This window comes from Poecilia reticulata, chromosome 4 (assembly GCF_904066995.2).
Source record: "Poecilia reticulata chromosome 4, P_reticulata-male-v2, whole genome shotgun sequence".
NCBI lineage: Eukaryota > Metazoa > Chordata > Actinopteri > Cyprinodontiformes > Poeciliidae > Poecilia > Poecilia reticulata.
The window spans coordinates 15927051-16037065 of record NC_088833.1 but is presented as its reverse complement, the minus strand read 5'-3'; the positions used below and the strand labels follow the sequence as shown (position 1 = coordinate 16037065).

General features: G+C 37.7%; 8 protein-coding genes and 1 long non-coding RNA gene across 16 annotated transcripts; 8 read left to right on the top strand and 1 right to left on the bottom strand.

Moving 5' to 3' along the window:
- Window positions 1-5825: 5825 nt before the first annotated feature.
- Window positions 5826-23935, top strand: LOC103464140 (guanine nucleotide-binding protein subunit beta-4). 2 transcript variants are annotated; one of them, XM_008408019.3, is made up of 10 exons: window positions 5826-6077; window positions 11023-11230; window positions 11348-11386; window positions 14587-14693; window positions 16488-16551; window positions 16871-17033; window positions 17198-17264; window positions 17486-17687; window positions 17838-18054; window positions 18690-23935. In XM_008408019.3, exons 2-10 carry the CDS (start codon window positions 11174-11176, stop codon window positions 18794-18796), a joined length of 1023 nt encoding a protein of 340 aa, XP_008406241.1. In that variant the 5' UTR covers window positions 5826-6077; window positions 11023-11173; the 3' UTR covers window positions 18797-23935. The 2 variants fall into 2 exon arrangements, with proteins under 2 accessions (XP_008406241.1, XP_081462489.1); XM_081606363.1 differs by lacking the exons at window positions 5826-6077; window positions 11023-11230; window positions 11348-11386; window positions 14587-14693 and adding an exon at window positions 15149-15192.
- A 1041-nt stretch (window positions 23936-24976) lies between these two features.
- mfn1b (mitofusin 1b) lies at window positions 24977-39018 on the bottom strand. Its single transcript, XM_008408022.2, has 18 exons — window positions 38848-39018; window positions 38288-38445; window positions 38069-38204; window positions 36728-36890; window positions 35937-36061; window positions 35698-35806; window positions 34711-34818; window positions 34217-34370; window positions 33832-33899; window positions 31814-31935; window positions 31408-31534; window positions 31203-31307; window positions 30183-30285; window positions 29573-29799; window positions 29316-29486; window positions 26839-27035; window positions 26526-26660; window positions 24977-25829 (listed from the first exon to the last, which is right to left on the bottom strand). Exons 2-18 carry the CDS (start codon window positions 38433-38435, stop codon window positions 25748-25750), a joined length of 2280 nt encoding a protein of 759 aa, XP_008406244.1. The 5' UTR covers window positions 38436-38445; window positions 38848-39018; the 3' UTR covers window positions 24977-25747.
- Window positions 37916-45596, top strand: plaat1 (phospholipase A and acyltransferase 1). Its single transcript, XM_008408021.3, has 6 exons — window positions 37916-38048; window positions 41259-41320; window positions 42026-42075; window positions 43535-43673; window positions 44221-44489; window positions 45420-45596. Exons 3-6 carry the CDS (start codon window positions 42049-42051, stop codon window positions 45519-45521), a joined length of 537 nt encoding a protein of 178 aa, XP_008406243.1. The 5' UTR covers window positions 37916-38048; window positions 41259-41320; window positions 42026-42048; the 3' UTR covers window positions 45522-45596.
- Window positions 45597-46199: 603 nt separating this feature from the next.
- On the top strand, window positions 46200-53888 carry ftsj3 (FtsJ RNA 2'-O-methyltransferase 3). The gene is made up of 21 exons (XM_008408023.3): window positions 46200-46386; window positions 46516-46621; window positions 46994-47040; window positions 47126-47205; window positions 47320-47419; window positions 47501-47695; window positions 47971-48086; window positions 48253-48357; window positions 49135-49235; window positions 49561-49647; window positions 49733-49918; window positions 50015-50150; window positions 50282-50469; window positions 51153-51267; window positions 51416-51497; window positions 52004-52160; window positions 52304-52398; window positions 52569-52671; window positions 52862-53045; window positions 53161-53255; window positions 53361-53888. The coding sequence occupies exons 1-21, from the start codon at window positions 46320-46322 to the stop codon at window positions 53593-53595; spliced, it is 2580 nt and encodes an 859-aa protein (XP_008406245.2). The 5' UTR covers window positions 46200-46319; the 3' UTR covers window positions 53596-53888.
- Window positions 53889-54919: 1031 nt separating this feature from the next.
- Window positions 54920-59408, top strand: LOC145551455 (chloride channel CLIC-like protein 1). 2 transcript variants are annotated; one of them, XM_081606356.1, is made up of 9 exons: window positions 54920-55099; window positions 55341-55428; window positions 55504-55557; window positions 56374-56523; window positions 56610-56709; window positions 57089-57186; window positions 57340-57486; window positions 57576-57947; window positions 58308-59408. In XM_081606356.1, exons 2-9 carry the CDS (start codon window positions 55351-55353, stop codon window positions 58413-58415), a joined length of 1107 nt encoding a protein of 368 aa, XP_081462482.1. In that variant the 5' UTR covers window positions 54920-55099; window positions 55341-55350; the 3' UTR covers window positions 58416-59408. The 2 variants fall into 2 exon arrangements, with proteins under 2 accessions (XP_081462482.1, XP_081462481.1); XM_081606355.1 differs by having other exon boundaries at window positions 54920-55428.
- Window positions 59409-60115: 707 nt separating this feature from the next.
- LOC103461336 (chloride channel CLIC-like protein 1) lies at window positions 60116-68475 on the top strand. 3 transcript variants are annotated; one of them, XM_081606354.1, is made up of 12 exons: window positions 60116-60421; window positions 60590-60670; window positions 60767-60874; window positions 61274-61384; window positions 61550-61771; window positions 62093-62233; window positions 62321-62420; window positions 62552-62649; window positions 63728-63874; window positions 63964-64578; window positions 64678-64728; window positions 67578-68475. In XM_081606354.1, the coding sequence occupies exons 2-12, from the start codon at window positions 60623-60625 to the stop codon at window positions 67680-67682; spliced, it is 1746 nt and encodes a 581-aa protein (XP_081462480.1). In that variant the 5' UTR covers window positions 60116-60421; window positions 60590-60622; the 3' UTR covers window positions 67683-68475. The 3 variants fall into 3 exon arrangements, with proteins under 3 accessions (XP_081462480.1, XP_081462478.1, XP_081462479.1); XM_081606352.1 differs by having other exon boundaries at window positions 60117-60670; XM_081606353.1 differs by lacking the exon at window positions 64678-64728 and having other exon boundaries at window positions 60119-60670.
- A 4573-nt stretch (window positions 68476-73048) lies between these two features.
- Window positions 73049-76079, top strand: LOC145551310 (uncharacterized). The gene is made up of 2 exons (XR_014087120.1): window positions 73049-74193; window positions 74301-76079. It is a non-coding gene; the product is annotated as an uncharacterized LOC145551310 (long non-coding RNA).
- A 1371-nt stretch (window positions 76080-77450) lies between these two features.
- Window positions 77451-97525, top strand: mcoln2 (mucolipin TRP cation channel 2). 4 transcript variants are annotated; one of them, XR_014087299.1, is made up of 15 exons: window positions 77451-77687; window positions 78270-78423; window positions 80155-80328; window positions 81730-81883; window positions 82036-82114; window positions 82187-82238; window positions 82390-82489; window positions 82730-82842; window positions 83097-83246; window positions 84976-85077; window positions 85301-85423; window positions 88060-88266; window positions 89196-89335; window positions 92288-92454; window positions 97069-97525. XR_014087299.1 is itself a non-coding variant. In XM_081606351.1 (14 exons), exons 1-14 carry the CDS (start codon window positions 77644-77646, stop codon window positions 97103-97105), a joined length of 1674 nt encoding a protein of 557 aa, XP_081462477.1. In that variant the 5' UTR covers window positions 77465-77643; the 3' UTR covers window positions 97106-97525. The 4 variants fall into 4 exon arrangements, 1 of the variants encoding a protein (XP_081462477.1); XR_014087298.1 differs by having other exon boundaries at window positions 77454-77687; window positions 82187-82283; window positions 92288-92414; XR_014087297.1 differs by having other exon boundaries at window positions 77454-77687; window positions 82187-82283.
- A 1178-nt stretch (window positions 97526-98703) lies between these two features.
- lpar3 (lysophosphatidic acid receptor 3) lies at window positions 98704-107059 on the top strand. Its single transcript, XM_008408024.3, has 3 exons — window positions 98704-98975; window positions 99547-100295; window positions 104845-107059. Exons 2-3 carry the CDS (start codon window positions 99560-99562, stop codon window positions 105171-105173), a joined length of 1065 nt encoding a protein of 354 aa, XP_008406246.1. The 5' UTR covers window positions 98704-98975; window positions 99547-99559; the 3' UTR covers window positions 105174-107059.
- The last annotated feature ends 2956 nt before the right edge of the window (window positions 107060-110015 follow it).

Here is a 110015-nt window from a genome sequence, read left to right as displayed (position 1 = left end):
GATCATCAACGTTTTGTAATCTTGAAGAAAAAGAAAATAATGTTAATTTCACAAGTTGGCTGTATTAAGTTTTTGGAAGAAATATACTTAAGTCTGTATTTGGGAGGTAATATTAAATGGAGCTGATGAAATCAGCTCTGTCTCTTTAATAAAAATACTACTCCAGCTCCACTCCCCCACACCCCTCTTCCCACCCCCTGTTTGCTCACCCTCCCACTCAGCTTCTCTCCACTGATACTCCAGCTCTGCTTTTACTCTCCATTTATTTATGACCTCTCCCAGCAGCATCCACTCACAGCTGAAAAGAAGAAGCGAAACCACAGTGCGACTCACAGTCCATGTTATTCAGGACATATGCAGTCCACTTCTTCTGCATCTCATCTTCTCTGCAAAAAGGTAGACAAACCTCAACTATTTTTGAAATATCTTGGTTTTCTTTTCTGCACAGTAGCAGTGTGAATGAGATTTTAGTCATCTCGTCTGTACTGTCACAGCTTCGAAAAACACATTTTTCTAAAATATGCCGCCATTGAATTAAAACTGAGACGTGGTGAGCTTAAACAATTGCCAATATGAGCTCTAGTTGTAATAGGAAAGATTGTCCAATTACTTGATTTATCTGGTGTGTGTTTGGCTTTCAGGTAGTTAAGAGGTAATACGCTGATCTTATCCCATGTCCACAACCTGTGGTGCACCAAAATGTCAAGCAAAAATAATTATGAGCTCATGGTAATAAATTAATGATCATCTCATAGTGGTGCAGCAGTTGATGGGAGGCATTTGAAAATGGTGGCATTAGCACACCAGGGTTGTTCCTCACTTCCTCTAATTTTTCCCCCTCTGTGCGCAAGTTGTAAAATTCACTTTTTTGGAAACAGACCCTGTTATGCTTTGTGTTGGCTGTTGACCTGTGATTTTTACAGAAGCATCTGGGATTCCCCTTGCATGAAATAATCTCACTTCTTCACTTTGTTCATTTCCTCTGCAGCTTCTTGTACAAAAAAAAAAAAAAAAAAAATATTCCATCTTCGCTTCACTGACTCCTTCCAAGTTGTAACATGAGGCATTTTAGAAACAGAAACACTGGGAAGTTATAACGTATTTTATTTGTGAAAAAAATATTTTTCCTTAATCACAATCTTAAATCTTAATCAAAATCTTAATCACAAGGGCTAATTTTCTTTCACACATACACTCAAGCTTCATCAACTTGAGGCCTAAAAGTACTTGAGAAAAGCTTACTTTATTTGCTTCTATGACCCTCCCATACACAATCAAATTATAGAAGAACTAAACCTATGGTCCTCGTAGAATAGTTCGTAGTTTATTTTGTTTTTAATTTATTTAACCAATCTCCCTTCAAGAGTCTCAATATGGACAGAGAAAGCACACTGTTACGAGCTTAACATATACTTTTGGCTATATATATATATATATATATATATATATATATATATATATATATATATCTCTGTGTGTGTGTGTGTTTGACACAAATTGTACATTTTCAATGAGATATAGTTAAAGGTTTGATAGTCAGCAAATACAGTCGTGGAGCTGTCATCTTCCATTTTCCTCATGACGGATAAAATGAAGAGAAGACGGGTGTAAAAACCTCAGCAAGGCACGCATATTTTAAGTCACTTTGCACACTTCAAGAGGACCCTTTCTTCAATAATCCATAATGCATAGCAGCTCCGGCTCTCCCTGGTGTTTCTCCCACCTTCTTGACGTCACTTGCCATTTATGATGGTTACTCTGGCAACGGCCATCCTCCCCGAGAGATGTCTGGTGGATAAGACGGCCCAGATAAAGCCTTTTAAGGTTCTACTCTTGCTCCACCTTTTAATTGTCTTTGATACACTGGAAGAATAACGTGAAGGCGGTCAGATAGTGTCACCACGAGAGGAGAAAAAAATGACGTGCAGATAAAAATGTGCGTTGAAGATGTTCTCCTATTTCTACTTGATTTGGTCAAGTATGAACTGCGGTCATCTTTGAAAATTAACAATTCCTAAGATATTTGGTAATGGTTTGCTCTGAAGATTAGTGACAGCAGAAACATGCTTTACTGTGTGGTGAAATGTTAATGTGTTTAATATGTTGGATCAATACCTGGCTCTTAGAAGTTCCTCAAGTTAATGCGTAATTAGTAAATCAAATGAAAATTATAGGCCTATTTCCCTAAATTCCCTTTTGACTTGCAAACCTGTTCATGAACAAAACAACTATTAATGCATTCTAATTTGCAAAAGTTTCTTTTTTTTTTTTTTGCATTTATGCAAAGCAGCATCTAACAAACAGTGGGATACTGCAGAAACCTCTTGACCACTTTGGGAGGAACTTCTCATGAGAAAAACAACAGGAGATGTTTCCAGTGAACCGTATAAAAACAACCATCATATTCAAATAATGTAATTTTATCCACAGCACTGTTACTCTGTGTGTCGCTGAGTTCTGCTACTTGCTAAATTTGCATTCATGCAAATAAATTGTTTCACATGCAAGCCACATTACAAATGGGTTACTGTATACAATGCCCGTCATGGGTTCCACTGTGCTATTAATAGCCTTCCCGACGTATTTGCTTTTCTTTTTTTTTCCAGACACAAGGCTATTGATGTGCTATTTTTATATTGTCAATTTGCCCTACCTCCTTTCCTTTCGGTTGCCAAGCAATAGAAGAGGGAACCTGATTGGCCAGTGAGATGCTTTTGCTGACTGTGACTCTCGACTGGCTGATGAAATTCACCCTTACTCTGCTTACTGGACTCTGAGTGCACAAGACTTGGTGTCTTATTTTGTAGTGAATTTTTTTGAAGTATTTAAGGTAGTGCAAAAACTAAATAGTTATTCTCCATTTACTAGTTTTCGCCAGTGATGCTTGCAAGGAAAAGAACCACATAATCCATGCTGCATTAATAATAACCCCACTCTAACATAATCTTCTGCTATCATGTTAATTCTAATCCTCTTAATCTGTTTAGGGGTAAATTGGTGGGACACACCTAAACCACCGCTGTGTAAGTGAATTCAAATAGACTTAATCTGACCCCATGCATCTCCCAAAGGAAACCGAGTCCTGGTGAAACTTTCATCCTCCCTCAATTGATTATGGCTCGTGCAGAGATTTGGAAAAGCCTATCCCACTGCTCCCTTTCATAGGCCCTATAAAAAATTCATCCCGTCCTAATGGAGAGAGAGAGATAGAGAGAGATCCTTTTGAATGAGCCTGCTGCAGGCTGAGCATGCAGCGGCACAGCTGTCTCCTGGCACCATGCAAAATTAGACATTTGCATGTTTTCGATGTTATCCTAAAGCTAACTTATTAATGACTTTAGGTATTGGTTTTTATTCTTTTGTAACCACCAGAATATATACATGTGGATGAAGAAGACTAATAAGGTTTTTCTTGTTCATTGCCGATTAGGTAAAATCTTTAGGTTGTATTTTATGCAAGTCTAAGGCTTATTTTATACAAGACAACCGAGTCAGTAGGTTGGTGACAGTTTTATGTTTAAAGCTTTGTCTAAGCTACATATGAGGTCTGGCTTATATGAGTTGAAGCTACATCTTATTTAACTCTTTATTCTTGCATTTCAGATGTCTTGCTAAACTATTGTTTAAATTTTACACAAAATATGAATCTAAAAGCTTCTTCTGCTGAAGACTGTATTTAAAGAGGGTGACACATATACCAAACCCGAAAAAATATAATCCATAAAAAATACCATCCAAGGCGGTGGCTGGTATTGAGTGTTTGGATAATACGGAGGCAGAACATGAGAAAATGCAAAGATTTAAATGTTTTGTGACCTGAGCAGACACAATGAGGAAGTGTCATATTCATGGAATAACTAGAAGTCTATCAATAGACAGAAGGTGCAGATGGGGTGGGAACAGTAAACAGCAGAGGGAAAAAGACCTGGACCGATCTTCCATCTGCAGGATTATAACTGTAACCATTGTTTTAAATAACAGATATTAACTGCAGTAATAAACATGGAAGTTACTTAGTGAGGCACCACTGTTTCTTGCTTGGGAGTGTTTGTCTTGACAAATGTACAATGACATTCTAAAAACTCCAGGGAGGCAAAAAGAATTTGGTTGCAAAAACATGCAATTGGGCAGAATTTTAATATTGATTTGATTATTATTATTATTATTGTCGTCGTCTTTAAGGGTGACCATGAGAGATTCAATATAAGATGTCCTCACTCTCTTGCTGCTATGATTACCCGAAAGGGAAATTATCTCAATTTTAAGACACTTGCTGCGAAATCAGTCACCTTTTCTATTTGTTTTCCTCTTCTTTTTCCCAGATTAAGGCTAAATGTTCACATGCTTTTGATAACGTCACACAAAGTGTAAGGCCATTGATCAGAATTGTTTTGAGAACCTTTATTTTTGTTTTGCCAGAAGCATTTGGTATTATGTTTTTTAATTAAATTCTTCCTTCAAAAGTCTTCCCTTCTACTTACCAATCATTTTAAGCCAAGTTGGCATAAAAACGAAATGATCAATATGTTGTATTAACATAGTTTTGAAGTCAGAGCGTATCAATCACATCGTTCCAGTTAACACATGTGGGAAAAAGTGAGGGGGAAAAAAAATCCATCACTCCACAATTAAAAAGAGAAGTTATTGTCTGAGGTCAAACGAGCAGAACCACTCTACTGGTAAAATGTATATTTTGACATGGTACAAGAAGAAAACACCATTTATACATTTCTGTAGTTTCAAATATACACAGAAACCATATGGTTATTTATTACCCTCCTCATTGGATGGTTCAATCTGCTATTTCACTTACAGATTAATGTCTTGCAGCTCAAATATTTTGTACCTGTCTAGACCAGAAATGATTTAAAGTAATTTTCCGTTTCTTATGCGGTATTGAAAATGTGTTTATCCAATTATTATTATAATATATTATTATTTAGCAGCAGGAGGTCACTTAGATTCAAATTCTAGAATCAACTTAAATAGGGATTAGACGCAACCCTATGCAAAAAGGGCATAATACGAACTTATGACAAAATTACTCAAGTTATTTGTGAGATTTCAGTCTTTTGTGACTGTCTCGATATTTAATGAAAATACTTAACTACCAAGAAAAATAAACGTATGAACAGCGGTTTAACTCTGGCTACAAATGATTTGTTTACAGCCATGAAAGTGGAGTAGAAAGGGTGAAGGTAAAATAGTAGTATCATTTGTTAAACGGCAGAATTAACCTGGAGCCACTCTATTCTTCTGCCTTGTGTGATGCCACTGACTCAAGTCAGCATAAAAAGCAGAATTAGCAGTGATTTCTTTTATACCCCGTTTAAAATCTTCTCATTTTGCGAAATTCGGCAGTGAAAATCTGTTTCATTACCCATTACTTACTGTGTGTGATGTGATCACTTGTTACAGAAAAAATACACAAATGTAATATTTAAAAAAAATAATGTGCTGCATTTATAAGGATTTGTTTTCATATTTATGAATAAATAAACCATAAGTGTTGCAATATTACAACTGCTACTTGAATTAACACTTTTTATTTAAAAAAAAAAAGCTTTAGAGTTCTAATATTTGTTTCCTGTATCCCACTCGGTTCCTTTTTGTAGAGGGGCTGGCAGACTGTACCATTTTAGTGGGAGGGGACTCAAACACTTTCAGACATTTTCCAAGTATGCTTAATAAGAAAAAACATTCGAATCAAAAGCCTGTTTTCATTACTGACTTAAATATACATAGATTTAAAGGTAGAAATTTTTTTAATTCTGATTTTGTGATTAAATAAATTCAAATATGACGCATGTAAGCTAGCGTGCACCCCTCAGTGTAGACTGTTGCCATGTTCCCACTTTCATGGGTGTGGTGATTAGCCTGCTTGGTGAAAATTTCAGTCAAATCCGATCCGAGTGGGTGCTCCCTTCTGACCCCTAAAGCGGATTAAATTGTGTGGAAATTAACGCGGCTCCTTTCCACGGTCTCCCCCCCAGCTGAGGCCATGGTTGTCGTGTGAAAACATATCGGTGCGACTCGGACCGAAGGAACGGGACTGAGCCAGAACGCCTCTTTTTCAGGTGAGGACGTGCAGTCTCGTCTTTGGTATTTTGGTTGTCTGTGTGTGTGTGTGTGTGTGTGTGTGTGTGCGTGTGTGTGTTTTTAAGGCTATTTCCTGTTTTTGCTCGGAGCGGGTTTATTTTTGTTTTTGCAGTCTCGGTGGAGTCCAGAATTGTCCAGAACCATGAAATGTCCCTGGCGGCAGCGGTTGTGGCAGTTGAAATAACTGCTCCCAGTCTTTTTAATGGCTCAATTCTGTGTTTTCCCCTCCTTGAAGCTTTCCATTGCCTACAAAATCCTCAGCTATCCAAACGCGGCCTTTTCGCCTGTAGGGCGGAAACTACGAGCAAGAAAACTGTCACTAGTTTTTATTTTATTTTATTTTTTTTACTTGTATTTTCGGTTTTGTTTCCAGTTTTTCCCACACTAAGTTTTCTTGCTGCACAGTCCTCTACGTAGCTTTTCCCCCGTTTCTTAGTAATTAATATACAGTCCGCCTTCCTATCAGTATCAACTGGTGGTGTGACAGGGGCCCTGCCTCCTGCTCCACAGACGCATCTCCACTACATCAGCCTGTAAAAACAACACACTTTATTTGTCGCACAATCTCTTAACATGATTTAACTACGTTTTTGTCTGTGGTTGGGAGTCGGTGTTTGTCTGAAACTGTGAAGTAACACAGTGAATCATGTCATCAATCTCCTGGTTTCATCATGTCATCAACAAGCGGTAACTAGTTTTTGTGGGTCTAGTATCGAAAAAAAGCCGAATATATATATATATATATATATATATATATATATATATATATATATATGTGTGTGTGTGTGTATGTAAAATTTCAAATCTCCCGTTTGACAACAGGTTCTGTTTGTTGGAGTAACTGCAAACGATTTATGTAAGTAACATTAAAAAAAAGATAAGTGGTGGGGAAAAAGTAGTTAAAAAAATTAAATGAGTAGAAATGAAACAAAAAAATGACCAAAGTTTTCAATAATTTTAGATTAGTTATGTTTGCTTTCTGGACTGTTTATCGAATGCTCTGGTTAGCTTTCACACACAAAAAGTGGTTAAATGTTCTGCATGTTTATTGATTTCAGGTGGGAATGAAATGAATGAATTACAAGATTAAACCTGTTGATGCTACTCAAGTATATGTCTTAACCTTTTATGTGATTTTTATTGACGTCAGAAACGTCCATCCATGTATTTGCTATTGTTGATGCTTGCATACCTCTGTAACGGGCAAATGTTGTGATTTTTATTTTTCCACTAACCAGGGGAAGATTGTAGGAGTTTTTAATTAATTTATTTATTTTTTAGTCAATTGACAGGCAGTGTGCAGCGTCTTGCTTTGGCTTCCCTTGCTTCTAATAAAATTAGACTCTTCAGTTGTGTCTAATTTTATTAGATTCAAGTCTGATATAGATTAAACTTTAGATTTTTGTCTAAATTTCTACAAGGCATTTTAGGTTCCATTAAATTATACAGACTATGTTTAAACCAAGGTCTGAAAAAAATTTGCTTTTGTGAAATTAAAACCTTTGATATAACTTCAGTGATATTGGTCTCTTTTTAAAAAAAATTACAATTAAGAATAAATTAGGGTTTTAAACTAGATTTGTGGTTCTTTAAATAAATATGACCTTGGGTGGTTTAGAGGCCAAACATTGATATTTGGCATCTAAATATTAACTCTTGCAATGGGAAACTATATTTGTAAAAGTAATTGACTGGACACTATCAGTTATTAATAATATGTGTTGATGTATGGTATCACCCATAGGTGGTTCAATAATTCATCACTGTTATGATAGAAATATAGTGGACCAAACAGGAGAAACACAATATCATATACTGTATTTTTGGTCATTGAGTGATATATTAAAACATTTAGAGTGAAGTTCTGTTCTTGTCTAATGTAACTGGATTGAAATGTTTATATAAATTAAGCAAATTGGCCATAAAATCCAGTCTCTGATGTTATAATTACATTTTTGAACAGTTTGGACAAACTCTAAAAGCTTTACATTTAAATTACATTAACTGGTTGACCAGAACGAAGATGGTTAATTTTCACCTTACTGGGATCTTGACATCACTTCCTCCATCCTCCAGATGTTTAGTCAGTAGGAACAAGTTCACACCTGGCGGAGACACCCCTTTGATTCTTAAACTCATGCTATGACATACCAAAATGTACCTTGTTTATTTTTCAGTAAGTGGGAGATGTTTAAAATGTAATGTAGATACTGGTGGAAGATAAAGTCGGGGGAAAAACAAGCCTGTTCTTATTATCTTAAGAAAATTATAAGAAAAGGTTGAGTCACAGAGAATCTGAATTATTTCAGCTTGTTTTTATGGTAAAATACCTTAGAATGACATTTGTTGTGACTTGACAAAATATGAATAAGCTGAATTTGAAATGGTTTCTTTAACTAGAACTATTGGCCAATTGCGTATGGGAAATTTTTCCATCAAGAACAAATGGAAATTAACTACCAAACTAAGTTTCCTTCTATACAGACAAAATAAGCATTATTTTTACTTCCTCTGTTTTTGTTGAGGGTTTTTATTATGCTTTGGGAAACTATTTAACATTTCCTTTATCCCTTTTTTATCTCTGTCCTTGTTTATCTTTGTTTGTCCTGTATCATCATCGTCCCTTGACTACTCTTTGCATATCTGTAAGCATTAGAGCGACAGATGCAGGAAGTAACTCAAATCTGAAAAATGGGTACTCCCTAATTAAGTTGTAATGCATACAGGAATAAAACGGAGAAAATAGACGAAATGTAAAAAAGAGAGATGGAAGTAAATGTAATGAGAGACAAAAGGGTGAAAAAAGAAAATGATACTTTAACTAAAAACATGTAGGACATGTTAAAAAAAGGGAAATTCCACGTGAAAATGGGTTTGCTAGATGTACGGAAAATTCAAGAGAGGGAAGTAAAGGAATACAATTATAATTTTCATTTATAAATGTAAATGTATATAATAACCCCAATATTCCATATTGGGGTTATTTATATATTTATGTATAAATGTCTACGATCAAGGCAGCTTAGGTTCCTTTAAAGATGTTCTTTCTTTTCTAAAACGATTCAGAATACCCACCTCAGGGTTTCCCTCAGTGTATTATAAGCATGGTGGGCCACCAGGCTTTATTTGTGCCCCCACCAGGCTAAGCATTGCTTATTTATTTATTTTTATTTATTTATTTTTTTTGTGATTTCCTCTTTTTAAGATTTTATACTTGGTATTTAGGTATTAGTCTTCCAATAATGCATAAGTGATATTTTCAAATTTCCTATCAACTTTAAACATTTTTTACTGAAAAACATGGCGGCTGGCTGGATGAATGTCTTCCCTGGTGCCTCAAGCACAGGGCTTAGCAAGTTTTCTGGGGTAAACCTATGTCCTTAACTTTACTTATCTAAACTTTGTTTAATTTTGGGGGAAATTCTCCGTGATGTCCAGGTTTGTTACACCACTTCTGAGTGAACTCCTGGAAATAAAGTGGAATAAAAACAGGATTGACAACATCCTGAATCAAGAAATATAGCCACCAAAATTTTTTGACAGTACAATAGTACAAGATTTGTTTGTGCCTTTGCCTTTCTCATGTTCTTCCCTCATTTTATTATGTAGAGCTATTATTGTTAAGGAAACTAAAACTTAAAACTTTCTAGGATAATTCATCTGACGGCTCTTCTCAAAATAACGGCCTCCTTCCCATTTTGGTTTCTGATTGAGCAGTAGTTTCTTCATAATGTGAACAAGTCCTTTCATGTAGTTATTGAAATCAGAGCATGTGTTGCCTAAAGTCCCCCTCCACCACCAGTATCAGCACCGTCTCATTTTAACGTTTACTGTTATGTTACTCATTGCAGTATTGTTTAACAAAAGCGCTTTCTAAGCCCATTAGGAGCACAAGCAGCCCTGTGTGATGCCTCGGCCTATGGAGGCATATAGCATAACAGATGGATGGCTGTTTTAGAGCAGAGATGCCTCTGATTCAGGCTGATGCTGAGCTCCTCCTCGGATGCGTCAGAGTGACGTTGTCATGGGCAGCTGAATGCATTGCAATGCCTCAGCACAGGCTTAAATAAATGAGCTCACAATGAGCAGTCCATTGAATCCATCTTGTCAGCTGAGAGGAGCAACGGTACATCAGGGGGTTTTAGACATTTTAAAATTGGCTTATCTCGACTAATTTTTAAAGAATTATGAAAGTATTCACAATTATGCAGTTCTATAATGAGCGAGTGTTTCAGTGTGGACATGTAGGCCTATGTTGGCCCTAATAGTTAAATGATTGAATATGGATCTAAAAATTTAATCTCGGTACGTTGGATTTGTGGACTGCAGTAAAACGGGGTGGAAAATCAGCAGCCCACGGGGTCAGGGAAGTGCAAACATCTCGGAGGAATCTCTGAGTGCTCTGTGACCCACATTCAGGCTCCCCAAGGTAAAGGAAGTGGCAACTTGCACGTGCATAAATACACAAGCAAGCGTTTGCAAATGAATGCTTAATCTGTGACACACTTAGATGTGCTCACATAATGTACTCTCGCTCTCAAATGGTTTCTGTTGTACATATTGTCTAATAAGCCGTCCAGATCGGCCCACACGATGCGTAGACACTCGTTCGGAGCTCGCATGCACAGCGGTGGGCCGTGCCAGCAGCGCGATGCGACGACACAAAAGGCCGATTGAGTGAGGAAAGGTCAGGGCCCAGTTCAGATGGCTTTTTGAACCGGAGTGAGGGTGTTTGAAGAGACAGACCACCCTCCAAGCTGCCACCCAGCCCCTGAAATCCCCCTGGTGGGCCTGGATGGCAGCATTGTGCCCTTGCAGCTCTCCCCAACCAACACAGGAAACCTTTGTTTGTCTTATGGAAGTGCTGCTATTCTTTCTCCGTATACCTGTCGAACTTCCATTATTTCTGTCTCTGTGTTGCAGGTGTCAGCTGGTCAAGTGTTTTGTGTGTGCGAGTGTGTGTGTGTGTGTGTGTGTGTGTGTGTGGTTGCGCGCGCACGAGCAGGCTCGTGTATTTTCTCAACCCAGCCAGTATTCACAGAGGAGTGTGTCCTGAACGCATCTCACAGGGACAATGAGTGAGCTCGAACAGTTGCGGCAGGAAGCCGAGCAACTACGCAACCAGATCCGGGTAAAACAACAACAACAAAAAAACTTTTGGAAATGACTTGCACAGCTTCAGCTGAAACCATTACTCATGAAACTCTTGAATTTGCCTCATTCTTGATTTCTTCTTGTTTCCTTGTAGGATGCCAGGAAAGCCTGCAGTGATTCCACTCTGTCACAGGTGAGGGACCTACTTACACAAAAAGCACTTTTTTATTTTTTTTTATTTTTTTATTTTATGGCTCTTTTTTGAGACAATGTGTAATTTGGACAACCAATGTTTCTTACTGAAGCAAGCTGCGTACAGGGTCGGCAACAATGCATAGAAAAATACAAATGAAAGATGAGTTAATTGTAAGAGCTTTGTTTTCGTGACAGGTGTGGCAAGGCTGTAAATGTTACAATTTTCTAACATTTTACTGCAGTAAAAGTCTGATTCTATTTATGTTAAATCACTAAAAGTGAGCATTAAGCATTACTCTTAGTGGAACTCTGTAAAAACTGGAGACTACTACTCAATCTGGAAAAATGTGGTATCAGTGCATCCGTACTGACAAAATATTTGCCACTTAATCAACTGTGAATTGCTAAAATATTAAATGTATTACAATTAATGTCAAAATGTATATTAGAGCTGACCAATGTTGGAGTCAAATGAGTGACGATGCACAGGGTGGCACTGAAAAACTGCAAGGAAAAAAGCCTAAAAACACACAGTCAAAAAGTCAGTGGAACAACACAGAAATGATAATGAAGATGTTTTGGTATAGATTTTAAAAAAAAAATAATAATTAAAAAGTAAGAATTTTTAAGCACAATTTAAAAGTGATTTAAAAAAATGACTAGATGCATCTTCGCTGCACATGTGTGCAAATTGTAGCCAGGATCCTGAACATAGGAAATTATGACTTATTTTATTCAGTCAGACCTAAAACATGCATAATCTGTATTATTTGTGTACTAAACTGCAGTTTGTGAACAAACTCTGTGAAATAATTGCCTATTGAGCCTTTGTTTTCAAATAATGCTATGAGTAGACTCTGTGTCCAATGTATTGTTACAGTTTGCAGGCGTAACGGCTTAAAGTAATGTAATACTCATGAAACATTGCTTTGCTGAAATGGATGATTTATCATTGGTGATCAGAGAAATATCACAAGTGAAATTCTCTGTTTTTCATACTTAAGGAACCACTTTGGTCTGGAGCTCTTTATTTTACATGGATATGGTTTTACCCTGGGCATAATTGTGTATTTGTACAAAACACAGAAGACTTCTCTAGCCGCGTTTCTTTGACATCCACTTTCACTTCTAGAGTGCGACACTGATCGTCTCCAAGATCAAAATCTCTGAGTAGCAAAAGATCGTATCAGTTTTTTTTTACATGGTAACTCTCTTCATTGTAGGCTGCTGATCTTTATTTTAATTTTTGAAACAAAACATCATGCACATGCCCCTCTGGTATGTCCTCCACCTTTGCGTATGTTATAAATAATCATGGTCGGAACAATTGGAGCCACATTGAGGTCATTTTTATTTGACATGTATCTAGCAACTTTTTTTTTTTACTTGCTGGTTTGTCTTGCTGTTAAGCACATTTTTGCGCTCTTTAAAGATCATTTTAATAAACATTCAGTAGAGATGTGCCGATCAGGTTTTTTCCTGCCGATACCAATTCCGATCACCCATGAGGGCCGATCACCGATACCGATCACATAATTATTATTTTTTTAATCAAAAGTACTACCAGTTACATTATGTGGATAAAGGAACCATGAATTCACCTTAATTTAGACAAAAATTTGTTTTTAATAACTTTTTCCAAGAAAAAAACAGGCATTGTGCAAATTGTACTGCTATTGGTAATACTATCTTTAACAGACTGATAACATATGAAGGCTCTGAAGAGGCTAAATAATGCAAAGAGCCAAAATAAAACCTCTCAACATTGCCAAAAAATTCAAGTATGAAACTTAACATTCAAAGGCAAATACAGGTTCCATCACAATAAACAATCCTGAGTTACTGAATGAAAACTTCCTGGTAGCATGGCGGCTAGCTGATTACTGCTAGTTCTGAGTGGCTGTTTCTGACTGAGCGGAGTAATTATGCAGAGCAGGGAGGAGATCGATTATTTTTTCAGAAATTATCTGTCTCATGTTAGGACAGCGAAAGTTTTAATACCTATGTAAAATTTATTTTTTTAGGTTAGATGCTGCAGCTTTAAGCAGAGGTTCGGTGTGAGAGTCACTGCCAGGTGGAGCAGAAGCGGCGCTCCGTCTGTGAAATATTACTACCTGTAGCGCGTAGCAGCGGTTCAACAGCGAGAACAGAACCAGCGTCTTACATCGCAGCTCGAAGACTTAAATCATTTTGCGGGTTATTTGTTTAGCTTTCTGACCTTCATGCTAATCCGGGTGAGTGTTTGTAACTGTGCGCTGCTTTACCTACTGTCCGATCCTCCATATGTCTTTTTTATTGCAGTGAGCCTCGATATAGCCAAACTCTGTCAAGTATGGCATTGTTCTTATGCCATATTAGATTCGTCGTGTTGATGCATTTTGATGTGCTTCAATTTTCCGCTGCAACACGCAAACTTCCCCATTCACTCAGTGCATTATAGTTCCACATCGCTTAGGATTTGTTGCTGCGCGTTTGCGCAGTGTGAAGGAAAGAGGAGACCAGCTGCACAGGCAGACTGCGAAATGAGATGCAGGTGATCGGTTTGTGTGATCGGCAACAAGAGGCCGTGATCGGCGATCACCGATCATACACTTTTTCACGGCAATTGGCTGATTATGATTGGTGGCCGATCAATCGGCACACCTCTAACATTCAGCAATATGTTATGATTTAATTCTGATCAAACACATAAAAAGACTAAGACTCTGGATATTTTTATTTTAAAACCCTGGATCCGGGAGTAGACCGTGTTTAAGGGTCAAACCAGTACTACCAGTTGCCTGCAAAAGAAGCTGCTTTATTTTACTGGCTTTTATGGCAATTCATTGAAGAAAACCTCCTTAAGACAGTGAACCGCTTCAGGCTTAATGTTGGACTGGCCTAGTCAAAGTCCATATCTAAATCCAATTTAGACTTTGAATTAAGTCTGTTAAGTATCTGGTGTTCAGATACTAACTTCACAACAATGCATTAATTTGCACATTTTATTCATTCTAATTGAATATTTGAAGTCTGTGGTTTTACCATTTAGACTTCATTGTACATAAATAAAAGTCCAGGAAATCCTGATATAAATGTTTTTTTTGTTGTTGTTTTTTTAAGTATCATCCTGTTTTTGCTGCCTCAGCTTGTGTCCAGTTCTGGCATCAGTCTTTCCCTCCAGTGTAACCAGTGACCCGTCTTCCTGTGTTTATGCAGATCACAGCTGGTCTGGACTCGGTGGGCCGGATACAGATGCGGACGCGACGTACTCTCAGGGGACACCTGGCCAAGATCTATGCAATGCACTGGGGGAGTGAATCCAGGTGAGGATTCTCTTTTTCATTTGTAGAAATTTGTTAATTGGGTTCTCTGTTTTGTTTTTGCAAGAGTTGTGTATTTAAAACATTTCATTTAAAAGCTGTGATTTGGCTGTGTTTAGATTTTTGCCTTTGCAGTATTTACTTCCCCCATTTGCTGCCTTAATTTGTTCAATCGGCTCCAGTGTAATCTGTCTACAGTCAGTTCCAAAGTCCAGTCAAAGTAAGAAAAAGAATAAAAAATATTTGTTCATTTTCCATCTATATTTATGATCCTGCAGCATTGAATACTTTAGCTGCTGTAGAAGTGCCAATGAAAAGTTCTGGTTCAAGTACTTTGTGGTGCAGCATAACTTTAAAGCACAAATCCAAAATATATATATATATATATATTTTTTTTTTAATTAGTGGTAATAAAATATTTTCCTTTTGTTCTATTGTGTGTTTGTGTCACTCTTTCTTTCTCTATCAATGCAATGCAATGTGGCAGTGACGACAGTCCCAGGTCTGGGGCTGTACAACAATCAGTTCCATCTGTTCTCCCACTCCCCTCTCTACTAATATGACTAATATTCCCATAATCACCTTTTACTATCACTTTAACAAGGCACCAGCACTGTTTTACCTCTTTGCTGTGAGCACAGTAGCGACATTTGGCAGAAAACGCTTGCCTTATTACAGATGCAGTTTCTAAGATCTCAGTTTTTACTGCTGTTTTCTTGCAAATCTAACATTGCGAGATTCTGTAGTCTACAAATGTTCATTAAACTAGATCTTATAAACTGCTTTTTTTTTTTTTTTTTTTTTTACAATTTGCTGCAAATATGCACACTGAGAGGCAACAATAATTAACAGTTAGGATTATAGTTCACAATAAGTATGCATGCAGTGCACTAATCTTGAGGCATAGAAAGTATTTTTTGTTTCCACAAGCTGCATATACTAATTTAATCTGGATCAAAATTACACAAGTATATATTTTTTCAACTAAAAAGGGAAGGTAAAAAAAAGGCTTTTGCCTCATAAAAAAATACAATAATGTCAATCAGCAAGACATGCACAACCAGTGATTTTGATCCATTTGTTTGACATGTGGCAAATCTTTACAGCTGTGAGACTAGCTCTGACGTTTCTTAATGAATCCACCAAGTGTCATTGATGTAATTCAACATGATATTTTTATGCTTTTGAAAGACGTAATGGCACACGTGGACTTGTGTAAAGGCCTGATTTCTGTGGCAGCTCCTTAAGACGTGCGTTCGGTTGAAAGTGTGAGCGTGCATAGGCATGCCGAGCACTTTCTACGTGCCCCCCCCTCCCCCAGGGACCAGTATTTGTTTTGTATACAGCCACTGACATTTGAGGACTACGGCTCTCCTCTTGATTGTACTGCAGCTCCATCAAACCACTTCCTTTACCCGGAGAGGCGGAAACACCCCATCAGGATGAGAGGGAGGGGTTCCAGCTGTTCCTGCATCTGTGCCATCTAGAGCCCCCAAAACCCCCCACCTCCCTACTCAAATTTTCCTCTCAGCTTAGCTTAAGTAAACCACAGTTTTGGCTTTTGCATAAGTGAAGGTTTGAATATTACTTGGGTTGGGACATGCAGAGGAACAAGAGGAGTAAGAGATTGGTGACGCTAAATGCTTTTTTAATCTCCAGGCTGACGATCCAGCACAGCAGTGCTTAAGGTGGCTGCCACTCATTGCTTATAATAAACGAGGTGCATGTAGCTTAGATTGTGCTTGATAATGTGGATATGAGCGGAGTGTCATGCTCATGTGCTTCACCTGCCTCCAGGTTACTGGTCAGTGCCTCGCAAGATGGAAAGCTGATCATCTGGGACAGCTACACAACAAACAAGGTTTGTAGGATTAATAATGGCTGACAGCTGACATTATTTACACTCAAATCTGAAGTGTCTTGTGATGATTTGTTGCAATAAGTGTGTCATAGGGAGTTAATTAGAAGTAAAACGGTGAAACTATGCAAGTGCAACAAAACCTGATTTTCATTTACCGTCGATGAAGCTGCTACATCATTTAGAAAGCAGATTTAGTGATCTAGGTTGTGGTGTTGTGGTTGCAATGAGTGGTTTGTATTAAAGACACAAACCTTTATTTGGACCCTAAGTTTTGTATGAAATGTGCAGTTTTCTGTCACTCACTCTTGTTTGAATTTAGATGCATGCTATCCCACTGCGTTCTTCATGGGTGATGACGTGCGCCTACGCCCCCTCTGGGAACTATGTGGCCTGCGGAGGCCTGGACAACATCTGCTCTATATACAGTTTGAAGACCCGTGAGGGCAACGTGCGGGTCACCCGAGAGCTACCTGGGCACACAGGTAGGGGGAATTTTATTTATTTATTTATTTTTTCCACTTAGCCACATTTTGTATTGTCTCCCCTGGTTACAATGGCAGTAAAACTTATTTTACATTGGGTTTTCAGGGCAGAATATTAGGAAAAATGAGTTGTGTTCTAATATAGGTTCTCTGTTTATGTTCAGGTTATTTGTCTTGTTGTCGCTTCTTGGACGACACCCAGATTCTAACGAGCTCCGGAGACACCACCTGGTGAGCAGACCCCACACTCAAAACACTGCAGCCCATTGAGTGCAGACAGAGGATGCTTCACGATTTACATGATTAAACCGCTGTACTCTGTGCATGTGTTTAGTGCTGGTATATTTTGGTTTCATTGGGTTTGTCTCTTTCAGAGTAAAAAAGAAACAAAAACTGTTTGGGTCATTAGTAGAACATTTTTTTACTTTAAATTTTTTTTTTCTGTTTTAAAGTGCATTATGGGACATAGAGACGGGCCAGCAGGCCACCTCCTTCACCGGCCACACAGGCGACGTGATGAGCCTGTCTCTTAGCCCTGACTTCCGGACTTTTGTGTCCGGTGCCTGTGACGCCACCTCCAAGCTGTGGGACATCCGTGACGGGATGTGCAGGCAGTCTTTCACCGGCCACGTGTCTGACATCAACGCCGTCTGTGTGAGTTCTGTAACTTTAACCACAGACAAACAAACTCAAGTTTGGAGAATTGCACTTTCTTTTAGACAAAAATCACCCAAAACAAAGCAGGCCCAACACTATCTGAACAGTTAAAGCTTTAGCAGTTGTTTCTACTGTTTCTTTCTGCAGTTTTTCCCCAACGGTAATGCGTTCGGCACAGGCTCGGACGACGCCACCTGCAGGCTGTTTGACCTACGTGCCGACCAGGAGCTGATGACCTACAGCCACGACAACATCATCTGCGGCATCACCTCTGTGGCCTTTTCCAAGAGCGGCCGTCTGCTGTTAGCCGGCTACGACGACTTCAACTGCAATGTGTGGGACACTCTGAAAGGGGACCGAGCAGGTATGAGACAAGTGACCAGGCTTCAGCTCCCACAACGTAATGTTGGATGAACAAAATCTGTCTTTAATTGTAAATGCGCTTCTTTTTAAGTAGCCAGGTAAAAGTTTTTGTTTCTGCTCTTATTTCACCCTATATATCTGGTGAAATAAGAAGCAAGAATTCAGCTGGGAAAAAAAAGCTCTATAAGTTGGCAGTAACTTAAAATCAAATCTGTGAGAAAGAGAAAATAATTTAAAGTCAGCTTATGTGATTCCAAACTGGATTCCAAAGACTTTATTGGTCAGCAGTCTGCGCTTTGAATTGATATGCTCTGTAGTCTGTTTATAGATCACTGACTCAGAAAAAGTATTTTTAAAGTGGAACAAAGGTAAAAGCAGTACAATGCAAAAAAAGTTCAAATTTAACTGCAAGGAAACACATCTAAAAACGTACGTTTAAGACGGACGTATCTTGGAGAAACTTCCATAAACTGAAGTCCATAATATCTAAAAGCAGCCTCTTATGTTTTTTTCTTCATTTGACTCATTGTATATTACCATTTTTCTGTTATTTCTGTAAACTTCTTGCTGCGAGCCTCTGTACGTACAGATTGAGTGACCGGACTGCGGCTCTGCTTCGTCTTCCTTCTCCTGCAGGCGTCCTCGCCGGCCACGACAATCGTGTGAGCTGCTTAGGAGTGACCTCTGACGGCATGGCCGTGGCCACCGGATCCTGGGACAGTTTCCTCCGGATCTGGAACTAAACTCAGTGTCTCGCCTGATGTACTCGATCACTGCCCGTCACCCTGGGTCTGCAGCCCCCCGACTCACCCGCTGGGCTGGACCTGAGGGAGTGCATTTCTGAAGCCCTTCTCACTCCTCCAAGCTGAAGACTTTCTCAACTTTTTTTATTTTTTATTTTATTTTTTTTCTGCAGAGCTGTCACGAAGCCACAAAAACCTCTTTATAAAAAGTCGTCGAATTGAAACCATGAAATTATTTCTAAAGGAAATAACTGAAAGTTAATTTTGATTTCCTCTTTTTCTTTTTAAGGGCATTAAAGTGCATTTGTGGCCATGAGTACAAAACAAAATTAGTATCAATGTGTAATATGTAAATGTATATATAAAGGCAGTATATATGTATAGCATTATGTGTGTATATATGCATCATATATGCATATATAATGTGTGTATGTATATATTTTTGTAGTTCATTTGCCTATCGAGGTATTTTTGTTGCTTTTCCTTTTTTGTTTTACGATAAATAGACATAACCGCAGGATGCCAGAAATATTATTAGCGAACTTTAATTAAAGGAAAATGACAGTAAGCCTTTTCACTGTTACGAGTCAAAATTTAGCCTGGCTACATTTTTTTTTTAATTATTATTATTATTGGCATATTTAGGTTTTTTATTTTGGCATTAGTTGAGTCAAAATATTCATTTTGCTTTGAAAGGGAATCAAGAGATTGAGATTTCAGGAGGAGCTTCAATCCAATATATTTTTTTCTTTTTTTGTTGTTTCTTTTTGTCTGGATCAAGCTTTAACTCCAAAGTAGAAACTGTTGAAATTTAGGCTACGGTAGGCGGGGAAGGAAACGACCCGATGCTTCGGTTTTGCCTCCGCTCTTTTGGGATTGGTGGTTTCAGATCATCGAATGCTGAATATCGGGACAACCGCATCCATTCCACGCAAATCGGCTGCAGCTCTACTGGTAAACGGAGGTCGTAATAGCCCTACCTCACGTGATCTGCAGAAGATTCGTCTTTCCTTCTGCATTGGGACAAGCTTCGGTTATTTATATACAGTATGATGCCAACAAAAATACAAGCAGAAGCTGGTTTCTCCCTGCAATCCCGACACAACTCTGCCCAAGGACAAAAAAAGAAAAGAAAAAAAAAGTTGAGTTTGTGTGACCAGAGTCTACAGGAGCTTCTTGTTGGGACTGTGAAGGACTGTAGCAGCCTGAGAAAACCGGGAAAAAGATGTCAGAGCTTGCTGTGTCAGTTTAGTGTTTGTTTCCCTCCCGAATGAAGGATTGAACTTCTTTTTATCATCAAGGTGTGAGAAAAGCAGCAGAAAATAGGTTAGCCACTTCAAAATCACACCAGTGCCATAGCAAGCCTGCTACAAAAAAGACAAAGGACACAAACATTTAAACTTTAGCATTTTGTTTCTCACCAAAAACGCATCTTAAACTTTTAATCTAACTAGTGAAGAACGTACACCTAATAATAGAGAGCTAGAAGCGCACTCACAAGCAGTAGTACAGATTTTTGTGATATTGAGGTTTCTCGTTATCCATTTTGCATTCAAGAACCTTGAAACAAAACCCAGATCTTGTGTGAGTTGGACCTATCAGCTGTCTCAGGTGCCTGTCTGTGATTCTAAACTTTTGAAGCTCGTGGGCTGGACAGAGGAGGGTTTGCGACGAGGCACTGCTTTTTTCTCAGTCTTGCCTTAGTATGCCGTTCAAAATGGAGGGTGAAATTAGCCAAGAAGAATAGAAATGTTTTGTTTTTTTTCTCTTTTATTTTACACAAACTCCCCACATTGATCCTACAGTCTGGAATTTGATTTGTTTTCCAGGTATGGATAAATTCAGAAAAGAAAAAAAAAACGTATTTCTCTAGCTATGTTTCCCTGATTTATTGGTAACATGGAAAATGTGTATGTATGTGTATGTAAGTAAATAGAATGTTGTATTCACCTATCGGTCAGTTTGGACATCTGTGCATTAATCAGTCATCCTGTCAATCCATGCATCTATCTGTCCGTCCGCCAGTGCATCTGTCCACTCGTCCATTCTTCTAAACAACTGATTTATCCTTCAATCCATTCATCCATTTTATAAATGCATCCACCAATTCATCCACTGGCCGATCTCCAGCAGCTGCCCGTCTGTCCATCAAACAATTCATCCTTTAACCCATTTATTTATAAACCAATCTGTCAATCTGGCCATCCATTCATCCAGTTTATCAGCCCTACAAATAATCCATCAATTTCTCTGTCCATGAGCCAATCTGTTCATCAGATATCTCTTCATCCAACCATCCATGCGTTCCACAGATCGTCTACTCAGTCGTCTAACAAGAAATCTTTCCTTCTTTACCGCCTTGTTTTCTAGATGCCATATCTAAAGCCTGTCTCCTGAGGGGAAATGTCTAAAATTCATAGTAAATGTTTGTCTTTATGCTCGAACTATGATGGCTCGGTAACGACTTGTGAAAGTGTGGCGTTTAGGAGCCGTGTGAGTGAGAGAGTGCTTTCCTCCCAACAGAAGCACACACTGATTCCAGTGAACACTAAGACGAACGCTTGGAGGAAAACCCCATGCAGCTCCTCACCGCTTCTTAATGCCTCACTTGTTTTATTCTTTGTATTTTTTTATTTTTTATTTTTAAACGTATAAATCTGCTTTCAACTACCACAGAAACATTAGCATTTCTGGTTGGTTCAGCCGTCAGTTATTCCCTCTTTTAAAGAGCCGTGGTTGAGGCCATCGTGTCATTTTGAAGGGTTCATGTGATTTTACTCTTTTGAAGTTAAATAACTCATCCTGAGGGAATGTTTGTGAGCAGCAGATGGTTCGTAGGATATCCTGGAGAGACGCATAGGATGTGAAATGTCTTGCATATCAGTTTTGACGAAGGCTTGTGTGTGTTAGGTAGAGGGACCGGGTGTAATCTGATGTTCAAGTGTTACTTCCTCATTCATCTGTGCCAATGTGCTCCACAGACCCTGAGCTGTGAACCGAAAACTAGTCTGTAAAATAAAATTAAAAAAAACAAAAAAAAAAACAAACATTGCTAGCGTTAATCAAGTGCCAACTTTCTCTGTCATTTTCCACCCAATCTGTTGTCTGATCTGACAGGTTGACTGCTTCTGTCTCTCAGTGAGTTTTTGTAACCATAAGTGTCATTTCCGCTACCAAGCTCAGACATTCAGATGTTCATGTGTTAATTACAGGACTAAAAGGTTTGGATTTAAAGAGACAGAACATCATTTTGGAAGTACGCTCTCGTTCTGACGGTTCAACAAGAAGATGCTTGAAGAAACATTTAACGTTTTGGGTCTAATTTTCTCTCAACTCCGTCAGCAGTAGATTCTTGACATTGTGGGTTTTCTTAACCTATTAAAATGTAACTTGAGCTGCATTCTTTAGTTCTGGTTTTTTTTATTTGTTTTTGTCTCTGAACACTAATGCAGCAGGAATTTGTCTGCATGTTAACTCTCAAACAGCTGGTTTTAAGCAAACCAGTCAACCAGATGTATATGTTCTGTAGTGCAGGATGAATATTTTTACCACTTTAGGAAGTGACTGAATCTAAACTGAAAGGTGGATAATTTTAAAGTTAAAAAAAGAAAACATCTGATTAGGAGTTCCCCTGGCAGTCTGTGATGCTGCTTTGGTCAGGATGGCAGATCCAGACTGGTCAGGGTTAGGGTTAGGGTCAGTATCTGGACTATTTGCTGGGAACTTTGAGTGTTTCAGCTTCACAGTAAAAACACGTTTGGACTCCTGGACAGCTAACAATGGGCTGATTGAGGATATCAAGCTATACCAAAGCTAAAACAAAATTTCAAAACTGCAAAAACTGTTCATATCATTCACATCATAATTCTTTTATTCTTAAAAAAACAAAAAATAAGTCCTGCTGAATTGACTGGCGTTTTCTCCAGCTGTGTTGACCATAAAGCAACAGCAACCTTTTGCTGTGGGCTGCTGGTCAGCTTGCTGAAAAAGCATCACATTACTGTTCCTTGTTTGCAAGAAACAGTATTGGGGTGGAAACTGAGGAAATGTTTTAAAATGATTGTAATTTTAAAACAACATAATTCATAACTGCATAGGATTATTTCCTATTATCACTGGTTATATCTTTGTATCATGTTGGATGTTTCTTCTCATCTTCCCTAAATGTTGAACATGTCAGTTTCTCACTGTGTTGCTGTATGAATCTTAATAAAAAAAACACCATGACCCTCAACAGCCGAGAGACAGCCAGTATGAAATGATGATGATGATGATGATGATGATATTTGGTAAACAAACCTTTTATCCCTGTGTATTTCTGCATTGTTAGCCACTGGAGCCTGGAGTAGAAACACTCATGTGCCTGTGCAGTTCACTCATGCAGGTCGAACAGTAAACCTGTAAAACCAACAACGGTGCTTGACTTCATTTAACTTTTTCGTCAGTGTTGCTTTCCCGAATGTTTGGTTGTTGTTTTTTTCCCCTCCAGTTTTCTGACTGATCAGGTCGGCTGACGTTACAAACTGATCACGTGTATGTGTGTGTGCGTGTGTGTGTGTGTGTGTGTGTGTGTGAGCGTGTGTGTGAGCGAGCGAGCGAGCCCAGAACCAGAGGTTCATTGGCTCTGAACCTCTGGCTCAGAGCCACTCTGTCATGTCAGACATGTGTCTGACACACCGTCATGTGTCAGACACATGACAGTTTGTGTCATGTGTCTGACATGACAGTTTGGTCCTGTCGCTGCTGCATGAGTTCAGTTTGTAATCGAGCTCCAGTTTTATTTACAGTATAACAAAAATGTCAACATTTCAACACCCTTGCTTCTTTTCCTTTTTTTTGTTGCACTAACATCACAGAACTGCACTGCTCTTTGACTACAGCCTACTGTCCTGACATTCTGGTTTTTATTTAGATTTTTCTTTTATTTATTTGTTTGTTCGAAGCCATTAAAGACCAGGGACTTGGTGCCATCATAACTCTCTTTACAGTGCTATTGTGTGAAATTATAATCACTTGTTATGAGATAATTTTTATAGTCTTTTTCACACCAGACCTTTTTTTGTATTTGTACAGTGGCTTGGTGATACTGATATGTTGCCATGAGTTATTGTAACCAATAAAAAAGCTTTTAATCAACAATGTCAATTCTCACTGATTTATTTTTAAGTTTTTGTTCATAAAAGCCTTACAGCAGATTGTAGCCCATTTAACTATTTGTAAAATGATTTTAAAAATGTTATTACTGCACAGTGTAATTGTATTAAAAACTAAATATCCAACCATCTTAAGCTGTAGGCCAGGAATCTTGCATTAAGAAACTTTTGAGCAAAATCACCAAATGCGATGGAAAAACTGACTACAAAATATATGTACATTTAGTTAATTTGAACTTTTAAGACTTTTTATTGTAAATTAGTAATTTATTTCTTGTTTCCTTGGTTTATAAATATACCATAAGAAAAGGCGGGGGGAAACGAGAACATGCCATTCAACTAAATAGATGTGAGCTGATCTTTAGGAATTGGTAAGCAGCTAACAAAAACGAAATTTGTTTTTAAAATTTCCCATATCTACAGAATACACGGCTGCAAATGGACCCAAGGTTAGGCAAATATTCAAAACCAGCTGTTAAGAGGAGTGCAGGTGTCAAAAAAAAAAATCACAAATGTTCTCATTCATGCCAACGCAAATAACAGGGCAGTTTTATGTTGGGGTTATCGAACATTAATGTAAAATGCATTAGATAACATAAAAATGGATCAAATAAAATAAAGCAAGAGCATCATCCTTACACTGGTTCTGCTTATTTACTTGAGGTAGAAAACAGCATGTGGTGGTTCTGTTTTTGATATCAAAATGGATCCTGGACGTAGAGAAGCGACGTCCCAGTGGCCGCCTTAGCTTCCCTCATGTCAAGGTCATGATGTCTGCCATGTAGGAAACAACAGACATCACAGGATGAGATGCAGTTCAGTAAAAATTATGTCCCAATACAAATGTTACATGTTTCAATCTCCACTCATTGCCTGTCTTGTGGTCCTGAATCAGTTTTAATTTTGGTTGGGAATCGCACAAAATAAGTCAAAGCCTCACAAATCGCACTTTTGACCCCCCCACCCCCCAACTTAAATGCTTTTAAAAATGGTGCAGTGCTGTCAAAACGTGAATGCAAACACAAAGTCAAGTTTTAGATGATTTCAGGTTTAATGCAATCTAGTAAATTTTGATACACATTTGAGAGGAAACAAAATTTTACAAAACGCAGTGATGTGTAACTGCAAGCCCATTGAACCATGTATAAATAAAATATAATATAAAATATCTGATGATCATTAAAGTCTTTGAACTATACAGTTTGGATTGTTAGAAAATAGAAATAAAACTACAGTACATGCTTTCCTTCCAACTCACGATTACAGTGCGTATATTTAGTATTTCCTTACACTTTTAATATAACGTGTTTATTTTTTTCACTTACAACTGATCCCGTTTGAACAAGCGTCTGCAAAAGTCTTCATTTTCTCCATAAACAGAATAATAAAAAAGGCATTTTTGCAATTAAAGTCACAGCAGGTTAGTGTCAAAAACTGAATCCAACACGTGGCAATCTGACCAATGCATGCTGCCCCCTGGTGGAGAGAAATTTCACAACCACTGTTCGTTTAGGCAGATTTTTCCTTTTTAATTCAACTGCTTTTTTTGTGAGCACCTGATGTTTCTGGCTGGATTAAGAACAGGGAAAATACTTAATTTTTCCTGTGAAACCTACAAAAATAGCAAATGTTTTTTTTCTTTTTTTCGGAGCAACAAAGAGAATCTTTCACAAAACAAAAAAGTCTTAATATCTGAGAAACATTGTGGGTTCATTTGTTCAGAGGAACATCAGCTTTGCCCCTGGTGTCGTGCAGAAAGAGTTCCATGTTTTGGCTGACTCATTTTCCAGCATCGCCATCAGCAGAATGCAGAGTCCTGAGGCTGCAGGTACTGCTTGGTAAACTCCTCCAGCTGTTTCTCCAGCTCTGTTGCTTTATGCCTGCACAGAAAATAGAAAAATGTATAAAACATGAACCAAATTTACCAAAGAAGTTTGTCATCCACTTTTTGGCAACAACTAAATGATTTGTTGGTGTCTAAAAAAAGGAGCAATTTCAACAACCTCCCGATTATTACGTCTCAATAAGCGGGCACTGCCTTGTTGCCTAGCAACCCCAGCTCCAGTATGTTTGGTCAGCTGTTTTTTGAAGCATTTTGTGCAAAAGCAACATGTGAGGAACACAAACCTGTCGCAACTTGTTCAAGAAAGCACAATATGTCCCCTTTTAGTTAGCAGATGCTAATTTTACTAAAGTCTAAGCTGCTTTGCAAAAACAAAAAAAAAAGAAATAGGCATCAGTTCTATCTGTAGATGTACAAAGATGGAGACGGCAGCTGTACCTGCAGAAAAAATGAGTTCTACAAAGTTTCTACAAGGTGAGGCTAAAGACAAAAACAAGGCACATTTCAATGTATTTACATTATTTGAAAATCAAGTTCATTTTCCACAATTATGGAAATGTTTTCTGGTGGTATATTTATTTCATAATATACTCAAAAAATCCATTAAAGTCTGCAAAATAGTCCAAGGAGTATAAATACTTTTGCTAGACACAGTAAAACTTGCTGAATTATCTGAAAAGCTAGAAACTATTCCCCTTATTGATGTACACATGATAGAGCGTTCCGGACTCACCGCAGAGTCTTTGAGCAGTTCTGGACGGTCTCCAGCTCATCTATATTAGTGGTCAGCTGACGGATGTTTGCCTCCAGGTCCCTCTCCGTCTGATCCACCTGCTGACAGAGCCGAGCGAACGTCGTGGCCATTTCCCTGCAAATAGAGTCACACCGCTCAGAGGAGGAGGAAGTCATGATGAGGGGACAATACATTTCAACAGGTTTTTTACAGTACTGCAAATCAAAGTTATGAATACAGTCGTTGAATTTATCCAACCACACGAAACAAAATGATCTTTCAGTTACCAGGTTATTGGACAGGCAGGACTTACTGTTGGACCTGGTGGCTGCAGTTCGCACTTGTAAAGCTCACGATGAGCTGCAGTTTCTCAGTAGCGAACTCCACAAACTGCCGCTTCAGAGTTCGCTCTCTCGCTTTTGTGGTCCAGGTGAGCCTCTCGTACAAGTACAGCAGGCCATAGAGGGAAGCCGACAGGGCAATACACCTCCAGCCGACTGCTTTCCACACCTTGAGTGCAAAATACAAAACAAACAAACAAAAAACAGTCAGAAGCTTTAAGACAAACTGTTAAGAGGATATTTGCAGGTTTCAGCAAGTCAAATTTAAAACCTTTTAATGGCACCTTGAAGGAAATTTAAGACAGAAAAATCTATAAACAAGATGGTTGAGGGAACTTACTGCTTTACAGTAAGTACAGTAAAAACTGTGAAACTGGCTATGTGGCCATGATAAAGGCAAAACAAATCAACTAGCTTGCTAGCAAGGGTATGTTAGCAACTAGTATAGCGGTCCTCAACATGGGTCCTCAACGGACGGTAGGGGGCGCTGGTGAAAAATTTTATAAAAGGGGGACGCTGGGATGCCTTTGGGGGCGTTTGGTTATGGTCTTACAGACCATAACAGTAAATAACATCACTTATTTATGTTTTTATTTAGATTTGATATATTTATTTCTTCAATACCAGTTTAGACTTTGAGCAACTTGGTAAAATTGTATTGTGTAACATTAAAACATGCTTGGCTGCAACTGTATCGATGGCAACTCTTCTTCTATTCAGTGTTTGTAGCTTCTTGGCTCCGCTCCGCTCCTGCTACTAGCTTCACCGCATCAGTTCAGCGTTACGCCGGCTGAAGTCGTTGCTGTGATTCAATTTGTCTGGTATTTTTGTACACGTTTTGCCAGTTCTGTGATCATGTCACAGCAGCAACTGAAATTAAAAAGCGTTTTATTTCCGTTTGAAGGCTGCACGCATCCATGGAAGGACAACTGAAAATCGCTCTTATAAACATGTAATTACTAAAATCACGATACCCTCACTTTGTATCCCTCTGAAAAATGAACCCATATAAATAAAGAAATCCCTTCATGGGTTATACCACGATAGAGGGCGTTCATTTTATAGCGGTAACACCAGTGCTGTAAGTGGTCCGGTACAAAACGGGTGTGATGGAACAACGGTACCACAGCACATTTAAATTTCAATAATCAGAATACCGAAATTGTTTCCGTTGTTTTGAAAGGTTTATGTCAGTCTGCCTTTTCCCCATCGATACGCTTCCCGACCGCTGCGCACCATAGGGGGTTTAAAAAAAAAAAACGACACACACATCGCGCAAAACTCTGAAACAGGAGAAGCAGGACATAAAACGGAGCGACAAACTAGATGTGAAATATGGCAAGAAAACAGAGAATCCGACGCTGAACAGAGAAAAATCATACATGATGTGAAACACGTGACGATTAGGGAGAGCAGCAGGTGATGAGTGAAGATTACTGATGGTTAGCGATGGTAAACGATAAAATAAATCTAGCAACAGGAAAGAAACTAAAGTGGACATAGCAATAAACCAGGAGATGATAATACTAATCAAAGGAAACTAAATGGAAATGAATGAAGAACAAAATGCAAGAATAAACTAAGAAACTAAAGTAAATACAGAGGAATAAACTGGTATGGCAAGACCTTTCGCGCAATAATTAATACAGAGGACTGCGTGGCAAGAATAAACAAACACTATTTCCAGATAAAAGGTAAAATAATATTGTTGAAATGTCATGGGTTTGTTGAGACCACATCTAGTACTGAGAATAAATATATCTTACAGACCATAACAGTAAATAACTGATCACTTATTTATGTTTTTAATTAGATTTGATATATTTATTTCTTCAATATTATTTTTCATATCAGTGTTAATGTCATGAGGCTGACGACTCCATGACACTTTCAATTTGACTCATTAGGATTTGATTAAGAACCAGATTTGGTCTTTGTAATTTCTGTCCAGTAAAACTATTAATCTGATAATTCATTAGACAGGTATATATAAAGATTTAATCCACGTTTCTGTCTCATATTTGTATGGCATTAAAAGGTCCTGGAACTTTTGTTTTTCCATTGAAAAACAAAAGTGGGGGGCGGTGAGGGACCAGGATAAAGGCTAGGGGGCGCTGGCCCGAAAAAGGTTGAGAAACACTGAACTAGTAGCAGGTAGCCTCAAGTCAAAGAACGAAATGAAGACGTTTGCATGTGATTCAAATTTCAGCTCGACAAGAAAATAAAAATCTTCATTAATTAGTCCTGCCATGACAAAATTAAAGACCTGAGGTCAACGCATTTAAGATGTACGTAAATGTTTTAAATTCATTTGAGTCATTTTATAGTCTTAATTTTTTCCAGACTTTTTAAGGATGCATTTAGACCATAATTAAATAGGTGGATGTTCTGATCTGTAGACGCTTCTGTGATGGTCAAAGGTTGATGAACACAGTTCATATGGACATACCACTCCTCCAACAACGATGATGCCCATTGAGGTGCGGGAAGTGATGGATGCCAAGTTGGTTGCCATGGCTATCATCAGGTCTTCCTGGGTCATCAGAGCCTTCTCGTTGGGCGGTGCTGCAATGGATGGGGGCTCAGACGAAGGCGTTACAGGAACTACAGCTCTACAGTTCTACAGAGTAAAACAACTTCAACTTTAGGCTGGTTTACCCCCAAATACACAACATGATGTTTCATTACATCCATCTCAGTAGATACCTGGTAGTTTGGATCCACCAGTTTGAGAGCTCTCTGGGCATTAGCAGAACCCAGGTAGCGGTGCACTAAAGCCCTCAAGCCCAACGAGAACTGGAACTCGATGTTTTCCTGGAAGTCGCTGCAAATGGCAGCACAGTTCAGATCATAGCTCAGGTCGAAAGTCTTTTTGGGCACCAGCATGTGGACTTGACTCTGAGCCGTCGAGGGAAGCAGAGGCACCATGCTATCTGAAATGTTACACACATGAAAAACATTAGTATTTGAAAAAAATTAATAAATAAAATTTACACAGTTACCCGTCTTCACTTTTTCCAAAAAAAAAAACAAAAAAAAACTGACTTCCAATATTTAGTTTTGTAACAGCACCCTGAATATTTTATCAACGACCGCATTACCAGTTTACCTGCATCAGTGTCAGAGACGACAGCCTGCATGCAGGTCTGAAACGGTGACACATTTGTACCATAATGAGGCATGTGGTGATGGCATTCAGCAAAGAACAAATATAGTACAGTCAGGTGACCAAATCCTTCTGATTAGGTGAAGTCAAAATGATCCAGTAAAATGTATTTTCTATAAATCTGTTGGGATTTCTTGTCATGTCAGTTACCCATCATGTATTGCTGGGAAGACTGGACAGAGGCGTTGATGGCATTGGAGCAGCGGAACGCCAGGTTCTTTCCCATCCCCTTTTCTACATGCTCCAGCAGTTCCTGCCAGTGATAAAGAAGGAAGTTCAGGTCAAGCAGAGAAGAAACACTTTACTAAACCGATCTGATGCAAAAATAAGTTTGAAAAAGTTGCATAAATTAGATGGATTGGAAACCCTCTCCACATTTTATCACTCTACTCTATGGTATTTAATTTAATACTGCACTTTTAAATGTCTACAAGATACTCAGCACAAATACAAAATCAGGAGAAAGATATTTGAGATTCTGCAAGAAACTCTGCAAGAATGAATTCAGTTTATTCTAATGTTAAAGAACTTATTACAAGAACCAATGCAGTCATCCGAGTTCTCCACTGGGCTCATAGCAAAAAACATAGCGAGCATAAATACTTGTGATTATGATTGTATACATTACAATACAACTCCAAGTTGCTGTTCCAGAACCAGAACTCAAAGTTTGTCTCAACCGTTCTCCTATAGGTGAGCACCAACATACATTAAAGACCTACTGCTGCTGCTGCTGTTGTTGTATCAACCCTCCCGATTCTTTTCAGGACTTTTTCAGGTTCTGGTTCTGATCTTCTCTGAGCCAGAACCAAACATAGAGAAGCAGCATTCAGTTTTTATGCTTCACTACTCAAACTTCAAGATTAGTGGAAGTTTGCTCAACTGCAAAACAACTGAAACTCTGAATTCCTTTAAATCAAAGTTAAAAACCCGCAGATTTAAAGTTCCCTTTGATTAATAATAGCTGGGACATTGATAAATAAATTTGATATACATTTGCTTTTGATGATGGGATTTCACAAAATGTCATGTTTATTTTATGTTTCATAATGGGTTACTGTATGATGTTTCATGGTGTGAAGTACTTTGAACTGCCTTGTTGCTGAAGCATGCCAAATTAACTACAGCGATCAGTTTTTTTTTGTTTTTTTTTTACAGAGTTTTACTTACAGCCTTGTAGAGTTTGAGGACTTGATATGAAGGGTGGAAATCACCGCGGAACTCGTCAACAATGACATTAAGACGGTTGATCTCCTCTCCCATAGCGATGGACACCTGAGTGCAACGCAAGTATATAAGTCTGACAGCATATTTACTGGTGTTTTAGTTGCTGTTATCTGCATAGGCAGGGCGAAGTCATCCCACTTCTTGTTACCTTGAACTCCACATCGTCGCTGATGGCTTTGATCTTCTTTTTTATTTCTTCAGTCAGTAAGTTGAGTTGATTCCTGACAAACTCCAGCCGGTCTCTCTGATACTCTCTGTCCTCCAGTGCTGCCACTCTGAAAGTCCAAAACAAAAAGTCATGGCCGATACAAGCACCCAAGCAACTGAACAGTCAACTGTGTTTACTGCATTTACATTTCAACTGAAGTTTGTTTTTAATTGTCTAACCACATTACGCTTAACTTTTAACTACTCAGAAGATTTCTATATTGTGTAGTTTACCTGTTATAGCCTTTAAGACATTGATAAAAAAAAAAGTGTTTATTATGAACTGTATAATTCTTAATAGCTGTAACAGAAAAACAAGAGTGGAAGACGTGCGGAGGGATGCTCACCGTTTCTCTGCTGCTTCAATGTTGATGGCATCCATGATGTTCTTGACTTTTTCTATGATCTGCTTGGCCCTGATAGTGTGCTGCTCAAACTTTGTTTTCACTGCTGACTGCGAGATACACTCCTGCGAGGCCACAACACACAAGTTTACTGTGACAGGTACGCTGGGTGCTGCCGGACCGCCTGCATGAGTTAAGCATGCGGTGTAGGAACAAACAGGACAAGATAGACACCTGCTGCTTTTAACCAAAGGTAAAGGCAAAGAAATGGAGACACAGGCGTGAAAATGACAGCAGCAGAGTGTGTACCTTGTGTCGCACAGCCCACATACAAAAGGGTCACGGCTTGTGTGTTGGCTTAGCCACAGAAAAGTTTGGAAATAATAGAAACTTATGACAAACCAGACAAATTGTAGAAGGAAAAAAAATAAAATAAAACATGTCAAAACAAGAAAACATGGGAATGTTGTGTACTTGGGTTCTAGAGTGAACATACATTTATGGACGTAAAGATTTGTCTTGACATTAAAAACAATAGGAAGAAACGCATCTGTTCCTAACAGGATGTTAGTTTAAACTAACGTCAGGAAAAGTTATTGTCTATTCTTATTTGATCAGTTCAATGTTAATCAAACTTAAGCCTGATTTTTGTTATGAGTAAATACAATCTGGAAGTAAGCCCAGTTTTCATGATCTGATGCACTTACACATTAAATATTATACTTAACTCTGCAGCCACTTGCTGTTTATAACTGATTACTGGAAGGCAATGGGCAACTGACTTCCTCGATTTAAATATGTTTTGGCTAAACAGAAAAGCTCTAGCTTAGGTTAGTTCATAACACAGCTTCAGTCAATAATTACCAACGTTTCAAGGTTCAAACTTCAAAGTAGTTTTGCTGATTTTCTCAAAGATACAACTTCATGTTTTGCTACAATGGTATATGTTAAGGTGAAATAAAACAGAAAATATTAAACTGAAAAATGCAAACAGATGTCAAATGAAACCAAACAACTGTTAACCTCACCTAAGTGAATCTAGACTTCAGCAATGAAGACGCAGGTTGAAGAACAGGCACGTATCTAAAGGGCCCTACAGGTGCCTGCTCTGAGTGGGGAAACATAAAAAAACTGACCAGGAGTTTTTCCCCATCAGACTAGCTCAGTGTTTGTTTTAAGACTTTTTGGTTGGTGTTCATCTTCCAATCTTTCAATAACACATAATTATCAAGTGATATTTTCAAATTTTCTGTCAACTTTAAACATTTTTTAACTACAAAACACGACGAGCTGCTGGATAAATGACCGCCCAACCTCCGGGCTTAGCAAGTTTTCTGGATCTGTGCTATTAAACTGTTTCTCTGCACTGCAATCCTCCAAAAACCTCTGAGTGAAACAAAATCAGTTCAAACATTCACTGGAAGTCTAAGTTTACAGCAAACTAATGATGTGGATCTGAGCTGGCTCTCTGGTTACTGAAAACCACCACAACTCTAAGCTGTGTATTTATATTTTTTGCAGCAGCACAATTACACCAGAGAGATTTGATGCAACTATTAGTCCAATAATGGAAGGAAAGCCAGTTGCAGGTGTTTATCCTGCTCTCATGTGTTTCTCTTTTTGATAGGAGGGAAAGGTTGGTGAGGAAAAGGTGACAGGTGAAGACACTCATGACTGAAAAAAAGCAATAAAAAGACATTTATTACAGCAGCAGAACTATTGCACTTTGTTTTCTGAAAAGGTCACGGCCTAATATTTGCATCATGTCTTTGGTCATTGACTTGCATCAATTGAACAAAGTAAACTAACCTTTCTAACTGCGTTAAAAAAACTCCAAGTTGCTATCTGTTAATCAACTTGTATCCCTTCTCTGCTTTTCTGCAGAAAGGGGATTCAGTGAAGAGACAGGAAACTGTAATGACTGTTACTAAAATAGAAGTCAGTTTGTAACATAATCATCATGCCTTACTGGTAATTATATTACCAGATATTAAGCCTCAATATAACACTAGTCTGTGTACCTCAAACCTCCTCTCAAAACTCTGGAACTCCTTTAGTCTCTCCTTGAAGCCCTCAGCCAGAGCGCCACCTGTGGGATAAAAGTATAACATAACGTTACTTAAACTCTATTGAGAAACTTCACTTAAAATATAAATTATTTAAACCTTAAAAAAAAACTAAAACTGTGCTTATTGTTAGCTTATATTCCCATTGTTTAATTTAGCATAAAAATGTTTGTTTGTGCTCTAAATCTTTTCACTAAATAAAGATAGAATGCTTAAACAACAAATAAGAATGGACACAAAAATGCAAACTAAATAAACAAAGGCCATCCATGAAACTACTACACAATCTTTCTCTACCCTGGTTGAACAGAGTAAAGGATAAACTATATTTTACGCTCACCTGTTTCCGGCATGCCCTGAGCTCGCTGCATCCGGGAGTTGAGCACCTCTTTTGCAGAGACAAAGAAAATACGGTTGGGTGCCTGATCCCGGTCGACAACTCTTAGCTCCTCCACAAGAAAGTTCACACAGCGGTCTGTGTGCTGCTTCCTCACCTGCAAAAATAAACGCTTGTATCAATATTAACAGGTTCGTTTTCAATAAGATTTCATGATGGAGTCGCAAAAGAAACACAAATATTACATAAATAAGTTTGCAAAATACAAAAGCAGTTTCTAGGAATGGATTAGAGGGGCAGAAAATTAGGAGATCTTTTAATCAATTGGCATGACTGTCTCATCTTTCTTTTCCATTTCTGTTTTTTATTGTCTGCTCAAAATAAATAAATACAAATAAATGTATGTAAAATTTATTTTACTGGCAATAATAATTTACCTAATGTGCAGAAATGTATTTGTTTGTGGCATGAAAGCTACAGCAGGAGTTTTAACTCACATCCTCCATGTACTCTGGTTCATTTGCCGAGGCATCCCAGCGATTGTTAAGGATGAAGATGTTTGGCTTTGAGAGACGCTCGTTCACTTTGTGGAAAAAATGTTTTTCCTAAATGGAATAAAGACACAAGGTCAAATAATATGCTTCAGCAAACAAACTCAGACAAGTCCATGGCAGTGAAAAACATCAGGGTGTATTCGGTACATCGTTTTCAGCGAACAGAAATGTTCTAAACGAACACTGTTATACAACAACAAAATACATTTATTAATCTTCTGTCATGTCAGAATTTGGTTCAGATCCAGTGGACAGCCAGCACAGGAAGGTGAGTCTGCTTTCTCTTTAAGAGCAGCAGTGACTGTGTTTAGCTTCACATTGCATGAATGCCTGAGCGGACAGAGACAAGTGGAGCCTTTCTGAGGCTGCGTACTTACAGCCGATTGCAATCTAACCAGCTCAGGATAGAAAGTATGTACACAGGCCTCTCTAGTACACATACTGTAAGTGACTGAAAAAACCAGACACAGTTTGCTTGGAAATTAAATCATTGCTGCTCAATTAAACCCTAAGTGACTACTAAAACCATTTCATATACTTAGAAAAACAAGGTTTTAATGATAATGTTTCCTAACTACATGTAATTTTTAAAATAAAAAAAAAACATACTCGAGATAAGTCTGTACTTTAATTATGTACTTGTTCCATATCATAGATCATATCTTCGTCAAACATTATAAACCACCCTGCTACCCTCTACAACACATAAAGCAGTTACACCGTTAGCACAACTCTGCTTCCTCGCTAAGGACACCAGTCCCGCAAACCTCATGATGACACGACAGATTTAACAGACAGCACTAGCTAATTACAGGGATGACAGGTTATGCCAAGTTTCATAATGAATAAAAAATTTTAAAACTTATCTAACCTGCTTAATGCCTCATGCTAAATAAATAAATCCCACAGGATGGCGGTGTAAAATAATACCGTGTTCATAAGCGTCGATTCAGAGTTTGCCACCAGAACGAAGACATCAGCGTCCAGGCAAAACTTGTCAATCCAGCTGTCCAGCTGGGTTGTGACATCTGTCCCTGGACTATAGAGGGAGAAAAATGTCCAAATAAATGTTAAAATGTGGCAAAACAATGCATTTTTACATTAAAATAAATTATATAAACCGCTATGCAACAGTCGTGCAGGTTTTCCAGATGTGATTGTATGGCTACCTGTCCACGAGGACCAGGTCGTCTCGAAGCAGAGCACATTTGGTTTTTGGCCAGAACACCCGGACCAGACAGCCGGCGTCCAGGCTTTCATCCATGTGCAGAGCGTGAGCCAGCTGGTTCACAGTCTGCAGACGGGTCGGAAAAGATGGGATGAATGTTGAAAGAATAATAAACACATATAGACATATGCGTTTCATTAACCTGGAGGGAAGCAATCTCTGATAATATATTGACTCCTAAACAGAAATACGCAACAGCAAGTAATCAAAATCATTCTTGAAATACCCATGACCACCAGTGGATCCAACTATGACGAGGAGAAACATTTTCTTTTTCGCTTAACAAATTAAATCCTAAGCCTGTCTTTAGGAATCGGTACAAAAGTCTCAACTCTTATCAAGGAACAAATTCAATCAGACTGTGTTCTTAACAGTCTGACCTACTTTACTAACGCTTTCACAACAGCAAGAACATTTCAGTTCATCCACATTTTTCCTTTCATTTTGTTTGACTAGATACTGAGAAGTGATATGAACACAATAAAAAGAGAGAATATGAGCCCTTATATTTCCTAATACACACCAGTTTTGTTCCAGTCTGAAAACCAAATAAAGGCAGCAGAGTTAGTCTAGTTAGAAGGAAATCCATTACATTAAAATAAGCTACGTTGTGAAATTGTGTTAAAACTTTATTTTATATAATATAGTTCTGATGTAAAATGCGACAAGGATTAGACATATTTGCAATAACAAAAAACTGACAGAAACTAAAACAAAAACTAAGAAGTTTACTTTAATGCTCTTCTCCTCTTCTGAGCCCTCAGTTTTAAGGTAGGCCTTCTCTTCATCAGTGCCTTCAACGCTCAGAAAGCAGTTAGTGGTGTGACCGATCCCACTGGGCAGGACGCGGTCCCTCAGCATGGCATTAATCACCGTGCTTTTACCATTACTGGTCCTAAAGGAAAACATCAGAGGTCAAACAGGCCGCTTCCTGTTACTCAAATCAAACCAAGATGTTGTCTGTGATTTTAGTTCTAAACTAAGTTCCTACCGCCTTAATTTAGAAGATGAAGCAAAAAAATAAATAAATAAACAAAGGTGTGCATATCTTACGTTTGTGACCTTTGGATGACCTTTGCAGTACATTATCTTTAAAGTTAAGGTGGTGGCACAAATGCACTTACTACAAATATCTTTAAAATGATAGTCAATAATCATTTTAAGGTCATTTCACAAAGCTGAAGAACACAGAGAGATGAGTCTTTGGCTCATCGCTCAGAGTCCCTTCCTCAGCAATCTTATTTAACAAAACCAGCATGGGATTCAGGTCTGTCACTGAGACAACCCTGAAACAACTGTGACCCATAAATCTAGTGCTGAGGCTACCAGATTTATATTTACCATGTCCTCATATAATGACTTATCCTAATAACATTCCTAGCAGCTTTGTAAGAGAAACAGGGCCACAGGATGACAGATCCGACACCATACTCAACAGTGTAAACGAGGCGTTTCCACATATTTAACCCTTATGTTTGTTGATAAAACGTTCAGTCCTATGCTGACCAAGGCACACAGTTGCAGTTGATTTCTCAGAAGAGTTCAACTAATAACATATCTATTCGTGGTGGTAGGACAGGAAATGCTTATTCCAGGCATATCACCAAAACAACTAGTTGGCAAGTAAACATTACGGAGTGTAACATTTTTTTTTTTTCACTCTCAGCAGTTCTCCCTCATTGAGCTTTGGAGGGTCCCCCTCAACCCCCATAGATGGAAAGACGCTAATAATTGTGGCTGGTACATTTTATTTACTTAAAGATAAAGTTAAAAAATTATAACAAAAAAAGAGCAAATAAGCCACATATCACAGCCAAAGACCTTCAGGCCTTGAGATGTTTTTGTTTGATTTTTTTTGTTGTTTATTTTTAATTCTGATTTATTTTTTTTTTAAATTAGCCATGTACTTGTAAACATGAACTTAGGACACTCCTACATAGTATTGAAGAACACTGCAAAGTGAAAGTGAAACACACCTACCCAGGCTATTGTAATTTCCATCCCAAATTAGAACAGAAAGGAAAAATCTCTACCGCAGGATATCAAGCCTCAGGTGAGGAGTGACGCATTTACCTGCCAAAAAACGCCACCTTCATGTGCCTGCGAGCCAGCACCTCCTTAATGACTGCAAGCTTGTCGGCATAGGTTTGAATCTCCACCTTCTGATCTTTAGTCGCGATGGTCCCCAGAGCCTCATTCCCACTGATGACTGTCAGCACAGAACAGTTTAAAAAAAAAAGTTAAAGACAGATGGCAGCTCTTTAACGTTTAGTCATACGTTGACAAACTCACCTTCGACAAACTCTGATGTCTCTTTCACGTAGCTGAGAAGCTGTTCAAACACATCGCTGATCTTCTTCTTGGCTACAACAAAGTGCTTTAGAGGAGAAAAGTCCCCCCGAGCTGAATCTGTCCGGCTGAACGTTTTAGTAGCAGCCATGGTGCTCAATCTAGAGACACGGGGTGTGTTATACAAACTGCATTTAATTTATTTACACTTTATAGACAACGTGCATAAAACTCACCATCGTACTATTTAGATTAAAGCCTAACAGGGCTTAAAGAAGCTCCACAATATTGTGGCTACTCTGAAGAAAAGCTATTTTAATACTCATTAAATCCATAACATAACTGACGCTTAAATAGCTGATATTTTAAAAATATAAAATAATTAATAACTGACAGAGATGCTCCTGTTTTCTAGGCTGCCTGCAGGCAAGCTACAAAACTCGAAGTGTAATATCTAACGAGCCGCTATGAAGCTAGCACGAGTTAAGCTAGGCTAGTGAAAGTAGCTACAGCGGCAATGTGGTCTGTGCTAACATTAGTCAGAAGTGTAAATATATCCTCACCACAGTCCTAATAAATCGGCGTCCACTTCACATAATACAAACACAGATGTTCTACGCTGACACTAAATATTCTCGCACTTCTCACAAGATTCGTCGCTGCCAACCTGCCTAACCTTCTGTTTGTATCCAGCACCGCTGCAAAGGCAAGCTAACCACCGGAAATACAACTTTGACACAAGTTTTAAAAAATAAAAGCCGTTACATTGTGGAAAATGAAATTCACACGTAAAATGTGTTTTAGATCTAGTTAATTCTCTGCTAGTTTATTCTAGTGTACAGATAATGTACTGCTGAAAAAACAGTTTATTTATCCTATAACGGATGCCGTATTTGAAAGAAATATGTAGTTGTTTGGCAGATGAGTATTTGTATCTCAATGTCTGAAAGGATCTCTGTCCATAAAATCCAGAACAGGCTAATACCGGCGAATCTCTGGTTTACCAAAACTTCTCTTGTTTGCTAGTATTTTGTGAATGAAGCATAACTTGAGCTCATAATAACAGAAAGGATTAAACTGCTATAATTAAATTGCAATTATGTTATCATACTATATCTATGAAGTCCTAAAGGTTTATTAGAATGTAAGAATAGAAATGAAAAAAACTCTATATTTATAACTTTTACATTTCATCTTCTTTTTGAATCTCAGAAGAATTTGAAATGTTTTAAGTTAATTACAGTACACCTTCCTGATTGTAAATCTTTGTGGTTTTTCGTCAAATTATTTTTAAAGAGTTCTTACTCTTTTAAGTTTGACTTCATATATTTTCAATACAAGTTAATGTATTTTACAAGCTTCAGAATGATTTTTTTTAAAGCCAAACTTGTTTTATTTTGAAATTTTCTGTTTTTTCACCAAGCTGAGCCAGCTTGATGAAAAGCGAATAAGGGGCGGGGACTGGTGATGACTCGATGCCTCCATCGACCAATCAGCGAGCAGAATTTATGCAACCTTCAGCGCCCGATTTACAGTAACCAAAAGTTTACAAAGGTCACAGCTGCAGAAAAGCACTAGTTGAAATATACATTTAAAAATAAGAAGTCTCTACGAATGTTCTACTCTTTTCTTTTAAAAAAACATTGTTTTATTTGAATTTGTACAGTAACCATTCATACATGTGTTATATTCTTAATAACCAGAGATAGAATTCACACACATAGTCCAAGTTTGCATGGGTTCCAATAACACATTTGTAGCATATCTGTATGTAAATAAACATATGATTTAAACATTTATGTCAGGAACAAACAAATGACCAAACAGATAAACAAATCAACCATAAGAAAAGACAAAAGAAGAAGGTAGAAAACACACACACACATAAAGGCTGTCAAACAGGTACAATAGAAACCAATTACATTTCCCCACATCAACAATTTTCTTTAATCTTATTTACCAGGTCATACACATCTTATATTAATTTTCTTCATCTACAAGCTTTGCATCTTTAACAAATGAAGAAAATGAAGACCAAACCTCCTCAGATTTTTCTTGCTGCCCTTTTTGTATGTTATTCTTTCCAAGAGAAAAGTTGTTAACATTTGTCTAATCCAAAATGTGATACTCAGACTATCAGTTCTTTTCTAAAATAGTGCAATAGATTTTTTTGGCATGCAAGAGACACATATCTATCAAATTGCATTTGCTCTGGCTATATCTATGACCACTGGGTCCCAAGATAAATAGGGCATTAAAAAAATCTTTTGAAATAATCCTTGCTGTTATTTTCCTAGCCTCCTCTTAAAAAGCTGGTTTTGTTATATTGGCATAAGCAATACAATAGTGTCCCTTTCTCCACCATGCATTTTGTAAACAAATCTAGAATATTAGGGTTAAATTTATTCAGTTTTACAGGCGTGATGTATACTGTCACAGTCCATTTAAACTGTCATAATCTAAAGTTTGTACTAATTGATTGAATGTGAGCTTTGGTGCAAGCTAAATTCCACTTCTCAGTGGTAATTTCCACTCCTAATTCCTCTCTACATTTTGTCTGAATTGTATCACAATTTTCTAATTAAGTTGACATTAATAGATTATAAAGTTCTGATAAAAGTAATAAAAAAAATGTACGTTGTTTTTTTTAAATAAAAGCCTGTATTTATTTGGTTGAAATGTACTTTTATTTCTTCTTCTTTTACTTTTACCTTAACATGGTCTTTATTCATTTAGACTAAAATAGCAGTGCACTCAGTGCCTCGCATGCATGTGTTGTGACTGTCAATGACTCTATGTGTGTGTCTGTGTGCGTGTTTGTGTCAGAGAGACAGAACTTAGCAACAGCGGCAGAAACTACAATCAGTCAGAACCGTGAACACCGAACAAGCTCCAGGAGAAACCTCCGACATCTAGTTTGGCATTCAAACAACTCAGCAATCACTCTTTTTGTTTTTGTTGTATTTTTCTGTAGTTTTGCGTGGATTTAAGATGGAGAAGTAAAATGGTGAGGAAGAAAAAGCTACCGGTGTTTGAGTAAGTATGACATTTCTAAGCCTTTACAATACACTGCTAACATAGAAACAAGCTTATTATCATGTAAGTACACATAGTTGATATGTTTTTTAGGTTTTTTTTTACATCAGTAGATTACTTTCTAAACCTGGTAGAGTTATGCTTTGATAATTAATCCATGGCCTTTTTGCAGCTTCACCATCATAAATAAATAATGCGGTGGACATACTCTCTGCTCCCCCAGGGTGATATACATTTCCCCTCATTCACTGGCAACTTCGATCCAATTTAAATTTTTTGATCACCAAAACTTTGATACTCATTCTTTCACACTTTAACTTGGTAAAACTGAAGAAAAAAAAATACACAACTGAAAAAAATGTAACTTCACGAGGCACTTGTTCCTTCAGTGGAAAAACAACCTGAATTCAACTATTTTTCCCTCAGTTTCCACATTGTGTTGGAGCTATTGTAGCAGAACAGGCGACACAGGAGCTCATATGTGTATTGTGTGTGTTTGTGTGTGAGTGACTGCGCTGCTGTGTTCTCTATGTGACCTCTGTGGTGTACCTTTTATGTAGCATTCTCTTTAACAAGGACATTTTTGTCATTTCCTCATTCATGTCAAATTTAACCAAAACCTAAAGAATTTTTCAAATTTAGAAATTGACTTGAAGAATTCCAAACATCTGATTGGTTGGAAATCTTGTCTCCTATTGTCTGCAGAATTTGTGGAAGGATGATGTGGGATGGATAAACAACGACCAAACTCTGCTGTAAGTAAACTGAACATCTGTTCGCATTAATGTGCTTTTTTTTTTTTCCGCCTGTGAATGTAGGTACATGGACGTGTGACTCAGGATGGGAAACGAGAACTGGTTCTTGATTCTTTGTAATTGTAATTGGTTCCAATAATGTATTTGCATGGTGACGTACAACACGCTTCGTATTTTGATAATCAAGATGGCGTCACGAGAAAAAGACAATTTTAGGGCCAGTTGCAACATGTGGCTCTAATTACAATAAAAGGTCCTGGTTATTGGATTATTGTAAGACCTCAAAAGACCCCAATTTCTGCATTGAGAATGTTTTTTAATTGGTTTGATGTCATATTCTAATCTTAAATATCATATTTCATTATATCATTTCGCATAAGCAAGAAATTATGATTTCTTTACATATGTAAAAAAATCATCTTTACTTATGTGAAGATTTTTTTCACATGAGTAAAAAAACATTGAAAACATTAATCTGTCTGGAATTAATCTACATAATGTGTTTACTGAAATACATGAACTTCTCATTAATATTCAAATTGTGTTGTAGTTTACCAGGGCAGATAGAGTGATGGTTTTCAGAAGTTGCTAAAAACCTTTAGCTACTCCTTTCATAGAGGCAGGGAACTGTCAAAAAAGAAACTTTCAAAATAAAATAAGGTCTTCCTGTCACACCTCTGGACATCGACACATCCCAGTTGAACTTTTCCTCATTCTCAGGAGTGAATCAGCCCGACTCGAAATCGAACTGGCCGACATAGCGAATAAAAAGTTATGGGTGTCCAAGTTCAAAAACCCGAGAGCTGATCTGGAAGAAGTCACCTGTTAGAGGGCCACTCTCTCTAAAGAGCACAAATGGAGTGAAATTGACAACCTTCACAAATCCAACAAACTTGCTTTTGAAACATGGAGTGTCATTCCCGAGATGTATGTAAACATGAAAAAGTATGTGTTTGGAGTCCTAACCCTGAAGCTGATGTAGTTTTATATATATATCGATCGAGGATGAGAGCACACTGAACTTGTCACAAATGTTCTTAATTTTATGTTAATTTTTTAAAGAAGGCTAAGCTGTGTCTTTGTGTTTTATTTATTTTAAAGTGTGCTAGTTTTTATTTTAATTTTAAACAAATATGTGAAGAACTCAAATAGGCCTACATAGTTCAGTGTTTAATTAATTTCAGAAAAGGCCTATACATACACACTGCACTTTTGTTGGTTGCATTCCATTGTTATAAAAGGTAAAATAAAATGTTAAAAATTAAAACTTTTAAACATTTATAAGCTGTGTTACGTTTTGCAGCTCTAGAATATATTTCTTTTGTGAAAGAGGGGGCAAAATGTCTCTTTTGTTAGGTTGCCGATCCTTGTTCTAGTTGTTTTATTTACCAAAACAGTCTTTTTGTGAAACAAGAGGATAATTTGTGAAAATCATTGTCTTTTTTGCTCTGTGTATTAGATGGCCTCTAATGACCCTGAGCTTCCTGAGCCCTCTGCTGACCCTCAACCTGGTGACCTCATTGAAATATTCAGACCAGCATACCAGCACTGGGCTCTCTACCTGGGAGATGGTTACATCATCAACTTAACTCCTGTTGGTCAGTAGACAGAGACAAACCCCAGTGTTCCCATAGCTAACCTGAGTAGAACTCTGCCCTTCGTCCCTCAAATATGAAACACCTGCTTACAGTAAAGTTCCTCTGCATTAAATACACTCAACAGATGTAAAGCAAGGTCTGTCATGGCTTAGCTAAAAGTTGATTTTCAGCCACGGGGCAGAGCTATGAAAATGGATGGAAAAAAAATAAAGACCTAGGGCATAGGTACAGCTTCCTGCAGGAATGCAAACATACAGTCAGAGCTACAATGTAGTAATTTATAAAAAAAAATCTTCTGCAACATGTAAAGATTTATGTTCACAACATGTCTGCACTCTATGTGATAGAGTTTGAGCTATTTCAAAATAAGAATCTTTTCGTCTCCATCGTTAGTAATGGAAAACAATCGTCGTAATCCTATTTTTTCCTTTTAAGTTGCCTTGTCAAGCTACAAGAAAACTCACAAACGTTTGGATAACTGTAACAAAGATTTCTCCTTTTTTTTTTTTTTTTTACTTTTAATGATGAAAAATGGTGTCTCACTCAGATGAGAGCCAGGCAGCTGCCATGTCCAGCGTCAAGTCTGTGTTCAGCAGGAAGGCCGTGGTGCGCATGCAGCTGCTGAAAGAGGTGGTGGGAAACGATTCGTACCGCATCAACAACAAGTATGACGACAACCACACGCCTCTGCCTGTCCGTGAGATCATCCAGCGAGCCGAAGTCCTCATCGACCAGGAGGTGTCCTATGACCTGCTGGGGAGCAACTGCGAGCACTTTGTGACCCTTCTACGCTACGGGGAAGGTGTTTCTGAGCAGGTCCATGACTGTTTGCTTTGCTTTTTTATAATGTGCCATCAGAGCATCGTTGACACATTTAACTCCTTAGAAAAGGCCTGTTGAATGCGGCAATTTTTTGTTTCGAAGAAATAAGTTCATGCCTCTCTAAACATTGACAATGTTTGTATTTCCTCAAATTGAGATATTGTGAAAAAAATTCCCAAGAAACTTTCTAAATTGATCTTGATCAAATCTTTAGGGGATCTGAGGGTCTTTTAGATTTCTCTTCTGAACTTTGCACTCATTTTTATTACAGTGTATGATACCTGCACATGATGCTCTATTGTGCAGCATATGGGCTTAAAAAACTGAAGGAGGTAGACTGAGAAGAGAGGGAGAAGGAACTTTTAGGCATCTTCAAAAAACCCAGAAAAAAAAAAGCTTATCAAGGCATCTTTCCTTAGGAAGGAAGCAATTGGGTTTTTGTAATCAAGTGGAGAGATCAGCCTTTTTGTTTCCTCATTTTTGGACATTATCCATTTGCTTGTCAGTTTACATTTTATATTAACGCCACAGAATTGATGTATATCGTTTCTCTTTATTTTAGTGTGAGGAAGTTTTATAAATGATTGTTTTAGTTTCATTTAAGCACAAGTAGTTTAGGTAATAATCATCTAAGGCAAATGTTTTATAATATTATGGGTTCATTTTTATGTTTTTATTTACAGTTTCACAAATTTGTCCTGAAAACAGTGTTAATAATGAAGATGAAGACAAACCGATGTCAACTTTACTTTTACGCCTGAGTTGTTCAATTTTTTTACAATACTCAGGACACTCGTTTAGCTATCTGTCACTTCACGTAGCTCTGTGTGTGTGGGGACAGAATATGCAATACTACTAATTCAAAATAAAGTGTGAGTCTGGTCATGCTGAGTCCACGTCCTGTGCTCTTCCTTGTCTCTGCAGGCTTCACGGGCCATGGGGGCCATCAGTCTGGTGACGGCAGCAGCCAGTGCCTTCTCTGTCCTGGGACTGATCAACACACGGTCCAGAAACAGGCCTTTCTGAACACTGAGATCTGCACTGCAGGCTGTTGTTCCCCAACGTTCATGCAACTGTAATAAAATAATGTGAAAACAAAAATGAACTGATGCTAATTTTTTGTGCAACTTCTTCACGTAGTTCTACGTGTATGACATAATAGTGAAAAAATAGCGTCACGTCCGTCAGAATGGCATGGAAAGCGTGTGGAAGAAAGTCACTGGACATCTGAAATGATTGAAAAGGCTCCTTTGGACAAGTTAGAGAGATTTCCTACTGACGATTAGACAGACTTTTCCCACTCAGAGAAAACCACAGCACATGTATTGGGAGTGCCGCCTGCGAGTGAAAGGGAGGAGGCGATGGCTGACAGCTGTACCCGAAACACGTAGTTAGTAAGTCACGTCAAAAAAGCGCAATGCGACTTGGATGTAAAGCACAGAAACTTACTGTAAAAGTATGATGTAGTTGAGTAAAAGTCGAAAGTATGCGCGATTAAATCTACAAGTAAAGTACAGATACATGAAAAATGTACTAACTAAGTACTTCTACTACGTTTCATCCCACCACTGAATGTACTCAACAATTTTGGCATAGATACAGAAACGTTAAGCGCTTTTTATAGACTATGGGTTGCATTATACTCAGCTGACAGCAGGTGGTGCCATCTTCTCTGAACAACATGGAAACACCAGAATCAGAAGAAGAAGAGACAGCGTGACGCCAAACATCTGCGCAGAGACACTCACACGTGTTGTTTTTCTGAGTTTGGGACAGTTGTGACTTTTCAGCACCGTAGTCCAGAATTAACAAACCAGGATAAAGATGGGGAAGAAGCTAAAAGTAGGAAAGACGAGGAAAGATAAATTCTACCATCTGGCGAAAGAAACAGGTACCGTAATGTTACTAGAAAACTCCAGAGGCAGAGGCTCATTGGTCGGTGTTAGCATTAGCTCTTGGTTAAGCTTTAGATTTTAGAAGATTTTATTGTTACATAAGGTTTGTTTTTTGTTGTCTTCAGGTTATCGGTCTCGGTCTTCCTTCAAACTCATCCAGTTGAACCGTAAGTTCCAGTTTCTGCAGAAAGCGAGGGCTCTGGTGGATTTGTGCGCTGCTCCTGGAGGATGGTGAGCAGCCTGACTACTTTTATCGCTTAACATTACAATATCTTCACAGTGCGCAACATGACTGAGCCGTCTGAATAAAGGAAAGATGGTGATCTGCATTTAACTAACCAGAACGATCCCTGGCATCGCAAAGATTTTGTGATTTTAGAGAGCAAAGTACAAACTTTAGGCATTTGAGTAGAATTTCTCTAGAGTTGTGTCAAAACAAATAATTGTAAAAATCATCACAGGACCTTTCAATGATATTAAGATCATGTATGTAAAATGTAAGCTTGAAATGAAGACTGTTGGACTTTTGTACAGAAACTTTTCAAATAATGCCATACATTAGCATTTGATAAAAATAATTATAATTGGAAATGTCCTTTCCAGGTTGCAGGTAGCATCAAAGTTTATGCCTGTTTCAAGTCTCATCATTGGTGAGTATAGTGTTAAAACACAGGTATCGAATTAAATCATCTGTGTGCTTGGTATGACAACTAAAATTGTCTGTGTTCCTGTCAGGTGTCGATTTGGTCCCCATTAAGCCCATTCCCAACGTGGTGACGCTGCAAGAAGACATCACGACTGAGAAGTGCAGACAGGTGTGAATGCCGCTCAATTCTTTTTCTACCAAACAAGGAGTTCACTTTAAAACTGTCCTACAGTGTTAGAGAGTGGAGTTTGTTTGTCTGAGATGTTTTCTGTTTCCCAATCAGGCTCTCCGTAAGGAGCTTCAAACTTGGAAAGCAGATGTGGTGTTAAACGACGGAGCCCCAAATGTGGGAACCAACTGGCAGCATGATGCCTTTTCCCAGGGTAAGATGAACAAAAACATTGATTAAATTGTTCATTTCTGCTTTTGAACTAGATTTAAAAATCTCTCCTTTTCCTCCTCAGCTCACCTGACCCTGATGGCTCTGAAGCTGGCCTGCGAGTTTCTGACCAAAGGTGGTACTTTCATCACAAAGGTTTTCCGCTCCAAAGACTATCAGCCGCTGCTGTGGATCTTCCAGCAGTTCTTCAAGAAGGTGCAGGCCACTAAGCCTCAAGCATCCAGAAACGAGTCGGCAGAAATCTTTGTCGTCTGTCAAGGTAGGCGACAGCTAGAGATGTGACTGAAATGTGTGTTTTGATTTTAATATATTTAGTCATTTGATAGGTTAGGACGTACCGTAACAACCTTTTCAGGCATTCTGATGTACTCAAAGTAGTTTATAAAGAGAGGAAAAAAAAACTGCTAATGGTTATAAGAAACATCTCAGAGGTTTGTTCAGATAAGAAGGGAAACATTAATTAATTTTGGGATAATTGTGTGTGTGTAAAAGCATTTCTGCATATCTAAAACAAGCTCATGTTGTATTCAATAGGTTACGTCGCCCCAGACAAAATCGACAGTAAATTCTTTGACCCCAAGCACGCCTTTAAAGAGGTGGAGGTGCAGGCCAAAACTGTGAAGGAGCTCGTCGCTGTCAAGAAGCCAAAGGCAAGCACAATTCACCTCTTTATATGAGCTTCATGTGTCTAAATATGTAGATGGGACAATAAAAATGTATCCTGTTCTTGATGACATGTTGCATTAGAAATGTACTGGGAAGCAACGATCCCAGATATTTGACCTGCCATTGACCAAGCAGCTGTGTGCGTTGTAGGCGGAGGGATACACCGATGGTGATTTGACGCTGTACCACAGTTTTACAGTGACGGCTTTTCTAAAGGCCGAAAACCCCGTCGACTTTCTGGCAAAAGCCAGCGAGGTAAGATTGTTGCTATTAACTTCAACCTTTAAACAAACCTGTTCCTTTTTTAATTCTTCTGTAGTAGATTCATTTTAAGCAAACATAGTTGAAATGTACTCATTGTTTGGCATGTTGCTTTTAAAAAAAAAAAAAAAAAAATGAAATATCAAACTATTTTAAAAAGTTTGGAAAATGATCAGTTACTATTTATTTCCCTTTCTGGTTAAAGGTGGAAGCATGTTATGTTTCCAGACATTTTAACTTTTCTAGTTTGCAAAACAATAGATACATAAAATTTAAGTTAGTTGATATTTAAAAATAATAAATTCTTATCTTTGATTTGCAACTTTATAGTCTAAAGTTAACATTATTCAGGTGTTCAAAAGACACTAAAAAGATAATAGCACACCTGTCAGTGCCTTTTGATTACATGTCAGGGTTTTAAACAGCTGTTTAAAAGTTTTTAAACCCAGGGTTTTTTTCAATATGTAGATTTTTACTAACATATTGAAAATCTTTATTTGATGTCAAATCATCCTGTCCAGATGTAACAAACCTTAAGTGTTTTAAATTATGAAGCCAAGCTGCTCTATGTGACTAAATCAAAAGCCAAGCTCATTGCTTTTGTTATTATACTTGTGGGAACATATTTGTAATAAATCCATTTTGCAGTTAATTGTTCAGGCAGCTCTAATGTCCAGAATCTTAAGAGTTATCAGGAAAAACTAGAAAGGTCTTATTAATGTCTGCTATAGCACGAAATAGCTATTTTAACTCTTTCTTCCGTTCTTTCAGATCAAATTTGACAATCCACTCTTGGAATCTCACTCGGCCACCAACAATGAAATAAAGGAGTGCTGTCAGGACATCAAAGTCCTGGGGCGCAAAGAACTCCGGTGGGTCATTTTAGTTTGTCTTTTTTGAGTGATTTTGATTCAACTATTGAAGTTAAAAAGTTTTAGTTCTTTCCATATATATATAAAATAAACTTTCTAATTTACCAAAGTAAAACACCTAAGTGTCTAAAATAACTCAGACCAAGACACAGCCAAGTTTATTCACATTAGCTAGTTACACATGCATACTTCTTCTATTAAAATACATAATGAAACATTGCAGCTTAATTTTGCTCTGCTTTCGCATTGAAACCTTTGATTTCAAGATGTGTCGTTACTGTACGTTTACATAGGTGTTGCTTTTTCCTCCTCTGCTTTCATAAAGTTTGTTGCTGAGTTGGAGAGCGAAACTTAGAAGATATTTAGCAAAGAAACTGAAGGAAGAGGCCAAGCAACTTGACCAGGAGATCAGGTAAACACATTTCCTCTGTTAAAACCACAAAATGAAGTTTCAGTGAAACGTCACAGGGGATTTATAAACTCTGCCTTGTTTGTAGTTTAAGCTCAGATGAGGAGGGCATCAACTCAGAAGACGAATCTGATGTAAAGAAGAAGAAGAAGGAAAAAGTGGATGAGAACAAGGAAAAAGAGGATAATGAGGAAAAAGATGATGATGAGGAGGAAGATGAAATGGAGAGAAAACTGGCTGACCTAAAAGCTCAGGAAGTGGCTGAGCTCAAACGGTTAGTTTTTGCGTTTCAGGTGCAGCTTAACCTCAGTTTATTTTTGCTTTATTGTTATGATGTGAGCATATATCTTGAGCTTTGGTGCTTCATCAGGAAGAAGAGGAAGCTGCTGAAGGAGAAGAGGAAGCAGAGGGAGAGAGTGGAGCTGAAGATGGACCTGCCGGGTGTCTCCATCGCCAGCACCACCGACTCATCCTTGTTTTCCTTATCCTCTCTCAAGAAGCAGCAGGTTATGATCAAGCATAATTAAGAACACTAATGAGCCTCTATCATTGTCAGCTCTTGTTCTCTTTTCCACATTGAAGCATGGTCATGTTCTTTATAGATGAATTAAAGCCTTCTTTGTTATTCTTCCTTCAGGTGCTGACTGATATCTCCAAAGGGGACATGGAGGCGGCGGGTGATCTGGGAGACGGAGACGATGACATCCACCTTTCAGATCAGGACGAAGATGTGGATGAGATTTCCCTGGCATCTGATTTAGACGAAGAGGATTTAGAAGAAGTGGAACAGAAACAAAAAGAGCTGGAAAAGAAAGCTCCAAAGAAGTAAGTGATGGTTTTATCTTAGAAGAAGATCTTACAGTGATCCCTCGGCTTTAGGGGAGACGCAACCAGAAACGAAGAAATCTCATATTTTCAGCTTCGATTTAGATTAATAAACAAAAGTTACTTATCCTGCAAGAAAATCACTGAATGCAACAAAGTCTAATAAATTATTAGCCTAAAATTATAAAGGAAATTGATGTTTAAGCTCCTCACTCTTTGATTTCTAGAAAACCTCCCATCTTGTTGTGTAAATCTGTTTTGTCTTAACATTTGTTTTTTATGTTTTAACAGCCTTCGATAGAAATACCTCAAAGAAAAATCTGATAACGGTTGTTTAAAACAGAAAAGCTAAAATTATTCCTGATGCTGCTGAGACAAATGTTTAATAAAATGTTTTATTATTTAGATTAATGCATATTAATAAGCAAAACTATTAATGCATATATGTTACAGTTTTCAAGTTTTTTAGTGTGAAACACAAGTACTTAAAACTACAATAAGCCCACAATGCTTTCTTTTGGAATGCATATTTAATTAGTGAACATGTGAAAGTAAATATTGATGATATCTTCACGATATGTTGTACGGCCCTAATTTCTTTTTCTGCCAAGTCTGAGACATGGTTTTAAAACCTAGTTCAGTTTTGACAGAAAATCATCACTGTTCGTATTTATATTACTCAGAGTGAAGTTTGTGGAGGAAGCTGAGGAGGAAGAGGAGCAGGACGGTGGCTTGCTGGTGGAACTGGAAGAAAAGAATGAGAAGCTGGAGCGAGAAACAAACATGTGGTTCAGCAAGGTTAGTCCATGCATGCATTTTTTTCCTAATTCAGCTTCTGCAAGTTTAAGTGCTCCTTCTGTATTTCTCTTCACATCACATTCCTTTGATTGGATGTTTAAATCTATTTCAAACTCGGTTAGCATCTCTGTTTTCGTTCCTTCTTCAGGGCATCTTTTCAGAAATTGACCTGGAAGGTGATGCAGAGAATGAACTCAAACAGTCAGAGTGGCTCCAAAGCAAACGGTCAGGTAAACGACCGTCTCTTATCCTTCTTATCTCAGAAAAATGAAAAATGTTTGCAGATTTCTTTTGTTTTTGCTTTTTGGTCACATTTCACTATGAAGGCAGCTTGAGTTATTTCAGTCTTCAAACTGCCATTACATTTATTTGCTTTACTAACTTTAGCACCAGTATTAACTTTTCAACTCATCTTGACTGCATTGTTTAATCACCAATATTATATCTGTAAACTAGTCATTCGTGTTCAAAAACCTTTTGAAGTGGTGGAATTGATACAATTTTACTAGTAGTGGGTCAAAATTTCCCCAGTGATGTAAAAGACTCATTACTAGTAATGGCTAAAAACAGCTATCATATCTATTTTTTCACACAGGGTCACATTAGTCTGAATTACAGCAGTTTGTGTTTACTATTAAAGTGAAACTGCTGTGACGATATATGCAGAAAGAAAATGTAACGGGTTACTATTTTACAGCTCTGTAAATCTGTTAAATCACTTTTTTTTGTTTTGTAGGGAAGGGGAGAAAGAGGAAAGCTGAAAAAGAGAGTGAAGATGAAGTAGAAGACAAGGAAGAAAAAGAGGAAGTTGTTCCTACAGAGGTGGAAACTCCAGAACCTTCACAGGAAGCAGCAGAGGAAAGCGACTCGGGCGACAGCAGCGATGATGAAAAGTAAAACTTGATTTTCTCTGACTGTGTTGTATTTCCTCCAAAATGTACAGAGTTAATGGAAGGAAATTTTAAGTTGAAATAGTTGAGCACTGCTGCCGCAGCCACAGTGCACTGATAAGCAAGTCTCACTTGTTTTGTTTCAGTGAGATTACAAAAATGAAGCAAGCCAGGGGATCCGGAGGGACATCAGGAGGAGCTGAAGATGACAAGTTCCAGGTCGTTCCTGTTGAAAGCATCAGTGAGTATAAAAGCCTCCAGGAGAACAGAGAAACGTAAGCTTTGTGGGGGAAAGAGCAACACTTTATCTGGCCGGGACACAAGAAGTCAAATGCTGAAACCTTAGGTTTCTCCTACTGAAGAATTTGTTTAATCGAACTTTGCATTAAAGCTATTTCCTTCTATTTTCAGGTAAAAAAGCCCGTGTCCTGGACGCAGAGAGTCTGGCCCTCGGCTGTGAGATCGCTACATCCAAGAAGAGAGCCAGAGATCTGGTAGACCACTCCTTCCACAGGTAAATGTCTGCTTTTGGAAGTCATACTTCATAAATGTGCTCACTTCTTCCAGCAAATAACACACAAAACTATTATTATTCTTGTTACCGTTTCTTGATACATTAGGCACGATATGAACCACACTGTTGGGTGGGATGAATTTGCATATTTTGAGTCCGTACAGAGGGGCTGATTGTTTCTGCTTTGCAGGTTTGCCAACTCTGACGAGCCGTGGGAAGTACCGGAGTGGTTCCTGGATGATGAACGCAAACACAGGAAACGACCAATGCCTGTTACCAAGGAGATGGTGGAGGAATACAAACAGAAATGGAAAGAGATCAATGCCCGGCCAATCAAACGGGTGGCTGAAGCGAAGGCCAGGAAGAAGAGAAGGGTAAGAGAAAAACGCTGTGAAACTAGTTCAGATTGAAGATATACAGAAGGATTGACATCATTGTAATTTAGAGAATGGACAGAGATTAAGTCCAGTTTCTGTTGGATTCCTCTAGATGCTGAAAAAGATGGAGCAAGCCAAGAAGAAGGCCGAGGCTGTCGTCAACACTGCCGACATTTCTGAAAGAGAGAAGATGGCTCAGCTGAAGAGGTTTGTTTTGACAACTGTGAGGCTGGAGCTGCAGTTGTTTACTGGTTGATGCTAACTTAAAAATATATACATGCTAATCAAGTTTCTTTTTCCTCATTCTGTCAGTATCTACAAAAAAGCAGGCGTGAAAAAGGAAAAAAGAGAAGTAACGTACTTGGTGGCCAAAAAAGGAGTCGGTAAGAAGGTGAGTCGGCCTCGTGGAGTGAAGGGACTCTTCAAAGTGGTGGACGGACGCATGAAGAAGGACATGCGGGGGGTGCAGAGAAAAGAACAGCGAGCAAAAGGGGGAAAAGGAAAAGGACGACAGCCTAAGGGTGGTAAAGGGAAGAGAGGAAAATAAATCTGAACTTTCTCCTTCTCTTTTACACATACGCATCAAGCTTCTTTGTGACGAACACATGAACTGGAGTTTATTTTTAAATACTGTTTTCAGGTAAATATGACTGAAAGAGTATTTATGCCTTGGGGACTTTGGACCTGTTCTGGTGGTGTTTATGCTGATGTTACTTGTACATCTTTTTTAAAGATGCTGTTTCCTCCCAGCAGATGAACTGCAGTTCATCCTAACTACAGTACACGTATTCATGATGTTTTGTAAATATTTACAATTTGACAATAAATGTTTTGCTCAGACTAGTTGGTACGCACTTGTTTTTATTTTCACGTTTTGTTTCATATTTGGTTTAGACAGATCTGTAAGTCTGAGGAATAAAAAGGTTTGGAAAAGTATGACGTTTGCATTGCTGTGAAAACAACAATCACTAACAGAATTCTTCAATTTTTACTTTTTTGTCACATAATGTTTCAAATCATTGAACAAACTTTAATGCAAGGTAGATAATCAGATTAAATACAAAATACAGTTTTCAAATTATCATTAAACTATTTTTTGTAATAAAAGATGCAGGTAGTCACCACAGGTGGTGATTACTTACACTTATGTTCGATGATATATGATGATAAATATTTATATTCAGCCTCTTGACCGTAATCTCTTTCAAGTGGGTAACAGTCGACATGTTTATCTGCGCATGTACGTGGGTTATTACGGTAGGCGCCAAAAACATTTCAATGCGTTTTCTTGTTCTCCGACCAGAAATAAGTACTCATTTTATTACATAGTAAGCAAATTATTATTAATGAGTTATACTATTACTAATCACATGATTTGCTGTGACTACAGGTACTACTGTTCTTAATTTAAACTGAAATAATTTTTTTTCTTTTTTTTTTTTTTAATGAGTCCTAAATTTTATTTACTTACTTAGAGGATGATGCTAAACTTTCTTCATATGATTCGACTTATACAACCTATGGATCTTGTCTAAATATTTGCATAATTTTATGATCTAATTTATTTAAGCTAATTCTGCTCATATATTACCTATATGACATTAGCACCACAGGCACAAAGTTGTTTACAACAAACCTGAACAGGAGACACAATGATGTCTTTAAGTTTTTGTACTTTCTATGTGAAACTAGCGCAAAGCTCACTTTTCAGTTAACTGGAGAAAATGAAATGCATCTGCTTAATTTTATTTTATTTTATTGTATTACTTTGGAAAAAATAACTAAAATGTACTGTAAACAAATATTGGCCTTTTTTTTAATCTTATCACTTATTTTGAGCACTTTATATCTTAAAGGGTAATACAAACCAGTGAAGTATTTGGGAGTCTTTATCGTAAATTATATTGAGCGAGAGCATTTAAAAGAAGGCGGAGCGCATAGGACTCTATATCGGACAGCTCCTCCTCATAAACTTCTGCAGCCCATTTACGTAGCACACCGGGCATGTCGACAGCAATACATTAGTCGCCATTAAATCTCGATATTTCACTGTGAGTTTTTACGGTTCGTCTCTCCTCACAATATTCCCTGCACACCGCTCTGTTTTCTTTTTTCGATAAATAAGTTCGTCGAGCGTGCTTTCACTTTCGGTTGATACTTAGGTTTGGGTTAGAGGTGCTGTGAAGTCCGCGACATGTCATCCGTTTTATTTTAGTTTGGCTGAAAGTCTTGTATTGTGAAAACTGGAATTTTGCATTATCAGCCAGCTTTTATTGCTGCTATTTTCCCCAGGCGTGTACAGATGGACGACGAGTGGCTAGACCCTTATGACATGCTCAACTATGATGCAGTTACCAAAACAATGCGAAAGACGATAAAGGTTCGTTTATTTCTATTTTTATGAAGAAATTTTAATTTAAAAATGAGTCCTAGTGTTAATTTTCTCTGTATTTAGACTGAGCCACACTGGAGATCCACAAGTCAACGTGTGGAGGATCTGCAGAGGCAGGTTAGTGTATACACACACACACACACACACACACACACACACACACACACACACACACACACACACACACACACACACACACACACACACGTCATCAACATTAAAATGTTTGACATCAGAAATGTTTGACGGCTGCATGGTGTGGCAGGTGGTGTAACTTTCCTTGCATCATAAAAGTTCCAGGTTATAATTTTGGCTTGAGGTCTTACTGCGTGGATAATTCAAATGTTTTTGCAGTAGTTGCCTTTATTCTTCAATCAAATGTGGGACAGCATACTCAGGATCTATATCTGTCTGGTGCACTTGCTCTAACTCTGCGCCACTTGGTGAACCTAGCACATGGAATTAGCACATTTATTTGAGAAGAATAGTGAATAAACATTATTACGAGAAAGGAAAACAGGTGAGGAATAACTTGAAGAAGGTGTGTCCCACATTTTGACTCACATGGAGCACTGCTCAGTCCATCATCTGGAAGCAGGGGAGCAGGGATGCTTTTCCTTAGAAGGGACAATGAAGCTAATAAGAGTTGAAGATGAGATGGGTAAAGCAAAAATAAATGCGCAATCCTGCTTTCACATTTGTGTTTTGCATAAAAAGAAGTGGAAACTAAGTGAATTTAAGGACTACTAAAAGAACTACTGCTACATTGTTTAAAATGTATTTGAAGCGTTTAGTTTACTAAGTATATAGTTTTTAAAAACACCCCTTTGAAATCCAAATTTAACTAAAGTTGTTGTCCTCTGTCTTGTTCATATCTTAAAGAATAAATGTTCCCCATATCGTTTACCTGCTATTGCCACCCTCTTTTTCCAGATCGGGATGCTTGTTTTGATTCTGTTAGCCATCATCTGCAACCAGAAGAAGTTTTCTGGTCCTCTAATCTTCTGGCCCTTGAAATTCATCAGGGTGCTGATTTTTTACTTCCTTGTCAGTATTCTTTGGAGTTGGTTCTGTCTGTACCAGGTAAACCAGAGCACCTTTGTTTCTCTAGCTTTGTGTTTAGCTGTCATCCAGGATTTTACAGTCAAATGCTTTCAATGTTTGCTCAGGTTGCCTTCAATGAGCATCAAAACATCATCAGAGAAACTGTAAACCTCAATAAAGAATGTAAAGGAATAGAAGAAATGCATTGGACCGATGGTTTGAAAGGTAGGAAAACAATGCAATGCAAACTAATTAAGTTATACTGATTTGTTATCTTCACTTGTTGGAAAGATTATTGAGTGATGTAGAGTTTCTATATCTTTGAATCCGTCCTCTCTGTGATTCACCCTGTAAACGGTAAACCAGGTGGTTCACAGCTGAAATACAGCTGAAATACAGCAAACCCTGAAAATGCTTTTTGTATTAACGTAAATGTTGTATCTTCCAAATCTTTGGTGGAAGGAGATTTTGTGACATAAGTCAGGTTTGAAAGGAAACCCCGTTTTCGATTACCTAGTATTTAATGTTGTATATGATGTGATTTAAAGTTGTCTAAGCTCGTTTTTGGTCAGGCTAATTAAACTATTTTCATGCTAATCTGCAGAGTGGTTCAGAACCAGCAGGCCTGTTCATGACGACCCCTGTAAAGATTACTATGCTTTTTTTAGAATCAATCCCCTCCTTCTTGTACGTCCAATCAAGGTGGGTCACCTGGTGTATGTGTTTGTGTGTCCTGTACAAAAACAGTAAAAAACAGCAGCTGTGACTTTGTCCTGCTAGTTCCCAATTTTGGAATAGTTCGGTCTCTAATTGGATAGTTATATTTATTTGTTCTTAACATTATTTTCTGTTTAGGTAGTATCATTTACATTCAGGATTTTAATGAAAGACCCACTAAGACACTTCGGGGAGGGGATGAGTGAGCTTCATCGAGCAATCCTAAACCATCTGCCAGTTACCCTTCAGTTTCCAGTCTTCATGATCATCATGCTCGTCATTTCGGTAATGAGAAGCCAAGGTTTTATGAACACAAATACACAACGCTGGATATATGATCACTTTACAGATATTTGTGCTTTATTGATACACAGTGGTTCATGAAAGAAAGCGTAGAGCCTGGCTTGCAACACTACACCAAGACACCAGTGAATAAGCTGAAAGATCTCCCCTCAGGAGTCAAGGATGGTGATCGGACGTCTGCGTCTGACCAGGGTTGTGACCAAGCTGCTGATAAAAGTCTTGTCGATAACGTGGGAAGTAGCATCACTGCAGAGACATTGGGCTTTGTTGAACCTAAACTTAGGAAAACTGAGAACAAAGAAACTGTTGAGGCGATGGAGAATCCCTCTGTTAGTTCAAGGCTCACAAGCCAGCAGAAGACACATGAGAAGTCTGCTGCTGACACTGATGAACCAGCCAGCTTGTGCCCAGTCAACGTGAATCCTTCACAGGCTCATGTGGAGGTGGGTTCTTTCAAAAATGTATAAAACCATATCAAATGGCATGTTTTAAAACTGTGTCAATTGTTTGAATACTACATAGATAATGAATGCCGACCATATTTATATAATGCATCATATTAATTGAACATAAATATTCGGCACTAATTATATTTATTTATATATTCACGTTGTCTAAAAGAAGAAAACAAGCTTAATAATAAGGATGTGTTTATTTATGTTTCAAACTTGTTCAAACTTGACGAGCCAATTGCAATAAATGATCTTGCTTTCTTTTATAAATTTAACATAAGGTGCTTTTTGTTTTTTTATTATAAATTTGGAGTTGTTTTATTGTAATCAATTGTAAACCCATTTCTGCAGGAAGAAGAAGACTTCATGGAAGACGACGCGTCCTCCATGCCTCTAAGGGCGTCTTTTAAGCTGCTACCGACTTCTGTTGAGGAGACAAGTCCAAAGTTAATGGATTAGACTTCAAAGCAAAGGTTGTTGTTCAGAAATTATCTGCATTTAACGACTTGACTCAAATTTGGATTGTAGAATCGTCTTGCGAACAGTAAATTGTCTCCTCTGTGATAAGCTGAATGTAGGCGCAACAAGACACTTTGCTCTTTTATCAGGAATGTTTTATTTTTCTTTAGATACAAAGGGAAACGTTCCCTGATGCACAAGACTTAATATTACCTCTGTGATTAATACTAGTTGTATTACATTTACAAGAAAAAGCTGTTGAAGAAACACGTGAGCAATAAGCAAAGTATGTTTAAATAAGACAAAATAAATTAATCTTTTATTATTTTTATTTTTAAGAGAAAATAATGTATTTTTTTGTTACAAACACTTGGTAGCCATTTATTCTAAGTGCACAGTTCATACATTCAGAAACACCTAGATGGTAGACAATTAGCACTATATGGAGAGTTAGAAAGTTATAAATGCTACTTTATGAAGATTAAAAAAAACAAACTTTTTGCTGAGTATTCAAAGAAATGTTAATCAGTGACTCAACTCCATTTTATGTTTTAGTGTTGTTTGCTGGTTCACTGTAATTTTGTTTTCCGTAAGAAGTAGATATTTTTACAATCAGATGGAAATATTTTTCTCAATGTGAAAAATAACTTTGAATGTGTATTTTTGTCTGTATTAAAACAACCAGAATGAATGTGTCTATGTTACCTAGAAGTTTGTTTTGCTGTTTATCATCAGGTAAATTTCAATAATTGGTGAGGCTTTGCATCTATGGTTGACAGATGTTTTATTACAGTGTATACAGAGCAATTTTGTCTTCTGCTGAAATGGGAAATTCTGCATTATTGTTATTTTAGCCCATGTAATACTAACGTGCAATTTTGAGGGTTTAGTTAATTAACTGGAGTTGTTGTGGTAGTAAAGCTTATTTTATGCTTTACCTCAGAAAAGTGTTGCCATGTATAGCAATTGTGTAAAATAAAGCACTAAATTTAATAGTTTGGTTCAAGCTTCTCATTCTTTATTGGAATATATCCTTTTTGAGTGTCACTCTACATCAAACACAATGAGCTCAGCACTTGAGCACTAGGAGCAATTTTATGTAAACCCTGGCAGTACCTTATTTTTCCTGTTTTTAAACTTTATTGTATATGACTTTTAAGACACCACCTAAAATGTTTACAACTTAAACTACTTTTAATTATTTGTTTAAATTACACTGTAAACTACTTTTAATTATTTGTTTAAATTACACTGTTGACTTACATGAGGCTTATCTCTTACTTGGACCAGAGATGGCGGGGTGATCTTAATGGTTTAAATTGAGGTTGAGTTGTTTGGGGCTCTATAAAAATATTTACTTTCCAATTCTTCTTTTTATAACTTGTCATTGTTACTATTTCTTGAGAAATTATCTATTCAGTCAAATTCAAGGTTGATGTTTTAAAAATCTAAATCTTTAGTTTCAGATTATGAAAATGAGGGTGGCGCTAATCTGATATCGCTAAAAGATATTTACTTCCTTGTGGTTTTAGATCTCTAATTGCATAAACTATATAACCAATTAAAAGCCTTTTAATGGTTTGGCCATTGACTGAATATTTTAAAAACACATTTGAGAAAGCAATCAGTGGTTTCTTATTTCCACTTTTTTTTGTTTTAAATATTTGTTTCATGACAAACTGCATTTCCCACAATCCCTTTCACAATCCCTTAAACTGCTTCCGGTTTTTGTAACGTGGCCGAAACCGGATCTTTCCTGGAAAAAATGAATTTCTGAATTACATCTCTTCGTCCAGTTGATGTTGGTAATACACCAAGTTTGTAAACCGCCAGTAAACGCTATAGAAGAAGAAGAAGATCTTCCGTGGATCCGCTGTTACTCCGCTGTGCTTCCGGAAGCACAACAACGCTTCCAGCTGTTGTTGTACGGGCTTGAAGCGTTTATGTGGCGGTAACTTTTACTTTCGGTAACGCAGTAATGTTTTTAAATGAAGACATGAACAAAGGTTGGTGTCTCGATAGGCTCTTTGTCGCTGTAGCTGTATCCTCGACATAATTGTTTTAGCTCGTCTTGAGGTGGGCTGGAGCTGCTGTGTAGTTGGTTCTCTGTACACATGGACAAAATGCTGCTTTTGCTGCTGCTGTGCTACCTGTCACTGTCTGCTCGGGGTCAGGAGGCGGACGACGACTGGCTGGATCCTTACGACATGCTCAACTACGATTCTAGCACCAAAACGATGAAGAAACTTCCCGAGGTTGGTTAACACACAAACTCGTTGAGTGTTATGCAAAATATGGTGATGTCTCTGGTGCTGGTGCCGTATTCAGCCTGTGGGTGTGTTACTTCCCAGCCAACAACCTTTACCAATGTGGTCACCAAAAGAAGAGAGTACGTCCAGGACCAGAACCAGGCTGAGCTGACAACCTGTAATGAGCAGATGGAGGATCTTCAGAGACAAGTTAGTGCTCACAAAAGTTAGACTTAAACGTAAAATGTTCACTTTTAAGTTGGCAGCAAAATGCTTCAGCGGCTCTGCCTTACAGCAGACATTAAAGATGGCAGCTATGTATGCTGGATTCAGAAACGTGTAAAGAAGCATAATATAAAGAATTACCAAACGAGTTTTTATGTATTTTTTTGAAAGAATGAATACAAATTGTAAACCATTTTATTTTGTAAACAGTAACCATAGCATTGTTGCCTTGCAAGAAGGTCCTGGGGTGCGTAGAGTTGACATTATTCTCCCTGTGCATGTGTGGGTTCTCTCTGGGTACTCCAGCTTCCTCACACAGTCCAAAAACATTAGTGTTAGTATAAATGTACAGAAAGTCATCTGTATTGTTTTACTTTGCTTTAGATTGAGGACCAGACGAAGGAGATGGCACGGATGTCACAACAGCCTACCTGTAACCCAGTGTTCAAGCGGTTCCTCAGCAGGCTGTTGAAGGAAATACAAAGACTCGGTGTGGTGGGTCCTGAATTAATACAAGCCATTTTAAATCATTATTATGGTGTCCGTTATAACTGGATTCACTATGAAGCACAGTAGCGTTTGGTGTTTTTTTATATGAATGAACCCAAAAAGCTTATTTACACACTTTATTTTTTGTCTTTATTTTCTCAATCTCATCAGCCAACTGACTCGTCGGATGTCTTCTATGATGCCAAAATCAAGCTGTCCAAACAAGCCACGACTGAAATTGAGTCACTTCTGGAGGGCGAGGATCGATGGAGAACGGGAGCTCTGGACAATGCACTCAGTCAGATTTTGGTGGACTTTAAACAACATGATTATGAGGCTTGGAAGTGGCGTTTTGAAGACTCTTTCGGTGTGGAGCTGGATACAGTATTAAAGGTATTGATTTTATTTTGCATGTATAGTATCTTTACTAGGTTACAGGTCAGCTGGGCTTGTATATCTCGTAAGTAAGTCAAAGGTCAAGCTTGCAGTCAGATTTTTTTTTAACCTGTTTTAAACATTAACCATCAATAAAAGTACATCTCTATACTGTAACTGAGGTTTTAACCAGGTATAGCGTTAAATAATAATAGCTAAACTGACTAAAACCTTCTAAGTATCTCTTCTGTAAGCTTTAGGTGTTACAGAGTTAACATAAATAAGCTGCCATGCAGAGCTTATTTATGTTAACTCTCATTTCTTTTCCCTGTGTTCCAGATCACGATACTTGTTCTCATTATATCAACCATAATAAGCACTCAGCTGTGGTCAGCTGTCTCCTGGTTGGTCCAGTTCAAGAGGATGTTTGCCGTTTCCTTCTTTGTCAGTATAATCTGGAACTGGTTCTATCTGTACCAGGTGAAAATGAATTCTTCCAGGTGTTTTGCTGTTTTATTTAGCTGCCATGCAGAGCTTAGAAATGATGTGCTTTTCTTGCTTATTCAGACTGCTTTCGCTAAGCACCAGAACGACATAGTGCAGATGGAAAACTTTAATGAAAAATGCACCGGAGTGAAGAAAATTAACTGGAGGGATAATCTAAAAGGTAAGCCATCGAGCATAATCACACATATTCGATGAAAGCCGGATCAGTCGGTTCAACTTAATATTTGCCCAATTCAGTAAAAGAAATGCACTTTTAACTGTTGCATGAATTATTATATTATCATTCTACAGAGTGGTTCAGAACCACCTGGACTCTGCAAGATGACCCCTGCAAAAAATACTATGAAGTCCTCATGGTTAACCCCCTCCTGCTGGTGCCTCCAACCAAGGTAGGCCTTCATGTTGATGAATGTGTTTGTTGAGGGGGTAAACAGACCTGTTATAACGCTTGAAGCATCTGCCTAGTATTATGTAAAAGTTTCCTCATGCTGCCAGGTTATTCACGTTTCACAATAATGACACAAAATGTAGGACCTGTGCAGCAGGTCTTTACATGCATCGTGCTGTTGAAACGTATTCCTTCCCTGACAGATTTCTTTTTTTTTTTTTTTTGCCTCACTTAAATGTTTGAGATCACCTAAAAAGCTTAATACCAGACAAGGAAAAAATAGCATTCAATAAAAGTACCGTATTTTCCACACTATACGGCGCACGGGATTATAAGGCGCATAGAATAGACGCTACAGGAGAGGCTGTAGTTACGTTATGCATCCACTAAATGGAGCTGCACTAAAGTGAATGTCAACAAAACAGTTCGACTCCGGTCAACGAGGAGAGCCTTCCGCGACTGGGCCGGGGCGTGGCCGGACAATGGTCACCGTTCTCCGTTCGTACGCAACATGTTTGTGGAGAACGTGGTGCTAAATGACCTGCAGACGACCTGATTCTAGACGGTCAGTAGGTAGATGGGTCAGTCAAACTTTATTAATAGATTACAAAGCAGCGTTCTGACAAGTATCCCAGCATGCACCGCACGCTTCTTCTACGGGCGAAAATTAAGTCGGCGGATGCTTACCGTAGTTGCTAGACCTGTTGTAGCTCAATATTGGTCCATATATAAGGCGCACCAGATTATAAGGCGCACTGTCGGCTTTTGAGGAAATTGGAAGGTTTTTAGGTGCGCCTTATTTATAGTGTGGAAAATACTGTAGACAGCAAAAACATGCAATAATGTTGGTGAATGTTGTGTTCAATATATACTTAGCTAAATTGTGTTTTCGTATTCCTGCTTTGAGTTAACTGCAGACATAGATGTTTGACTTTTTATCCAGCTACTAATTGAAAGTTATTTTCATCTTAAAATGTTTTTTCTGTTGTTGTTTTACTTGTTGTGAAACATCAGCTTTCACTTGTTACGTAACTTGCGTTATTATAATGTTTAATCCTTAAATACTTAATTTTTTTAAGGCTATTTCAGTCACCATCACAACCTTCATCACAGAGCCGCTGAAGCATTTTGGCCAGGGAATCAGTGAGTTCCTCAGGGAACTCCTCAAAGATCTCCCAGTTACCCTGCAGATCCCAGTCCTCATCACTATTGTGCTTTCTATTTTGGTAAGCACACGTCATCACATTTAGTAATAAAATAAGGTGAAAGGTAAAGGCGATGGATCTTTTGATGGGTATGTTTGACTCTCACCCAGGTGGTCATGTATGGAAGTGTGCATGCAGCCTTTCAGCATGGCATCATGGCGCCTTTTCGCCGCCCTCGAAGGGATCCACCTCCTGCAGAGCTGGAGCATAACCAGCGACATCCTCCCAGGATTGAGAACCGTGACTACCTGGCTGGAGGAGACGCACCTGCTCACGCACCTCCACTTGCAATTGCTCAACAGCACATCCCACGGCAACAAAGCGATAATGCGAGGTTGGACAGGAGCAACATTCACCGCAGACGACCCAACAGGGTCAAGGAGGAAAGAGCACCAATCGGTGTGGAGACTCTAAAAGCTGCAGACCCTCGGTTCAGCGAGGATGAACTAGATGGTGAGCAGCAAGAGGAAAGGCTTGAAGTGGAGAACGCTTCTGCTAACTCGGGGTCTGAAGACCAGCAGGAGGCCCCGGAGGAGGTAGAAAAAGAAAATGCTGCTGCTAAAAAAGACCAACCAAAAAACCAACAAACTGAATCAAATTCATCACAAGCAAAGAAGAAACCGATACAAACAAAGCAGACAGGTCCTAAAGATGAACTCAGAAAAGACGCTACAGTAAAGCCACCCCAGCCAGCAGACATACAGCCTTCACAGACTGATGTTCAGGTGAGTTGTTTTCAATTTGCATCAAACTAGTTCAGATTAGAAGATTAATCATAGTTTTTAAGTGTCCTTTCACGTGTGAATGTTGTTTCACCGCTGCAGTGCCATGCATGCACAAAAAGGAGGCTGAATAATAACCCGCAACATAAACTGGTAAAGACCTGGGTTTTTGGGAGTTTTGTGTTGCTTTAAAATCGTTGTTTCTGCTTGCTAAATGTTACGATATGTTTATGAATGTGTTTAGACATCAATTCTTAGATTTATTTTTAAATGCATATCCACATTAGGATTAAGATCAACCGGTGTTGATCATTTTAACATATCAGTGTCAATCCGATGCGTAATAAAATTTTGATATTAGTGGCCAATGTTTATTTCTATATTATTGAGGTTTGTGTAGTGTTTTGGGAGGGGGGTTGGCCATGTTTTGTATGTTTGTTTCATGTGATAGTGATGCAGTGCAGGATTGTTATGTGTTTCACTGAAGAAGAGAGTTAATTTCACTGGTGTGGTCATTTTTTCAGTGTGTTGAAATACTGAAATATATTTACTATCAAAACAATATTGATAAATATAGGTTACCAGCTATGACAGCAGTATTAATATTTGATAGAAAATCTTGGTGCTGCTAAATAAATTTATAATCAACGATCAGTCAAACTACTATTAAAGGACTCTAAATTACAAATTTCATTTCATTTATTTATTTATTTCGAACAGACATTAAAAACAGTCAAAAAAGAACAAGAAAACAAAATAGAATGAGACAAACTTAAGAAATAAAATGTAAAACAAATTATTTTGCCCATGTGCCATGCAATTTTATATTTTCTGTTCGAAAAGGAGCAGGTAGAAGATACATCTTATAATATCCTGCCCCTTTCATACTTGTCAATGTATTATCAATTAACTTTCAGAACATCAACAAGAGACAACTTGTTTCCATTTTTCATTATGTTTAACTATGTACAATTATTTTAAGTACTATTTATATAATCATTTACATTATAAACTATTAAACATGTTATATAGCATATTTTGAAATGAGTTCTGCTTTAATCAATTTTTTAAATTGGTTTACATTTGTAATTTTTTTAATCTCATCATTCAATCCATTCCAAACATTTACTCCACACACAGATAAACAAAAACTCTTCCTGGTTGTTCTAATATGTTGTTTTTTAAAAATATCCTTCACCTCTTAAATCATAACCACCCTCTCTGTCACCAAACATTTCCTGTATATTGTGTGGAAGTTTTTGATTTCGGACCTTAAACATGAATTGTGTAGTTTTAAATTTGACCAGGTCCCAGAATTTCAGTGTATTTGATTTGATAAATAACTGGTTTGTGTGTTCCCAGTATCCCACTTTATGTAGTATACGGATTGATTTTTTTTGTAAGACGTATAATGGCTGTAAATTTGTTTTGTATGTATTCCCCCAAACTTCAAATAAGTGGCTTTTTTGTGTATATGTCAATACAGCAATTGCACTAATGTGATCCGACATCCAGGGTTTCCCCCATGTACTATAAGTCTGGCGGGCCTTACTTGTGACCCCACCAGGCTAAGCATTGCTAAGTCTTTTTAAAATGTTTGCATTTTTTAAGACTTTATAGTTGGTGTTCAGATATTAATCTAACAGTCTTTCAATAACACATGATTATTAAGTGATATTTTCAAATTTCCTGTCAACTTGAAACATCTTTTAACTCAAAATGGATGAATGACTGCCCCAGCACCCAGGCTTAGCAAGTTTTCTGGGAGAAACCTATCAGGTGTTTGCTGAAAGCTCCTTCATTATCCTCTACATGTGCTTCTTATCTGGCATATTGCATCTGGAGGGAGGATGCTGGTTCATAGTGATGTTTGTTTTTAGTTTTCTCAGAAAGGCCTCTTGGTTTGTTTCAATATTGCAGTGCTGTTTTTCCACCACATGAGGTCGTCAGAGATGTAAACCTTTAGAGGCTTAGTCACTGTTCCTTCTGAAAGTGTGCTGCTGGTAAACAGATACTTAGCTCCAGTCGTCCGATATCATCTTGTGTATTTTAACCTCACTGAACATCATAAGCTCTCCTGTACTTCATCCAAAAGCTGAGCAGTCGACACACAGTCAAATGGTTTCATGAAATTTGTATTTCCACACAACTTTCATGCAACAGCGCAGACCACCTTGGTGATACCCCTCCATCTTCAGTATACGTCATGCTCCGACCCGCTGGACTTCCCCCTCCCTGTCTGCATCGGCCGTTTTGCTTTCACAAACTAGACACAAAGAAAGTGCCACATCTATTTTCAGACAGCCGCATCCTCTGACAACAGCATTGCAATTTCCAGCCAGAAGTTTTACCCACATGACAGTCTTTGTAGTTGTTTATTGAAAAATTGCACATATAAACATAATTCCTTGCTGTGTCAAATAAACGCTCCTCAAAAGAATCAAAGCAGATAGTGGAAGTGGACAAGTCGAAGCAAATATTAGCATTGCTGTCCAAGCGCATTTCTGCATAAAACGTGGCCACAAACCTTTGACCAATCACACACCACATCACACAGAGCTCTGAGCGAAATAGTTGGACCCAAGCCTGACGTTGCGTCCTGCCTCGTGCGGACAAAACGGTGAGATTTTTGTGACGTGGCTACGTCAATCAGAGCCAATTTCAACATTTTGGATGAATCATGGGAGAGCCTGTTGTCTGCACCAGCCCTGTAGCTTTTTGAGTTTCTCCCTTTGACTGTTTTATGGGGATGATGGATTAATGTAAAATAATATCACAAGAAAATTTTATGACTATGTGAATGCAAGTTAATATGGTAACAGCATAAACGGCAGTGGACTGAACACACACCCTTAAGGCCTCCCAGCATTGGGGATGATGGATTTAGAGATACGTTTTCCAAAGACAAAGTGGCGTCTATTCGGAGCAGGAAAAGTGTCTCCATTAGGCCAATGCATACACAAGCTGCGTGTAAAACTTAAATGTCATTCTTGTCCCTGCAGGATCCAGGAGCCTCAGGAGAAGAACAGACCCACTCGATATCACAGACGGGAATAGAGACGATTGGAGTTCCTGTTCAGGAGACGAGTCCAGCGGCAGCAGAATAAATACTGCTGATCAAAACAGCCAGTTTCATACCATCAGTGACTGGTGCTGTTTGGTCTTGGAGCAAATGGCTTATAAATGTTGGACTGTGGATATTTATTCAACGGTATAATTCATTTTCTGCTTTGTGCTCACATTTGTTGAATGGCTGCTTGTTTATTTGTACGGTTTTACTTTGTCTTTTAAGATAAAAAGAGCAAAGCACTGAGTTACACAGCAGCCTTTCTTCAAGAGCATCAAGATGATGGGAATTTCAAAGCTGTGCTGTTGTTTTACATGAGGATAATAATGATGCTACTAAAGTTTAATTAAGAGTAATATCAGATTTGAATTTTTAATTGAACTTCCTAATAAATGTTTTTTTTAAATGGATGAACCCCCCAGTCTTTATGCAAATAAAGTTCATATTTTTTGGATGTATATTGTATTTGAAGGCTCAAATGGTGATATTCTACTGAGCTGCTTTTACTGATTAAAAGCATCAAGCTGAATATTTTGAAAGAATAAAAACTAGGTGGAGGGAAATGAAAGGTGAGTTTTATTTTTTTGTTTTTAATAATCAGCACAAGGAAATGCTTAAAACCTAATTGGTGGAAAATGGATGAAAATGTTATTGAATCTGAAGTTTTGGCTGTATTAAAACAAACGGATGTAAATTATTTTTCACTTTCATAGTTGATCAGAATTTCACATTGTTTTTCCATTTTGGATGTAACCTTTGGTAAATGTTTATGAAAACACATGGCTATATTTTTAATAAACCAGGGACCTTTTGAAGGGGGTTTGATGTCCTGATACCGGCTATAAGTTAATCTTCAAGTTGCACTTTCATACTGTGACAGTAATCCAATGTTGAAAAGAGGAATTCATCAACAGCATGTTCTACGCAGGAGTTAAAACAAATAGTTGCACCGTGGGTCCAATTTTAGAAATGCAGGCTCTGAACAAGCAAGAAATACAAGTTTATCTTACTGTCATTCACCCTGCTGGTATGTGTCATTAGCAAAACATTATTAGGTTTACATCCTTTCACTACAAATATTTTAGGTTTCTATTTCCTGAGAAAGGTTCTAAATTTTGTTTCCTTTCTCTTTCTGAACCCTATTTGTGTCAGTGAAATAAAAACCATGACTTGATTTGTTATGTTAGGTGTGAATAACATTTTTCCTCTGACACCAGAAAATGGTGTCTTTCGGTCAGGCCCATGTGTGGTTCTTGTAACAGTCTTTAGGACTTGCAAAAATGTCATAGAAAAAATATGGAGTGCAGATGGGTTGGTGTAAATTGTAACTTTTTTTTTTCCCAAGAAAATCAGGTTTTAACAGTCTGCTCCATCTGGAGTTTAATAGACCACATTCTTTGGAATAAAAGGATGATGACAATTTTCTAAAATTATTTCACACATAATATTAGAAGGTCTTACAATTCTGAAATCAGATACAATATATGCCTATTTTCTTCTTGCCTCCCTTCTCATCTGTACTCCATCTTTCCGTGGTCTTTAGCAATCTTTGAAACGCCATTTGTGTCCAGCGTGAGCCTCCCCTGTAGACTAATTATTATATTAGCATGTAATATAATACAAGTTAATCACATTTGGAATATATTAACCAACAATTAGTGCACTCCAAACAGTCATTTGTAAAATGAAGACTGCACACAATGACATTGATTCAAGACATGTTGTCCAACTCTATGCCGAAGTTGTTGGAGTCATGCACCCCAAGAGTCTTGGCTCTCTTTTGTGCCTGACTTTAGATATGACATGTCTGTAGGTGTAACTATTCAGTACGGCAGAAATCTGGTCCTCTTACTGCATTTTTTCATCTTTAAGGTTAATGTCTCCGTTTTGTAAACATACAGTCAAATAGAGCTTTATGTTTTTTGTGCTTTTCTAGCGTGCAGGAGAGTTTCATTTCATTGAGGAAGATTTGACAGTATTGTCAGACCTGCTAACGGGCCAGTGTCTAGGATCTCCTAACACCAGCACCTAATGCATGTCAACTAGCCAGTATTTGTTGGTGATGTGCATTAAAGTTTTTGACGAATTGATGACACACAGGACAAAGCAAATGTGAAAATTGTTGCAGTATCGTTGTGACAAAGTGGTCAAGGAAACTGCAGGAAAAAACATAAAGCATAAACAAAGTGCTACAAGCCAAGTGCTGTGGATCATCGTTTCTCGCAAACTAAAACAAAAGATTTGAAAAGTTTACAAATAAATGTGCAATTTAAGTGTACATTTGCACAATGTGACTGTACATTTTTTTTTATTGTTTGAATGAGTTAATCATAATTAGTGTGTTTTCATTCAACTTCAAGATGCCTAAATTCATACCCTGACACTTTCCAAACTATTCATTCATGCATTCTAATTTATCTAGTCTATACCAGAACCTAAGTGTGAATGTTAACCCGTCTTGCTTTGGGATGCATAAATTTAACACCCAGCACCATTGTTGACTCTGTGTTCAGTTTTGTACCAAATGCTGAACAACTGGAATTTGAATACTAATATAATATTGAGTCTAATTTGCCCCCTTTTGCAATATTACAATCTGTACTGTCCTCAACAGATGAAATAAATTAATTGCTTGTCAATTAATTTATCTTGCATTATCCACTTATTTTTATTAGCATAGGTGTGAGTGGCTCTGAAAACTTGTTCAAGTGACGTGTCATTATGTAGATTCAAGGTTTCTACTCTTCCCATTACCGGCAGGTATGTTCCCTCCCAATTCTGTTTGCCAGTAAGCATAGCTGCTGTTTGGGAACCACACCTGATGTAAAGCACCTTGAGTCAGATCCTATTTTCATTTTGTTCTATTCAACAGGATTGTGTGTGGGAACCTTCTGAGGTTAGTAGATGTTTTATGTTTATACTAAACCTGTTGTATTTTATAAAACCATATGTGTCCGGATACTTTTTACTCAACTATGAGATTTGCTTAATGTTTCTTAGCCATGAACAAGGTGGCTGGTTTACACAGAGAACAGTCTAGAGAATACACTCAGTGCCTAAAGTCAGTGGTGTTTTTGAATATTCCTTCAGATTCCTTGCTGTTTTTCCTGACCAGAGTAGCACATATTCACATTTGAGCCAGCAATCCATTAGTGAAAAAATAAATTCTAACTCTTACATTATCATACAGTATTTTTTAATATTATACATCAAATTTTATTGTCTTGAAAAAGCATATATAACTTATTAGAAATAAATTAGATATGCACAGAAACATTGATGACGTCTGACCTAGAGAGATCATAGATCTCCATGTTTCCAAACAGTTTAATCATGCAATTCTAATTTAGATCCAAGTATTAATATTAACTCCTTTTGCTTTGGGGTCATCCTGACAGGTATGTTCCCTTTTAATCTTGTTTGACAGTGAGAGTAGCTGCTTTCAGAAAAGATACACCTGACACATACCTGATATAAAGAAGTCTGACTAAAATCAGATGTTGATTTTGTTCTATTTGACAGGAAAGAATGTGGAATCTCTTAGAGGTTAGTAGATATTTCATATTTATACTAAAACTGTTGTATTATATAAGTCTGTATATCCTACAATATTTACAGCTCAACTACTAGACTAATTTGGTGTTTCGTAGAAACAAACAAACTTCATTGGCTCAGATACCAAAATGAGAAAGTACATTCAGTGTTTTTTGAATACTCTTGAATCTTTGCTATTTTTCCTGGCTTACAGATGCCATTTTGTGGAACATGCAGAAACAAAGTTGCTAAGATAACAGTACGAGTTTGCTAGCAAAAGATGGCAGTGACAAATTTACCACACAGAGGTATGGAGAACAGTCCAAAACGCTATAACTGTGATTGGAATAGTAATTTTGGTTCCAATTTTCTTTTTCCAATCCTCAACCTTTTTTAACATAAAAAACACAGCCTGACCACAGTCGGTCGATCCTATTGCACCCTGGCCCTGGTCTTGTTATCATTGAGGAAAGTGTCACTGCAAAAGCGGACAGAGGTTGTCATATAAAAACATCCCAAAGTTTGTGACCACAGAATAGGAAAGTAAATTGATCGATAAATTGAAAGCTTTGCCTTTTGAATTAGTATCACGAGAAATTGGTACAGAGCTCGCATCGCTGCTGGCGCAGAATCTGAATCTGAAGTTCAGCTTTCCTCCTCTCCAGAACCTTGAATGAATACAGGTCTGGAATTGATCTCGGCCCAATGTTATCAGTAAGATGATTATTTTTAAATTAATTTCTAGATCAACTTAATGCTGTCTAAATAGTGTTGTTCCAAATGAGTTTAAACTAAACTATGAGTCCTCGTTTTAGCTCATCTTTAGACTTTTCTGATCATTAGTCTGGCTCTTCTGAGATGTAATGAGAACTTACTATAAAACTGCTACTGGTGTTGTTTTAAATGACCCAGCACATAATTTTAAAGCTTGCATTTATCCCACCTCCTTTTTATATATGATTTTCTGAAACTGAGAAAAATGAATAAATAAAAATGAATAAATAAGACAGAAGCCAAGAATACTCCAACTTTAGCAAAAGACAACTTATTCCAGTTTCCAGACTGTCTATCTTCACTCAATAGTTATTGATGCAGACAGTCCCCCTATTGACATAGACTCCAGGAGGGAGTTGCATCACATTTAAATCACTTTAAAATCTCAGAACTGCTCTTAAATAATTACCCAGTTGTGAACCAGAGACCAATATTGTAGATTGAAGGCCTTACCAAACAAAAACTCCCAAAGGTGAGGGTTAAAACTCCAAAACTAATAAAACCAGAATAACAGAAAATAACCAGAAACAAGAAACAAACATGATCAAAATCACTAAGGAAGAACTAAATTAAAAAAAACTCTACGGAACACCAAAAATGACAAAAATCCATATCAAACTCAAACAACCCCAGATCCTAACACCTGATCCTATCTGACAAAGTATTATAATTTAAACTTGGGATTCAAATAATAAATATTGTCACTCTTCATTTGAAGTTTTGCTTTATATGGAAGGAGTTTTAAATCTTATTTAACTAGTTTTATTTTTGTCTCTTACAGTTTGGGCTCATTTGAATAATTGGCTTACTTATTGTCCTCATTCAACTGCGGCCAAGAGTTTCCTGGTTTGAGCAGTTCAAAGCAATATTTGCCATCTCCTTCTTTGTCAGCATTCCTTGGAACTGGTTATATCTGTTCAAGGTGAAAAGGAGCTTGGTCATTTGTTATCATTTAGTTTTATTGTCATTCAGTGGATTGAAATGTACATTTCACTTTTTGTTTGATTAGGAGGCCTATGCAAAGCACCAGAGCAAAATTATGAATATGGAAATACTACATGAACAATGTGAAAGAAGAAAAAATCTTGGTTGGTTTTGTAGGTAAGTCATAAAGAACTAAGCATGAACACCTATTTAAAATTCTTTTCATCAAGTTTATAAGCGGATGGGTGGTTGGAACAATCCCTCAAATCAAACATGACATAAAAGTACTTAGAGGAGGACAGCTGGTTAGCTTATGCTTATGAACATTTAAAACTGTTTGGTCATCCTAACCTGCAGCTGGAAAAGCTCAGAAATGAAAAGCAAAGACGTTTCTTGGTTCGGAGGATCATTAAACATGCTAGACTCATGTCCCCATTTAACAACAATAAGTTGTGGAATTGCATGTTTGGACCCTTAGTTGTAGGATTTATTAGGCTAATGAAAGCATAAAAATGGTGAGCTACTAATGCACATATTCAAATCTGCTTGTGTTTTTTACTTTCAGAATGGATCAGAACCAGTTTTACTCTGAAAGATGATCCTTGTCAGGAATACGCAAGGATTCTTGTAGTAGACCCCATTTTCGAGGTATCGCCAATCAAGGTAAATCACTCCTGCTGCTGTTATAGATCCCATGTTGTATAAGGGAGTTGCTTAGTCTGAAGTTGTTTTCTCATGGTGCTCAAAGTAACATTAAATGTTTTTGCCTGCAAATAGACAGCATTTATTCAGTGTCTTTTGAGGCCAAGGTAAGATTAGAATGGGCCTTACATGCATTTGTCATTCAGGCATCCATAAAAGCACATCCATAAAAACACTAAAATATGTTGTCAAGAAAACTCACATGTTCTTTATTATATTTTAGTTTAAAATATTTCCTCACAAACTCACTTGGCTATAATCACACAAACGTCCTTGCTGTGGAAAAGACCTTTCTGCTCTAAAATCCTAAACTCTGATTAGGCAAAGCTCAGTCGATGATTGTCACAAACAATAGCACTTATTTGTTAGTTTTTTAGTTATACTAAATAAGTCAGAAAATATATGAATACCTCTGTAGCTATGCATGGACATACAGTTGTATCATGACATCCATCTTTTTCCTTTCTTAGCCAATTGTGTACACCTTCACCACCTTCATAATAGAGCCATTGAAGGCCTTAGGAGAAGGCATGGGTGGTTTTTTTCAAGCACTCCTCAAAGATCTACCATTTGTTCTTTGGATACCAGTCCTCATCATTATCGCCATATGTAGTTTGGTAAAGATACAACATTATGACACAACAAATAAATTCATCCATAGTATGTCTCTTTACTAGTATCAGAGTCTGACTTTGTTTTCCACCTTCATGTCTCTGACTGACAGGGAGCACTTACAGGAGGTCTGCCAGCAGTTTTCCATCAACAAGTCAGACGTTTTCTACCCTGGTTGGCAGGGGATTTAAATGTAAATGCACAAGCACCTATCCAACACCAGGATAATAATGTCAGGTCAGAACAAATGATCGTTTTTCAAAACCAAACTATCACAACTAGGGATGGGAAAACTATCCAGATTTCAGGAAGTGCTGACCGTCCACAAATTGAGGAGGTTCCTGATGAGAGGAATAATATCTCTATTAAGTCCGACTTTGAAGACCAGCAGGAGATGTGGGAGGAGGTCTGGTGGAGTACTGTGACTCCAACAGACCAAGCAAAAGGCAGTCAACCTAAATTAGATTATTTACATGCAAAGAATAAAAAGGTAAAAGCAGAGAAGAAAGGTTCTCATGATGAGCCTTGTGGAGACACCGCAGCACCTGCACCTTGGGCGTGCAGGTGAGTTAATTATTATAATCATTCATCTAAATCACGCTAAGATTATGAAAGCACATTTTAACACTGTAACGTTGTGATGTCACAGCATGTGGAAAAATGGCAGTCATTTTTGCTAATCTGTCCATGCAGGCGAAATGACTGGAGCATCCCAGAGATTCATAGTGAAAATGTTTCTGCTCAGAAGATATGATCAGCTCCAACGGATTACCTGTATTTATAGCTCAAAGCTAAATAACATCGCTATTTATTATCAGTGATGGCAGTTCACTTCAAAGTGCATTAAATGAGAACAATTGGATTCAAATTAAGCTGAACCAACACTGAGCAGTTTATTGTCTGGTCTGCAGCACTGTGGCTGCATTAAGGAAGAGCTGATTGTATCAGGAGGACTTTGTTTCCTTTGATTCTCTCCTAAACTGATTAAGTTCAGACTTTTTTTTACACTGTTTAAATATTTGATCTATTTTCTATAATCACGGTGCTGGAGCAATATTAAAGGATAGATTCATGAAGCCTGAATGTGCAATAACCAAATACTTGGTTTAGTATGATAATTTAAGCTTCTTGTTTGCATTAAACACTTACAACTTAAAATATTGACAAACAAGTTATTTTATAATGTCTGTTTTAGTATATTTTTTCTCTAGAAATTAAATTGGTTGTGAAATTGTAAACTATAAAAGAATGCAGACAGTATGAATGAGTGCAATTTTTTCACTTCACTTATTCTGAAAAACTATAAAGCAATTAACTTTAAAAAAAAATGTTTTTGCAGACTTTGTGAGTTAGTGTCAAAGTTTCAGATGTCCTTTTATACCGGTATGTTGTAAGACATGCAACATAAAAAGCAAAAACAGGGGCCACATTAAACATTTAACATTTAACAAGTTTAAAATTAGGATTAATATTTAAAAGTACACTTGACATTCTTGAAGGATATTTTGGATTTTCAGCTCATATTGACTGCTGCGGCAGGAAAATGGACTCTTGCTTTATTTGTCCTTAAAAAAATATTCCTGACTACTTCTGCTTAAAGAGATTTTAAGGTTTGCTCAGACATTGTTTCTATTTTAGGTAAAATGGGCTTAATTTTTATATAAATAAATATGTAATTAGTAAATGTGTCCAGGCACTAGACAACCATGTAATAAAGTTATTGCAGACTCAGATAAGCTTCCAGTCATCTGTGTGTGCCTGTCATTGAAAATGTTAAAACACCTCAAGTTCTGTAATATTTGAAGGCATTCAAGGTTTTCTTTTTACTGTTTGTACTTTTGCACAGTTGGTGTTACACTTCCTGTTTATAATAAAAAGATGTTGAAATATTCTTGTTTGTATTCTATTTTTATACCACATTACATAAAATGTTAGCTTTTTTGAAATAGAAATAGAAACCAGAGAAATTACATGTAATGCCTCTGGAATAATAATAATAAAAAAAAAACACAGCAAAATGTTTGTTTTACTTTCCGTTTTTCTATCTAGAGTGAAAATAAAGTGAGGTAGAAGTTTGGTGGGGATAAAGATGAGAAATTAAACTGCAGATGTAGGTATATGTGACTTTTTTTTTAAAGTGCAAGGATTCTGTTTTGTTTCCCCAGAATTCAAGATTTCAAGAACAAAGTTGTCTTAGCTTTTTTTTAAATTCTCTATTTCTTCTTATCAGTCTGTTACTGTTTAAGCTGAAAGCTTCCAGCAGCACTTCTGGCAACAAAATCAACCAGAGCACATGCTATACATTAACCAACATATGGATGTCATGAATGCATATTGCATGTCCATTTATTGGGGAGAGGCTCATTCAAACATTTTCTACCTCAAAAATACCCAACTCTAACCCTCAGCAGCTAAATAAATAAAGAAATACAAAATAAAGACACATAACTGATTCATCCAATTATTAGCTATTAAAGTAATATCCATGCATTATCTATACCCACTAATCCTTGCAGGGTCCCAGGGGTGCTGGCGTTTGATAACTACCATTAAAACAAGCAACAACCTGACAAAAGAACCCTGTGGTTGGTCATTATCACATCATTTTTGAATGAAAAACACAAAACCGGTAGTATTCAAAATAATTCTAAGGTGAAATGCTGATCTCAAAACCTTTGCAAGCTCTTGAGTTTTTGGAAAAACTTTGAAAACCACTCAGGTCTTCTGGTTCTGGTCCACTCTGAAGAAGCAGCAGTCAGCTTCTATGTGCCTCAAATCTGGAACAAATTTCCAGAAAACAGCAAAACTGGTGAAACACAGTTCCTTTAAATCAACGCTAAACCCCCACCTGTTCAGAGCTGCATTAAATAAATGGAACATTGACCAACATACATAATGTGTATTAATGATTTTGATGATGATACTCATCAAAATGTAATTGTTGGTGTATGGTGTTTTTAATTACTTTGTATTTTTGTGTTTTTATGATGTGAAACACTTTGAACTGCCTTGTTGTTGAACTTTGCAATGTACAAAAAACTTGTTTGATTGAAAATACTGCAAAGTAGATTTATTTACTGATTTATTACAACATACTTTTTGGATACAATATGGTGAAATGAGAAATTTGTCATCATTGTGGAAAAAAAATCTATGATCACTTAAATCATTATAGTCATTTAAATTATTTAAAACCATTTTAATTTTAATTAGAATATTTTAGCGCATTCCTGTTAATTTGGCTGTTGTAGCGCTCCATAGTTGACTCTTTGACCACAAATTGCGCACCTGAGCTCCTCCTGAACTCGGTTGCTGATTGGCTGACTGGACGCCACACAGAAAGCTCAGCTGCAGCGAGTTTTTTTTTTTTTTCTTTTTTTTTACGCCTGAAGTGTCAGTGATCGCTGTCACAACCCCACTCGAGTAAATGTTGCTTCTCACGGGGCTCATCGATCATGGAGTTACTGGTTCGGTATTTTGATAGGAGCAACTCCGTTAGGTAAGATTATTATTACCATTATTATTGTTATTTATTTATTTATTTTTTTAAATTATGAGCAAAAATCCCATTTAGGAGTTAAAAGTATTCTGTGTCTGTCGCTCAATCGCCTGCTCGGTCTCACTCTCAAAGTGACTAAAACAGAAACTAAGCTAAAGTTGCCTTTCCCCCACCTCTAAAATTCGCTAGAAAAACCTTCACAGAAACGTGCAGTAGGAAGAGATTGGTGCTGTGTCTGCGGTTGGCAAACGACTGAGAAAATATTGAAAGTAGGCCCCGCACTGACTGATTTACTTGAACCTTGGAAAAACACTGAAAGCAGGCACTGTACTCTCTGAAGTTTTTTTTTTTTTTTTTTTTTTTCACCCCCTCACAAAACATCTGTTACTTGGGAAATAACTGCTCTCACAGTGTCACTTCTGCATTTTCTTCCGGAGAGCTTTACGTTGCTTTCTGCAAAGGAAATAGGTTAAAAGGTAGAGACTGTCAGCTTGCTTTAATGTTTGTCCTCTGCAGCACCACTTTGTTTACACACAAGTAAGGTCCATCTGCTCCAGCCTGGTGTTTCTGCTTTCATTGCAGCTCTGACATGACTCAGGATCTTATCAAGGAGGAGACCCTGAGAGATGACCTGAGATACTACTTCATGAGCCCCTGTGAGAAGTACAGAACCCGTCGACACATACCCTGGAAAATGGGAGTCCAGATTCTGAAGATCGTCATGATCACTACACAAGTATGTATAAAGAACAGCCTCAAGCTAGGATGATAATGCTGCATCTGTTACACACCTATCCGAGGAAAAATGTGAACATGTACCTCAGAGATTTCTCTAAACAAACTAAACTTAAGTTTCACAACCCTGAAACTCCAGCAAAACAGCCAGTCAAATGACAGCAACTTACAGCATGTTAAGGGAACTGGATGAAATGGATGCAACTAGATGAAATTCAAACAGCACATTGAAATGGTGAGAGGGGATTTAAAGTGATTTTAGGTCTGATGTAGATATTGTTTTCAGAATAGCTTGAATATGGTGTACCATCTCGAAACCCTTTAACCTGATTGGCTACAGCAGCAGAGCAGCATGTGCGGTGCCTCCTCTGCCAGCTAACAACAGGAAACTGAGCCAAAATTGGACAAAAACAGAATGTAAAATTATTTCCTGCTCTGCTAAGTCCATTTACTTTGACAAGATCAGAATTAAGGAAAAAACTGATCAGAAAGTGTGCATTCATCCTGCCTGTATCAATGGTTTAAGCTGCTGGTGACGGTTTAGTGGTGAGGGAACACATGATTGACCCCATTTGTGCAGATTTTTAGCATTGTTTAGATGCCACAGTCCAGTGCGAGTTTTTATACGCTGACCGTGTCCGTCCCTTAATGACCACTGTATAGCCATCATCTGAAGACTTGGCCGAACTAGCGAACACTCAGACTGTTGGTGTGGACAGAGACACAAGTTGGATGTGAGTCTTACTGAGACTCGCAGCCCAGCTGAGGACTCTAAAACTCACTACCGGGATGGAATCGATCTTGGAGAAGTTGCTAGTTTCAGCTCAGTGGAACGACCAAACTAATTTGGATGATTGGGAACTGAGATGTATCAGAGAGACTTTAGGGAAGATTGAAATTTATAAAAGACATTCTGTTTCTGAATTGGCTTTCCCCGTGTGGCCTTGGAAGGGCTGCATATTTCCGATCTCCTTGAAGATATGTAAACATAGCGCTCCTTCCCACCTCAACCCCTCCTGTTATCCATGCAGCTGTGGAGTTGAGCGCTCTAAAGGACGTTCCTTGATAACAACACCTTTATCGAACTTTTGCCGGGAGGCTCAGCCACCTGGTTTCATGGCCCTGTGACGTCACCACCTTCACTCATGTCTTTGTTTTGCCCTTTGTTTTGTCGGAATGTTACCATTTGCCCTAATGTGTCCTTTGTGTTTTATTTCCTTCTTCTTCTTTCCTTTGATTTGTTTTATTGTTTGTATTTCCTTTTAATTCATGCAAAGCACTTTGAATTGCCTTGTTGCTGATAATGTGCTATATAAATAAAATTACCTTACCTTACCTTACTTCCTGCAGAATGGTGCACCATGAACCTCAAATCAACTCAGATTGGTTTCTTGTATATGACCATAGCTTCCCTGTCCTCAAATGGCCTCCAGAGTCACCAGATGTGAGGAGACCCAACCCATCCCATGGGTTACTGGAGCGCACCCCTGTCTCCCGAGCCACTGCTACAGACATAATCAATATTCAGCTCAAAATCTAGCTCTCTGATTCTGTCTGTTCGCTCAAAATGGCTCAACCTTTCAGTGGAATATTTCCCACAACTTACTGAATTGATACTATGAAAAAACTAGACACCTTTGGGGATAAAAAAAAGGAAAGAAAATTACCCTCCTGAATAATGCTGTTTGTTTGGCTTTGGTTAAGTGTCCACTTTCCATTTCTTTCTTTCTAGCTCATCCTGTTTGGCCTCAACAACCAGCTGGTGGTTGCCTATAAGGAGGAAACCACCATTGCCCTGAAAAACCTTTTCCTGAAAGGATACACTGGGGTGGATGAGGATGACTATAGTGTAGCTGTTTATACACAGAAGGCTGTGTTTGACAGCCTCTTTTACGTCCTTGATCAGGCAAGTACAGAAATTAAAGCTACTGTTTGATTTTTGTGTTTTGATGGTTTTTAGAATAAGGAAAAAGAGAATTTTAGGAAACTTAATGTGGGAGACTTGCTTTAACTGTCTAGTTTGTAGAAAATGTTGTCTCAGTTACCAGTTTATATAAATTATCTCTGCGATGTGAGCATTATGTTTCCTGGAATCTGAGAAGGATCTTTGAGGAGAATCATATTAGACAATACTGCAGTGCAGAAACTGTGTAATAATTAAGCTGCGTAATAATCCTCTGAATACACTTTGTGATATCATAAAAACAGGAACTGACTGGAAAATGGTGCTCTTATGTAACCTTTGCACTAACTCTGACCTTTTTCCCCACATTTATTTGTCACGTGATAAACTTAATTAGGAGTTTTTTAATAAATTTGAGATGAGGCTCAATTGCAAATGTTTATCAACAAAACAACTTTAGTCATGTGGTCCAGAAGAAACCCATTGTTGAAAGAAAACCATAAGAAATGGAGCTTTCTATAATCCATGTAGGAGATTAAACAAACCCAGAAGCTGCTCTTGTTACAAGATGGTGGAATTATGCAGTGTCCTAGTCAAAGAACACATTGTTTTTCTTACAAATTTTCCATGAGTCAAATTTATGACTAGATGTTCTTTGTCCAAGCTAAAGATAGGTGGCTAAAATTAACTTTAGCTATGTTGCAAAGAGAACAAAAATATCTGTCTAAATGTGAAATAATTTGCAACTGAAGTGGGAGTTTTTTTTTTATTTTTAAGTGCTAACATTTTAAACGATTCTTTATAGAAATGTAAAACCATGTCATTTTCTTTTTATCTCACCATTACACACTACTTTGTGTTAGTCTGTCACATTGAAGGGACAGGACAAGCTGCAAACCTCAACAACTTTTGCGAGGTGGCTTTTGTGGCCTTTTACTGGCTACTTGTTCAACAATGGAAAGTTTGTAGCAAACATTTTAGCTCTTTATGAAAAGTGTTTCTGATAGACGACAGTTACAGAATATTACAAACATTTTATCAAGGATGAGCTGGATGCCCAGTTATTTTTAAAAGTAGCCAGCTGACGAGAGGTGAGAGTGCAAGACATTTTATGTGCTGGAATCACAATAGTCTCCCAAACATAAATTTGTAAAGTACTGCAATCACAAAGAACTGCTTGAATGCATTATTTGGTAGGATATTAGCAATATTATGTCAGGAACCATGCATGTTAACACTGCTTGGTTATATTAGCTGTGAAGCTGGGGACAGAAAACAAAAGAGAAAACAGAAGATCCCCCCCCCCCCATAGCAGATGTTCGGTCTGCTGTGGGGTCATTGTAAGGAGACCCTCAATCCGCTTTACTCTGAGACTGTTTCACCTGAAGCCTATGATCTTTACAGTACAGCCAGTTGGGCCAGCTCTCTGTTGGCCCCATCAGCTATGCAGAGGAAGATGGGAAGCTGCTGCCTCTCACCATATGTAAAGAGTACTACAGGAAAGGCAACCTGGAGCCTTCGGATGAGGCCTATGATATCGATGCTCATCTAGAAACAGGTAGGCCGGTTTGAAATGTTCATCCTATATGGGACATTTTTAAAAGAAACTTTATAATTTTATTTTTTGGTGAATTGCACTTGTTTTATACAAATGCACAGCAGCAATGATTTTGTTGTACTTTTTTCCAAATGCATTACTTTCTATTTCAGAGTGTGTGTCACATGATCCAAGAACTGCAAACATGTGGAGAACCCAGAATGCATCTTTCTTCAGTTTTGACTTCTACAGGTAGTGTCATGTGTTTGTTTTTTATGTAAGAATCGCCAATAGAAATAACCTTTCAAACCTTTTTTCTTTAAGGCTTGTTGACATAAAGATAAGCTTCCACCTGAAGGGAATCAACCTGCAGACGGTTCGAGACCGGGAGCTACCTGACTGCTATTCGTTCCATGTCACTGTATAGATTTTCTTTGCTGTTTTATAGGTGAAAATCAATTATTTGATCCAAAGTTGAAATGTACTAGAAGATCACGTTTCTTTTCTTTTTTTTCTCCCCCTTTCAGATTATATTTGACAACCAATGTCATAGTGGGAAGGTCAAGTTATTCCTGGACATAGATGCAGAAAGCAAAACATGCAAAGATTGGAAGATATCTGGAACAGGTGAGGTTCAGAATTGTTTCTTAATCAAATCCATGTTTTCTCTTCTACCCAGTTAAACACTCGTTCTGTGTTTCACTCAAACACGTTTTCTAAATGAAATCTTTATCAGACTTTTCCTTCTGGAAGCTTTTCACTGTTTAAAGGCGTTTTCTTGCAGACTCATGTCAGCAGTGAGTGTGAGGGGGGTTGTGAAGGAGATAAGCGCACACTCAGGCCGTTTCTTTTTATTGTCATTTTCAGCTCAGAAGAACACACACTATCTGCTGGTGTTTGATGGCTTCGTCATTCTAGTTTGCATAACGTCAGCTGCGTTATGCACGCGCTCAATCATACTGGCTGTCAAGTTACTCCAGGTCAGCTATAATAAAGAATTTTTTTTTTTTTGCTGCTGTCCACTGATCTGTTTCTTTTTGTACTTGGTTAACGATTATTGGAAGAAATCTGCATCTAAGCAAAATAACTTTTTGAAACAAAGCTTCAATGATAAAAATTAATCTTATCAAAATATTTTAGATTTACTGTCTAGACTTGCTGACCTACATTTTCTGTGATCTTTTTTTGTGAGGAATTAAATTGAAGTTACTGACTGTCTTCTTTTTTTCACAAGAGATTCTCTCAATTCTTTCGAGAGAGCTTTAATCGTAAAGTGTGTGAGAACGACCAGAGGGAGTTCCTGAATGGCTGGTATATGTTGGTCATTGCCAGCGACGTGCTGGCAATAGCTGGCTCCGTCCTGAAGATGGAAATTCAGGCAAAGGTAAGCTCCATAATGTAAGCTCAACAATTCTTTGTTGATTAGTTTGACATAACTAGTTATAAAGCTCCCTGTAATGTGATCAGTGTGTATTTGATGCAACATTGAGACTTCTTTTGCATTTGTTGTGTTTATGTGCTGTTCACTTTAAGATGTTAGATGTATAAGATGTTTCCCTATACTCCTAATGAGAATAAAATGTCATGATGTAAATTTATTTATTCATTTCAAACCATTGCACTTTGATTGCTTAACTATATTCTAGAAAAGTCTGGCCAGTTACCAAAATTGATGTGTACTTGAGTTTTAAAAAAAATGAAATCATATTCATCCTATAGAATAAAGTCTTTTTAAATTAAGTTACAAGAGGAGTACCAAAGTGACTAGAGTTTTCTCTCTTTACAAAATAATTTGTAATGCATCATTGCCCCTCCCCAACCTGTTGTACGGTTAGTCAGCAGGCTGAAATCAAGCTCCAAAGCTTTTCCCTTTATTGCAACCAAAAGTATTCCTGGTGATAAAAGACAGAGTCCTACTGTGTGAACATGTGCAACCGATCTTTCTTTATTCTAGATGTTTCCCAGCCATTAATATCACATTTCATGTCAAATCAGGTGTAAGAAAGTTTGCTTTTACCCCAACCCTCTCAGAAATGTGTAATGCATTAAGAGACAGCGGCACACTAACAATGCAGGGCCTGGGAACACCCTTCAACTCAAAAACGCCAAAACTCAAATTGTAGTAATTGATATTTTGCTTTTTGCACTTTTTTGTTATATTTTATCCAGTAAAAATACTAGTATCATCAATCATGGAAAAAAATGCAGAATTAAATGTTAAATAAGTAATAAATAGGTAGGAATCTGACATCATGTATAGATCTAGCAAAAAAACAAACAAAAAAAAAAACTTACCCAAAATTTTAATGTTTCAATCTGTGTAAGAATACATTTATCAATGTATTGAGAACAAACTTGTTGCATGAAAATAAGATTTATAGTTAAAAATGTGATAAATGCTTCGGACTGCAGTATGAAGTTATATTCTGTGCACAATCGTTTCCTGCTGTTCTGCAAATCTTTTGCCCCCTGCTGGACATTTGAAGTACTCCAGGTTGTTTTTAGTTCTTTCTCGTCTGGAACAGTTTTTGAACTTTATATCATAATTTTGTGCAGTTCAGCAAATGGAGATGTATTGTGGCACTTTTTATAATATTATAATGTCAATGTCTAAAAGAGACTTTTTATTATTATAAAAAGTATCTTATAATATTATATAACATAATATTATTATATTATCTATTTTGCAGACAAGTCCCTAGATAACTGGTTGGTATCACTTTTTATTTGACATCTAGTTATCAGTGTAATAAACTGACCTGTAGACATTTACGTGATTGTGAGTGAACTTTGGTATGAAATTGCATCATGTAGAATATAAACAGGCTGAACCAGAAAGTAATTTATTAATTACAAATGCTTTATATAAAGTCTTTCACGTTAACTTTTACAAATGAAAATACTCATATGAATATAGCTATCTTGTGTACTCTGTATTTTAGGCATGCTGTGTTGTGATTTCACTTTTAAGATAAAGTTGAAGTCGCACACAATTGTTAACTTTTTTTCCCTCCTTTTTATTATTTACTCTTATTGAACAAGAACTCAGGATTTGTTCATGCTGCTCTTATATTCTTTCTTATTTTTTCTCTACTCTCTTTGTCTCCTGTAAGAGTCTGACAAGTTATGACGTGTGCAGCATCTTCCTGGGAACCTCGACGTTGTTGGTCTGGGTCGGGGTGATCAGGTACCTTGGATACTTCCAGAAATATAATGTGAGTTCAGAGCATTTTTATTTGAACAGAAGGATTTAATAAGTGGTTGTTGTTTTATAATTCTTTAGCTACATGTTTTTTTTATTTTTATGTGTCGTGTCCAACGGTGTAGCAATCAGAATTGAATGCCAAGGGACATGGATGTCAAACTCTCATCTTTGGGAGTTTTAGTATTTTTGCTTCATGCCTAAAACATAAAGCAACTTAACATTTATGCCTCCAGGTCTTGATTTTAACCATGAAAGCAGCCTTTCCTAAAGTCCTCCGTTTCTGCTGCTGTGCTGGCATGATCTACCTCGGTTACACGTTCTGCGGGTGGATCGTACTCGGACCGTACCATGAAAAGGTAAAAGTTGCAGACATAGAGGTTTGTTTATCCAAGGACCTGCACTGAGTCATGTTGAGAAAGGTGTGGAGTAACTCGCCACAGAAGAACTGTAAAGTCTTTGTTTTTAGGTGACTAATGCCGTTTGCTGATGCAGAACTGCTGAGGCCATGTGTGTGGTTAAACACAGGAAGTCCAAATGTCTGAAACTGCATTTCCATTCACAATTTAATTTTAACAAGAGTGCATAAGCTACCAACATCAGCAATAATAATTGAGGAGGTCAGGGTTGGGATAGAAATACAGTGGCAGCCTTCTCATAGAAACCCAACTTGGAGACCACATCCATAAACACATTTTTATTTGTGTAGTTTCCTGATGTTGTACCTTATTTCCATTTCCAAAATCTGATATTTTATATTTGCCTCATCAATGAATCACAAGAAGAAACACAAATGTGTTCAGGTTTTGGGTTGCTAAGAGGCAAGAGATGAACACACACCAACTCAGAATTTTTACAGTTTTTATGTTCTCTGAAGATGTGAGAACATTTTTGGACTGACACAATGGTTGGGTTGCCATTATTAAAAAAGAAAAAAAAAAACAGAATGAAGAATAAAATAAACAGCTAAAAAGTTTAATGTAAGATTACCATCTAATGATTGATCATGTAAATTTTTGTCAACTAATTTAGTAGTTGATTAATCATTGACTTTACTGTAGAGACTCAGAAACGGTTATTTGCTGAAAGAAGAACATACTTAGAGCAATTAGCCAAAACGGTACAATAAATAAATAAAATTTGCATTTATTCAACAGATTAGCCTTAAACTGTATTGATAAGTGTTGTTGGAAGTATTTATTTAAATTTTTTTTAAGCTGCAGATGCATTCTCTGCCACAAATGATCTAGCATATTCGATTAATTGGCACAGCAGCTGATGCCTTATGTTAGATATCTGCTTTAGTTCATTTTGACTATTGTGGCTGAAAATTACTTAGAAATTGTTTTTTTTTTTAAATAATTGTAAATTAATAAAGAAATAATCTTACATTTAAGTTTCTGTAATGATACAGCTCATCCATTAGGTGTCAGTGTTTTCCCCCAGTTAGTCTGAAGTCATGAAGCTGTACACTCATACATATTCTGGAGGAAATTATAGCATTTTATGCTTGAAAATGTGTGATCATTCAATACTGGGGTGTTTGTTTGTATAAAATCATTTAGTCTGCCATTAAAACAAATATTCAATGACTCTCAATTCATCCATAAACTTATAAACCACCACATCATGGATATCCATTTTAAGACTGGGAACCACATTAAAATCTGTACTCTGCAGGCTGTAGTTAAAGAAACCAACCAATTTATGCAGGAACCTGGTGAAGGACAGTTTATGAAGCAGACTCTGAATGTTCCAGCACTTTAACAACTTAAGACTTTTACCACCATTTAATTATTCAGCAACCTCTCCAAAGGAGCACAGCTGGTTGTGGCGACAGGGAAATCCCGTGCCAGCAAGCGGCACCGGGAAGCCGTGTGTTTTAACTATCCTGCTCTGTCGAGATAAATTATTTACGGAAGTTTTGACCGCACGTGGGAGTCAAAACAAGTCGTGGCCTGCAGAGGTAAGTTTGTTCAGACGGCCTTATATCGGCTGCTTTAGTTCATCCAAAAGTTGTTGATGATCTTCAGCTGCTCAGCCATCAATCTTTTTCTTTATGGGAAACATTTGGCTGGAACATACTTTTTAAAAGAAAATCTTCAACATGATGCAAAGTAGCCTAGTTTGCGCACTGTAATTTAATGTGCAGTATTTTGTTATAATTCTACTCCCAACTGAATGCCTTATTTGTTACATCCCTTCCTTTTAGTTTTTTTTTCTTTTGACCAAAATAAACATAATTGGTTTCTTCCTATTTTATGGCATAACTATATAGTGATTCAATATTTACCAATTTGCTTAACCCTTAACTTCAAGCAGCAAAACACCGATTATGCATACATGCAAACCTAAAAGTGTTGTTCTACTCAAAACTACATCAAGTAATCAAAACCTGTAGCACTCTCTGGTATCTCACCGTCAGTTTTGTATCCTTTTAATATTTGATATAAAAAATTAACTCCAGCGCTCATGAGCCTGGTGGCATTGTAACGTATTCAATTTGCTCACCACAGCAGTTAATTATCAATACTTGAAATATTTACAGAAAGTTGACCAGGGAAGTTTCTGTCAGCCCTTCCAGGAATCTCTGTTTATCACCCCAGTAAATATACAGAGGATGTAATAAAACTCCACTTTCCATATGTGCATTCAGAGTATTGTGCTTTGAATCCATGGAGATGCAGAGGGATGTTGTTTCTAGATGCCATCAGTCTCTGGCTGACCAGAGCTTCTTGGATTAAGTCCATGTCTGACCTTCAGGACTCCTCTTTCCTTCAGTCAGCCAGCTGTCATTTATCTGTTTTCTGCTTCCTTTTTGGATTCAGTTTATTTGGGGCTCTCCCTTTTTTTTAATTTCAGTTTCTATTCCAGGTTCTTCATGTATGGAATTTACCCGTTTCTTTCCGTTTGCAAGATTTTAAATGCAAACGTGTTTTTCACATCATAGACCTGCATCATTTTATCACTCGTCTCTCGCCTTCTTCTCCTTTAGTTTGAGGGCCTGAGTCGAGTTGCAGAGTGTCTGTTCTCTCTGCTGAACGGCGACGACATGTTCACTACCTTTGCCCAGCTGAAGGACAAAAATATCCTGGTGTGGGTCTTCAGCCGGGCTTACCTCTACTCCTTCATCTCACTGTTCATCTACATGGTGCTGTCCCTCTTCATCGCCCTCATCACCGACTCTTATGAGACCATAAAGGTAAACAAACCTGCGCTCCTTGTCTAAGGGGAAAACGGCAGCTCTCTTAAAACACTTGGATACACAGATGTATTCATATCCCCTGAACTTTTTCACATTTGGACATGCTTCTTCAAATTTAACATTTGATTTGGATTTAATGTGGTAGACCAACACCTGTCAAAAAAAAATAAATAAAAAGCTGTAGCTTTTTTCAGTATCATTTAGTTCTTGGCCAAATGTTCCCACCAGCTTTCATATCCCTGCTGAAGAAAAGCCTCCCCACTGCCTGATGGGACAATGTGTGGATCAGATTTTTCACAAGGCATTTTTCAATGCTTCACATTAAAAGAGCACCTGATATGATGATGATGATGATGATGGTGCGAGTTGGTCTGGTAGAGCTAATGGAAATTTATTTGAAAAAGATAAATGACTTGATGTCCATGGAGCTGTTTGTAGGTTGTCATATTAGCATAACTCCTTTTAGTGGTACCTTTTTATAAGACATTTTATTCCAGCTGTAAAATAAGTATGTGCTGACTTTACCAGTTTTCCTGGTGGAAAAGTGCTCTGTAAAAGTCCAGGTTTAATGACTGAACAAGAGTATCTTCTGGATTTCTTGTTTATATATTGTCATCCTAAACTCTAATCTGGAATCGTCTCCTCCCTCCCCCATATTTATTATATCAAGTTGTGTGCAGGTCTGTCACAGTAACAGATTTTGCTGGACGATAAATTGTCCCAGAACTTATTGTGATAAATGATGATATTGTTGTTTTGAGAAAATTTTTAAGTAACGTAATGACAAAATAATAATGCAAGAGCACATTCTAAAAGATCAGTAAACTTCTAAATTCTAGTGAATATTTAACACTGGAACTGGGAGACATTTTAAATATCAAAAATAAATAACCTTCTCTAACCTTGTGTATTTCCTTTGTCTGCAGAACTATCAGAGGGACGGGTTCCCGCTCACTGATCTACAGAAATTTCTTCTGGGACATAAAGATTTTCCTGTTCAAGAAGAAATCGGCCAGACAGAAGTTGAGCTCAGTAACTCTATACGTCGCTGCTACTGCTGCCAACGGTATGACAGCAATGCTAATACTCTAAAATTACAACCTGGTTCAAATACGTGAGTTTTCAGAAATTACACTTGAAAAATTATATACTTTTTTTTCAATTATATAAAACACCCAGCCTTCTCTCTGCCCAGTACTCTCATGTTTTCCTCTCCTAATTTAATCTGGTGTCAGTTTCATTTACCAACACGGCCACAGTTGTATCCAAGTTGAGCTTTACTGTCAACATTTTGAGTTGAGGCTTATCAGTCTTTGAAAATCAAGGAAACTATTAATGCTCAACAGCTGGAATAAAACGAGATACAAATCCCCTTTTCCTCATCTCATTTTACTGCATCCTCCCATCTGCCTTATGCATGCTGGCAGATTTATACCAGCTAGAAATGGACGATAAAGTATAAAAGCTACATCGCTTGCTGGGCTCCAGCTTTATTTTCTCAATTCAACCCCAATAGCTGCACCTTTACTGTACTTTATAGCATCTTATCACAGTAGCAATTATTACGTTTGTGTTTGCAGCAGGCATATTGGATATTCTGACTTCAGGGTGTTGAACTTAAAAACTTCAACTTCAAGGTTCAACTGGGACATTGCATAATGATTATTGACATGACAAAAGAACTCATTTATAAAACGGAAACTTTGTTTGAAATATTGACTTGTTCAAACTTTCTGCTGTCAAATTGCAGACAAACGGAAATATAACATTCAGGTTGGTGGAAAAAAATTACTTTAACAAGAATCTGGATGAGAAAACATTTGTTAAAACTTTGCAAGGTGAGAACAAAAATGCAGAGTCAAAGGAGACTGTCAACTCTGCTCGAATAGTGGATAATGGCTTCCTTTTATAGGTTCTGGTCAGAGTAGAGAGGCTTGATTGGACTATAGGTGTGAATCTTTGATTGTTAGGCACCATGGATTCAAAACACAGATGGTTTTGCCATTTACCTATTGTTAAGGAAAGGGGATTGTTCTTTGCTAAAGAGGGCAGATAAATTCTGGGTTGGGGAAGCAACACTTAGTATCCAGGACAAAGGATCTTTCCTCTGCTGTCATGACACTGTAGAGGTCTACGTGTGAGCAGGTCGACCAATCGTATGATAGGACAAAGCAGACGAGGGGCGAGGAGCACATTATAGCATTTTCCATTACACCATGCAAGCTGTATCCTCTGTCGTACAGTATTAATGAGCTCCAGTGGTTTTTAGTTTTAGGGTTTTAAAAAGCAGATCTTGGCAAAGTGAGGGCTAAATGAGTTAAGTGGATGATTTAACAGCCCAGATCTGGTGCCTCTTGTCCTGAAGTTGCAGAATAGTTGCTCTCAAGGACTAGACCTGAGGATGGCAGGGAGGCTTTTTAACCTCCAAGACGTAGAACTCATCAACAAATATAAACAACAAAACAATAACTGCATATAAAAAACCTGGTCAGCGATCATAAGAAGTGTGTGATTACTGTGACTCTTTTAATTATTCCATTAATGACTGAGAAGAGTTTATATGTTTACCATGCCTTTTTATTTTTTTGTAGATTCATTTATAAATTTTGGATAACACTGACATGACACTGTTATAAGCATGATATAACACCTGTTATGAACTTAAAGGAATCTTCATAAATGTTTATAATTGTTGCCATGAAGTGTCACTCAGTAAATAATGACACTTGTAACGCCAAGTTGACACTTTTAATGGACGTTTTATGCAAGTTTTAATGGAACTTTGCATTAAAAGTGTCATTATTTACTGAGTGACAGTTCATGACAACAGTTATAAACATTCATAAAGAACATTGTCTGAAAGGGAAGTGAATCTAAATCTGCCAGGTGCATGAATAATTTTAACTTCGACTCTTTGACAGTGGTGGGTTTCTTTTTCTTTATATAAATGTTGGTCTAGTGCACGTGTCAGACTCGAGGCCTGGGGGCCAAATCTGGCTTGCCGCAGCTTTTAACGTGGCCCTCTAGACTCCAAATTACATCAATAAGTCTCCAGTTTTTCACAAATCCACAAAATTTACACAAAATCAACAAATCCCAACATTTTTATTGATTTTACTAAAAATTCTTCTCAAAACTGGTCAAAAGCGTAGTGACTGTTGCCTCAGCCTTGCTTTATGTAAAGTTATAGTTTGTGACTGATACGATGAGTAATAAAAATACACATTTAACCTCACACATTAGCGCAAATATCAGAAAAATTTATTATACATACTCCTAAATTAGCGCCACAAAATTTGTGATTTTGATTGGGAAAAAAATGCAAAAAACAATCAAAAGTCCTGAAGGGACTGATCACTGTGAAAAGATGTTCAATATTTAATTAAAACAAAAACCAAATAAACAGCCATTTCTTATTTTTTTAACACTTTAATGAGTTTTATCAACCCATTTGGGCACAACCAGCTCTTTAAGAACATTCAGAGTTTTGATATGGTCCAAAATGTAACTGAGTTTGACATTGCTGGTCTAGTGGCTTTTATTTGAGTAGTCAGACAGGAAGGTGGGTAATGAGAGGAAGACATGCAGGTCATCAGGCCAGGATTTGAACCCGTGACGGCCGCATCAAGGCCTATGGCCTCCTTATGTGGGTTGTGCTTTACCCCTGTGCCACCGCAACACCAACAGTGATAAGTTTAACACTGAAGTGTTAGGAGAGCAACCTAAGCCGAACAAATCAATGTATTATACAGATAGCTGCAGTTTATGGTTTGTCATTAATCGAAACCTTTTTTTTTTTTGTTCAGATTTTAATAACTTGCTGTCAGGTTTTCTTTTTGCCAGTCCCAACTCCACTGTGCTATGAAATAACACTGCTAGTAGATTTAATTAGCAGCTCAATTTGCATACGTTTTATCTTGTTGCTGCCAACGAGACATGTAACACTCTTGGTTTTTTTTTGTTTTTTTTTAAATGTGCATTCCTTTCCAATGAGTCGATCCCTATCTTCCGCCAACAGCGATGTTTCCTCCACATTGTGGATTGGCTTGTGGCCTTACTTGGACTGAGAGGAATGAAATTAGTGGTGGGAACTATGCAGACACACCCAGTGATGGACTGATCACAGAGAAGCTGCATCCTGAAAAGTAGGAAGACCATCGCTCTGTCCCCCACCTCCTCTCCTCGGTACATTACCTTTAAAAAAAACAATCTCTGCTCTCTCACTGGAGCTGGACTAGAGTCAGAAGCAGTTTCTTAGCATAGTGTGGTTTGGTGGGAAGACTTCTGAACGATCTATGGTTTAAAGTTACTCATTAGCTTTAATGTGGAAGATAATGCAATAGAATCTCCCTTGTGTGTCTAGTTTAATCTAGTAGAAATGCTTCTTCTTCTTCTTTTTTATCTCTTTTGTAATCAGATGACATGACAATTTCCTAACAAAGTAATGACTGGTGTTTTATTGTCTTGGTCACCACATCGCATTTGAGTCATGTCTGCCTCTTAGCCATTCACTCTTTATGGACTCAACTCAAGGAGCCACAGTGCCACTTTTTGCAGTGATAAAACGGTTCATTATTATTCTATTTAAGTTTATATTCATAAAACGTGCTTTGTGAGTAAAATAAACGTATGATAGAACAGACAGTTAGACCTTTAAAGAGTGCTGGATGCATTGAAAATGTTTCAACGAAATCAGAAACTACACTATAATAGTGTAGCTTCTATACTATTCTACACCAAATAATAGTGTAGAAACTTTTTAAAAGTAAATCCTTTTTTAAACAGTAAATGTGTTGTTTTAAAAACTTATTAAAAAAAATATGTTTTTAATTTTATTGTGATGTGTTCAAGATTTTAAAGTGGCTGAATGTTTAAAGTCCTGAAAGTGCTGGAAACTGTAGTTGGATTATTGACTTTAAAATTGCTTAAAATAAGATAAAAGTTCACATTTTCTCTAAATGTGTACCTTGTTTTTGCCTAAATTGGACTCGATTGAGACATGTTAAATGAAAGTTCATGGTAAAAACTTAATTTCAGCTACAACAGATTTAGTGTTAAAGTATCACTTCCATGGCGTATTTTCATCTTTCGCTATGTCATATGAACTCGCATAATTTCAAAATAACATCTGATATGGAACTGAAAGACTTGGCTAAAACACTGATCTGTTTGAAAAGATGTTCTTTAACACACCCTTCATTGTAATTGCCACCCCTGGAAAATATGTGTGTAAAATCTTACCCTTTTGTTGCTATGGCAACTTGGTAACCCCCCAAGATGCCACTTGTTGTTGCAGTTCTCCAAACAACTTCCTTATTCGTCCTACTACGTGATGGCACAATGAAACCAGGTTCTCCTCCAGCATTGTTTTTCATAGTTTGTGGTTTTAACCTTTTTATTTAATACCAAGTGTTGAGATAGAGAAATGGTGACCTGTGCAATACCATACCTAGGGATATGGTTTCCATTTAAAACTGTCTAGAAATTGACGCCGATCAACTTAAAGTACAGAATTGACCAACAGATCAGTTGTTATGGATGCCAAATATTTTTGACTATTTTTTTTTTTTTTTTAAAAAGGACGTTTGCTCCTAATGTGCGGTTTCCTCTGCCTTCACTCAATAAATGTCACCATAGAAGATTACACCATTGCAACATAGAGCTAATTTATTTTAATGTTTTTTTATTTATTTTTTGCCAATACTTGTGGAAAGTTCTGCATCACCACAATAAGGTTTCTCTCACCAGACTCTTGTGCTCAAACCTGTAATTCATTTGTTTTTCCTGGACCTATTAGAGCTGTGATCCATTTCTGGGCCATTTAGGGTTTCCTGCTCTGGATCTTAAGTGGTTAAAGTGTAGTTTCAGTAACGGAGCAATTATGTAAGACTGAGTAGTGCAACTCAATTATGGAGTAAGCTGTGTCATTAGTACCCAAGACAAATTGCAGACTGTATAATTGGAGACAGTTGCCATCTTGCTACTCACTAAATTGATCTTCGGAGTACGTTTGTCTTAATGTGTGGGAATAGATGAGATGAGGAAACATGGCAACGTCTCACAGGATGAAATATGATCTGAATTTAGTTAGCTTTTCTTTTCTTTTTTTTGTTTGACCTGCTGATGATGGGACTCGTTTATCATGAGCATTTATCATTTATTCTGGTTTAAGATGGAAGTTTAAATGCAAGGATCTGCCTTTTTTTAAATTGATCTTTCAAGTTTCCATTTTTATTCAAAGACAATATGTGATGTGATGGAGGGAAACTTTAAAAATTAGGAGTCCACCTTACAGTTCTAGTGATTTTTACATTTAAACAGAACCCAACAAACACACAGCTTTAGTTCTACTTGATGCTTTTTTTCACAGAATCTTGGCATATTCTGGTATGTCTGAAAGTATTTATTTAGTTTTCTGACTTAATCAAGAATTGTAGCAGATACGGGGATGTAGAGGCATCTATTTTTGTCAAAACAACAATAACAAAAAAATATGAAGACAAAAAAACGGCAAATAAAAAAGGTTGGTTTTGTGATGAAAGCTATTTCTCCTCTGTTGACCCTCGGGGTGCAATCTATTCCTGGTCTCGGACCGTTTGCTGCAGGTCTTCCCCCCGTTTCTCCACCCCATTTCTTTTCAATTTACTGTTCAATAAAAGCAACTGGTGCCAAATAAAAAATAAAAAAAAGAAGAAGCTAAAAAGTGAGTGCTTAATGGAAAAGAGGATGTGGTGTTGTGCACAGAAGCCTCTTGGTCAAAAGCTTTGAGTTTTGTTTTTCAGAAGACTTGTTCCTCCCTGGAGAACAAACACATACTTGAAATGTGGATGTTTGTGGAAGTGAGAGGCTGAGTAGGTCAGTGGCATGAGTATGACTGGTCTTGGACAAAATTCCCCTTTTTCATAGCTAAAAAATTATGAAATAAATGATAAAACATATTTTGTTCCAGCTGCACTAAAAAAAGAACAATCATGGAATACTATGAAGCCTGGTTGTGCGAACCTTTGTTTTTATATTTCTCTTTGACTTTGCAGTAGGATTTCCTGTGTGCATCCGAGATGCTTTTTTATGTTTTTGAAATCTACTCTTGGCAAAATTCATATTTATTTATTTTTCTTATCTAATCCTACCCCACTTGAAATATATTTGCTCAATGCTGCTTGATTTGTATCTGACAAATCCACAAGGCAGTAGAATATCTAGGAATAGAAAGACTCTCTATGATGGCTCCAAACCTCCAATCAATGATCTGTAGTAACCTTTTGGTACGAACTACCTGCCAAACACTGATGTGAGTACCAGAGCAGTTTGAACAAGCAGCTTATTTTTTGAATTGTGATATCTTTTATGACAACTTTAGTGCAACATACTCATAGGACTTCCTGAGTCTTTTGTGGGCAGTTCTGGCCTGAGGTGTATTCAGAAGGACTAACGTTGTTAGGAAATGATAAAAGGCTGTGGCTAAGGAAGACGTGTGCATTTAGCGAAAGCGCAGTAATCATTATTTTATAAAACTCTCGTTCACCTTTCTGGATTTGTTATTCTGTTTTAGTATAGTGAGCAGATATTTTGATCGATTTAAAAAGACTAAAACTTCTGAGTGAAGTGTATTTTGCCATCTGTCATTTTTGGGTTGACTTGGTGATGCAAGCACAGATCCAGTAAGGTTCACCACTAACCATTTTTGCGCACTCATTTCTGTGCGGTATTAAAAACCCACTGCTAATTCCGCCTCACTTTCTAAATGAGACTAAGACATTTACAACCTGTGGTGCAAAAATTCTGTTGCTTTCTGACAACTAAATAAGCCTTTTTAGTATAGGAGCTGGGTCAGAGTGGATTAAAAAAGTCTTCACTTTGTGGGATAATCAGATTATTTTAAACTAACTAAGGTGAACTATATATATTGTTAAAAATCTGATTAATTTGTGTTGCTTCCATAAGTTTTATGGTTGGAAGAAAATGGACAAAGCTGAAGTTAGGAGACTAACAAATTAAACCTGGCAAAATATAGTTGGGATTTTTTTTTAAGATTAAACAAAGAACTAAGGGTAATAAATAACCTAGTCCATTTGAAGGCAACATAACTGCTCAATTCTGTTTAATTGTATTAAAATGTAGTTTAAAAAAAAAACTTGTATCTTTCTGTCTGATATGAAGTTATTAGGATTTCTGTCGATGCTCACTTTCAAAGCTTTAAACAGAACCTGTCATGTTCGCCTATTCACCCTCTGCACGTATTTGCACATGTGCAGCTGTTTGGACTCAATAAATGATCACATTTTTCAAATCTTGTAAGCCGTCAAGCTCAGGCTGAAGTTACGAGCCCCCTAACACTAGAGTGTGCTGTGTAGTAAATCAGTGGACGATTGTTTGTCACACTCTCATCGAATTAAAGACTTGTCCAACATGCAGCCTGCAGTTTGCTCATGCAGAGCTGTGCTGTTACACAGCTCTGTTGAAGACGTCAGTCACGACCACGAGTCACGAACATTTGTGAAACGTGTGTGTTGCTGCAACTGTGTGAGCCTGCAGTACTGAACACTGCCTCAGAGTGTGTAACTGTGGACATGATTATAATTAAAATGTGTTTTTGTTTTTTAAAAATAATCTGGAGATCTACCTTTGGTGACTCATATCCTTGGAATGAATGAAAATGATGATTTCTGAAAGTAATGATTTCAGATCCACCGTTAATCATTATTCATTTCATGCGGTTGATATTCAAACGGTTCTTTCACACGAGATAGGTTGCTTCATGTCTTCTTTTTTATTTTTGTCTTTGTTTCCTCTCTGCAGGGCTCCACCACCTGATGATGTCATACTAATAAGCTGAAGGCAGGCCCACTTCCAGGAGAGCTGCTTTTTTGGAAGTTTCTGGAACCAGGACGTTCCTTCTCTGAGGCAGTCTCAGAGTTCAAACGTTGCTGCCTTTAAAAAAAAGAAAAAAAAAAAAAAGGGAACAAAAAAATGGAAATCCAGGCACATGTCGAGTTCAGGGCTAAAATATCCAATAAAGTGTAACAGAAAACACAAATCTGGACTCTGACCTGGAACTGAGATGAATTATTTAATATAGTAGCAGATTCCACTGTATTTCAGGGTATGGCGTAAAAGTTTACTGGGCCTTTTTTTTTAGGTCTCCACGGGCACTTCAAGGCCAAAGAACTGTTTTCAGGGCATTGCAAAAATGGATCCTGTGCAGGGCAGGATGTAAATTATTCAAATGTTGAATAAAATTTTGCTATAAAACTTATACATGTTTTTCTTGTATAAATAAATTGCATAAACAGCCACAGGCATTTAAGGAAGTATTTGCATAAAATGACTTTACAGCTTGGAGCACAAACATGCAAGTAGAAACATGAATGTCCTTTTTGACTGACGGTCATAACTTAACCGTGCTGAGTAAAAGTGCTTGTGAAAATGCTTAATAGTCTTTGCATTAATGGGGGATTTTATTTCTTTGCAAAAATTGTTCTGGGATCTTGGGGCGGGGCTAATTGAATACATTTTGTAAAAAGCTGTAATTAAAATGAGGAATAAGGAAAGGGGGTAAACTCTCATAATGTTCAGAGGCTTTTGATGTGAAACATGATGAATTTAAGCTTTCAAATTCTCACATTTCTCTCTGAACCTTGGTTTATAAAAGTTGAGGGTTTCAAGCAACTTTAAATTTGACTCCAGCACATTTAAGAAGGATTTGAAGCATGACATCTTGATTTAAATTAATAAAACAAGTATTTGTTGCCGTTTTCATTCATTTCTGTTCTTGCATGTGAGCTGCCTCTCAAAGAGAACTCAAATGCTTTCCATGTACGAATGAAGAAATATCCACCTTTTGGCCTGATGTATTTACAACTTTCACCTTACAAAATATTTTTTTTATTTCAAGTGCCTTTTATTTAATAAATAACTGTCCAGGCAGGTTATTGTTGGCTCAGTATGTGCAAATAAAGTATTTCAAAGTGGGGTACATTGGTAGATGGTGGGTTCCCAATTCAATTTGCACTGAGCGATGCTTGATGGCCCACTAAAATAGTCACTAAAACTGGCATAGTGTGTTTATTACGCAATTATATTTTTTTTCTTACCAACATCTGCAAACCAGACAAAAAAAACCCCGAACATAATAAGAAATTAAAGGACAAGAAGTGTGTCCTTTTGTCCTGTCAACCCAGGAAAACATGTAGAAAACTTTAATACTTACATCTTCCACATAATACCACCACTTAAAAAAAAACATAAAAATCTTAGCCAAACGGGACTAACTACTCCCCTAAAGTCTTTGTGCTCATTATTGTAGTTGGTCAACAAGGCATATTAAAGAAACATATTAGGAAATTAATTTGAAGATAATTATTGATTTTTTTTTTCCGAATTAAAAACAAAACAAAACAAAACAAAAAAAACATTTAAGTCTCGGTTGCGTGAGTGAACCGGTCAGCATGTCGTAGTGTAGGGGAATTCAGCTGAACGTGTGGGTGGGCCACGCCCTCCGCGTCAGCGGGCTGAAGGCAGCTTTAAAGTAAAGACTCCGGCTGCTCTGTCTCCGTTGTACTCCTGAGGTTGACTGCTGTAACTTCCCGCTGTGTACAGCTGCCAGGAACAACTGTGCTGCAATGCTTAATCACACAGCACAGCAGGTTTCGCAACTCTGACTCTACTAGCGCAACGCACTTACCCATACCTCGGTCCGTCCACAGGTAAACCCACCTGTTTTAATTGTATTTCTCGTTGTTTAACTGCGCTGTAGTTTACAAAAAAAAAAAAAAAAAAAAAAGGAAAAAAAAAAGAACAATCTTTTTCTTGTTTTCTTAAATATTTTTGGTTCTGGTTGGATTTCTCCCCCTTTAACCGGGTTTAATAGACCTGACCGGACAAATAGCTGTAAAGTTGCGTAACAAACCTTGTGTTTGATTATGGCTGTCAGCTTGAAATGCGTTTTCAGCGAGATACGGACATGCCAGCCGGGTTTCATTCTCTATGAAACGGTAGAAGTAATTATCTTGTCAAACTTTACTAATTAGACACATCAGCTTTTCTTGTCAAATCTGTTGCAGCACATTCGGCTGATAACCCGATGATCTATCCTGTTGCCTGAATTCCTCAAGTGCGGGATTCATCAGCTGAATTTTTTAATTGTCTAATATAAGCAGTCTCAACTTCTGTTCTACACTAAACACGCGTTATTCAGTCATCATAAACCGCCGAAATGTTCTTACTGAGTCCGTATTTGTCATCTCTTTATTTATTATTCTACTTTTCCTTTTCCAGATCGCTCTACAAAATGGCTCAGAATAACTGTTATTATAATGAGAGCATGCAGTTCTTCTACGACAAAGTCGGTAAGAGACAAGGCTTGAACAGCACCATGCTCATCACGGTCCAAGTGGTCGGCTCCACCTTCTGCATCTTCATCCTGGTCGCTAACTCCATGGTAATTGCTGCTGTAATAACCAACAAGAGGTTTCACTACCCCTTCTACTACCTTCTTGCCAACCTCGCTGCCTCTGACTTCCTGGCGGGCATAGCGTACGTGTACCTCATGTTCAACACGGGTGATGTGTCGCCAACGCTGACTATTCGCGAGTACTTTTTCCGCCAAGGACTTCTGGATGTCAGTCTGTCGGCGTCTCTGGCCAATCTTCTCGTCATTGCGCTGGAGCGCTACATCTCTGTAATGAACTGGAAAGTCCACAGCAACCTGACCAAGAGAAGGGTGATCTTGTTGATCGTTCTGGTGTGGAGCATCTCTATCTTCATGGGGGCGGTGCCCAGCATGGGCTGGAACTGCATCTGTAGCCTGGACAGTTGCTCGGCGATGGCTCCCATCTTTAGCAGGAGCTACTTGATTTTCTGGTCGGTTTCCAACCTGATTATTTTTGTTGCCATGGTGGCAATCTACATGAGGATCTACGCGTACGTCAAGAGGAAGACAACGATGCTGATGTCACACACCTCCAGTTCCCTCAACCGCAAAAGGACGCCTATCAAGCTCATCAAGACGGTCATGGCTGTGCTCGGTAAGTGCTGCTCAGGAAAGAGGCCCCGGGTTTATTGGAATAGTTGGGATTTTTGAAATGGGATTCTTTTAGAAGGGCCCGTCACGATAACACATTTTGCTAGACGATAAATTGTCCCAGAACTTATTGCGATAAATGATAATATTGCTGTTTTGAGGCCGTTGTCAAGCAATGTAATAGTAATAATGCAAGAAAACATTCTCGAGGATCAATAACCTTTAAATTCTAATTAACATTTACAGACCAGAACTGGAAGACATTCTAAGTATCCAAAAATAAATAAAGAAAACAACTGAAGCAACTAATAAAATGAATTATGAAGTCTATGTAGACAAAATTATCTACATAGACTTCATAGACTTGGCAGATGTTTTGGCAGCTGCCAAAACAGCTGCCAAAACACCAAACTGAAGACTTTTAGCATTCAGTTTTTGGTAAAAAAAAAAAAAAGACAAAGAAAAGAGAAAAATGATAAATCAAACGAATGAAAATTATTGTGTTTCTTTTAATTTATCATGCAATTAATTGATTTATTGTGCCAGGCCTATGTCTAACTCCAGATTTATTTTTCCTGCAGTAGATAACCTGTTAAGTCTCTTCCTAGGTCCATATAATGTATAGACATATGTTAGTTTCAATGTAAATAACCACTGAATGAAAACATGGTGATGATTTTAAGCATGTGGGTGTTTAGATACACCCACATGATATTGTTGAAACTGGAGTTGTTTTAGGACAATAGAGATCTGCTTTGGTCAGATAAACTATTATTTCCAGCATCTACAACAAACTAATCTGGATTTATGCTAGATTATAATTCCAGTTGAATTATCTACTGGAAGTAAGATAAGAACAGTGTATAATCTGATCCCAGTACCTCAAATTAAAACTCTAAACCAGGGATCTGCAATTGAGGTCCTCAGGTGTCGTGTCCTGCAACTTTTTGGTGCCTTCCTCCTCCAACACACCTGAGTCAAGAGGCTGGTTTACCTCCTTGGCATGTGAGCAAGTTTTGCTAAATCTGTCTGCTGATTCTGCAGGGATGCATCCAAAAGTTTCAGGACAGCTAGCCTTGAAGACCGGAGTTACACATCCCTCCTTTTAACTCTTCATAACATCTCTTTACAGTATTTTAAAAAAATATATTTTCTTACTCAGTATGAATGAATATCTCCTAACAAAAAAGTAAAGCAGCCTTGCAAAATTTTTCAGATACAAACAAACTAATTGAGTTTTAATGACATCAATGTGAACCACTAACTGGTTTAGTTACATTTTTAGTCGTGTACTACAAAACAAAGAGTGAAAGTAATTGAAGAGTTCTGATGTGTATGTTAGGCCCAGGTTTGATCTCCAGCTGGCACAGCAGGACTTCAACAGGCCATATAACAAACAGACCCTGTTACGTGCCGCGCCCCTGATTCACCCGCATCCAAAGCACACACAGCTACGCCATTACTGCAGCGCTGCCTCGGTTCAGTGCATGACTTATCAAAGTCATGCACTGACTTTGATAAGTCACAAAGATGAAGCCGTCTTTGTGTGGCACAGACCAGACAAAAGGAATTCAGGGATCAGATTTGCTTAAAACGAACCCAGCTAGACTGGAGTGCAAACTGTTGTGACATTTATTAGCTTGGATTCGTCTTTTTTTCAGTGTTAGTTCCAGTTGTTTGAAATCTGAAGCAAACTTCATTTGCCTTGGTGAAATAGTTTTTTCTCAACATTTTCAGGTTTCATCCAAATGAAAACATACATGAGATGGTTGTTGTGTCTCCTCCGCAGAAAACGCTCTGTAATTTGGGCCGTCCTCTTCTTCCGTCCACATGGCTCCATACCGTACTGTATGGTACATAAGAGCTGTTTGCCTCTATACACCCTTTATTTCAAGCTGCCGTGTAATTATCCTCCGTGCAAGCGCGCTGCTGCACGGCCTGTGTGGCCAGCTGTCGGCCACAACACATTGGCCTTCAGCGAACGTCCCCAACTCCAAGAAAAGCAAAAGTTATACTTCAAGACTCTGGCAATTGTTTTCAGATGCTACTCTGTAGAAGTTTGTGTGTGCGTGACTTAGCAGCCTTGACTTCTGTCTAAAATAAACTTTGCTCATTGCATCATTTCAATACAGCGTAACATTTAATAAATAATTTGATTTCCTAAATTACCTGTGTGCAACTCCAGATCTTACTAATAGACAGATATTACAATAAAGAAAAAAAAGAGGAGAAGAGAGTAGTAAAAACTTTTGTTCCCAACTTAAAGTCTTTTGACCAACTGGAGAAACCAGTTCAGTCAGGTGAACCTTGCCGGCTTTGTTCGTAGTAGACTGAAATGAATGAAGGTACCTGGAAATCAACACCATGTACAACTCTGGAGCAGGACACTTCTACAGTGCATTTCTACAACCTCCTAATGACTCTGATCTGGCACATATGCTTTAAACTCTATTAAGTAGATGGAAATAGTTGGAAAGGTTGGACTTGTAAAATGTAAACTTCAGCTCGACTTGTTCAACTATCAGTTTTATAAATAATGAAAGCAACAAGCGCTCAGAACATGTCCGTAAAAAAATAACCTTCCTTTTGTCAGAGTTTTAAGGAAGAGCCAAGCCCACTTTCAAACACGCGACTCATTCTGTTCATGGACTCTCAATGAAGGTCACCGTTTTAGTCTTAGGCAATCAAAACGAAGCAAAACTTTGGTTTATCTCGCCTAAACGTACTTTTCAAATGTAAAAGCTCAACTTTAATGGTCCTTCTTGGTCTCCTATGTCTGACTCCACATGTGCAGAAGCAAACAAAGCAAAGTGAGCTGCAGCAGCGCCCTGCATCTGTATATTTACAGAAATGTTGGTAGTGCAGACAAGTCACCGCCTGCAGCTTCCTCCCTCTGCAACTTGTGTCCCAACATGCTTGGAGCAAATGTCTAATTTGCTTTTCCAGTGGCATGGCGAGTTAAAGGCCGAGAGAGTCTGAATAAGGAGATTAGCTGCAAACCAGGACACACCTTTTTTTTCATAGTTCTTCAGAAGGGATGAGCTGCAATAATGTTACAGAAAGATAAGGAGGTTTTCCTTACAAAAGGGGAGTGTAGGATTGCAGAAAAACTAGCGTGCATGTTTGCATTGCACACAGACGGGGCAGAAGATTGTTTTGTGCATCACTGAGAAGCATCAATCAGAGGTTTTGTGTCCAGATTCCCATCAGCATATTTTGTAAAGATCTGGTAGATTAGTTTAGATTTTAGCAGATTGATTCCTTTAGAACACCTATAAATAACAATTTTTTAAATTTAAAATTGAACTGAGTCATGAGTCTAATGTTCATATCAAAATGAAGTCTTAATGTCCTAAGAACAGCTCAAAGTTACAAACAAAATCCAACTAAAAAGTATTACAGCACTTCTCAGATTATTAGCTAAGCCCAATTAAATTAGAATAATGTAAAATTGTTTATCACTCAGGCGTACAGGTGCCCAAAAAGCCTTTCTATGTGATAGATGATTTTTAAATTTCTACCTAATTTCTGTTGCATTTTGTGTTTGAGAGAATAAAATGAACTTATCTCTGCAGCTAAACAGTATTTCACTATTATTTCAGAAATAAAACCAACATAACAGAGTTTAAACATTTTATTAACCTGTCATTAGCATCAATTAGTACACTTCATGCTGTAAGCATTACTAAATGTGCATTCCCTGCAAGATTTTCAAAGGCGGCCAACATGTCCAATTCCAGCATGATCCTTAATATTTGGAGTCTGAAAACTTGGAGGATAAATCAGAGCAATCTTTCCTCTATCAGCCCAAAAAAGCAGATATCCCTTCACAGAAAGCGCACTTTCCTTTTCAGGAATCCCTAACACATTTTGCTCTTCCTCTGAAGTGAAATATTTATCTCTCTCAGTGATACTGAAATTAGCTAAATTCCTCCAGCATAAATCTTTCACACTGAAGAGTGTTTTTGTCGGTCTCATGATGAATTCACTGATATGGAAGAAAAGATTGGACATTTATTTTCGGGCCATCTGATCACTAATTGGACTTGGTCCAATGAGAAAATAAATCGTTCCTGTCTTCACCCATTTTCTCTGTGGATCTTTGATTTTCAGAAAGTGTTTACTTCAGCTTGAATATGTTGCAAAAAATATTTTTTAGTGACTCCTGGCATTGATAAAATCATTCTGTTTAGGAAGAAATATGTCAAACAAAAACAATTAAAACTCTACAATCAATGACTTGTGACGGCTCCCGGTACATTATGAAGCACCACTTCTGCATATTTGACAAAAACTGTCTATTTCTGTTCCTTTATGCTGTGTTTTAGAGTTTTAATTCCCTCTTTGAACTGACTAATATTTCAGTTGCTTTTCATATTTCGTTATTTGTTTGAGTTACTTGTGGAAGTTAAAAAATGCATGCAGAAAACAGTTCTTTTCTTCACTCAGAGATGTATGAATTGCGAAACTACATTACATTATCACAACTGCAGGAAATGTAGAATTTACGACTTGCACACATTTATGATAATAATTTTTGTTTCTGTCTTCAGGAGCCTTTGTGGTCTGCTGGACCCCGGGTCTTATTGTCATGCTCTTGGACGGCCTGAAATGTGAGGACTGTAAGCTGCAGAAACTGAAGAGCTTGATGCTGCTTCTGGCTGTTGCCAACTCCGTCATGAACCCCTGCATTTACTCCTACAAGGACGAGGAGATGTGGACAACGTTCAAAAACCTCATGCGCTGCATTGGAAACGGCACGCGGCGACAGCGGTCGACGCGCGCCAACGCCAAGCCGCTGGGCTCCAGTCAGGACGCGAGCACGAGTCCGCCGGCCTCAGAGGAAAGAAAAAGTGATGACAATGGATCGCTCGATTCGTGAAACATCGTCTTGTGGTGGCTTTTGCAGAACTGCTCTCCCCGTTGTACACACGGAAGCGTTGTGGAGACTCTGCCGACTCGGACAGTTTATCTGTAGCGGTTCTCCATGGGTTTTCCTCAGCTTGAAAAAGTTTTCTTGAAGAGACGCTGCAGACCATCTGGTCAAATGAAAAGAGATAAGATAACTTTACGCACCACTAAATTCTCTAATGGCTGTAAAGATGTCCGGTTTTACTAGAGTTTCATCCATTTGGGCACATTACTCCCATCCGTGTGTAATGGGAGATTCATTCCAGTTTCATCCTGTTTTCTGTCAGTGTCATCAGGTCTCTGACTCATCCTGAGAGAGGGTGACACTGCGCCGCAGTGATTGATGAAGTAGCTGCATTCAAAACATTTTGAACCCTGAAGTGTAAAAGTTGTACGAAGCAGGATGTAGTTTGTATTAGGCGTTTGTTGATATTTGTTGTAAATAGATTTTTTTTTTTTTTACTGCATGTGTAGTTTAAAAACTATAATGGAGGATTTTGAATTAAATATGCTTGGGCAGGGCTGCATTTTAAAGTTATGTGTTTGTGTAAACGACTGTAAACTGCTGTAAAGAAACTGTACTTGAACATAGAATAAGAAGATTTTTCTTAAATACCCATTTTATACCTCTTGATCAGATCTTGTTGTTCATACCCAATCCATCTCCTCTTTTTTTATTACTCATGGAAACTGAAACTTCCTGTTAAGAACCTGATGAAGACAAACATGCTTTTCTGCACCATTTAAAAAAAAAAATCTGCCTCACCTCTCTGCAGCACACTGGATTCCAGCTGATACTGTTTGTTTTTAGCATTGAGGAGGATAAGACAGTGAATCCCTCTCCACACAGACAGTTGCACAAACCACTGCAAGCTGACCACGTCGCTAAACCCGCAGCAGAGTTCAACTGACTTTTCGCTAAATGTATTTTTGCCAGCGCTGCTGTAAGGAAACCCTTCATCATCAAAGCTTTTTGAATCTTTCTTTGACTTCAGCTTTGTAAAACTGCTCGGTTGAAAGATTTGAAGCTCCAATAATTAAGCGGAGATTACTCATGCTCATGCACTTTGACCGTTGGACTTGTCAAATCATCAACTGTCTTGCATAACTTCTCTGATTATTCCTTCGTGTGAAACCTTTCACTTTGAACTGTGCTTCGTTTATAAAAAAATGATTTCATGTAGAAGTAGAAAGAAATCTCCTGAATGCCAACATTTAGTGTCTTATAGAAAGAATGACATTTCAGCATTAAAGGGTAAATGAAACAAGCTGTATGTAGTCACTTGTTGCTCCAAGAGCAACTATTATTTATTTACAGGGTGCAGAAGAAGCAGAGCTCACCTGGGACGTCATATTATGCAGAACTGCTCCTCCTGGCTTTTGGCCTACTTTTTTATAGCCTGAATTTGTATTTTCTACCATATAAATGAGTAATTGACCTGAAGACTAGAACACGCCATGCATGCCTGTGCTGTAGATTAGTGGAATAAAATGATTGTCTTCATTTAGATGTTTTCCTTGTCCTGCCTTCATGATCTTGAATGAACATGAATCCATGCTGGGGTTCATAATGACCTCTGTTAAAGGAAGGATGCATCTAAAATATTAAGGCCACACAACCTGAGGATCTGAAATGTAGAGGTATGGATAACATTGGTTTTTATGTTTTATTGTCTAATGTACTCAAAATGAGACAATTGCCTTAATGTACATTCTATTCTATTAGCAAAAAGAAAGAAAAAAAATACTTCGAGAGAATTGATTATGAGAAAAGAACCTGCCGATGTATTAATGTTAGCTTTTTAAACATTTCAAATAATTCCCTTGTTTGACATTAAAATGTGGATTTACAAATCAGCTCATTTCTGAAAGTGGTTTATTTGTCCAATGTACTTCTATAATCTGGACTAAGTCTTTTATAAACAGACTGAGATTTTGGCAACTATTACATTTATTTACACTGTAAAATTGTCTTTGTCCTTTCTACCTTTTTCTACCCATTACTAGAGGAATCGTGTGCTATTTGAGTGTCATTGATCAAACTATCATTTGATTTTGTTTCATGTGATGAAGATAACATTTTTTCTCTTGCTAAGTAATGCTGTTGCTATTATCATACACAACACCCTCTTCACGTTTAAAAGGGACAATTAAAGTTTGTGCAAATTGTGAGTCCGGTTGCTTATTCAGTTGAGTTTATTGCAAATAAAAGTTTTGATGAGACATTTAGTTCAGACGAGTTCACTACCAGTCTGTTCAGAACATCTTGTTTTAACTCAATCCAACAAAGTCTTGTTTAGATTAGAAACCAGGAGTATTACACAGAGCACAGTCAGTAAGAAATTATTCAATGGTGATTAGTGAAAAGAAAAATGTTTATTTAAGTAATCCAGGGCGCTCCCTACTTGGCTTAGGAAACTATAAAGAGTCAAAAGTCATTTAAAGTTACAATTATGTATTATGATAATTATTCTCAGAACCCCAATGTTGACACTCCAACTGAGAATCACAAATGATCTTTTTATAAGTCACATTTAGAATCAATAACTAACTCACTAGTAATCACTCTAATAAATTTTATAATTACCTAAGTAAAGAAACAAAATACAACATCAACAAACATGAACTCTAGCCACCATAAAGGTAATTGCAAATGTTCACTGCAATGCAAACATTATAAACGAATGGTCACAGCGTCGTTAACTGAAGGAAGATTTAACTTGATCAACACGATGCGAGCGTTTAAATTATGAGATTGAAATTTAAAGGAACTGTTTGGAAAGGGTAAAGGAGGAATATGGAAAGAACTGAATACAATAGAAATGTTTTATGAATCCCACAGTGGGGAAATTCACTTGTTACAACAGTTCAGTAACTGCTAAAAATATGAAAAAATATTAACAACTGTGTATTAATAAACTACTTGCAGATAGCATAAAATTAAATAGAAACCCGAAAATCCGGTAGATTTTATAATAAAGAACAAATAATTACAGACTATATTTTGGATGTTCTTTGCAAAACGTTGCTGTGCTCACATGAAGGTAACTAAAGAGCACATGTGATTTATTGCACGTCATTAATGAAAAGTCTGATGGCGGAGGGGATGAAATATCTCCAGAAGTTCTCAGGTTTACACTGTGGATGCTGCAGCCTGCTGCTAAACGATCTGAGCTCAGCTCACACACTGGCATGGAGGGGCTGAGACATCTTCTCCATGATGAATGTCATCCCACCTCAGTGGGATCCACAGGCTGATCCAGGACCGAGCTGGCTCTCCTCTCCTATCCAGTTTATTGAATCTCTTTCTGTTCCAAAGTGCAGCATGAAACACTGCAGATGCAGATCTCAGACGATGGGGGCGACTTTGTCCCTCCTTGTCCAGAGAATTTGGGTTGCCAGTCCAGGTACCTCTACCCTTCCATAATCTCTGGTTCACTGGTGATGTCTGTCACCGTCTCCATTGTCTTGGTTGATGTGAAGGTTATTGGCCTCAAACCAGCTTGTAAAGTTGCTGATAATCTTCTTGCACTTGTACTTCAGTCCTCAAGGACTGCTGTCCCCCATGTTTCAGTTTTATTCCCTGGTTCAACACATCTTCATCACTTGATGGTTTGTTTCTCTGCTGAGGAGTCAGTAATGCCGTTCTGGTTTCCTGGGAAGTTGGAACTTGAGGCCGAGTTTGACGTCACTCCAGAGAAGTAGTTACAATTTCAACATGGCGACGCCCATAAAGATCGTTTGCAATGCAAACAGAACTTTTCATTTGTTCAGTTTAGAGTTGCAGAGGCCACATTCAACATTGATTTTAGATGTGTGTCTGGTCAAATAAACACGTTTCCACCATACTGCCATATCTCAAGTCACAGCTGGGGTTAGTCAGACTCATGGGGCATTCCAGTTGATTTTTCCTTCTGGGAAAGTCGGAATTTTCCAGTTCTGAGTACAACTGGAACACAGCATTACTACCTGGGTGTTTAACCAGGGAGCGAACTGAAATATGTAGGACAGTGACCCTTGAGAACTGACTTTGGACACCCGTGGGATAAGGGGATATTCAGGAGGAAGAAGGCCAAAAGGTATGGAAAATAAAGACTTCAAAACCAGCTTTAGATAAACTGATAAGACACACCTTACTTTTGACCTGGGTATGTCGGTGTAGACTCTGTCACGAGGACATGGCCATTTTAATCACTTAGACAAAAGACAAACAGATTTTTTATCTTGTTTATAAAGCAAATGTAGACATTTCCTCCAAAATGTTACTTCTGTTCATCAGATTGTTCAGAACTGAAGAAGCCCTTTTATTTTATTTGAATGAGAAACTTATTCAAGGAACAGGAGAACCATTCCAGCTACCTTCAATTTATGCTTATTTTTTGGCTCTGCTTTTGTTCTGTGGCCTGTTTACGAACAGAACTGGACTCAGGAACTGCAATTCTCAACATGAAACACTATCAAAACTTTATCTTACCGTATCCGGTCTGTTTCTGTCTCTACCACAATTGCATGAAAGCAAAAATAGAAAAAAAAAAAACACTTTCTGGAACTTCACATGTAAAATATGCTGAAGCAACCACTGGTTACGATGAATAATGATGCAACTTAATTTCAAATAAGTGGATCAGATCTGGAAAATCCAAGGAGTTTGATTCTCGTTCTGTGAAGTCTGACTCGACACTGAAAAATTGCAAGTTATTTCAAAAGCTTAATAAATTCCAAACGACCAAAACACGATTCAACCTAAAACATTTTTAAAGTGTTTCCACATCACAGCGACTTCCAGGGTGTAAAAACAACATCTCAACAACAA

What these genes read in the sequence shown, in the direction of transcription:
- LOC103464140 (XM_008408019.3), top strand. Translation starts at nt 11,174, where the DNA reads ATGAGTGAGCTCGAACAGTTGCGGCAGGAAGCCGAGCAACTACGCAAC. An exon ending in AGAGCTACCTGGGCACACAG is followed by an intron (nt 17,034 to 17,197) that starts GTAGGGGGAATT and finishes GTTTATGTTCAG; the next exon opens with GTTATTTGTCTTGTTGTCGC. An exon ending in TCTGAAAGGGGACCGAGCAG is followed by an intron (nt 18,055 to 18,689) that starts GTATGAGACAAG and finishes CTTCTCCTGCAG; the next exon opens with GCGTCCTCGCCGGCCACGAC.
- mfn1b (XM_008408022.2), bottom strand. Translation starts at nt 38,435, where the DNA reads ATGGCTGCTACTAAAACGTTCAGCCGGACAGATTCAGCTCGGGGGGAC. An exon ending in AACCAGAGTACATGGAGGAT is followed by an intron (nt 34,371 to 34,710) that starts GTGAGTTAAAAC and finishes TTATTTTTGCAG; the next exon opens with GTGAGGAAGCAGCACACAGA. An exon ending in TGGTGGATCCAAACTACCAG is followed by an intron (nt 29,487 to 29,572) that starts GTATCTACTGAG and finishes TTTACTCTGTAG; the next exon opens with AACTGTAGAGCTGTAGTTCC.
- plaat1 (XM_008408021.3), top strand. Translation starts at nt 42,049, where the DNA reads ATGGATAAACAACGACCAAACTCTGCT. An exon ending in AACAACGACCAAACTCTGCT is followed by an intron (nt 42,076 to 43,534) that starts GTAAGTAAACTG and finishes TCTGTGTATTAG; the next exon opens with ATGGCCTCTAATGACCCTGA. An exon ending in GGGAAGGTGTTTCTGAGCAG is followed by an intron (nt 44,490 to 45,419) that starts GTCCATGACTGT and finishes TTGTCTCTGCAG; the next exon opens with GCTTCACGGGCCATGGGGGC.
- ftsj3 (XM_008408023.3), top strand. Translation starts at nt 46,320, where the DNA reads ATGGGGAAGAAGCTAAAAGTAGGAAAGACGAGGAAAGATAAATTCTAC. An exon ending in CAACTTGACCAGGAGATCAG is followed by an intron (nt 49,648 to 49,732) that starts GTAAACACATTT and finishes CCTTGTTTGTAG; the next exon opens with TTTAAGCTCAGATGAGGAGG. An exon ending in GTAGACCACTCCTTCCACAG is followed by an intron (nt 52,672 to 52,861) that starts GTAAATGTCTGC and finishes TCTGCTTTGCAG; the next exon opens with GTTTGCCAACTCTGACGAGC.
- LOC145551455 (XM_081606356.1), top strand. Translation starts at nt 55,351, where the DNA reads ATGGACGACGAGTGGCTAGACCCTTATGACATGCTCAACTATGATGCA. An exon ending in TTGGACCGATGGTTTGAAAG is followed by an intron (nt 56,710 to 57,088) that starts GTAGGAAAACAA and finishes GCTAATCTGCAG; the next exon opens with AGTGGTTCAGAACCAGCAGG. An exon ending in TCATCATGCTCGTCATTTCG is followed by an intron (nt 57,487 to 57,575) that starts GTAATGAGAAGC and finishes ATTGATACACAG; the next exon opens with TGGTTCATGAAAGAAAGCGT.
- LOC103461336 (XM_081606352.1), top strand. Translation starts at nt 60,530, where the DNA reads ATGGACAAAATGCTGCTTTTGCTGCTGCTGTGCTACCTGTCACTGTCT. An exon ending in ACTGGTTCTATCTGTACCAG is followed by an intron (nt 62,234 to 62,320) that starts GTGAAAATGAAT and finishes TTGCTTATTCAG; the next exon opens with ACTGCTTTCGCTAAGCACCA. An exon ending in ATAACCCGCAACATAAACTG is followed by an intron (nt 64,729 to 67,577) that starts GTAAAGACCTGG and finishes TTGTCCCTGCAG; the next exon opens with GATCCAGGAGCCTCAGGAGA.
- mcoln2 (XM_081606351.1), top strand. Translation starts at nt 77,644, where the DNA reads ATGGAGTTACTGGTTCGGTATTTTGATAGGAGCAACTCCGTTAG. An exon ending in TTGGAAGATATCTGGAACAG is followed by an intron (nt 82,490 to 82,729) that starts GTGAGGTTCAGA and finishes TGTCATTTTCAG; the next exon opens with CTCAGAAGAACACACACTAT. An exon ending in GATACTTCCAGAAATATAAT is followed by an intron (nt 85,078 to 85,300) that starts GTGAGTTCAGAG and finishes TTATGCCTCCAG; the next exon opens with GTCTTGATTTTAACCATGAA.
- lpar3 (XM_008408024.3), top strand. Translation starts at nt 99,560, where the DNA reads ATGGCTCAGAATAACTGTTATTATAATGAGAGCATGCAGTTCTTCTAC. An exon ending in GACGGTCATGGCTGTGCTCG is followed by an intron (nt 100,296 to 104,844) that starts GTAAGTGCTGCT and finishes TTCTGTCTTCAG; the next exon opens with GAGCCTTTGTGGTCTGCTGG.